Source organism: Equus caballus, chromosome 3, assembly GCF_041296265.1.
Source record: "Equus caballus isolate H_3958 breed thoroughbred chromosome 3, TB-T2T, whole genome shotgun sequence".
NCBI classification, from domain to species: Eukaryota; Metazoa; Chordata; class Mammalia; order Perissodactyla; family Equidae; genus Equus; species Equus caballus.
The window spans coordinates 113058887-113180782 of record NC_091686.1 but is presented as its reverse complement, the minus strand read 5'-3'; the positions used below and the strand labels follow the sequence as shown (position 1 = coordinate 113180782).

General features: G+C 42.4%; 1 protein-coding gene and 1 long non-coding RNA gene across 2 annotated transcripts; one reads left to right on the top strand and one right to left on the bottom strand.

Annotated features, from left to right (window-relative positions):
* Positions 1-17522: 17522 nt before the first annotated feature.
* Positions 17523-79590, bottom strand: TAPT1 (transmembrane anterior posterior transformation 1). Its single transcript, XM_023638315.2, has 14 exons — positions 78963-79590; positions 67709-67839; positions 53305-53423; positions 42120-42282; positions 39285-39420; positions 37792-37889; positions 37550-37619; positions 33404-33484; positions 30947-31056; positions 29481-29540; positions 29044-29112; positions 26022-26098; positions 21449-21609; positions 17523-19675 (listed from the first exon to the last, which is right to left on the bottom strand). Exons 1-14 carry the CDS (start codon positions 79405-79407, stop codon positions 19458-19460), a joined length of 1938 nt encoding a protein of 645 aa, XP_023494083.2. The 5' UTR covers positions 79408-79590; the 3' UTR covers positions 17523-19457.
* Positions 79591-86148: 6558 nt separating this feature from the next.
* Positions 86149-111139, top strand: LOC102147832 (uncharacterized). The gene is made up of 3 exons (XR_290078.4): positions 86149-86399; positions 91535-91626; positions 109251-111139. It is a non-coding gene; the product is annotated as an uncharacterized lncRNA (long non-coding RNA).
* The last annotated feature ends 10757 nt before the right edge of the window (positions 111140-121896 follow it).

The following is a 121896-nucleotide window of genomic DNA, read 5'->3' as shown; positions in this document are numbered from 1 at the left end:
CATCACTACATAGCAATGGCTAGATATTCCAACAGGAGCCCAACAGGACTGTCTTGTTGTCACATCTTCTCCCCCTCTGTCTACCCTACTCCTCCAACTCCAGAGGAACCAGACACAGCAAGGCATATGAGGGAGAGAGGAGGAAAAATGTGAGCTGAAGGACATGCCATGCCCCCACTCCCGCTGCTGTCCTGCCTGAGCTGGGGGAAGGGCCACTGCTTTGAATGGGATGTGAGATGAAAAAAATGGAAAACAAAGTTTTGGCTTAGATAGGACTGGAACATTTTTTACTATCTGAAAATGACCAGAACAAGCTATGGGATCCACCCATGATGTGGGAAGTCGCCTCAAGGAGCCAAGACTGGAAAAGAATCCACAGGAAACATACAGGTAGAAATATTCAAACTTGCCTTTAAGCCTTAGCGGGAGCCAGCAGGAAGTTATCCCGGATTCCCCACCATCCCTTGGGCTTTTCCATAAACAGAAAGAACATTCATCTCGGCTTCACGGAAGTCTTGGATTCCTCCTCTCCAGGGCCTGAAACCCAACCTGGAGCCCTGGTCACTGCAGGGAAATGATCCAGCCTCCAAGGAATTTTAGAACACTTGTTCAGGCAACAACTTAACTCGGAGGCAGGCCAACAAAGGTCACATAATGGCCAGGGCACATTCTGTGGTTGGGGAAATGCTTTCAGAGAGAGGAAAACCTTTGGGCCTTTGGCAGATTGTGATACAACTGCCAGTGTCAATAGAGCGGGGCTTCCTGCTTGAAGGCTTGAGTGCTCTGGCAGACCTTGTGGGTTTTTGTTCCCGCCCAGCTGTGCAGTTTGGGGTAAGTGGCTTCACCATCAGGGTTAACTGCAGGAAACAAAAACCCTCCAGTGGTTTGTGACAAAAAGAGAATTAGTACAGGAAATTCGGTGCTTACAAAGTTATATGAAGCAGGGGACTCTAGACGGGGTCTCCAGAAGTGTTTAAAGAGTAGCTGGGATTTGTTTTAATCAGGTATGGTAAGACATGCACACCTGCAAATGACTGTCATGAAGCAAGAAGTGCGTTATCCTCACAGATCCCTAGAAACAGGAGGCACAGCGCACTGTGCAAAGCCACATGGGGAAGAGCCAGGGTAAGTCAGGAGGCAGCGGGAACAATGGGGATCATGGGCAAGAGCATTTATCAGGGTTTTCACAGGAAGCAATTTACTGCAGGGTAGGCAGGCATGGGATTGGCTACTGTGAATAATTTCAGTGGGCTCTTGGCCGAGAGGCTGTCCCTAGGTGTCTGGTACCTGGCCCTGGGTGATTAGGGCAGGCGGATAGTGACCCAGAGGGTGAGAGCCTAGAGAGAAGGTAGGTGGGGGTGTGGGCTCTGGATTGGTTGGTTTGCATGAGAAAGACACATTTAGAGGCCAGCCATTTGCCCTCTCTAGGGATGAGCTGGCTCTGGGAGGGGCGGTCCCTCCAGGGCCAACAAGGCCCAAGGATGTCAAAACTTCAAAAATACAGAATAAAAAGACTTGAATAATATAAGAGCGATTTCCTCATTACTGCGGAACTGACCAATTGGGTGAGGAACGGTGTGTGCAACATTTTGGAAGGCAAGGAAACAGGAGGCCACAAGGAAGCTACTAAGTGTAGTAGGGTGGAGATAGAGTGAATAAACTTTGAGCAGAGCTAAAGACATTAAGTCCTCAGCTCATAGTGACTGCTACCATTCTGACTGCTGTTTTGAATTCTATAACTTGTACCACACAGACAGTGATCATAACATTAGGTTTACACCTAAAAAGGAAAAGAGGTCCCTGTCATTTGATGATCCAACAATACAATGCTTCCAGGAGCCCGGTTCCGATCACACAAACACGTGGCAACACTGGATGCACCGAGTTAAACCGTGGCATATTTGGGATAAGGGGCTAGTTCTGAGCCTCACCTTTTCATGAGGGCTCGGGTCTTGCTGAGGGGGATGGTACCTAGAAGGGAACTAGCAAAGCTCCAGCGCTGTCTCCAGCATCTTCCTGTAATATCCCAAGAGCTCTTCCATACGAGTAGTGTCTTTTGCTGCCCACCAGGTACGGAGCAGAGTGAGGCAAGGCCCCCACCAGGGTGACAAGGAGGCAAACCCCAGTGCAGCCAGAGAGGGCCACCCCCGAGGGCATTGCCTAGAGCCGGGACACAAAACGAGGGGAGCTGTGGAGGGGCCGGGGCCTCAGAGGACAGCAGGGGAGCCATATGCTCATACAGGCCCACTTTGGCTCCTTCAACCCTGCTTACGCCACCCAATGTCCCTTACAGAAGCTGTGTTTCTAAGTGCTTTCACTTGTGGCAACCTCACCCAGAGGGGCTTTTGACTTTTATGGTTTGTTTCAATAACACGTCCCTCACAATTACACAAGTGATACACATTCATTGTGAAACAGAGAAATGCACACTTTGTAGAAGCAAGTCACCACACCCACGAGGATGACTATAATAAAAAGGACAGACAGTGACAGGCAGTGGTGAAGATGTGGGGAGATCAGACCCTCACACACGGCCAGCATTTGGTGCTGCTGCTTTGCAAAGTGGCTCCTCGAAAGGTCACACGTGGAGTTATCCTATGACCCAGCAATTCCACTCCTAGGGATATACCCAAGAGAGAAGAAAACGTCTGTCCACGCTAAGAGCTGGTCCACGAATGCTCATAGCAGCGTTATTCATAATAGCCAAAAAATGGTAGCAACCCAAATATTCATCAACTGATGAAGAGAGAAAGAAAATGTGGTCTATCCAACAATGAGCATTATTCAGCAATGAAGAGGAACGAAGTACTGATGCATGCCACAACATGGATGAACCTTGAAAATACCGTGCCAAGTGAAGAAGTCACAAAAGACCACATGCTGTACAATGCCATCTACAGACAGAAAGTAGATTAGTGGTTGCCTAAGGCTGGTGTGGATGGCATGGGGAGAGACTATTCATTGGTACAGGGTTTCTTTGGGGGTTACAAACACGTTCTCAAGTTGATTGTGGTAATGGTTGAATATACTAGAAATCATTGAATGGTACACTTTAAATGGGTGAATTGTATAATATGTGAATTATATCTCCATAAATCTGTTATTTAAAAAAATCATGAAAGTGAGGCCAGCCCCGTGGCTGAGTGGTTAAGTTCGCCTGCTCTGCTGCAGCGGCCCAGGGTTTCACCGGTTCGAATCCTGGGTGTGGGCATGGCACCACTCATCGGGCCATGCTGAGGCGGCATCCCATATGCAACAATTAGAAGGACCCACAACTAAGAATATACAACTATGTACCGGGGGGCTTTGGAGAGAAAAAGGAAAAAATAAAATCTTTAAAAAAATCATGAAAGATTACGTCCACACAACAACCAGCACACTGATGTTTATTGCACGCAGCTTTATTCACAATTGCCAAAGCATGGAAGTGACTAAGATGTCCTTCAGTAGGTGAATGGATAAACTGTGCTGCATCCAGACAATGGACTATTATTCAGCACCCAAAAGAAATGAGCTATCAAGTCATGAAAAGACATGGAGGAAACATAAATGCACATTACTAAGTGAGAGAAGCTAACCTGCAAAGGCTACATACTGTATAATTCCAACTATATAACACTCTGGAAAAGGCAAGACTACGAAGACAGTGAAAAAGTCAGTGGTTGCCAGAGCTTGTGGGGAGAGAGGGAAGAACAGACTGAGCACAGAGGATGCCTAGGGCATGTAAACTGTTCTGTATGACACTGTAATGGTGGGTACATGTCATTATATATTTGTTCAAACCCATAGAATAGACACCACCAAGAGTGAACCCTCATGTGAGCTATGGCCTTTGGGTGATAACAATGTGTCAGTGCAGGATCATCGATTATAACGAATGTACCACTCTGCGGGGGATGTTGATAGTGGGGGAGGCTGTGGGCATGTGGGGGAAAGGGGCATATGGGAACTCTCTGTACTTTCTGCTCAATTTGCTGTGAACATAAATCTGGTCTTTAAAAAAAAAGGCTTATTTTGAAAAAGTCACATAAAGGAAAAAAAATCACATAAAATCTGATCACACACACATGATCACTCAACAGTTTGAGCCACGTGCTTGGAGTCTTTGTAAAGACTTTCTTTTTATATAAATAGTTTCATGTTATATTGTTTTAGCCTGTTTTTCTTCACTTAGCAATATGTTATAAACATTTTTCTATGTCAATAACGATTTTATTACATTTTAAAATATCTGCATGGAAATCTATTTTGTAGATGAGCTATAATTTATTTAAACATGCCACATTTAGACATCATCTTAATTTGTGTTAGCATAAAGAACACTATGATAAACATCACGTGCTCTTAGAATAAATTCTTAATGACAATAAAATAGTGAGTATTTATTGAGCGCTTAGTAAGGGCCGGTGACTGAGTCAAGGGCTTCGCAAATGTCGCCTGGATTAATGAATGCTCAGAGAAACTTAGGAAGCAGGCACTATAATTAACCCCATTTTACAGATAAAGTAACTGAGATTTGGAGATATCAACTGACTTGCCTAAGGTTAAACAGCTAGTAGATGGCAGAGGCTGCAATCAAATTCAGGTCTATCTCATTCTAGCACTTGAGCTGTTACTCATTTCTGACCCTAAACAGACTGAATTAGTTTCCGTATCTTTTCATTGTTCTGGTACCTTCTGTTAAATTGTTCTCCAGAAAATTCACACTAACTTCTAGTCCCCACCAAAAACGCAGGCAGGTGCTCACGTCCCCAATCTAACGCTGGTTCTCTGTAGTAATCTTCGTGCTATTTCGATGAGCAAAAAATGGTCTCTTATTATTGTTCCGCTTTGTAATTTTTAAGTGACTTGAGAGTTGTGTGTTTTTATGTTTATTGGCTGTCTGCATTTATTTTCTGAAGAATCAGTTATGTGTACACTTTTCTACTCTTCCATTGGTTATCTTTTTTCTTATTGGTTTTTTAGCAATATCCTAGCTGTCACATAATTTTCAAATATTTTTCACACTTCACGCTTTTTTATTGTAACTTGACAATTTCCTTTGTTTATTGACTTAGTTTTAGACTTTAAAAGTGTCCCCTTACCAACTCCTCTAGGCACAAGTACAGTAGCAATAAAGTTACACAACCAGCAAGCTGACAACAGTCAGCCGGAGAGCCAGCTCCTGAAATGGCTTAAAACCAGTCTCTGCTCCTTCTCTCCAACTAAATCCAGACTAAATATTCACTTTCTTTCCTCTCTGTCATGAAAGGTCAGAACACACATTAGACATAGAAGGCTGATATCAAGTGTGCAATTGGGAGCTGAAACTTGGTCTACAATACAGCAAAAATCATAGCAAAGTCCTCTTATGTATTTGCTAATTGATTAAACATTTTTTATTAAGATATATTCATGTACCATAAAATTCACCATATAGAAGTGTAAAACTCAGTGGTTTTTATTATATTCCTGAGATTGTACAACCATCATCATCATCTAATTTCAGAACATTTTCATCACCCCAAAAAGAAACTCCACACCCGTTAAGCTGTCACTCCCCCTTTCCCCTCCCTCCAGCTCTGGGAACCACCGATCTACTTTCAGTCTCTATGGATTTGCCCATCGGGGACATTTCACAGAAATGGAATCCTGCATTCTGAGGTCTTTGTGTCTGACTTGTTTCACTCAGCATAATATTTGTAACGTTCATCCACGTTGCGGCTTGTGTCAGTGCTTCATCCCTTCCTGGGGCTGAGTAATAGTCCAGGGTGTGGGATTCTGTTTACCCATTTAAAGTTGATGGACACTGGTTGTTTCCACTTTTTGGCTATTATGAAGAATGCTGCTATGACCATTCCTGTAGGTTTTTAATGCAGACATATGTTTCCCGGCATATACATCCAGGACTGCTGCATCATATGGCAGCTATGTGTAATGTTTTGGGGAACTGCCAAATTGTCTTCCACTGCTGTCTTCATTGCCCCATTTTTCATTCCCACCAGCAATGTGTGAGGGTTCCAATTTCTCCATGTCCCTGCCAACACTTGCTATTTTAAAAATTTATTTATTTTTATTATGGCCATGCTACTGGAAGAGACTTTTATACAGGGTGAACTTTGAGTCGGTTTAAATAAAGACGAGCTTTTTGAGTGGGTCTTGCAGGGAACCACCAGACAGGTTAAATATTGACAATTCTTTGGGAATGGTTTTGACAGAATTCCAGCTCCATTCTGCTCCATCCAGTCCTGGAATGTGCATTTCTTTTTTTAGTGAGAAAGAGTGTCCCTGAGCTAACATCTGTTGCCAATCTTATTTTTGCTTGAAGAAGATTGTCCCTGAGCTAACATCCATGCAAATCTTCCTCCAGTTTTTCGTGTGGGACGCCTGCCACAGCACAGCTTGATGAGCAGTGTGCAGGTCTGTGCTGGGGCTCCAAACCCACTACCCTGGGCCGCCAAAGCAGAGCAGGTGGACTCTGTTATTTTTTAAGGCTCCCACTGAGCTGGAGAGTGGGCGATGGGACTAGAGCAAGTTAAAAACTAGAAATTATGTGTTTATGTGAAATTTTCTGATTTTTAAAACACCTTTGATGGTTCCAACTGAAAACACTTGTGGGTCAAAATCAACTGTGGGTCCCAGTTAGGAATCTTGGCCATAGAGAGGTGGCCTGGCAAGGTAGAATGGTTTTCAATTGTTTTAAAGCAGGAGAAACTTTCTGTCAAATAACATTTTATTTGGAACCAAGGATGCTATGTAAAATATTTCACAAGACAAAGACGTAGGCATCGGCCCATCAGAATAGACTCAGGCCTTAGCTGTGCCAAGGGCTGACCTTTGAATGGCTGGACTGTGGGGAGGTGGCTGGGTGACCAGGAGAGGGGCCCTCCAGGAGCCACTGCGGAGGAGAGCTGCCGTGCTCAAGCTGTTGGAAGTGGAGCTGCTCCTTTTAAGTGGTAATGGGAAAGCAGAACCTGCCCGCTGAACCCCGCTGTCCCTGGACCCTCTGTGCTCCACCCCCTGCGCCCTGGCTCCCTGTGACCCTGCTCCCTGCACTCTGGACACCTTGCCCCTCCCCAGCTCCTGTGCCTGGACCCCCTGCACCCTCACTCCAGCCCTCCCCACGTCCTCCAGCAGCCCTTAAATTACCTCGGGGAAACCCAGAGCTCTCGGAGGAGTTTAAAACTTCCTGCTAGAGTATGAAGTATGCAGCCAGCGCCATCATTTGATCTTTTGGGGTCTACCTTCTACCCCTTGGTGGGGCGGGAAGGGGAGACAAGGAGCCCAGCCTCCCGGTTCCTCCAGCCCTTGGGGGCTCAGCTCCCCTGCAGGGGTGGGAGGGGCTCCCTGGGTCTCTCCCTCCCCTCCCCCCACACAAGCACTCGGGCAGTGGCCCCCTTCCCGAGGGTCTGCAGCGTGCTCATCCCAGCTGCTCCTTCCAGAGCATCTGGGCCTTTGTTTCCGGAACCCCACAGTTGGAGTGCGTCTGGAGGCAGGGTGTTGCCCTGGACCCCCGTCTTTCCCCAGTCTCTCTTCTCATGGAGGCCTCTTCAAGGGCTCCCACCCCTCCTCAGGAGGAACCGTGTATGTTTGTAGTCCAGCTCTGCAGGACTCCCAGGTCCCATCGTGGGTTCTTCTGCGTCCCCGCTGGAGAGACATGGCTGAATCTACACTCGTCACTGGCAGAGAGCGCCATGGGCATCGCGAGCGCTGGTCTGTCTTGGAAACAACCGCCGCCCGCCTCCCATAAGGAAAGCACATTCTCTCTGTTACGTGTCTTGGACCCTGATCCTTGAGAAACGAAAGCTCTGGCACTATCGAGATTTTTACCGAGGAGGCTCTGACTCCTGCCTGAGCCTGGTTTGCACTGCAAGTCCTGTCTGCTGGCACCAGGCTCCTAACTGTCTTCATGATTGGCACCAGCTCCGAGGGATTGTTTTCTCTCATCTGGGATGGGGATGATGAGGCCACTCTCCAGTTGGCCTCACAGGTGTGATCTTTGGTGCCAGCAAACCGGGTTCGATTCTCATCTCCACCACGTGCTGTGTGATCTTAGGGGTTCACTTGGCCTCCCTGGACCACAGGCCCCTCAACTATAAACCTGAGGTAAGACTGTCCTCCTTGCTGTGAGGATTAAGACTGTGTGGCAAGTACCAGCCCTCTCGCTGACATCAAGCAGGCCATCAACAGCAGTGGGCTCCTTTCTCTGCACCCCTCGGCTCTCTGTACTGAACCAGCGGGTGTCCATGCCTGTGGAGGGGTCTGTAGGAGAAGGTGATTCTGTGACCCTCCACTGCTCTGCTGGCCCTGTCCGCTCTGTGGACAGGACCATGATCCAAGAGGCAAACATGGCCCCAGTGTTGCAGAAAGGCTGTAGATGGAGTGGAACAGCGTTGCAGTTCCCAGCTGGGTCTGAAGCCAGACTGCCCAGGTTTGAATCCTGCCTCTGCCACTATCTGTGCTCGTTTGAACTTGCTGCTTCTCCCTACGTCTGAGAGTCTTATCTACAAAAGGGAATAGACTGTAACAGTACCTTGCTCACAAATCATGTGCAGGGGCCGGCCTGGGGGTATAGTGGTTAAGTTCACACACTCTGCTTCAGTAGCCTGGGGTTTGCAGTTTTGGATCCCCAGCATGGACCTACACACTGCTCATCAAGCCATGCTGTGGTGGCATCCCACATACACACACACACACACACACACACACAAAATAGAGGAAGATTGGCACAGCTGTTAGCTCAGGGCCAATCTTCCTCACCAAAAAAAAAAAAAAAAAAAAAAGTATGTGCAGAATGAATGACCTCAGACACTGCAGTATTTTAGCTTTAGCAGAGTCCAGATGTGGTAAGAAGCACCCCACAAGCACAAGCTAGTTTTTTTGTTATACCTCACGGGGCTGCCCCAGACATCTAACAAGATAATGGTATGCAGGCTCTTGGTGAGCTGTAAAATGGCTACTTAAAAATAAAAGCTTCTTGTCATTTGATCAAAACAGCAGATTGGGAAAATGGCCAACTCTAGAATGAAACCCAGGGATTGGGGGGCTGCCTTGGTGAGTCTCGGCTGAGGTTGCGAACACACAGAAGACTCTGACTCCCAGTTAGTATACCACTTCTGCCCCGAGGTACAGCCACAGCTTTTCAAACCGGGTCAGTGGCTTTCTGGGGGGATTGTCTTGTGGCCTAATTAAGTAGTTGGAAATACAAGGACTTTTGCAAAGTGGAGGAAAGACTACATCAATATCAGCGATCTAGTTAAAATGATGGAGCTAATTAAGGCCATTTGCATTAGGAAATCATAGGAATTTCATTAGCGTGGCAGTGGGTGCTCTCCTCGGGGGGTGTGGGGGCACAAACCCAGAGGCGCAGGTCAGAGCCCTGCACTTAGCTGAGTCTCGTGGCCGTCACTAGTCAGATGTGTCGCCTTGGGCAAGTCGTCTACCTTCCCAGGTCTTGTTGTCCTACTCTGAAGAATGAGTATAATTCAACCTATTTCATCTATTAAGTAAGATAAAGTATTAGATCCTACAAAAATGCAAGGTTTTATTCTCATCATATCGTGGTCATTTCTCAGCCCAGAGGAGACCAACTTTAGCAGAGAATGGAGATTTTGTTTCATTGTTCATTAATTCTTTATCGACCACCGTTTTCCAACAAGGACTCAAGGTAGCACAGAGAAACTCGCATAGTACAGTGTCATTCTGATAAATACCACAGTGAGTTTCAGGAGGCTGTTTTTTACCGGCAATGCTGTGCAGTAAAAGTGATTCTTGGGGATTCTTCTCCTCACTTGGTTTGTTGAATGAATGAATGAGTGAATGGAAGATAACGAGTTGAGATTCCCTTTTAAGTAATATCCCTTTGTACAGGGAGCACATATTTTTGCAGCGTCCATGACGACCTGTTAATCTCTACCTTAAAGCATAGTCCAGTCACAAGGCATCATGGGAATGGGATTCCTTTTCTGTCCATCATCACTGACCATCAACATTACAACAAAGAAGGTGACACTCCAAACTGACAGGAGCAGGACTTTCGTTAACATAAGTATCAGGATGTGACATGATGTAAGACTTGGTGACGCTCTCCTCCAATGGAATGGAAAGAACCCCTGGTGAAAACAAGGATGCTTTATTTCTGAACACAAAGGAGACTGAGCAAAGCCCTCCTTTGCGGGGGGATTTTGCGTCCAGTCTAGACAGAATGGGGATCATTTCACACCCAATTGCTGTGTCCTCAGCCTATTAGGACAACAAAGATGGAGAGAAGTGAGAGGACGCCGAGGGCTGTGTCCGGAGGCTGGGTCCCACTCCTCAGATGCTCTTCACACTGTGGTTCAAGATGACATGGGCCATGTCGAAAGTGACTCACGTTCTGCATGACACAGTTGTCCAAAGCCATTTGGGGAAACATCTAGATGATAAGCTTAAAAAGAACCTTGCGGGAGCATTTGTGGTGACTGTGTACTTGTAAAGACGTTAGGAACATTTATCCTACATGAGGAAAAGAATGCCAAGGAAACCTGAGCAACCCTGGGGAAACGGCGCTGGGCTTGGCCAGTCGCCCTGAGGTGGGTCAGCCTCTTGTTAGAGAAATGAACTCTGGGAAGAAAGGCCGCTGGGGATCTGAGAACTCCTGCGCAGGATAACTCTCTGTGTTATGGACTGAATGTTTGTGTGTCTCCTCAACCTCAATTCGTATGTTGAAATCCTAACCGCCAGTGTGATGGTATTAGGAGGTGGCGCCTTTGGGGTGATTAAGTTATGAGGGTCGAGCCGTCGTGAATGGGAGTTGTGCTTGTATTAGGGTCCTCCAGAGAAACAGGACCAATAGGAGATACATGTAAAAGGAGATTTATTATAGGAATTGGCGCACGTGGTTATGGAGGCCGAGATATGCCACAATCTGCTGTCTGCAAGGACAGCAAAACCGGGGGCTTAATTCAGCCTGAGGTCTGAGGGGGCTGCTGGTGTCAGTCTTGGAGCCCAAAAGCCCTAGAACCAGGAGTGTGATGTGTGACCTCAGAAGACGGTCGCCTCAGCTCAAGGAGAGAGAATGCACCCCTTCGCCACCTTTCTGTTTCATGAGAAGCCTCCAAGGTTTGGGTGATGCCTGTCCACATTGGTGGGGGAAGATCTCTTAGTCAGTGTGCTGAATTAAATGCTACCCTCACGGATACACCCAGAACTAATGCTCCCAGCTCTCTGGGCATCCCTTAGCCTGGTCAAGTTGACACATAAAATCAGCCATCACAGAGTCCTGATAAGGAGAGACGGGGAGAGCTTGCTTTCTTTCCTTCTGCGCTCTGCCACGTGAGGACACAGTGAGAAGACTGTCATCTGCAAACCAGGAAGAGAGCCCATGTCAGACCGGATCTGCCGGCACCCTGATGTTGGACTTCCAGCTCCCAGAACTGAGGAATAAATGTTCTTTAAGCCACCCAGTCTTTGGTAATTTGTTACAGCAGCCTGAGCTGACGAGGACACTCCCTGAAGGGGCTCTCCTGCAGCCTGGCAGTCACGGTCCTCCGTGGCAGGCAGGGCTCAAACACCTTACTCGGCTACCTCCTCCCATCCATCCCAGAGCCCAGCTGACCTGGTGCTGGATGCACGGACACTTTCTGCCTCCCGCCCTTCATTCCTGCCGCCGCTCTCCCAGCCTTCACACTCTCACACCTGCACGTCCTTTAAGGTCTGATGGTGGCTCTGTTATGTGCCTGCCTGACACCTACCTCCTTTTTATTCTCTGCTAGTAGAACTGTTTCTGTTCAGGACCTGTGTGTTCCCGGCAGTTGATTATGCTTAGTCTAAGCCAGTGTTTTTCAAACAATGGGACACAATCCATCACGAGATCATGAAATCAATTTAGTATGTATGGTATGACCAGCATTTAAAAAATATAAACAAAAATATTTGAATAAATCAGAGTAAAGGTAAGTATCGTTTGGTGAAAGTCGTCTTTTCAGTTACATATGTGTGTGTACACTGGGTTTCAATGTGAAATGCACTTCCTATGATGGGTCTCCATCCAAAGTTTCTTAAAATGCTGGTTTGGGCCAATCAGAAGGCTCTCGGGGCCCCAGACCCCAGCCCCCAGCCCCACTTGCAGCTTACACCAAAGAGAAAAAGTTAAAGCTATAAATACGTGTTACTAAAATGAAAAAAATCTAATAGATATATTAAAAATATTTAACCACATTCTTAAAACTAGGTAACCCCCCATTTTTTTTCTTTTCTCCCCAAAGCCCCAGTACACAGTTGTATATCCTGGTTGCAGGTCATTCTAGTTCTATGTGGGATGCCACCACAGCATGGCTTGATGAGCGGTGTGTAGGTCTGCTCCCAGGAAACCCAGGCCACCGAATTGGAGCATGCAAATTTAACCACTTGGCCACAGGGCTGGCCCCCATTACTCTTTTTAAAATAGCGGTAAGGTTGGCAAGGATTAGGACAACCATCCAAGGATTAGGACCCAGGGCTGGTGACTGCGTGGGGCTCCAGGCACGCTCATACACTATGCGCCTCTGGAATGTAATTTCATAATACACATCAAAAGTCGTTTGGAACCCTTGTCCAAGTAACTCTAGCTCTAGGAATTTATGCTAAGGAAATAGACAAATGCCCAAGAAAAAGGAATTGATTAAACAAATTGTGAGATGGCCATATATGGAATTCTAGGCAGCCGTTGAAAATATTTTAAATCGTTGACATGGAAAAATGCCCGCCCCATGTAAAGGAAATGAAGCGCGTTATAAACCAGCATGTAGAGTCTCACTGAAATATATCTACATGTGGAAACCTCTACCTGTGCACGTATCAGAAACAGTCTGAAAGAACATGAACCAAATTAGATGGTGAAATTGTAGATGTTCCTCTCCCCGCCTCCACTTTTTCTTAATAGTCTTCTGACTTTTCTATAACAAGTGTATATTACTTAAGGATCGAACCTAATGACATGTAGCATTTGCCATTGCTTGAGCCAGGAAAAGGAATGCTCTCGCCACCTCCTCTCCCTAGCACAGGGGCTGCAGTGCTGGGCATATTATGACCACGCATTTACCAAGCACATGCCTGACCTATGACGGGGAGCCCTCCTCTCCGGTCCTAGGATTGCACCCAAACTCTTGACAGTTTCTGGCTGGTACAGAGACATCATGTTCCTATTGCACCCACCTTGCAGGGGGGTATGAGAAGTCAAGGAGAGACTATTTGTAAAGTTGCCAGCCTCACATAAATCCACATTGTTATGCCTCATGCTGTCGTGGTTCATTAGGGAGAAAAAAGGTGATTCAACAATAAGCAGCCGAACCGGAACAATCCATTCATAATCCAGATTCTAAAAATAGCACTCAGCAGAGCCACTGCGTGGAGAATTAGTCATATGAGAGTCTGGAAAATGTGAACCAAAAGCAGGTCAGAAGGAATGGAAAATTTGTTAACTGCGCATGGTTTTCTTAGAAAACTACTTGATTTAAGAAACTAATCTTGTGTGTGTTGGTCAGTGCTCTCGTGCAGGGCTGTCCTGAGGTCCGTGCACAGCCCAGTGTTGAAGGGCCGGCACTCTGCCATCAGCTGGACCAAGTTTTCAATCTTGGCCCTGCTCCTCCCTAGCTGGGTGGCTGTTGAGAAAACAGCCTCCTGAGCCTTGTTTCCACATCTGTAAAATGGGGGCCTTGCAAGGACATTGTGCAGATTAAATGAAGTAACGAACTGAAAGGGCCTTGTATGATGCTTTGTGGCAGATGTCTAGTAAGTACTGCTTTTTAAATTACTGCTATTATTACCACAGCTCTTATTTCAAGCCACAGCCAGAGGGCAACTTTTCGGGGTTCAGGAGAAAAGCTTGAGAGAGAGGTTGGACCTGGGACAGAGCTTAGGGCTTGGTTACAGCCCCTTCAAGGCTAACATTCCATCATTCTAGGACCTAAGTCATCTTTAAATGTGCTACCTTTGAAGGAGAAATGAGCAGTGCATTTATATCCATCTATTTACAAGGGAAAGCCACATTCTTTCCTGCTGTGTTTTTTGGTTAAGGACAATAGACCCTGAGTCCACGTGACTTTATCCTGGCCCACAGCATCTTTCTGTCTTTGGTTCTGAGCCCAGCCCTGCCAGTGGGGGAGCTGAGCCCAGTTTCCGGCTACTCAGCGTGGGGCTCAGGGGCGCTTCCTCTCATTGGAAATGTGGTTTCCATTGTGGGCCCAGGAACGGTCCCGGCCTGCCTCTGGGAGCCATTTCAGGAGGGAAGCAGACCTGCAGGCTGCTCATCACCACACTCAATCATCCAATGAGACAGAAAATCAGACAAAAACTGATTTCACCTACTCTGCAGGGTCAGCCTTGAAGAAGCAAAGGGACCAGGCTTGGTTGACTCCTGTCCCGTGTCTGTGTCACCAGAAGAGGTTGAAAGGATCCTGCAGAGGGGCTGCTTTGCCCTTCCCAGGTGGAGACAGCCAGGTCAGCCTGAGGGCTCCTGACGATTCCCTGGCTTGACTTCAGGCCTGTCTAACCCCAGTCTTTTCTCATAAAAACATCCCCTCACTGGTCTCCCTGATCCCATGCTAGCTGATTGCAAACCATCCTTCACACAGTAGAAAAAAGCAATATCCTGCCTCTTACCTGGTCCTGGGATGGGGAATATCCTAACTCCACCTGGTCCCTGGGCTTGGATGACCTGGCCCCCGACCCCCTACTCCTTACGCATTTTGAGATGTAAGCTGTCCCCATCTGCATGCCCCCAGCCCAGCTAAACTTCTTTCTGCTGGGAGAATACATCCTGCTCACTCTCACCCCAGCGGCTTTGGACTTCTGGTCTCTGCCTGAAAGAGGTGTCTTCTAGCTTAGGTCGCAGCTCCCGTGTCACCTCTTAGACGCCTTCCCTGGCCATCCAGGTAGAAGAAAGCATCACATCCCTGTCACATTACCTTGCTTTTTCTACTCTAGCTCCCATCACCCTCTGCAACACTCGATTGCTCCCTGCTTATCATCTGGTTTCTCCACTGGATTGTATGCTTCCAAAGAGAAGGAGCCTGCTGCCTTGTCTGCTCCGTCACCTCTCCTAGCACAGTGTTGGTGCTCGGGGAAGAGGGAAGGAATCGCCCACAAAGGGTCTTGGTGCTCAACTGCACCACTTAGTGGACACTTTCTCCCCTCCTTACCTTTGGTAATTAGACCTTTGGAGTGTCACGTGATACCTTGACCCAGTGCTCTGATTTCTCCACACTCCTCTGAAAGGTTCTATTGTTGGAGGCTGAGGGTGGAGCACTGAGGTTTGAGGAAGATCTAGAAGCCTCTGGTTCTAACCCTGCTCCAGGCTGCCTGGCCTTGAGCAAGTGATGTCAGTAAAATGCAGATTTTAAATAAAAGGTAGGCATACGCTGCAGAACTCTGGCCTCCAAACCCTATTTGTCTAATTTTCACCTTGCAATTTTAGTATATGTGCTGCTGAAGTGAGCACTCCAAATTTTACCTTGGGAAAAGCAGACAGAGTTGTTTTTGGCCCCTTGATCCTGAGGTCCACATCCTAGAGTGACAACTCCAGGCCAGGGATCCTCCAACTTTAACATGCATGAGAATCACCTGGAGGCTGTTAGAACAGACTGTCAGACCCTGCCACAGAGTTGCTGACTCAGCAGGTCTGGGTGGGGGGGGCCAAGAATCTGCATTTCTAACCTGTTCCCAGGTGAAGGGATGCTGCCAGGCCAGGGACCTCACTTTGAGGACCATCAGTCTAGGCTATGAGGCATCAGTCGATGATAGTCAACACAACTTAGAGTCATACAGTGCTTTATCATTCAAAAACCAAGTTTTAGATGCATTATCTTATTTGCTCCTCCCAGCAACCCTGAGGAGCGGATATTATCAAGCTGGATTTGCGGAAGAGCAGACTGAGGTTGCAGTGTCACACAGAGCAAGTCCTTGACGCAACATCACACAGTCAGCAGGCCCTCCTGGAAACCTACTAAATGGGCAAACACCCTAGACATCCAACATCCAGAAGGTCACCATGCCCCACAGCCCATAAGTCCTGTTACTCTGGCACGAGTGACTGCGGGCACCTCCCTGAGGGGTCTCCCTGCCTTTGCTTCCCCCTCTTTCCGTACACAGCAGGTAGCAGAGAGGTTGAGAGCACAGCTTTCCCAGCTAGGGAAGGTATTTGACTTTCTGCTCTGCTCCCTGCTACCTGTGGATCTTGGAAAAGTTACATAACACTATAATTTGCAAAGTAGTTTTTTTCGTGCATCTTCTCATTCAATGGTTAAAACAATCTAACTTAAAATTCCATTTAAGCTCCCCCCATTGCTTACAGGAGCAAGTCCAAGATTCTTGGTAAGGCATTAAAAGCTCTCCGAGATCTAGCCCCTACCATCTCCCCGGTCTCCCTCTGGCATGAAGCTGTTCTTTTAGCATGATGTGGCTGCTTATGAGGCACTCAGACACGGATCCAGGGGGTGGATGAACCCCGTGCCGCAGCCATGCTGCTCTCCTTCCTCCTTTGTTCCTGTCGCCTTGCCCTTTCTTTTTTCTTTTTGAGGAAGATTAGCCCTGAGCTAACTGCTGCCAGTCCTCCTCTTTTTTGCTGAGGAAGCCTGGCCCTGAGCTAACATCCGTGTCCGTCTTCCTCTACTTTATATGTGGGACGCCTACCACAGCATGGCGTGCCAAGCAGTGCCATGTCCGCACCCGGGATCCGAACTGGCGAATCCTGGGCCGCTGAGAAACGGAACGTGCGAACTTAACTGCTGCGCCACCAGGCCGGCCCCCTTTCTCTTCTTCTCCATTTAATTCTTACTCTTTTTTCAAGGCAGCCCAAGTGTACATCCTCCCCAATGGCTCCCATGATTATTCATCCAATATTTATCGGATTTTTTGGCCTCCGTGTGCCAAGAACCATATTAAGATGCTAGAGCTGCAGTGGTGAACATGGTGGCCTCCTTCTGAGTTCGATGCTCTGCTGCAACCAGTACCTATGTTTCTGATAGCACTCAGCTCGGGGGGCCTTAACTGCCCAGTTTAACCAACAACCCTCCAACTAGACTATGGATAAGCTTTGTGATCAGAGAGCATAGCTTACTCATTTCTATGCTCTGCACAGTGACTGTGCAATTAATATTTGTGAAGTCAAGCCCAACAAGATATTCATGCATTTTTCTTGTATTCCACTCACCTGATTAATCCTGACATTATAGCCATTTCTCACCTTCCCTAGTATTTACATTCTCATGTAGACACGTCGAAAACAAAATGAGAATATGCTTATTGAAAAAAGTTGCTGTTTCAAAAATAACTACCCATTTTGCAGGTGGTTCATCCTTCTAGAGCTTATGCGTTCTGTAATTCCTGATCTAATCCCTTCAAAAAAGTGCCACACACACCCTCAAGAGCCCCCTTAGCTTCCTCACCTGCCAAAAAGAAAGCTGTACGTTAAAAGCAAAACACGTCACGTAGATACTTAGCCTTCTTTTCCCTTACTTTAAATATCAGACTTCAAATACAACTCCACCAATATAACAGTGAACATTATTAAAATAAATCCAGTGACCTTTTTAAAAAAGATTACAAAATTGAATTTATTGAGTTTCACACAAGATGCACTTATAAAATTAGTACTGAATGCCATTTTAACAGAAGAAACGAACACCATTCTGAACTCCCAATATATTCTGCAAAGGAAATGGAAATCTTCCAAAAATGACAGCACAATAACAGAATAATTCAAGCTGAATTGAAAGAAGTACCCCAATCCTATTCTTGCTCTGATCAGGGCTGTGTTTGGCAAGGTTCTCCCCAAACTATTCCCATACATCACGGACACTGTTCCTTTGGGTGGTGAAGAGAAGACGGAGAAAAGAATAATAATTCTAAGATGGGGCTTCACTGAAACATACACAAAGCAATTAAAAGTCTTCTCATTTTTAACTTAAAGTACTCCCTGGTTTCACAAAAGCATTTCTGTACAATTTCTTCTTTTACCCTATGTGAACATTAATCTCCAGATTTCTTTAGTTAATGCAAAACATGAAAATTCACTTCTGTATTTTAAATCAACAATCCAAAGCATTAAAGCTCGCTTTCTATTTCACCCAGGAAATAGACAAATCACCTAAAATTTATCTTCTGCACATCACACGCCTGAAAGAGCAGCACAGGAGCGCAACTTCAGGATGGGGCCGTCACAGGGGCAACAACAGTGACATCTGGGTGTTCTGAAATTAGACATCGTAAAATTTGTACAAAAGTGCAGAAAGGTTTCTCAAGATAAAATGTGGTGGAAAATAACTTGTCCTATGATGCAGGCCACAAACTAGTAAGTGAGCAGAAATGGAGTCTCGCTCTCAAACAAGACCAAACAGCACCTTTTGGTTGCTGTTCCCAACATCCACACCCAGACACCTCCCACACCCAGACAGCCACCACACCCCCCGACAGGCCACTTACTCCTCAACCACGGGGCTGCCCGGCCCCAGTGGGCACACTCTCACAGTCACACCTCCCCACACAGACGCGCTCCCACAGAGTACAGACCTCATCCCAGGCACTGGCACTGCCCAGTCCACTTAAGAGTATTTACTTACAAAACCCAGTTAAAGCTAACATCTCTGAATTTTGTACACCGACAATTCTTCAGCCTATTCAACACCAAATCCTTTTAACTGTAACAATTTAGAAGCAATTAGTTTTAAAACAAAACCAGTTAACTATACATTAAAGTTAACACTGCTCTGCTTTTTCAGTATAAAAAGTGCCTTTTGGGAAGGGAATTTCTATTTTATCCACTGCAATTAAACAATGCACAGGTCACATTTTGCTTTAAAGAGGAAACTGAAAAATTATGAAACAATTTCTCAGTGATACATAACCTTCATTCATTTTTTTTAAATAAACAAACTGGCTTAGGGTTTTTTCTATAAAACGCTACTATTCATCAAGTCTTATTTAAGGTAGCCTTTTATTCTGATTAATTCAGATATATCTCCAAGGATTACTCTGGTGCTAAGAACATTTATCTTGACTTAAGTTTAATTATTTCTTTATGCTTTGGCAGATGAAGTCCAGTTTGAAACTGTTGGTGAAAATAGTATGAGACTGGAAAGGGGACGCCGTGGAGAAGCTTCACAGTTTGCCAGGTAGATCCTTACACCGCAGAGGCCTCGGGGCAAAATCCGATGTTCTGGAAGCCCAGGTGGACAAAGCAAAAGCGACCCTGCTGCTGCTCCCCGCGGCCGGAAGTGCTCGAGCAGGAGGCGGCTGCCTAACCCGCCAAGTGTGCCAGAGTCGAGGCTGGACATGGCTGCTGTTCCATGACCTGACCTTCAGCCAGACCACGTGACTGGAAGGAAGATACTAAGACTTGCTTTCCATTAATAATTTAAGTTTTTAAATAAATATTTAAGTGCCATTTTCACGTCTGTCCGTCCTGGGAGCACAGCGCCTGCTCTCCCGGGACCTGGTGTCTTCAGCACACCAAGCCGCAGAGTTCAGTCAATTCGGTTTCCACAAATTGTGAACCTGTCTATCTCTAACAAGTCTTTCTTTGAGGATCTGTGTTTTAATTCAGAGTTGTCCTGTGTTATGTCCTTCTCATCACCATCTGGAGTTGTCAGAAACTGATCAGAATTACTTGTCACAAGTAATGGTATGACATTTTCCTTTTGATGAACCGGCTGGCTGGTGACTGAAGCAGAAAGGTTTTCTTCTGTGGAAAAACAGATCCATTTAATTAGAAAAGGATTTCTCCTCCAAGACATCCCACACAGACACTCACACACACATCCAAAATGCACTTCCTATTACATGGCTCCAGATGCAGGGGCCATGAACTGCAGTATGTGCTCACGGGGTTCAGCCCCCCATTAGACTGGAGGACCCTTGAAAGTAAGATGGACACTTCTTAATTTCTTAATGTGCTGAAGGAGCCAGTATAACAGAACACACATGGACCGCTATGAATTATCTAGTTAGCCGAAACAAATGCAATCCTCATCTTACTAATAGTACTTATGTTCTTCATAATGAAAGAATTATTTCCAAGTGATTTTACGAGTTTTTATTTCACTTTATTTTAGCTCCTTGGAAAGCACACACAATGGGCATGGCCCTCTCTCCAGACTGAACTTGGGCCCAGCTCAACTCTCATCTCCTGCCCCTTTGCAGAGCAAACTCCACACACTCAGAATATTGAGCTGCCAGTCCTCGGGATGCTTCCTCAGGCCTCCAGGATTGAGCTCATGCTGGTCCCTTTCTGAAGGGCCCTCTCCAGCCGTCTTCACTGGGCCTATTTCTTCTCACCCTTCAAAATTTAATTTAGCCATCGCCGCCACCAGGCAGCGATCCTCTCCCGTCCCCTCCATACCCCTGTGTATGACCCTTGTTCATCTATACAGATTATCCACTTGTGGTGTTTCCCCTATCGGTCTGTGAGGCCCTGAAAGCATGACTTATTTATGTTTCTATCTCCAGCATCTCACATACTACCTGGCTCACAGGTGCTCCATACACTTACAAATAAACTAAACTAAAAGTCACATGAAAAAACGAAAATACCTATGTGAACAGGGAACTGCCATCTAATGACAAAAATGAAGTCAGTGTCCCAGTTCTTCCTCCAATTCTCCCAGGCCAGAAACCCTGGAATCATCCTTACCTCCTCTCTCTCTCACACTGCACAACCTCATCAGCAAACCCTGTGCTCTTCCACATCTCTCCCGGATCTGGTTCAGCTCTCTCACTCACACCCCTGACTCCTACTCTGAGCCAGGCAGCCTCACTTCTGGCCTCTGACTCTGGGCTTGCCCTTCTTGATTCTGTTTTCCACAAAGCTTGAGAAAGATCCTTTTAAAATGTCAGCTGGATCACATCACTCTTCTGCTCCAAGCCCTACAATGGTCCCTTCCCACAAAGAGTAGGAGCCAAGGTCCTCACACAGCCTGCAGGGCCCTGGGTGGCCTCTCTGACTCCTCTCCAGCCCTTCTCCCCCGGGATCGGTCCCACTCCAGCACCCTGGCCTTAGCTGTCCCTCGACATGGCAAGCCCATTCCTGCCTGGGGCCTCTGTATGTGTGCGTGAGCCCTCTGCCTGGGATCCCACACGTGCCTTTCGCCCCTGCTTTAGCCATCTGTCCAGCACTTACTGCCACCCGACACAGTGCATATTCACTATTCGCTCTCTTCCCCTCTCCCCGACAATCCAGAATAAAACTCTGCCTTCTTCCCACTGCTGTGTTCCCTGGACCTGCCATGTAATCATCTACTGAGCAAGAAATGAAGGTAAAAACTCAGAGCTGTGTTAGTGTGTCTGTGAAGAGAGCTACAATACAAATGTTAAAGAACTAAGCAAAGTGAAATCAGATCTTGAAAGCTAACCATTGCCCGAACAGTCAGTGGTTCACTATTTACAACAGTTTACAATTTACTAGGGACCGTTCAGACAATTAACTCGTCAGAGAAGCGGTGAAGAGAACCAAACATACCTTGGGAGGGTTTACATCTGTTTTGTGATTTACTGGATGGTTTGCCTGGAGTGTTGGTTGGGGGAGGGTTAAACAACTTTTCTTCCATTTTGGCTTCTTTCACATACTGGCATGATTTTCCTAATAGCACGATGCTATTAAGTACTTTCAGGGATATCAACCTAAAACCAGAGAGAAACAACCAACCATTGTTGGGATTTATCTCAATCACTGTGAATGCCATCCACTACCATTGCTAATAAGCAGCTGCGAGGGCAGTGGAAAGGGGGAAAGAGGATGAGCAGGGGGGTCAGAGGGCCAGGTCTCAGATGTGTGACCTCCTTATGCAACGTCCAAGCCCCCCGAGGCTTCTTTACCACAAGGGAAAATTTTGATAAATTCCTCAGTTCTCGTTATAAGAAGAAATTCTATTACTTAGAAGTCTTACCTGGTACTAAACTATTTAACATTTATTCTCGCGATTTAAACAAGTACGTTTAGTAAATGCAGATGAACAGAAAACAATAAAATAACTTATAACTCCCCACCCGGTGATAATCACTGTGACATTTGCTACAGTATCTTTCTGTCATTTTTGCTTTGAGTAGACAGTGATTTGTACTTTTTCGCTGTTCAGAAATGGGTTCTCTTTTACAAGGCAGTAGGGGACTGGAGTTCAAAGCCGGAGCACACACTCTGGGTCCAAGTGTTTGAGTTCAAATCCTGACTTCAGTGCTTAGAACCTGAGTGGACCTGAGTGACTTTCTGAACCACCTGCTCCATAAAGGAGAAGATTTCCCTAGGGTGCTCAGAACAGACTTGGCACATAGTAGCGTCAACCAGTTTTGCGATTTTATTATCACCGTTGTTTTACATTAACAATATACCATGAATAGTTTTCAACACTAGTTAAGGTTCCTCGCTGACATTACTTTAAAGGTCTTATAATATTTCACTGTATGTTTTATCGTACAACAAAGCCCCCCAAACCCTTAACTTCTGGAAATTTAGGTTATTTCCAGTATTTGCTTCTATTAAAAAGTTTCTGATTAAAAAAATTTATGCTAAATCTGTATTTCCTTAAGATAAATTCCTAGATAGCTATAATTACTAAAGTGGAATCTCTGGGCCAAAAGGTACATAATATTTTAAGGCACTGGATACAAATCTGGCAAAAAATTCTGACAAAGAAAAACAACCCCTCTTCATATTGGTATCTTCTCACATCCAGGGCCATTTGTTAAATGACACAGAACCCAGGACTTCACTCCCAGTTTCACAGCAAGTGAAGAAGCAGGTCGCTGCTTCTTATGCCTGAGACGAAATCCTGGCAACAGCAGGAAATTACAAGTCAGTGTGGGCAAGTCTCATAACGGGCCTGACAGGAGGTCAAAGCAAGAAGCACACGGGCCTCCCTCACAGCCCCCAGCCTCCCTACCCCAGGACAAAGGATGCAAACACTGAGGGCCTCACAGAGACCCACGGCCGCAAGGACTTCTGCGCGCATACACTCCCAAATTTACCCCAAGCCCCAGCTCTCCTCTAAACTCCTTACTCATACCTTCCACGGCTTCCCTGACACCACCTAGGGGACAGCTAATAGGATTTCAAACTTACTAAATCCAAACCAGAACTCTTGATGGCAACCCCAACCCTCCCAAAACCAAAACCCCACGTATACATGTCACAGGCCTCCCCATCACAGTAAACGGCAAGCCCACTGCCTAATTGCTTGGGCCCCAAACTTTGTAACCATACTTGATTCTTCTTCTTCCCTCACACCGCACACCCAATCAATTCATCAGCAAGTCCTGTCCAGTTCTGCTTTCAAAACACGCACCTAGTCGACAAACTCTTCCCACTCCATTGCCACTGCTCCAATTCCAGCCATGGCTCCCTTTTCCTGCAATGACTGTAACGGCTTCTCCTCTTGACACTGCACAGCAGCCAGAGAGGCCTTGCAAAGCCAGCTGCACCCAGCCCTCTTCTGCTCAGAATCCTCCAGTGACTCCCGCTCCCTCAGAGCAGAACCCAGGCCCCTTCCGCGGTGACTGGGTCCTCTCCCACCCATCCTGCCTGGATCCCTGTGCTCCGGCCGCCCCGCTCCCCGCTGTTCTCTGTGTGAGGCCTGTCCTGTGTCCTCGCTGCCAAGCCCGCTCTGTTCCTGGGCATCTGTGTGGCTCTCTCTCTTCCTCCATCCAGTCTCCACTGAAATACCAGCTCACCCTCCCTTCCTCCATCCAGTCTCCACTGAGACATCAGCTCACCAGGAGGCTTCCCCAGCCCGCTCTAAGGCAGCCACCTCTGTCCTTCGCCGTGTCCTTACATGACCATATTCTTCTTCCTGAGGCTTGCTGCCAACTGTCATTTCACAGCAATTTGTTTCTCTGGTTGTTGTCTTTTTTCCACTAGACCTTCAGTGACACGAAGGCAGGGCACTCGCCTGTCTTCTTTCTGGGTGACCCTTCACAGCTCCAGGACCAGTACCTGGCACTGAGCAGGCGCTCCCTGAGCAGGGCTGAGCGGACAGTGAGAGCAAGGGCTACAAGCCTTCCTTCCACAGCAAGCAAGAGTGAGTCTGGGGGGCAGGAGGCTGAGACTGGGAGTGGGCGGGAAGGCACGGGAGGCATTTTAAGGAGGCCCCACTGAATTCTGACTTGCTTTTGCTGAAGGGAGATTCCTGGGCTTGGTGAGGTTAAAGATAAAGAAGGCTTCATGGACAAAGTGGCTCGGAGAAGGATTTGGAAGGAGGAGAGGATAATCAGAACCAATCAGTAGAGTGGAAAGGTCAGTGAGCGCGCGTGCCTGGCTGGACTATCGAGGGGGAGAAGTGGGGAGAGGCTGGAGCGAGGTGACGGGGGTGAGGGTTGGGGGAGGTGGTGAATTCTACACAATTCAGATTTTAATCTACTTTGATGAATGGTGTACAGGCAACTGTAACCAAATAAAGGTTTTCAGACGTGGCATACACAGGCTTCACGTCCTGATTTGTTTATGTCAAAAGAAAAATATGAGAGTAATTAGCTTGTTAAACAAGGATGGGAGCAATTATAGCAATACCACTTGATGAACAAGGCACGATGCTAGGAAGAACTTCTGAGGGCATTGTGAGCATTTGTACCAGAAAAGAAGCATCTTACATTTTTTAATGTCAAAAAACTGAAGAGAGTTAACCTAATAAAGTAAAGGATTGACGTGTTCATTCAGATGGAAAACAGTAAAAGGTATGTGACCTGATCAGAATCCTATCCTGCCGTGGGTGGGTCTTACCGACATGAGCGTACTGCTGCACGGCTCTGAAGGTGTTGCAAGCATAGTCATGCCTCATGATGCTCAGTGCAGACAACCACAAGTGACTGTGCCCGTGCTCCTGCGACAGAAGCTTCCAGAGCACCTGCCATGTGCCAGGCACCAGGCAGAGAGCAGTGCAGAAAACACACTCAAAACACAAAACTGGGCCCACCTCCAAAGTCTCTGGAAGGCAGACCTCATCCTGGAATAAGATTCTGAGTAAATCTCCCAGCCAGGTTATTACTGCTAGGCTTCCCTCCCATGTTTTTCCTCAAGAGATACTCAGTTCGGACCGTCTCACACACGACACTCTGGGCACAGCTCCTACACAGTGCACCTGCCACAGGTCAAGTGAGTGTGGGGACAGGGTCCCTTTTTTCTTTTTAAGAAATCTGAAGCTAGGCTGGGCTACTTTATCTTAAGTTCACTTCTTGAGAAAAACTAACAATGGCAAAAACAGCATTTTAACTTTTTTTTTTTTTGAAAGATTGGTACCTGAGCTAACATCTGTTGGCAATCTTTTTTTTTTTCTTTTTCTTCTTTTTCTCCCCCAAGCTCCCTAGTACACAGTTGTATATTCTAGTTGTAGGTCCTTCTGCTTGTGCTATGTGGGACACCACCTCAGCATGGCCTGATGAGCAGTGCCATGTCTGTGCCCAGGATCTGAAACCTGGGCTGCTGAAGTGGAGCCTGTGAACTTAACCACTTCGCCATGGGGCCAGCCCCTCAAAAGAGCATTTTATATTGCTATTTTCTTCATACCACTTGCTACTCCCTTAAATTGTTTTAGTTGTTTACTTGTTACCGTTTGTCTCTCTAGTCAGAGAGTAAGCTACGAGACCAACACATCTACAGAGAAAAGTCGGCATGTCATATACAGGGAAACTACATTTCTGCATCTTCTCTGGGTTTACATGGCACAGGTCTAGAGCATGCTAACAATGACTGTGGCAAATAGTAGAAATTCAAAGACATTTTGAACATAGAAAAGTGATTGCAATGGTGGATTTTATTTTATAATAGAAAATACAAGTCAAACTTAAATCCTAAGTAAAAAGGGCTTTATGTAAATGATTTCACTAAAGTTAAAATAAAATCTAAAGGGTTATTAATACTACTACCAAATATTTAATTTAACCAGAATTCACTGAGTCACAAATACATGTGGAGGTACAAGCTGTCAGGGAGCCCCGGGACAGCTGGAATGGGTGAAGTATGATTTGGTTGCTATTAACTTCCATTACATCTTGCATTTATACTTTACTGAATAACCAAAAACATATTCAAGAATAGTTAATCTTACCCAAAATAGAAGAGTATGACACAGGCATAAGACAGGATTCCTTGCACTTTAATTGAGCTTGTTACAACTCTGATGAGCTAGCCAGAAACAAACCAAAACAACAAAACACACAAACAAAACACACAACCACAGAATTATTAGTTAATATTTAAATAAAGACTTCTCCATGCTGATCTTAACACTCTAGGCACACTCCTGGGACTCTGTCTAAATCCAAGTAAGCAGTTCTAGATTTGTCGATTGCTGCCACAATCTGGCTGCTTGTGAGACTTCTGCGGCAGATTTGGATTCCATCAGGCATGTGCAGGAGGCATGTGGCTAACACAACATTCAACTGCTGTGGACTCTCTGAAGTCGGGCATTACACCTCGTGCATGGATGACGTCTATTTGTACCAGAGAAAGGTGCAAATCTGCTGATTTTTAAAATCAAAAATGATTCTGGGAGGACAAATGGATTCATCCTGCACACATGCCCCTACCAGAGCTGGAACCACTTCGTGGGCATGTCCCTTACTCTTGCTTTTTCTGTCTTTTGTTCTTTGACTCTTTTAAAAAACCCCCAGTGACTCACTCGTAGGGAGTGGAGAGAACAGGGAAACTTAGGAGGTTTGTACTGTTCAAAACCACTAAATACTACTACAAAATTAATTACTTAAAGGTGGGAAAATTTGTCTCTTTTGGATAGTTATGGTTAAACACCTATTTCTTACTTATCTCACAGAAATCCCATGGAAGGTCTGCTGAATAAATCTGGGGGGACCCGTCGCTGGGAAAGGTTTACACGTACAGGCTCAGCTTAATCACGTGCCCATGTATTAGGGTCTGGCGATGCTCTAATCAGGAAATGGAAATCAAGGAAAATAACTGACCTGATCTAGTAATGCTATCATCGAATGGAAGGGTCTATTAGGGTGTCTTAAATATTACAAGATACAGCTTAAACGATATTTTTAAGATGCTTTGAACAAAACAACGATTGGGAGGAGGCAGAGGGAATGGACTGCCATTTGTTAACAAACTTTCACTGTAAGAACACTGATCTAGAAGGCCTCATCCTCATCTCTGCCCCACTCTCTAAGGGAAAAGGACCTGTCGTACAAACACTTGTGATGGAGGTTAACGTGGCTCTAGGATGTTCTCAGGAACAGGACAGGCAAACCAATGATCACCTTCAAGGTTTAAATGACTTCATTTTTTATCTAGTATATTATTAGGTAACTTTAAGATACGTAAGTCCAATATTTAATTTCCATGAGACCTTAATACATGATTTCTCTTACTTTTTTTGGATATGAATTCATTTTAGGACCTAAGGTGACATTTAGAAAGAAACATTGCCACTCTTGGGCTTTAATTAAAGAATTAACTGGATTACTGAGGCCTCGGAATACTCCTCAAGGCTCCTGGATATCTGGCAAAGCTCCAGCGTCACTGTGGAGCTCTTCGAGAAAAGTACTGCAGAAGAAAACCTGCTTGATTATCAGATAACTGGGTAATCCTCTTGGAAAATACAGGAAGCATTCCAGAAGTCTTTTATTAATCAATTACTAATTAAACTGAAACCTTTGGTATAACAACAATAAAAACTCACTTGAAAAATAAAGGCTGGAGGAAAATGTAAAAATATTAAATTAAAAAATTCATACTAATTATAAATAAAGATTTCTAGCAAATAAGTTATTAGATAGTCAATTATTATTTGGCAATGCAGGGCCACATTTAAATCTAACCATTTGAACCAACGCTTTTTCTAAATAATCAGTTAGGCAACCTAAGTATATCCTCACACTGTATGTTTCCAGTTGTAGGAACAAATGTAGAAAAATTTACTATTTTATTTTATCAATCTCTTAAAACTTTAACAAATAATTTTACTCTGTAAAATCCTCTGCTTTTCCAAAATACTAAGAGTTCTTTTATCCAAGCAAAAGAAAGTTACATTATTATGTAAGAAACAAGTTACTAATATAATTGAAAACATTTAGGATGTGGTTGTCTGGAGAGTCACACTGAAATTTGAATAACATTAAACTGATTAATCATCCATCCTCTAAAAAAGTCAGGCAAGCTGATCTAAAATACAGTGGGCATGACCTACAACTTCTTTATACATCTCCCTGAGGCTTTGCATCTACAGGAGAACTCTAGATGTCCTTTGGCAAGAAGATGGTTGCATTTCTTTTGATCTGAGAATAGGCAGTCAACAAGGAATATAATCAAATATAGGTACAGCCAGCAAATCTTCTTAATGAATGTTATCACAGCCTCATGTGACTAGTAACTTTCTGCAAGGCTGTTCTGAGCAATTCATTAAAATATTCAAAGTTGATGACTATTTTTTGGTTGATCTAGTAAATGTCAATGCTGATATTTAAAAAATATATGCTATTTCCTAAGTCTAACAGTAGAAATTGTCATTGTAAAAACTTCAGAAGAATTTTTAAAAGTAGTAACTTTATTAGATACAGAATATTTCTTCATTTGAGCACACCATTAATTAATCTGTTTCATTTGTTTCCAAACTTTTACTACCATAAATGCCACTGCAATGTATAACCTTGCCTATAAATCATAGGCCTTGTTTTTTTAAAACTATTTCCATAGGATAAAGTCCTAGAACTAGAATTACTCCATCAAAGCATAATACTGTCAAAACTGCCCGTTAGAAGTATGGGATCAACTCATATTTCCACCAGTATGTGTTACTGTGGCCACGCCAATGCCTCCCACCAGGTATTTCCATTCAAAAAGAAAAATCTTTGCCAAATGAATAGGCAAAAATGAGTATTCTCATTGTTAGGAAAGCCATTACATAAAACAGTTCTTAATATCACTTATCTATTGGATAGCTCAAAATCCAAAAGAATAATGCTAAAATTTAAAACAAAATTTCCTTTGAAGTCATTTACCTTTAATTTTTATATCAAGTCCTTTTGAAAAAACTTACTGATAATCTATTTATTAACATTCTATAATGATGGCTATCTCATCATAAAAAAGGGAAGAAAGTACAGACTTACTAAAACAGCTAGTGGGAGAGGAATGAAGCCCATCCTCCGTGCCACAGAGTCACTGTAATCAGTATACGCCTGGACAGAGGGAGAGGAAAAGGGTTTAAGGGATTTAAACAGCATTTAAAAAGTACTATTCACTCATCACCACCAAATGTTCTAAACAGGTGGAGCTATGAGCAAGCAGAGAACCTGGCACCTATTATGTAATTTAGTAAAATGATGTGGGAATCTAAATGTTCATAAGAAGTTTTAAATATAAAGTTGTACAACTGTTACAATGTTGTAAAAATCATACTGTATTCAATGTTAATATTATTTTTAATTTCTAAATATTTAGAATGGGGATAAGTAGGAGTTACACAGCTTTCTCTTAACTAATATTCCATGCTAAATTAAACCACTGTTCAGTTAATTTCAGACTATGTCTTTGATATAATGCTCACATTTTTCTGTCGGCTGCTAACAAGATCAAAAGCAAGGCTGGCTCTATATTCGCTGTAGACCTAGGACAAATAAGAATGCAATATTAAGTAACACAGCACAAATATATAATGAGGAAAGACTTAGACTTTGTAGATGAAAATGCTTCATAATTGAGCAGGAAAAAGGTGCTAACAACCTAGCAGACCTCTGGGTGGCGTCCCTCTGTTTTCCTACAGTAGGGCAAACAGAGCCTCAACTCCCCCGACTGCTACGTTCACGGGCCTTTTAAAGGTTTCTTTTCAAAGAGATGAACATTCAATGATTATGATCCTGACAGTTCAGAATTTTGGGAATAGTGGCTATTTTAAGTAATGTAATATATATATTAAAAAAAATTGAAATTTTACATTAAGTGAAAAGTTTAAAAAATTATTATTACTATATGTCTAATGATACTGATTCCTTCTTAGAAAAATGGACACTGAACAAGATATAAAACTGAGAGAATACAGTAGTTATGAAGGCACTTGTAAACGGTCATTTCCACTAAAAACTGCACCAAGTGGCTGAATCATGCCTATTAATTTTGATTTCAGATACTGAGAAAATGATCCCATGAAAAGGGAATCATTCTGGATTGAGGAAGCTAAGAGAGTAAATGGGGAAATCACTTTGTCAGTGTTTTACAAAAAAGTGTAAGATCATATTTTATTCAAGTATATTAAAGCATTAAGAAACCTATAATCAAATCATCATATTGTAGTAGTTGCAACTCCATTAGATTTAAATCTTTGCCTTTTGCAATAAAACAGTAAGTATCAGAGTAAGACAAAGTACAAGTAAAATCTAGAAAACTGTTGAAATTAGTTTTCATTTTGGGACTGAGTAGGAATGAAGAATGCACTAGGAAACTCTTATGCTTTCTATACAAGGAGCCTATAGCCACATATCTATTTCTGGAAATTCTACAGAATATCTGGTTACAATATAAAACAAATCTCTCAAAGTTTCATCAAATGCTTTCACCAGAAAAACATAGGCTCTTGTCTTCTAGAACTCACCAGAGATAGACCTATTCATAATCACAGAAGAATTCATTTTAAATATAAAATATTTTAAAAATCCAAGCAGAGAGAATAGTTTTGATAGTCTAACGTTTTAAATAGAAACAATGTGGTTTTAAAATGTTTAAGAGATTATGATAGTATTAACAGTTTTTAATGATTGTGAGTTAGTGACACTGACATCAACTACTGGGCAATCTATACTGCCACCCAAAAGTATGGAAGCAGCGCTATTCAATACTGAAAAAACCTTCTTGCAGTAATGTAATAATTTTTAGAAATTTAAAGTTGTAAGTCTAACTTTTAAGTAGTAGTACTCTTTTATTATCTTCATAAATGCAAACCTAAACTTGTCATTCTACGATTTTACAAGATTAAGTAGCAGAAGTCAACGTTCAACATTGAATTATTAAAATACATACATCTGCAGTAATGTCATTGAACTTGGTGATAAACGCATGTTTTACAATATCCACAGCAATTTCTGATGCAATCACCATACAGACATCTGGAAACAACACCCAAAGATGATCTATAAAGTATAGGAAAAAAGAGACAATTAAATCTCTTAATATGAACAGAATCCATAACACCACAGGATACCACAGAAATCCGAAATCTCCACAGAGCAAAACTAAACTGTTTTCAATAAACAATAACAGAGATAGAACTAGCATTCAGTTAAATATCAAAATAGCCATACTTTATCAAGTTAAAGGATAATTCATTCAACAAATATTCTGTACTTTCTGGGTGCCAGGCATGATTTGAGGGGCAGGACCTGCCTTCATGGAGCCAGTGTACTGGTGGCATGACTAATCAGGCAGGCTCATTTTAAAATCCATTAATTCTATAGCTGCCCCAATGTGACAGCAAATAGATGGCAGGGACGTGTGCTCAGGTCAACGGAACAATTTTTTCCCCTCTTTGATTACTATGACAAAGATATTGATCAATCATTTATTTCACCGTCACACAGATATAATTTGTCAAGTTTGCTCACCTTTACCACATTTATTAAAATGTCAATTCAGTATCAAGGACCTGATAAAAAATGCAAACAGATAACCTAAGACCCAGAAGAAGGATATAAGAGTGGAACAGAGCAAGAAATAGGTTAGAAATGCTGATAGGGACCTATGGCAATTCAAGCTGGGGTGGCTGAAGACTGCAATGGCGACGACACAGACCGGGCTATACGTGCTGACGTCGCACGGCAGTTGAGTGAGTCCGCATCATGCTGAGGCTTTGGGAATCAGGGGACCTCTTTCAACAATAAACTCTGATGCTAGCTGGCATATGACCTTGGGAAAGTTTCTCAGTCATCTAAATTCTAGCTTCCTCATCTACAAAATAAAAGTATCTACATCACCATCATGAGAATTAAATGAGATAATGATGTAAAGTGTATAGCAATTTGCCTGGCCTACAAAATAGCTAGTATTCTTTTTATGTTATTCATGATCTTGGGAACTTAGGGCAAGCTTCCATAAATAGTATTTTGATTTAAAATAACTAAAGAAAGAGTGAAAGAAAGATGAATTCACCAACTTGAGGGTTCCTTTTATTATACGCTCTATCACAGTAGTGACAAAGGAGGCAAATTAAATTTGTTGAAAGTCAAGTACAAGTGAGAATATGACTTCAGACATCCAGTTGTCAGCAGAGTTAGGGATTACTGTCCTTTGGCACAAAAACCCTGCTTTGGGTCCCACATGTACTCTGCTGGCACCAGCCACCCATGCTCACTTCTCTGCCTCTCATGGACACCCTGTTGGCTGACTGAGTTATAAACCAAGAACACACGTACACAGAGAATCCAGGTGAATGTGTAGAAGAGGGGCTTTGCTGCCACAAGTCAGGTAGCATCTGGATCTATTCAGATTAGAACTTAAGCCACTGTAAAATATGTCATTTGATCTTATAGCTTTTACAAGAAAATAACTCTGGAAACATGTTTCCAAGATCACATATCTCATTTTACGTCTGTTTCTGATTTTTCATGGCTAAGAACTAGCAATGAATCAAAATAAATTAAGAATAAGTTCACATGTCTATAACATGCATAGTATTGGCGGTAATAAATGAAATGCAAAACGTGATCTCATACCATAAGAACAAGGTTGAAAAAAAATTGCAGACATAAAAAAACTAAATGACTGGAGAAAGCTGAGCACGTGATCATTTCCCACCCAGCTCACTTCAGCATTACCAGACTGCACAACAGCTGCCTCTCTCCTCTGCTGGCCTGTGAGCCTGACACAATTTTAGCACCCTCCACATGTGCCACAGCGCCCAGCCCTGTGCCCGGCACACAGCATCCACTCAGAGCGTCTGCTAACTGAATGGATGTTCGTGGAGTTTGACAACTTCCTGTCAGCCTTGATTCAGAGGTGGATGTAAGCAACAAAATTCACTGCTTTACCTTATATTCCTTTAATTTATCCTTATTCAAAATGCTAGTTAACAGGCAGCAAGTGGGTAAAAGACAAATGTTAAGAAAGAGCAAAAGTTCTTCTGGTGAATCCCTAAAATGAAGGAGATCTGACTATATTTAGATAACCACAGCATACTACATTTAAAGAAATAAACAAAGGGGTTAGAAGGGTCCACTCACCCACTGAGTACAGAGCACTAGAGATGCTGTGTGGTTTATAAGAAATGATGAGCCAAAGACTACCATACCAGGTATGGCATCCCACCAGCGCACAGAGAATATACTCAGGCCATTCTGCTGACACAGGTGCTTCTAATACTCAGAGTGGAACAGCTCAAGTTTTTTGAAGTTTTCTGCAATACTCATTTTATTCCATGTAAAAGAATGATTTTTGGTTCAAGAATAAAATTAGAAGGCACTGTATTTGTTAAGAGTTACGTACCTGGGTTCCAAGAAAACTGTTCCATGTTTCTCAGACAAACTATTAGCAAAAGCACATAATTTGTGAATCGTTCCTTAATATCTGAAAAAAAATTAACATACGAACGCTATAGTGCATATAAATGACAAAAATATACTGTACATATAATTTTAGTCAGAACATGAAATTACTATATTACATATAAATGTCTGTAAAATAAATATACTATTAGAGAGAGCGAGAGAGAATGCTGCTACATTGGTAAGCCATTTACTTCTTTTATTAACATAATTCTACTATGGAAATTCCAGTTTTCTATAAACTTCAAAAAATATTCAAACCATCAATTTGCTCAGACTGAATCATTAGACTCCTCCACTGGGCTTTGGGCCCATATAACACTGTTTTCATTTTACAAAAGAAGAAAAAACAGAAGCAGAGAGTAAAATACAAGACTTTGGGTAACATAAAACCCCTCTGGGAATCTCAGACTACTTCCAGTCTGGTAAATAGTAAGCACACAAGTAGTGACCTGATGAATTCTTTAGCTAAGAGAGTACTAGTATTACAATAGCATTACTCAGGGTATATGTAGAACTTAGGGAGAAAAAACCACCCCCAAATTAGGTTTCATAATGATATGTACCATAAGTCACTAAGGACTCCGAATGAACTTAATGAAGGCAAACAACTAAATCCCTGCTAAAGGTTAGTTTACACATTTCACTTTTTAAGCTGTTATTTCTTACTACAGTCTAAGATACTATGTAATCAAGAGATGGAATGAAATAAATTTACGTGTGCAGTAAGTTTGGCACAACTACTTGTGTGTCTATGTAATGGTGGGGACTATGGCTAGAAGCCATTGCTCATGTAACAAACCATCGCAATATATCTGTATACATCTGCTGACATTTCCTGAATATTCTAGGATTTCAGTAATTCGGGGTCTCACCATGCCATTCAACTGCGGGCCCACCACAGCCCTGTGCATTTCAATTCCACCTTGAAGGCCCTCCTGGGATTGTCTTTGTCCTCTTTTCCGATTTCCACCTTTCCCTGTTACACTACAGGAAAGGATCTGGACTTCTACAGCTAAACCTTGGTCTCTGTGAGCGCGCTGGCATTTCCACGTGTCTTCCTTAAATCCCTGAACTCCTTCCAGCCAGGCGCAGCACCTTCTTTTCCAGGGCAGCTCAGCTCCTAGTCCTTGTTTGAGGGGGTCTGAGCTGTCCCTTGACTTCTTTAAGGCCAGTGGGCACAAACTCCTGTTCTACTATGAAACTGTAGAGTTATTTCTTATGAAATACCATGTTTTGGGGTGTAAACTCACAGCACAGTGAGTAGCAAGGGGAAGAGCACAGGTGTGCGCCTGTGAAAGGCATCGCAAAACTGGGAGGAAGCAGGTGTGGTGCTTAAAGCACACAGGTTAAAAATCACATGTTCAATTTATTTTGTGATTTCAAAAGGGAATACAGGCTAAAGGAAGAAGCTAAGAAAAGTCTGTCCTAGAATAATTTCCATAATCTGAAACAAAATGTATTCTCTGCTACTTATAATTAACTGTGGAACTTAATTCACGGGATTAATTAAACTTGCCAATGTACCTTTAGTTGGAATTCTGTATGATTACTCACAAAGCTGCGTCTGTATGTGTGCTAAGTCCTTTGGATTTCCAATTTCCATAAACAAATTTAGCAAAGAAATACACTCATTTCTGATGCTTCTACCAAGTGTGGTACATAATACTGACTTCGTTCATTACAGAATTATCTGGAAAGAAACTGCCTTGAAAAATTTAAAATATTATTTCAAATAAGCCAATATAATTTTTATGAATTCTGATATAATGAAACAAAAACAATAGCAGTGTTTAAATGAATCATATCTGATTCTTGGACACATGATAGTGACCAACATAAAGAAAACCTACAAGCATTTCAATTCAAAGGATATTGATAAAGGGGAAAAAACTCCATCTTAATAGAGAGATATTTAAGGAAAAACAGATTTTAGAAAAGCAGACTATTTCAAGATACTGTAAAGATTAATAAAGACTGATGAATTTTGTTTTGATGAATGTGGTGTGTGACTACCAGTATCCTGGGGAATGGCTCTCATTTTTGAGCTGCTAATGCATGTGAAGAAGGCAATATATTCAGAGTCAACATGTGAAAAAGCAGGTTTTAGGGATTCCCTACCTACCCCTTTAATCTTTGAGCGCCACCTGAAATATCAGCAAGATTGCCTAAGACAGATATTTTTCTTACTTGGGAGTGGGTTTTAAAACCTACCTTACATAAAATTAAATTCTTATAAAACCTGAAGGGAGATAGAAGGAAGTACAATGCAGATCACTCTGCATTGTAACATGAACTATTTTACCTCTAACAAAAAGTAAGACTTTTTCATGCTGATTACTAACCATTTTAAGCCAAATATTCCTGAATTTCTTGTAAACTCACATGCCTTGTCTGAGCAATATTCCATTGTTTTCAGAATTTTCTTAAAACTCAAATATTGAATCTCTAATCTTTCTAAGCTAAGAGTGTGTAAATTTGGGGGACCTGTTTATAAAAGAAAGAAAAAGTGATATTAATTACATCAACAACCTGGCGATAAGGTTAAAAATTGTTCACAATCTCTTCCTCACAATACATGAAGACTGAAAACCCTTAAAACTTATCTGCACATCTAGTTTAAAGCTCTATGAAGAGTGCCTAGTCAAAGCAGGATATGGATATAAATTAATAAAAAATATGAACAAATGAAATTCTTCTAGTTGAATCAATATATTCCATAATTAACTCCAGAGCTGACCAAAAAAACCTAGAATTTAGTCCCTTCCCTCCTTTTCCCTCCCCTCCTCTTTTATTTCAAATTCACAGAGCATGGCAGTGCACGCTTGAACACAGAAAGGGGGACCACACTGCCTTTCAGGGCTCTAAGATCCAAGGGCCACCACTGGCCCCTGTCCCCAGTCTATCCCCATCCCCAATAAGCAATCATTCTTCTGTTTCCATCATCATGAATTAATTTTGTCTGATCATAAACCTCACATAAATGAAATCACACAGAATGTACTTTTTTGTGATTGGCCTCTTTTCACTTAGTATAAGGCTTTTGAGATTCATCTATATAGTTGAATACAACAGTTTTCTTTAATTGCCAAGTGGTGTTCCACAGTGTAGATATACCAAAAGTTGTCTATCTACTTTCTTCTTGATAGTAGGATTTGGTTGTTTCCAGTTTGGGGCTACTATGACTAAAGCTGCCATAATAATTCTTGTACAAGCCCTTTTGCGAAAACATGTTCTTGCTGCTGCATTATAGGGTAAGCAAACATTTAACTGTTTAAGAAACTGCCAAAAGGTTTTCCAGAGCAGCTGTAATATTTCACACTCACACCATCAGTGCATGAGAATGCCAGTCACTCCACACCCTCACGAACAGTCGGCACTGTCAGGCTCCAGGACCAGCCACTCTGGTGGGTGTGCAGTGATATCTCACTACGGCTTTCACACCACAGTGCAGATGTCCACATGTGAAAGAGATAACTAACGTCTTCGTATTCTTATCAAACCAGTTTGACTTTGTAGACTCCCTGGAAGGGTCTCAGGGACTCCACTCCAGGATTCCACTTTGAAAACCAAGACACTAAGCTCTCTGATTTTCATAACTATATAAGAGAATGTTTCCAGAGATATACTTTGTGCCTTCACACTTTTTCAGAATTAGAAAGGAGGCAGTAAGGCATAACTGACAAAGCTCAGAACTGAGAGACAAGCTGAGGTGTGCAGTCATAATTCTGCTCTTAGTAGCTATGTGGGTGACCTTGGGAGAGTCAGATTACTTTCTCTGTTTCAGCTTCCGCATCTATAACATGGAATAATGTTAGCTGCCTCCAAGAAATTTCTGGATTAATGAGAAGCTTCTGAAAGTACTGTACGGTACTATACAAATGTCTATAATTTTTTTTATCATTTTAAACATCCTAAGATTACAATAACCAAAATAATAAGAAAACTTAGTAAAGATGATGAGAGAAGAAGAGAAAGCACAGCTTAAGTCAAAGAAACAGTGGCTCATAGGAAACATGACATGAGAGTTTCAGAATGAATTGCAAAATACAGCATAAAGCTGCAAGGAGAATCTAATTGTACATACCGCTATTTGACATTTGAAAAAGATTGTTCTTTTCAAACTTCTTGAAGACACTTCCTTTAATTTCAACAAACTGAAATAGTAAACAGAAATATGACTTTTATCATTATAACAGCTTTAAAAGTGGACATGCTACATATAAAACTTCCTGGAGCATAATTAAAAACTAATTTTATCCCATCCAGAACACTGCTGCTAACGTACTCATATACCCTCAAAAATGTAAAATAAAATCTCTTACTTACATTATTAGACATCATGATAGTAAGCAGTGACTTGTTGTGTGAGTTAAAAGCTACATTGAGAGTTGTTGCTTGAACCATTATAAGAATTGCATGCAAAACTAGCAGTAAGTGATGTCAAGGAAAAAACTTAAGTCTGTTATCATATTATATTAGTAGATAATAATTTAAAATTTTGACAGTAAATAATGGGAGAAAAAGACGACAATGCTTTTTAAATCAAGTCTTACATAAGTATTTTATTATCTTTATAATTTCTCTGTTAGCTATAGTTGATATAAATTTGACAGGATAAGATGTATGCAACCCATATGAAACAAACAAAAGCAGAAAGGAATCTCTGTGCAGCCAATCACCAAGACTGTGCATCCTGGGACATGGTGGTCATGTTCGCTACGGTCTCTGGCACTTGGCACAAAGCCCGGGAAACAGGACCTCAAAAAGTTTGTTAAATAAATGGAATGAATTATGGTAAATACTGAAAGAAGAGATTTATATATATATATACAGTCTAAATTAAGATAATTTGCATGCTAAAATAGAACAGAACACAAAGTAAAAGTTAGTCTGGAAGTGATTTTCCTCTATGGGTCTTCAGGGGATGGGGAATGTAAGACAGTAAGAAATGTCTGAAAATAAAGATTCTCCTTCCTACGTCGTTTTTGAACACATCCACAAGTTGCAGAATTACAGTCATATACATATGGAATGCTTTAAGTTAGAACAGTAACCGTTTTACTTCATTGTACTTGGAACAAGCTTTTACTCTCACAGAAACCTTCCTACTTAGTCCTTTAACTTCCCAAGTATTAATCCAATTCTTGCCAGTATCACTCTCTCGGAGACAGTATGAAAAAAATCACATGACACATTTCTGTGAACGCATTCTGATTCCACATGGAACTTCAGTGCAGGTGCATGTGTCTGTAAATATGTATGTACGGCTACACACAGATGGACACTGTGTTATATAGTAAAGCACTTACTCTCTGAAAGAAAAGCTTTAAGATCAGAAAGGAGGAGGGGGAAATAAAACCTCTAAAATTCCTCCCCAACCAATTTCAAATTTTACTTCTGATGAATTGGATACATTTTAAGTCCATTTTAAGTCCAAGTTTTAAACAAAGAATTCTTTGTTTAAAGATAACTTCAGGAAAAATTCCAATGCAAGTACAAAAGTTATATAGATACACATAAATGTAAAGTATATATAAATACACTATACTTCTATCCTAAAATCCTTCCTTATAATCAGTTACACTGAGACTAGAACTGTTTTCTAGCAGTGAAGACGGTCATGCATACGTGAGGCTCTTTAAATTAATTTACAAATATCATAACCAATTTCTCAAAAGAAAGTAGATTATTTCACATTAATCTTCAGGATAAACACACACACACACACACACATCTTTAAATCTGAGAAACAGCTAACAAATAAAATAATGCAGAATACGCATTAACTGGTGGAATTTCTAGTAAGTCTAAAAGGATACAGACATAGAGAACGGCCATGAAAAAGTGCGGAATCACCCCGATGTGGGCTCTCTTTCTTTCTTTAGGCTCTGTTGCTGTCCAATAGAGAGCATCTAATATATCTTGTCCAAATGATGAAAACAGACGATCTGCTACCTAAAGAAAACATTATTGACAAGGTGTTTCTTAATATTCCATTTAAATACGTCATTAAAATTCAGATACAACTCAAATACTGGTGATCTGACTTTTTAAATCCAACTAGAAGGTAAGTTCCAAAAGAGCAGAGATGTTTGTTTCCTTATTTCCTGACATTTCTTTATTCTCTGACACACAGGGAGTACTCAAATTCTTGCATTATTTGAACGAGACTTTATCTAATTAACTATGTTTGTAATAAGGAAAGTCCCACATGGTAGCAAAAATAAAAGGGAGAGGACACATCATAATCAAAGTCCCTCTGGTTTTAACTCTTTAAATTCCAATTCAAGATTCAAATTTACATGTTTTGGGACAATGGATCATTTGACCCACTTGACGCACACCTAACATCTGTAAACAACAACAGCTGTAATTTGTTGGAGGTTTATTACACAGAATATGCAGATTTGCTTCCTAAAGACATTTTCAGGTATTGCTCTCCATGAACATAGTATGATACATGAAAAGAAGAAAGGATATAGGAGGGCACATCGTTCAGGATTCAGTGGGAATGTCACGTTCTAGGAGAGGGCTCTCCCAGACCATCCGATCACTATGGCTCCGTGCTCTCTAATGCCTCACCTGTCTTCTTCATCATGGTGTTTCTCATCTCCTAATACCTCCCGTTCACTGTCTCTCTCCCACCTGTAGCATATAAGCTCTGTGAGATCAGGCTTTGTTCTCGTCTGTATTGTCAGGGTTTAAGACAGTGCTTGGCACACAGCAAGTGTCAATGAAATATTTGCCAAATGCAGAATAATAGCTCCCACTTAGGAGCTCTTACCACATATGCCTGGCATTGTGCTAAGCCCTTTCTACGTTCTGTCTCATTTAATCCTCATAACTCTCCTAGTATCTCCATTTCACAGATGAGAGGCTGAGGATTAGAGACATTCAGCCACCAGCAGCTGTGTGTCGTGTGCAGGATAACAGGATCATAACCAGGACTGGAAGCAGTTTATCTCTAGACTAGAGCCTGGACTCTTGTCCACTGTGCTTAAACCATATCATCAGCTATAGTCTAGAGGTGAGTGTTTAAACCATTTCGATCAGCAATTCATGGATCCTTTTTCTTGGCCTATTTCCTAATCACAGTAATAATACCACCTTGTAGAGGGCCCTGTAAACCAGAAGGCATGCACATTAAGTGTAGGGGTGAGGAGAAGCCCTTATCACCCACACTCCCTAAGAGGGAAGGCAGTAAAGGAGACTAGTAGGGCCCTAGTATGTAGAGCCACTCAAACAGCAGAAGGTGAGGAGAGGAGGCCTCGGCTTTTCTCTTGGTGAGAGGGCGGGTAGAGCATGATGGCTACGGCACTTCACAAACTGCACCCAGGCCCGCTGTCCGTCTTGATACGGGCTTAACTTATGTCTATTGTCTGTGCCATTGGTTTGACCTACATCCTCAAGCCTGGCATGCCTATTTTTCTGGAAGCAGAATTGTAATGTTCTAATTTTCAGCCAGCTTCCTTCCATATGGCGTCAAAGCACGTAATCAATAATCCTTCTACGGCAAGAGGTAGGGGGAGAGAATTTCATTGGAGCCAAAGTGAGCACACTATCCTGGGAGGGCAGCCTTCACAAAGGAACCACGCCCTCTGTAAAAGGGTGATTTTCAGCACACTTGTATAGCCCGTCCCAACAAAGAGACCTACCCCAAGCATGACATTGCTTGATGGGGCAAAGCAAGTGTCCAGCAACAAGCCTACAGCAGGAAGCTGGGGGGGTTCAAACCATCTCGGTCGTGGACTGGGGAGTAGCCAGGATAGTTAGAGCTCCATGGCTCTGTAAAGAGATGGGAAGCCCTCATCTCCTACAGCGACGCAGCCTCAGAGCAGAAATCTGTCCACTCATTAGGAAAACTCCACTCGTGACTAACTGAAAAGACAGGGCAACCTCACTTGTGTCCCCAAAAAGTACTATAGGAAAACACAATTTGAATCTTAAAAGTTTATTACTTAACCTAGAGTAGCTTACCATTTAAAAACTTATGAAGATTCTGCCTATAAACCAAAGCACTTTTTTGCTTCATGTAATTGCTTATTTTTTGTATAAATGCGGACTTTCACAGTGACTGCTTTAAAGTGAGGTATATTGTATTAAAAATGTTAAGTACTTACAGAGATTGGGAAACTTACATTTACTTGCCCTATGTAAAAATTTCAAAACAATTTAAAATGTAAATCTACTGGAGCAAACACAGATAATCCTAACACATTCTTCATAATTTTTAAAGTTTTGGCAAAAAGCACACAGGGGTTTCCAATGAATTTGTGAAACAAACTTCCCTCCCATTTGACAATTTACGTTCTCAAGGGAGTCCCAGCTGGAAACGTCCAGGCAGCAGGTGCCCACCTTCCCTTTTCAAGGACACATCACGTCCTCAGGACCTGAGACTCTAAGTGTGTCCCAGGACCCACAGCACAGGCACCTCTGTTAGAAAGGCAGACTCTCCAGTCCCAGCCCAGACCCACTAAATCAGAATGTGCATTGTAACAAGGTCCTCAAGTGACGGTACGAAAACTAAAGGCCAGAAGCACTGTTACCAGAGCCGGTAGGAAAGTACTGTGTACTGGAAGCTGGCAGTTGTGTGCTGTCGCCCACGCCTGTGCAGGCTGGGAGCTGGACTTCCGGGCAGTCAGTGAGGGCCTCACCTCAAGCATGTTGTAGATGATGTAGAGCTTGATGACCGACTGCCCCCGTATCAGGTGATACATCATGGAGTAGTCGACATAGTGCATCATGAAATAGCAGATGACCAAAATGACGCCCTTCAAAATGTCACACACCTGGGCAGGCTGGAGCAAACGTCTGTCCCTGAAACATATAAAAAGGAATAAAAATATGAGTTTTATTTAATATGTTCCCCAAATAAATCATCTTTACTGGACATACACTGGCATATAAAGCTAATGAGAATTAGGCTGATCTTTTAAAAACTTCAAACTAACAAGGGAAGTTACACTGACTGACACTCAACAATGTGCAATTTCCTGCCCAAGTTCAGACTATGAAGATATTCAACCAGAACAGCTATTAGAAGTGGGCAGCCTCACCAAGTGAACACCGAGGGCAGGCGTCTGCTAAGAGGGCTTTACAGCAGTGAGTGGACTGCCATGGTTATGACACAAGCCTCCACCCCTCACAAAGCCCTACAGCACGCTGGATCAGCCCTCTTCACACAATGTTAGCATTCTACGCACACTGCTTTGTATGTGTAGTTTTTATTTAACAGCATAACAGATTCTTCCACATGGGGTTCTTAAGGAACTCATATTTCTATGGCAGTGTAGTGTTCCACTGTGTGGATGCACCATAATTTATTTAATATATCACCGACAGATTTCTAAGTCTTTTGCAACTATAAACCATAATGCAATGTATATGTCATGGTTCATATATGACAGTGTATCTGTAGAATAAATTCCTAAAATTGAAATTTCAACGTTATGTTCGCTCGACATTTTGATAGAAGCAGGTGAACTGCCCTCTTTAGAGTTGTATCAATTTATACTTCCACTGGAAAAGCATGAGAAAGCCTGCAGCCCACGTGCAAGGATTCAGTGTTTGATCAACTTGTGGATCTTTGCCAATCCCTGGATCTGGTGAAAAATGGTATCTAGTACAGTTTCAATGTTAATTTCTCTCATTGGGAGACTGACATCTTTATATATTTAAGTTATTTATATTTTCCATGAATACTCTCAACAATCTTTTTCTTACTGGTTTGTAGGATAGCTTTTATATTACAGAAGTTAGTCCTCTGTGACATGAGCTGAAAATAGTTTTTTCCTAATTAATGTGAGAGGAATCATTCCTTACTTCTGAGGTCAGAGTATTAAGAGCTAAATCTAAATTATGAACGGGAACATCTTACTAACACAGCAAAAATACACGAGAAAAGAAGAAATTTAAGATTTCTTTCACTAGATACAAAATTACTGTGACAAGAATGGGAAAGATGCTCTAAGTCTACCGCAGGCTGATTCCTCAGGACAAAAATGGTCAGTCTCCTCTTCTGGCAGCTGTTATGTATAGTATAATCAATAAAAAGCCTCAAGAGTTTTCATTAGGAGCTGCAGAATCTCTTCATTTCCACCTTCGTGACAACATTCTAGCAGATACCTCAGGGGTGACCTCAGTTTCCAGCTGGCCATCAGCGTTCTGATCTACTTATTTGGTATTCCTTGGCTACCTATTCACTGGCGCTCTCTCTAATCCTAGTCCACATTCAACGGGCTCTTTCTGTCCAAAGACCCTTGTAGAGTTCAACAAGAAATCTGTAAGTTTTCCAAATGGCCACCTGGAACGGTGTTTTACAAGATAAGGGTGATGCACGCAGTGCCCATTCTGTGAGCAGTTGATACAGAACCTCACTGTTGTTTTCTACAATGCACACTGCACATGGTTTCAGCCAGGGATGAATGTGATCTGTTTACAGAGAGAATATGGGATATTCGCAAGTCCTGAAAAGAGGCAAGTTCTGTGAAGACTGTGTTCCAGGAAGGACTAGAAGTAGATGGGAAGACACTGGGCTGAACAAATGAGCCCAAATGGAGACACTGGTCAGAATCTTCTAAGTCAGACTACATGTCTTGAGACAGGCATAATAAACTGAGCGAAATTACTCTCAGCAGTTAAAGCTGAAGCTTTGGGCAAAACTGCATCAAGGATAAAGTTGATCAATCTCTACCCTCACTTCTCTGCCCCTTTCTTTTCTCCAGGCCATTTGTCTCTCCCAAGCAAACTCTGGCCCTCTTCTCCTCAGGGAACCCAGAGGAATCCTTATCTGTCATCTCCAACACCCAGCCCAGGACACAGACCGCTGCCCAGAGCTATCTGACTGTCAAGGGATTCCCTGCCCTGACACGCACAAGACTAAAAACGGAAGAGGTATTATATTTGTCAAGAGTTGAAGGTAAACAAATTTTTAATTCAAACAATGAGACAAGGACATATCTTGAACACTCTCGGGCTCCTGGCCTATGTATGTCTGTCTCCCCTGGGCTGGCCAGGGGACAAGCTGAAGCATCAGCCTGGAGGACTCCACCCAGCTGCTCCTCAGAAGTGCGGGCACAGCTGAGCGTACGCTGACAAGCACAAATCACAACGGTGTGGGCCTGTGCATTTGAGAACTAGAGGTCATGTTTTATGAGTTAAAGAAAATGATAGGAACGAAAACTAGGACGGTATTAATGAATTTGCATTGATTACCAAAATGATTTTGATAACTAATTAAAGTAGAACACTAGACTGAGAGTTTTGGGTACTAGATTGGCACCTAGTTAGCTAAGAGATCTCAGTCAAAGCAATTTTATTTAAGAGATAAAGGGCTTTTTAATATATATATATCCAACTGTTTCTTTATAAACATCTGCAACAAAGCAACGTGTTAGTATATCTATGGAGGAATATTATATTTAATACAAACTATTGTTAGAAATTAGAGCTCTACCAAACATTGCAAATATATATCCCAAAATAACACAATACCACACATTTTAAACCAAAATCATAATAAATAAAACTTAAAAATTTAGCATAAACAACCTTAATTTAGCTTTATCTTGTGTAGGAATAAACCAGGTTGTAAAAACAAGAGAAAAGTTGTAAAAACAACAGAAAATTTGTAGAAACACCCTATACTACAATCCACAGTTACTACATGGCAGGCACCATTCTGGGCTCTTTGCATATATCCATTTTAGTTTTCACAATAATCCGATGAGGACGGTACTATCCAGCCCAAGTTTACAGATGAGGCAAAGAGTAGCCAAGAACATGCTTGCAACCTGTACAGTTAATAAGTTAAGAAACGGACAGCAGTTAAGAAGTGGGAGCAGGGACCTGAACCTTGGCACTCTGCTCCAGAACACATCTCTTCATTACCATCTATCTTTCTAGACTTTTCTCTAAAAGCACTTTTAAACTTACAGGAATCAACAATTCAGTACCTTTTATCTTTCAGCGTAATTTAATACTGTATAATTTATCACTGTACTGTCGTCCTTCAGAAAAATTGTGCTAAAAACCAAGTATATCTACCATTTTTGCTCTTGATTTCTAAAAAGAGAAAAAACAGGACTATATTCCACTGGATCCACTGCTTTTTGTGCCTTTCCTTCTCTGGTGATAATCTTCCATTGCTAACATCATAATTGATTGCTACAGAGATGACTCTGATTTTCAAAACTAAGAAGTATTATTCAAATCAAAAATAAAAGCAGCAGAATTCTTAAGAAACAAGGGTCTTGTTTTCATATAAATGTCCCTGTTAATGAAAAAGAAAATTTGCAAAAATAAAAAATTGTTTCTAAGGTAGCATCTAAAAAGACATCTGTACATAGCATGGCCTCTCTGAATAAGAAAAGATCTAACCTCAAAACAAGTTCACCTGGTTAAAACACCTTGAGCCAGTCCCAGTATTTGTTTCCTTCTCTGCTGGGATATTTTTAGATGGCTATCTGATAAGCATTTCAAACCCCATAAGAAGCTTATCCTCAGCTCTGCTAATCAACTCTGAATTGGCCTTTGAACAATACTTTCAGCCCGAAGTTCTTCCTTATAAACACCTGCTAAATAGCAGTTACCGGCAATTCATCTTGCAAATACTGAAAATTCCAAACGAACGCATAAATAAGTGGAGTAAACTGCTGGACAAAGTGAAAACCCACTAATCTAATGTACAGGTTGGCTGCGAGTTAGGCAAGACAAGTAGGATTAAACAAGATATTCAACAGAACTTAAAAATTTTTTAAATTTTCAAGTTAAACTAATCTTAGATAACCCAAATTTTCTATATTTCTAAATTTTCTCTTTTACTCATTCAAGTACTTCCATTGGATTTTAAACAATTATCAATTAAAGTGTTTCAGTTGTTTCAAAGGGCTTGTAGATTTATGGTTCAGAATGATATAATAGACAAAGATGATCAAGGGTAGGCTTTTTCCTCCTCTCTTTAGGAGAAGATAATATACTAAGATTAAAGTAAAAACTAGCAGCAGACAGAAAGATCAGGAAGGAAAAGGAAGCAACACAAAGGAGCAAGAGGAATGGGATAATCTCTGCCTAGTTAAATGTAAAACATTAAATAGGGTTCTCATTTTTGAAACAAAAATCTTTTTATAATTTTTAAGCAAATTTAAATAAAATGGATTAAGATGTTTTCACTTAATTACAAAACTGAAATTTTTAAATCTTAACTTTTTGTAACATACGGTAGAAAAATAATTACTACATGCTTAAACTGATTAAAGTTTTCCTTGGGCTTTAAAATAATTTCAGACTATCCTAGGAAAACATAACTGGTTTTATACAGCTATGTTCAGTGTTTGGAGCGATGCAAAATAAAAACTGCTTATATGGAAGGAACTAGGCTCAGGTGACTGCTGAGGCGTCAGGGATGAAGTATTTGCTGTTAAGTCTAAACCAACACGTATAATTAAAGATCATTTTGTTGAGTGACTTTGCTATGTTAGGGGAGATCACGGTCAAATCTTGCGTAATTGTAAACTAAGTTTTACGACCACGTAAGGACAGTGAACCACATTTTCTTCCGCATATGTCCGTCCTCAAATGGCTATGTCTGCCTATGCTGTTTTGTTTTGTTATTTGTTTCATTATAATTAATATTCGTTTGTACTGATGTCAATTTCGCCAAGCGTATAGAAGGAAAAATCAGGGTTTACTCACCACAAGGAGTCCCTGTGACACCACATTCCACTCTATAAAGGAAGTGAAAGTGCTCCTCCCTTCGGTCTGATTTACGAGAGAGAAAGAAAGAGAGAAGGTTGTAATGTTGCTACGCTACTTAGAGCGTCATGGTGAGGAAACAGGGAAAACAAAACCTGAGGTTACAAAGACTTGCTAACAAAACAAATACACTGCCCTCTACAGATCAGCCACGAAGATCAGCCCTGGTATGAGGAAATAACAGACAGTTTGTTTCCCCAGAGAAAGTTACCAAGAGCTCTCCCTGCATGCATTACAGGGGTGGCCTTAACCACTTGGGGCAAAATTAAGGCTTACATCTAAAAAGAGAAAAGTCTATTTTGTGTGTGTCTGTGAGAAGTTAATTTTAAGTAAAATTATCTTGAAGGAGGTGAAGAATACAGAGGAAACCAAGCAGGTTAAGAAACTCTGAAGTATTTGAAATTCATAGTTCTTCTGTGAGACAAGAGTTCCTATGGGGTATTCTCCAAAAACAAAAAAACAAAAGAAGCCATCAACTCAAATAAGAATTATGCCTCAAACAGAGGTGAGAGATCAGAAAATTTGCTTGCACATATTTTATTTGCTCTAATAGTAAAAGAAAAATACTCCAGCATTTATTACTTAAATCTACTCTATACTTATTACTGTCTAAAATGTTTTAGGCAAAGTTTTTTTAAGAAAACTATCAGTTCTTGGTACTAAATAGTATCGTTCTTCTCTATAATCTCCCTCAACTTTCGACTCAAACGTGACTATATTTCTAAAACACAAAATGAAGTCACAAGTTTGAGGAAGAAAAAGGATTCACGAAAACAGCAGGTAAGTTAAAAACAGTCATACAATTAGTTATTCTTTATTTATTCTTAAGTGAATTTGGAAAAATGATGTCTGATACCTCTTTAGCATACTAGAGAGCAGTCTACTTTTCTAAAAAATAAAATACTTTCCTTCTTCTAAGAAACACAGATACCTCTTATAATGAATCAAAACCATTCTGATTTCCACATCCTTGTCATTAAAAAAACTATCCTAATTCAAGAAGTTTCTCCAACGTTTTTCTAAAATGATACTACCCTGTCTGGGAAAAAGGGAAGAAAAACATACATGAAACCACTTTTAAAGAATCTGGATGTGTTTATTTTAGTCTATGGCAAGATATTTTGGGGCAAAGATTTTTCAAGATTGTTAATTCATTAGCAATATTCTTCCTCTAAGTATTCTTGAGATTACTAAGGACAGATGTAACTTTTTATGGAAGCAGTGCATGCTTCACAGACAACACACACACAACTACTGAGTCAAGATAATTACCCTGCCAACATCTCAAAATGAACAATAATTAACAGGGTCAAAAGCTGGCAAAACGCCCGCCAGTGGAGCGATCGCAGTGAAGGCTGGGTTTCCTCAGCGGCTGCAGGACTGCCCTGGCCCTCCGCCTTAGGGAGAGATGGAAAGATGGAGAGTCTACCTAGTTGTCGGTACTGGCAAAAAACCAAAACCAAAACCAAAAACCATGGCAAGTTTGCAGAAGATTTAGAAATAGGTTCAAAGAATAATTCTAAAGCAGGAAATCTGCAAGGCTGTCAGCTTTCAAAAGCCTCTCACAAATGCTGTACCAGATATAACTCTGCAAGTTGAGGCAGCGAGAACACTAATATCAAACATGCGAAGAGGCAACACGACTGCTCTCCTGCTAATGTGACACTGAAACAAATGGCACCGGAGAGAGCAAAGAGTTACTGCTTTCATGGCGGCACCTTCATTACTTTGACAAATATCCCTTTTCTCCCTTTTTGGGAGTAATTTCAAAGAAGTAAGAAACTAGGAAGATAGCAACATTTTTTTTTCAGAAATAGGACTGAAATACAGGAGTGTGAGTAAAAGAAAACAGAAAAAACAAAATGATCAACTTCTTTGCTGGTCTCTTTAATTTCTTCTTATCCCTTTGAAAAAAGTCAAGTCAGACTGAAGGAAAGAGCACTTTTTGCTTGCTGAAAAAGACGGAACATGAAACAGCTATAGTCAAGACAAATAACCTTTAATGGAAGTAGAGAATGTGGAAGCTATAAGAAGGCAGAATTTGGCTATTTCTGAATAATAATTTTGTAAAAGTAAAATATATTTTTATATTCCTAAAATATCTTAAAATCTTAGACATAATATTAACAATCTTGTTAATACAATTTTTCATGTTATATTTCAAATTTCAACTATTTCAAATTTGGTGATTTTAAAAATATTGCTCAAAAAGATACTGTTTTCTAAATTGCTCAAAGAAAACATAAATTGCAACCCATATTATTACTCTCAGCACAAATGACTCAATTTTGATAAAGAATACTCAAGGCACTAGGACAGCAAGGCAGTATTCTCATATTCTGTGTAATCTGGCCTACACTCATGAAGAGTATTTAAAATTGCTTAAGTTCTGTTATATAATTTTAACTGCATTTCACGTTTTATATACGTCATATATTTATTTGTGACAGCATAAAATGTAATTTCTCAGTTGACCCAAATTACAGAAATCGTGTGCAGAGGAATGCTTAACAGAGTCTTTATGCAGCATGTAACAAGTGGCCCTCTAGTGTCATTTTAGCTATAAACTCAAACACAGAACACATTTTATCTAATTTTAAAATGTGACTCGAATTAATTTAGATTGACTAGTATTTTATTAAAGTAATATACAAAAGCAATCATCTTTACTTTATATCTTAGAAGATCTAGAAAAGGTTGGCTCCAGGGACCATTAGCTACTCTCAATAAAGCAAATGGAGTAGAGGATTGAAGATTTCCCAGCTCCCTGAAACATCTCTTTTAGTTTTCAGAACGAACAGTCAAAGACTTCTCTAATGCTACTTTGGTGGCCTGCTTCCGCAAGTGACAAGGGACACACAGAAACGACACCATTCTAGATGCCTGTGCAATAAGATAGGTCTTCAAATAAAAGTCTAAAGAAAGAGGCCCGTGGGGAACACTGGCAAAGCACCACTGTGACTTACTCGGTGGACACCCACTGTAATAACACACCCAAGGAAGGAGCCACTCCAGAAGGGAGAGAGCTTTTAGGTGACATATCCTTTTAATATTTTATCTCATCATGCCAACAGCCACATAGAACACGATGTCTTTGAAAGCCATTCACTGAAAGGTGGCTAGAACACAAACTTGCCTCACACTGTTGCTCAAAGAACAACTAAAAGTAATCTAGCTCATCGTGTACACGTGAACACCGCTCCATGGCATTAGTTATTTCACGCCAGGTAGTTTCACCAAACTATCCAAATTTCCATGTGTCATCCTTGTTAGGCAGTCACACATGAAGATTTATATTTAGTAGTTTTATTAGATTTTCTTTTTCTGGTCTTCTGAAAAGATAACTGAAAAAACCGCGATTTTATTGACCTCCCAATAATGATAAAAGAAAATAGTACAGGGGCCGACCCCGTGGCAGAGTGGTTAAGTTCACGCACTCCAGCAGGCGGCCCCGTGTTTCGTTGGTTTGAATCCTGGGCGCGGACGTGGCACTGCTCATCAGACCACGCTGAGGCAGCGTCCCACATGCCACAACTAGAAGGACCCACAACGAAGAATACACAACTATGTACCGGGGGGCTTTGGGGAGAAAAAGGAAAAAATAAAATCTTACACACAAAAAAAGAAAATAGTACAGTCATGTGCGGCTTACCAACAGGGATATGTTCTGAGAAATGCACCATGAAATAATTTGGTTATGTGAACATCAGAGTGCACTTACACCAATCTACACGGTACAGCCTGCTACACACCTAGGCTACGTGGTACTAATCTCACTGGACCACTGTCGCACACACAGTTCGCACTGACTGAAACGTCACTGTGCAGAGCACGACTGTCCATGACATTAGGCTTTGTTACTATTAACATACTGTGCTACAGAGGCCCGCCCGGTGGCGCAGCGGTTAAGTTCGCACATTCTGCTTCGCCGGCCTGGGGTTTGCCAGGTCAGATCCAGGGTGCAGACCCAGGCACCGCTTGTCAGGCCATGCTGCGGCAGGTGTCCCACATATAACGGAGGGGAAGATGGGCATGAATGTTAGCTCAGGGTTAATCTTCCTCAAAAAAAACAAAACAAAACAAAACTATGCTACAAATGTCTTTAAAAAGGTTTATTAATAAGAATAAAGGCTTCTTAAAAACTCTCCCAAAGGTATAAAGGATGTACCTGAATATCTTAAAGCTGATGGTTAAATTCCTAAAAAGATCCCCCTATTTGATTAACATGTAATTAATAAAATATGAAACATAATTTTCTCAGTCTGGAAGGTGAGGTTACAGAATGTAAAGTATCACATATAACAACGATGTGATCTTACTTCTAATTGTTTTACCCTATGCAATCTTGCAAAAAAGAATTTTTACTCTTTTCACAATATGATCATGATCAATAAATTCTTCTAATATAAACTGGAAGAATTTCTTCCTTTATTAAAACTGATTAAGGCTCCTTTTTAAAGGGACTCGTGTTTATTCAGTGCTTACTAAACATTAAGTATATGCTCATTTACTACTTTAAAGAGAATCTTTTAGTCTTTAAAAGAAAAAAACTCAATGTATAATTCTGTATATTGACCAATAATTTTGTAACTCAGTTTCCATAGTGAAGTTATTGATAATAATTTCGTTAATTATATATTTTCTATGCTATGGAATAGTCACCTACTTTACAGTTAAATGAAGTTTCACATATTATTGTCCAGTTCAGAATTTTAAAACTTTCCAGAATGAAATGTATTTAGAAAAGTGATGCATGTTAGAAATGTCACTTGGGCAACTATGCTAAGAACTACATAAGAATGTCAGAGAGAGAATGACTAGACTGAGTCATTACTATTCAATACTAAATTACTATTTAGCATTGTACTATTACTAAACTACTATTCAATCTAAATTAATGACTCTGTGTAGTCATTCTATGACACGTTGACGTAACTGTACAAAGAAAGAAAACAGTAAAATCCAAACTACTTCAGACCTCAAAACCAACAGAGCACTAAGATTCATGTAAGCTTAACATTTTCACTTTACTGTTCCTAATCTTGGTAGAGAAGAAAGGGAAGGAAACTAATATTGTTCTGGTCTATTATGAACCAGGCACCATGCTGGACATTCTTTCTACATCTCCCAGTCTTTGTGGTACAAGATGCTGGGCTCTCAATATCCCCTTTATCTGATGGGGAAACAGGCTTAGAGGAGTTAGGTGGTTGACCACAACTCACCAGCTAATTGCTGTTGGGTTGGATGGACTAATCCTTCCCACTAGACAATGGTCTTTGAGAGTTTCTGCTCCCACAAATCAGAGGGAGTCCCACTTGTCATTGGTAACTAAGGCTTCTAGGCCACTAAGACAGTGACTCTCAAATGGGATGGAGGAGGAACCCCTACAGTAAGAGCTCTTTAGGAGATTCTGATATCACCGCCCCAACTCCGTCCCCACCTTACAGATGATGCCCAGGAGGCCAAGGGACTTCAAGAAAACAAAGGCACAGGGCAAGGTAGCAGAGAGGCAAGGAGGCCCTTGACTCTCATCCTCGCCCCATTCTTCTCTCCTATACAGCCTCTTGCATTCTTTTTTTTTTTTTAAAGATTTTATTTTTTTCCTTTTTCTCCCCAAAGCCCCCCAGTACATAGTTGTATATTCTTTGTTGTGGGTCCTTCTAGTTGTGGCATGTGGGATGCTGCCTCAGCATGGTTTGATGAGCAGTGCCATGTCCGTGCCCAGGATTTGAACCAACGAAACACTGGGCCGCCTGCAGCGGAGCGCGCGAACTTTAACCACTCAGCCACGGGGCCAGCCCCAGCCTCTTGCATTCTTAACTTTATTTTACTGGCCAAAGCAAAGTTCTGGTTCAAAAACATTCAGAAAAAAATGTGCACATAAAAAGTATAAATATTATATAAACATATTATGTAATATTCATTAAAAAGATAAACAGGTTTAGTTTATGCATTAAGGGCCAAAGTGTGAAATGAAACTGTATGAATTATCCCTATCTGCAGAACCTATCCAAGTGATTATTTAGTTTAACTACAAGGAGTAAAAATAATTTAAACATTTAAAATAGTTCATGATTTTAAACTTACCTGAAGCCATAGCAAGGCAGGGTGAAGAGCCTGAACAGTGCCAGGAAAACTCTTAAAGGAAGCAGGGTGAACACGTACAGAAATGCATCCAGGCACAGAAAGATTCCAAAAACCATGAGCTGGATTTTAAAAGGAGAGAAGAAAACAAAACAAAAATAAAATAAATATTTTTTAAATAACTGTAAATTAAAATTTCAAACAGTCAAGGAATTTCTAAATGTTGTGGGAAATTCATTTCTCATAACTTAGCTACAAAAATAAGAAGTTAACAGTTCTACTTGTGTATATGAGACATATTTTAATGAAAAATCCTTTTTTAAAGTACAAGTTTGTAGTTCTTCTCCCAGAGCCTCTGGTTTACCACCTACAGAAGGCAATTACTCAAAAGACAAGTTGCCCTTGACCAGAGCTATGAAACATCTCATGTGGCTTTCTGGGTACTTCCTTAAACTTTAAAGATATTACAGAAAACCTTTCAGATAAAGCTTTTTAACCCTCATTTTACTCTTCATAATTTTGCTGTTACCTGTTCATCAGACTGTTTCATGGACGGGAAAGACTATAATACATATTGACAAAATACTGTTTCTTTATGTTAAAAATTCGTAAAGTGTCTATTCATTTTAACACAACTTCATGTGCACTTGAACTTGCTGTACTCAGAAGGTATTACTCTTAGTTGAGGAGTAACTGCTGATGTTTGTATCTCTCCCCCTTTCTCGTGTACTTGCCACATTCTTCCCATTTTTGGGTAACATTATACATTTTCACCCATTAAATTTAAGACTGTATTTCACAGAAGGAGGGTGAAGTCTTTTGAAGGCTTGGAGAAGGAGTCACACCCAGGCCACCAAACCCTGCTATTGTAAAAGCAGTGACTTTCTGCATGTCTGACACCCAAACATGGTACGATATATATGCCCTCACACGTAACATTCCATGTGTCCTTAGTCAACAAATTGCCCTACATAAACATGGTAAGTAGCTAAAATCCACACTGCTACAGGCAGAATTACATTCCCCTCAAAAGTCACATGTTGAAAGCTTAACCCCTAGTACCTCAGAATGTGACTGTATCTGGAGATGGGGTCTTTAAAGAATTAAGTTAAAATGAAGTCATTAGGATGGGCCTTAAGCCAATATGACTGGTATCCTGAAAAGAAGAGGAAATTACAGATGCACACAGAGGGAAGACAACACAACAACACAGGGAGACAACGGCCATCTACGAGCCAAGAAGAGAGGCCTCAGAAGAAATCAACCCTGCTGACACCTCCATCTGGGACTTCCAGCCTCCAGAACTGTGAGAAAACAAATTTCTGTTGTTTAAGTCACCCAGTCTGTGGTACTTTGTTACAGCAGCCCCAGCAGACTAATACACACCTTTAAAAGAAAGGACACATTTTCTCAAAGAAAAAAAAAATATACATGTATATCTCTATGTACCAGGTTTCTTAATCAGAATATAGAGAGCCTAATAGTTTTGCTTTTTTTTTTTTTTAACAATTTAGACTTAGGCACAACAGTGGAAGTACAATGCTAAACTATGAAGTCATGTGCTGCAGACTACACTTTTTAGTCTTCCCTCCATGACAGTTGGTCAGTCAGCATGCTGTCTTTGTCGTCAGCACAGTCACAGTTTTGCGGCTGTTTCCTTGTTTTACACACAAAGGAATGTTGTAGAAGACTGAACAAGTAAAGCTAGTGGTTTTCGTTACTCTCCTGTCACTGAGAATCCTTTCCCCGTTTGCTGCTGGGCTGCCTGTTACACTCCAAAGGCAGAGACTGCCAGAAACCCACAGTTCCCAGAAGGTATTTCAGTGTGTATGCATAAGGAGACAGCACACCGGGAAGGAGAGTGAGTGGCTGTTATTCCTGTGACCTTATACTGGAAATGAACACATTACTCGTTCATCCAACATCTGCTAAGTTGTTATTATGGGCCAAGTAACATTCTCAACCCAGTGGGCACAAAGCCAGGCAGGACACCAGGATGGGGTTCCTGCCCTCAGCAAGCTCATTCGTATTTTAGCAGAGAGACATCAGCATGTAGACAAAGGAGGTCACTGCAGCGGTTACAGTTGCTATGACAGAACTAAGTATACAGGGAACAGGGGAGCCCTGGAGAGAGAATGGCCAACCCAGCTTGGAGAGATTTAGAAAAGGCTCCATGGAAGAGAGATCCTTAGTGACATCTGAGGAGATGAGGCTGTTGCCACATGGAGAGTGTGGACTGGGCAGAAGAAAGGGGGGGTGAGGGTGGGAGAGGGAAGGAAGCTCTCCAAGGGGAGGAAGCAAGAGCAGAGGAAGAGAGTAAATATGAAGACTAAATCTTTCTCTTAAAGAACAAAAGTATAGTCACCTTTCTTTGGCTTAGAAGAATCTGTATTAGTACCATTTATTGTAAACAACAGTAGCAAAAGTCTAATGGCCTTCCCCTTCACATTTTAAACCAGCCCCATAAACTCAATGGGCAAGCAATAATCTACCGCAAGCTGACCATGTAATGAGGACCTGGAGCTGTCAATACAATAGATCTCAACGTTAAAATGAAAGGAAAGCAAGTGGCTGTGATATAAAGAGATGTCAACAGAGTGGAAAGAAAGCATTCACATATGTGCCAACACACAATACATAAGAAAAGCCTTTCAGGGTTTGGAAATGTGGAGAAGTGAGCCAACTACAGTTCCTATTGTTCAGATGTTACGCATTCCCATAAAGTACAGCATCCTTTTAAATGCTTTACAAACGAAAATGAGAAAATTTCCTTAAAAAGTCAACACAACGTAACCCTGAAAACATTCATCCCTGAAGGAGGTAAAGAAACCCATGCTGGGCTTAGTGTGAGCCTGGCCCCCTACTGATGCTACAGGGCATACTCATTTAATTTACCTGGTGACCCAGAAGTCTGAAGGGGCTGTGAAAGAATGTCTCCTGCGTTCTCGGTCCTCCAGGTGAGGCGGTAACTGCTACTACCTAATCCTCCAACAGCTCTCTGAGGGAGCGATTGTCACCCCTGCCTGACACACAAGAAACCACAGCTCTGGCAGCTGAAGGCCTGCCCAAGGCTGTGGGGCAGAGCAAGGGAACTGGCGTTCCAGCCTGAGTCTGTCTGGTCCAAGGCCCTCCACTCTCTTTGAAGCAATTTGAGCAGAGCAAAAAGATCTTACTCACTATTTTTACTAGGCATAGGGGTTAAAGTAATTTTCTTTGTGCTAACTCATCTTTTGCCAATTTGCCTAGTGTCATAAAGATTGTAGAAATAATAGGCACTTAATGAATCAAACTTACGAAAGGCATGAAAATTTCACATATTTAGATTTATTGCTAGCTTTGAAAATGTTATTAAGAATTAAAAGCTTTGAATAGTATATATTATTAATGAGAATAATGTGTACAAGTCATGCGCCACATAATGATGTTTCGGTCAACGATGGACCACATATACGACAGCGGTCCCATAAGATTAGTACTATATAGCCCAGGTGTGCAATAGACTATACCATCCAGGTTTGTGTAAGTGTACTCCATGATGTTCACACAACTACGAAATCACCTAACAATATTATTTCTCAGGACGCATTAATGGTCCCGTCATTAAGTGACCCATGCCTGTACTTTCACACTTTCAGTTAGCTTGCATGGCATCTTCATAAAATAGGCAATTACCACTTCCTTTTTATTTGGACCAAATAACCATAAAGTATTCAAGCAGTCTTAAGTAATGTCTAATGAAAATTTCCCCTGAAATACACAAGGTGTGACTATAAAGTAAAGAAGTCAGTGTCATGTGCTACTCTGTTTCCCTTTTGAGAAATACAAAAAATCTCCTGCTTTCCTTTAAATGCCACCTGAAATCCTAAAATCTATACAATTGCAGCTAAAATTAAAGAAGCACGATGCTTTTGGAACATGCCTCTCTAAATCATAGGTGAAAATCTATCCTACTAGTTGACAGTCATGCCTTGTGCATAGGATCCTTATCACTCTCATCCCATTTCTCTCTCCTCTAGTACTGCCACTCCAGTCCCACCTCACTTTATCCACTTTGTAGATCGTGGTATCTCACCCTCACGGGGAAGCCCTTATAATGAACATGTCATCTTTTGAACCAGCAATTACATAAATAAAAAAAAGCAGAAAACCAAAATATGGCAAAGACAAAAACATAATGAAAATGCTTCACTGCATTTTTTGCATACACTGCAGACAGTGAAATCATACACTGCAGTTTTTGGCTTTTACCTCTTTTCCATTCTGTTCTTTTTCCTGGGGATGGAAGACAAAATGCTACACAAGGTGTTCTGTGAAATCTTTCCAGGGCTAACTCATTCTTTGATTCCTTCCCCCTTCTCTCTCTTCACCAGGTGTCTGTTCTACACTCTAGCGTGCCAGAGACTGCAACAGCTGGATAAAATTTATGTTCACTGTTTTAAGAAGTCAAAGTCTTTCAAAGGAGCTTAATGCCCAAAGAAGAGGATTCAAATTCTGACCACAGCCCACAGTTAGAAATACATTTTACATTGCCACTCACACACACACATTCACAGACACACTCCAAAACCCACCAGAAAAGTTTCACCCAAATAATACTGTTACTCTATGAAATACAGGGTGATATTTCTACTTGCCTTTTACAAAGCAGTTGTGGTCTCACTAAACTCACGACCCACTAAAGGGTAGTAACTCACTGTCTGAAAAACAGGTTCCCAGACAGGCAGGCTGGTTGGAACTTACCAGGCAGTGAAGACAGTTCCAAGTGGCTACCGGGAGCTCTGCAGAGAGTACCCGAGTTGAAACAGACCGGGAAGGTCTTTGTACAAACAGGAATGAAAAGCACTGAGACACAAACTGCAGATACTCAACTTAAAAATATTTCTCTTACTGCCACAACTAGAAGGACCTGCAACTAGGATATACAACTATGTGCCAGGGGGATTTGGGGAGATAAAGCAGGAAGAAAAAAAATCTGTTAAAAAAAATATTTATTTCTCTTAAAATTCAGAGTAATGACGTATAAAAACTTACACAGAAAGATAATTATCTCAAAATAATCTGCTTAATTATGAGGTAAATCTTGCGATTCTTCTTTGGAATAAAAAATACAACTATAAGGGAAAATGATCAAAGACAGAAACGTTTGCTGGCCTTTCTGCCTCCTTGGAGATCTTGCCTGGAAGGACTTGGAAGCACTCTGCAGTCCCTGGACAACACAGCAGGCACTGGCCGGGTGCTGTGCGCGGGGCCTGTGCATGCGCCCTCAGTCCATCTCCACTTCCACTCTGAGAGGTGGGTGCCGCCACCCTACCCCTCTGCAGTGTGAGTCAGGAGCCTACCCAGTGTGTGAGCAGGAGAGGCAGGGATGGACTTCAGCCAGTCTGCAGAAGACTTGGCTTCGAATACTGAAGCACTGTTTCCAGTAATGACACTTGTCACTCACCCCTCCAGCCTCAACCTTGGTACTGGATTTGGCCTTATGTATATATATGAGAAAAAAAAAAAGAGATTTAACATACGTTTTTAACATCTGAACTTTCAATGTTAAGAAAACTATGAAATGGTAATGGTTCTGTAACACTGTCAGTCAACAAAACATCACAAGCTAGTGAAAATTTACGCAACCAGCTCTCACCACATTCACCTTGAACCTACTAATATTGCTCTTCATCATTTGAAAAATACTAGCCTCGAAAGAAATAAACAAATAAAAATGCCAGCCTCTCTGCGGAGAATGGAGCAGGGTTTTCCTAACCTTTTTAAAATCTGTTTGTCTTTTTGAAAAAAATCTCCTGCCTTCCTTTTAATGCCATTTGAAATTCCAAAATAAATGAAATGTTATGGCTAAAATTAAAGTAGCACAATGATTCTGGAATATGCCTTTCTGAGTTACACAAAGCATCTTCTGGTAACTCTAAATACCATCTCCTCCACCTCGACCGCCAAACAGCAGCTGCTGGTCAAGGCTGCTGGTCTGGAGTGTTAGTCGGGAAGGAGGAGAAAAGCAGGAAGGAGTATCTCCCTTTCCTGCCCCTGATCTCACTTTTTTTTTCCAGGAGGAAGGCTAGCCCTGAGCTAAGACCTGTGCCCATCTTCCTCTATTGTATATGGCTTGATGAGTGGTGTAGGTCTGCACCCAGGACCCAAACTTGCACACCTGGGCCACCAAAGGAGAGCACACAGAACTTTAACCAGTCGGCCACTGGGCCAGCTCCTGGTCTCACTTTTTATAAAGCTGTGGGTCCACTCCTGTAAGAGCAAAGAGTGTTGTGCACAATTCTACACTGGGGGATAAAAGGTCATCAGGGAAGGACACTTTCCCCAGGGAATTCACAACCTACTGAGGTGGATACAGACTATGTGGTAAGTGCCGGATGACTGACATGCTGTGGAAGCGTCAACAAAGAGCGTAGGTCTGTGTAAAGGGAGCAATGGCATTAAGGAATGTGCACCCAAGGGAGGGAGGAACAGAGTTAGCAAAGATCTCCCACAGAGGAGACAAGACAGGCACTAGATTTTGCTAGGCACAGTAAGGAGGAACAGAATTTCAAACAGAGAAAAACGTTCAGAGGTGCAATGTGAGTGGGAGGCTGTGTGGACAGAATGCAATCATTATACAAGAGGGACAGAAATCATCTTCATTTAATTACTAAGGAGCACTAACTTTATCCTATGTTTGAGAAGTTCTCAAGAAACCCCCAGGCAGGGATCCACTATAAGCACAATGTCAAGGAAAATGGGTTACCAGTAAGAAAGTTTACAAACGACTGACTTTGAAAGCAATTACTGCTTCAAGTCATCCCTATCATACAATCACTTTTATTCATCTGAATTCAAAAATTCATATCCCCAGGAAGTCTACACCCCAGAACATGGCGGACAAAGGGATTACCATGAGCCAAGTACTTTTACAATAGCTAAGGTTACAGAAACAGGGAACCACGGAAAACAAATAATCACAACGTACACCTGACATATATTTAACACGAGGATTAAATTTCTTAAAGGGTAAAAAAATGAACTGAGGAATTTCACTTGCAGAAAGACTACGCACATGGAAAGGTCTTGAGATGTTCTTGCTTCTCTTATTTTTAATCCATGTTGAATATGGTTATATTCTAAGCACTTGACCCTTGAGGCAGGGACCACGACTTTCTATTTTGCAAGGGACAAACAGGGTTGTGACGCACAGGCTGGGTGTGCCCTTGGGACCCTGTGGCCCATGTGAGAGTGGCGCTAAAGAACAAGGGCATTTGCAGCTGCTGCAGGCAAAGGGGACGTGCTGCAGGCTGCGGTCATACACCTTCTCGTTTCCATCTGCTTTTCAGGAGTGATCAGCAGCATTACAGCAGACTGAGAGTAAGCAGAGACAACAGTTAAGAAGGAGAATAAGAGACTGAGTGAGAGATCCCCATGGGCTGATAGAGCACAATGCAAAGAGAGGGGAAGAGAGAGATTTAAGATTATCCCCAAAGCTAATGTGACAGCAATAAGTTACTAATCCACAAAGATAAACAGAGCCCCACAGTGCCAAGTTCACAAATTGTCTTTTAAACATATCAGTGAACGGGGTAGAGGCCTGAAGTCTGTGTCTGGTTGTCGTGGAACCATCTGATGGGTCCCATATACCCAACAGGAAGCAGGGCCTACACCAGGCCAAGGAGGTGCTGGATGCCTGGGGGGCTGCCCCAACACCTCCAAGCCCCACTTCTGGAGGGAGCCGCTGGTGCTGCTGCTAAAATGGCCCTGTCCCCTGAGAGTTAAGAAAGGTAAGACAGCTGCAGACGGCACATGGACGCCGCTGTCACCACTGCTACAAGCACTGGCGACAAGCCTGAGAGAATGGAGGAACACTAGCCAAGGCTGCTGAGCTGCTGAGCTGTGAGGATCCCCACGGCTCTCCTGCTTCTCAGCAGCCGCATGGTGGAACATCTGAGGCAGGGTGTGTCACAGCCGAGAGCTGCACCATGAGAAGGACGATTACCCAAACATATTTTCATGAAATTAGAAACTGAGCAGTACGTCCAAGAAATCACTGCTATAAATATAGGTCTGAGTTAATAAATACTCCTAGTTTCACAATGAAATCCCAGGACTGTTTCCTTGAAATAAAGGTGACACATGGGCTATGACTATGTTTTCTTACCATACACTCACATTGAGAAACAACAAAAAGGCTTTATCTGATATTTTGATTAAGTTATTTTGAAAGGAACTTCTTGAGTTATTTTTTCCTAAATGGTACCCCCTCTGACTCTCAAAAAAGCAGAACTACGTTACCCCACTAGTCATGTGAAATTTTCCTTTGTGTGAATCTTTCCATTCGCTCCAGCTTCCTCTGTTCCATGTAGGCAAACTCAGTCAGAGTTACGGACTATTAGCCCTTCTGAGATCATCCAGCCCAGCCGTCTAATCTTAGATGAAGAAAAGCAAAGCCAAAGGAGGTTCACGGCCTGGCTTGGGCCGCTCAGCTATTCCTTGCAGACCGCAGATGAGAAGCTAAGGCTGTTGAAACCTGACCCCAAATCTTCCCGTGTGACAGTAACCTTTCCTCTTTCAATAAGAGCAAGAGCCTATGCCCATAAATAAAAATATTCTATACCTATAGCAGTATTTATTCCATACCTGCAACCTGACAAACTTAAAGCTTATAAAACTTTACTAAATTCTTAAGACAACAAAGTAGTTCCACTTAGGACTAAGCAGTTGAATTCAATTTTTTAAAAAATGTGTTAACTACCACATACACAGCATAATAACAAGGACTGCCAAAAAGCACAGAATCACAAGGTAAAGTGAAAAACATTTTCATTTTAGTTCCATGTTTTATGATAGGCAAGGTTACATAAACATATGCAACCAGAGAAAAGTAGTTTTGATAAAAGCCTTCATAATAATCACAACCTATATCTGACACGCATTTAACAAGAGGAATGAATTTCAATAAATCAATTGATTTTAATTTGAAGAAAGATTACGACATGGAAAGATCTTGAGACTTTCTTGCTGCTTTATTTCTAACCCATGTTGAAGACTGCTACGCTAATTTTTCAGAAGCAGAGCTCTGAGGGGTGGCTGACCGAAGTGCCATTCTCAATCTGTTTCTCCCTTTGTTGGAAAAGTATAATATTCACTGTCCTAGTCTCCCAGGTGCTGGGGACGGCTGTGTAACTCCGTTTGGCCAACAAGACATAAGCAGAAGGAAGTATGCCGGGGCACTTGTGGGAAAGCTTTTAATTCTTTACACAGCGACAGTCGAAAACAGTGGCGCTGTCCCTCTCCTCTTCTTTCTGATGTAACGCAGATGCAACGCCTGAGGCGGCAGCTGTCATCTTTCTCTTAAAAGGCAACAAGCAAGAGGACCGAAGGCCAACTAGCCTATGCTGGTGAAACGGAAAGATAAAAAGGCCTTGAGGGGGCCGCCCCAGGGACGAGTGGTTAAGTTTGTGTGCTTGCTTCAGCAGCCCAGGGTTTCGCTGGTTCGGATCCTGGGTGCAGACACGGTGCCACTCATTGGGCCACGCTGAGGTGGAGTCCTGCATAGCACAACCAGAAGGACCTACAACTAGAATATACAACTATGTACTGGGGGGGGGGGGGGGGGGGATGGTTTGGGGAGAAAAGGAGGAAAAAGAAAAAAGATTGGCAAAAGATGTTAGCTCAGGTGCCAATCTTTAAAAAAAAAAAAGGCCTTGAGTCCATGCTGGCTTCATTAATCTGCTGCATAATTGAGATCTCCTTTCTCTAGATTTGTTAAAGAAAACTTAAAAACTTATTTGCTTAAGCCACCATTAGGTGTTCTGCTACACACACAGCTAAGAGTACTCCTAAGAAATACATTTTAATAGTTTCCTCCCAAAACTAGTCTAAACTCTTTAGCCTGACATTCAGGGTAACTGGATCCAGCCTACCCTCCCAGCGCACCCACCCTTTCTTGTGTGTACCTAACAATTCCCCACCTCTGGATCTTCCTAGCATACCCACCCCAACAGATGTGCACAAGCACACACCCCTAAACTGCATGCACAAAGTCGACCTCTTTTGCTCATCACCTTGCCATTAGCTTCATGAGTCTCAGGTTTGTCTCTGTGGTTCTACACCGTAAAAGTGCCTGAACATCGTAAGTACTCAAAGACTGAGAAAATTAATAAATAAGGGAATGCGTGATCTGTATCTCTCTAAGATAGAATTTAAATATATTTGGGAATTTTGGACAATACCATGGGGAGCATGTCTTTTCTATTTCCTGCAGTTCTGGATTCACACAGATGGCTAATTTTGTCCATGGTGCAGGGCTAATTGTTCCTATGGAGTCAAAATACAGAATATACACTCGCAAGTTTCCAGCAAAACGTGGGTTGGAGGTGAGAGCCGTCTGGCTGTCGGTGAGACTGCCACAGCGGGCAGGTGAAGGACCAGCACTCTAACAGTCCCCGCAGCTCATGTAGCTCATACAGCTCAGGAGGCTGTGGAGGGATTGAACGCTAACTCATCTGAAGTGCTCAGGACCGTCCTAGCACCTAACCCTTATCTGATAAATGCTGTTTGTTATATTGTTAACACAGAACTAGATGCCAGAGGGGGGATGTAACTGGCCAGTCAAGGTGGGGTGTGGAGTAGTGAGCACTCACTCACCAGCAATTTCCTCTCTAGGAAACTGGTGATCCCTGCCCAGCTACCAAGAATCTAGTTAAAGCATCCCTTGTCTGTCCTAACCACAAGCTCCAGTCATGTGCCTGCTGAGGCCAGCCTGTAGAGGGCGGGGCAGAAAATGTCAGGGTGGGAGGGTGTGTCAACTCTTATGGCCATCAGCTAAATCCTTCATGAAAGAGAGAAGCTCTCCTCTGACACAGCCTGGAGGAAAGGAAAGGGGGAAGACAGTTTTCCCTAAAGGCTCTTTTTACCTGTGGTCAGCAATTCAAGGTGGCTGAGAGTCAGAAAATCACATCCCTTGCAGGGTTAGAAGTCAAGTTTAGTAACAAAAGAAGGAGGAAGATTAAAAGTATAACATGAGAAAAAGCAGGACCCAAGGGAACCTCGAACCCAGGCCTCTCCCAATCACCTCCTGCTGTCCTGGGTGCCAGTACCTGTACCCCACTGCAAAGAGACGTCCACTGGACAAGAAGCCTTCCAAAGGATTCTCCCAAGCAGAGCATTCCCCAATTTGCTGAAGTGAGGACTGCAAAAGATTTTAAAACACTTACACAGGGCTTACCACGTCATTAATATACAGATGAGAAAGCTGAGGCACATGGACAGAAGTGAACTGCTCAAGGCCTCACAGCTAATAAATTGCAGAGCCAAGAGTCAGGCCCAGGCAGGCTGGCTCTTGAGGTCATGCCCTTAACCACTTCGCAACCTGCCTCTCAGTTTAGAATGCAGAGAAAGTGTAGCTCAATCTCCTCAGTCGTATGGAAGAGAAAAACAGCCCCCCAAGTGGACCACAAACACAGTTAGTAGCAGAGCTGGGACAAGAAGTGCAGGGGGAAAAGGGATTTGTGGTGGAAAAGAAGAAATGCTCCCCCAAAGCCAACAAAACAACAAAAATTTTATACTTTTACATTAGAATGAGAAGTTCAAATGTGAAAAAAGTGCTAAGAACTAAAAATACTATTTTAAATATATAAGCAAGTCACCTTTATTAAATACCAAGTACAATGTGTTTATCCACTGACAATATTACACAAAAATCCTGGGATTTTTTTACATTGGCAAACAGGTTTGGTAAGAGAGATTGAGTTGACATTTCTCTCGACTTTAAAGTATCAACATTAATTACATGTTTTATACTATTTGCAACCCTACAAGCAAAGTGCTTTTTAATCATCAAGTTTCTCTTCCTGAAAAGCCAGGTGAAAATATCATAGCATTTACCAAAAAAACAAGAAAAAAAATGAGTTAAGGTATTATACATTAGAACAGACAACATAAACACAAATGAAACCAATAAAAAATAAGTTATTAACATGAATGTCTAGACATGCCTCCCAACTCTTACAATAAGAGCCTACTCATGCAAAATAAAGGCCTCAGAGACAGCAGAGGGAATTCACGCTGTTCTGAGACACGTGAGCCTGGAATTAAACAGAAACCTAACTCTGCTTTCCTGTACATTTCACTTAGTTTTAGAAGTTAAGACAAAACTGTTCTAAATCGAAAAATAGGACATCCTTTCATACTTTTTAGGCAATAAAACTTCTGAAGTGCTGTTCTAAGACACAAACCAAATTTTCCCAAATAGGCCTAAAGCTAAAAGTGTCTGTCATGGGAAACAAACAGGATTAGAAAATTATTACAATTGTGCATTAGCAGTGTTAATTCAACTTTTCTGACATTATACATTTTACATATATACAAATGAAACCAAAGTTTCAGGAAAAAATACTTATCCTTGGTACAGGCAGTCCCTCATACTTTTTCTACTCTTTTCTTAAAAAAAAAAAAAATCCTAATTGATTGCAACTTACCATATGGGTTACTCTACCCATCTGTGGTCCCATAATGGACCATAGTTAGAAAAACACCGGTTTGTAATATAGTCTCACAAGGCCTGTGGGCATTTCCCCCAGAAGAGAACTTGACAACTTAATACTCACAATAACAAACGTGAAATGCTCATAAGTTTCTGTGAGAAATCTACCCAGAAACTTGCTTGCTATCTCAATGTTGCTGGTAGGAAAAAAAGAATGTGTGTATTGAACCTGCCTCTGATGAGGTGACAGAATTATGAGGGGATGTTGCTGCTGCTCATTATTTCTGCCACAGGAGAGGTAATAAAGGGGATTGACGGACACCTCCCCAATCTGAAACAGTCCCCTGGGTGTGCCCATTTAAAGTCTGGCCTGGGGTTACAGGCAAATCGCTCTGTGTTCCCCCCAGAGAAAAATGGGAGTTCAGAACTGCTCAGGCAGGTGGGAGAAGAACATCCCCTGAAAAGGGCTGAGACCAGAGGCGTAACCTCAATCTGGCTCACATCGTCCAGGACAAGAGTACAGGCCCCAGAAGACCATCCCTGCGGCTGCCTCACACTTCCATCCCTGCCTTATCACTGGAAGAAAAAGGGAGTTTTGGAAAGCAGGGTGAAGTGTTTTAAAAGACAAGAATTAGTTAAAAATTCTTTTTGGCAAGCAGAAGAGACATTACCCACCACCCCCACAATAAAATCTTAAATAAACTCCAATATACAAAACAAACGTGCTACTGCATTTGGGAGGAGTGTTGCCGACAGCGCCCCACACACTCCTCTACCTCCATCCTCACCCACCAGGTCCTTGGCTCCGCCATGGACCCTAACAAAGCAGCAGCACAGTAACTAAGCATATCTAATGATCCTGACCAAAGGCAGCAAACTTTCATTGTCATATTTGTTCCCTCTCAAATCTCCCTTGCTCCCCATCTCTCTGAACCTCACCCTAACACGTACTGACCTTCCTGAAATTTCAGCATGTGGCATGCCACCAAGAACTTATGTAAAGCAACATTTCTAAAATTATCACTCCACGTCTGGCTCTCTTCCATATACCAAATTGACGGACTGTCAGAAATAAGAGAACATCAGCCAAACCAGCTGGGTCCTTACTTCTCATCATCCACCACATCTCTTGTTATAATGATACACTGAAAAAGCAAACCAAGAAAACTCTTCTGACCGCCACTCTAATAGGACGTACGATTCTAAGGAAGTGATTGGAATATTACAAGTTCTATGGTACTATAAAAGTATGAAAATACGTTTCAATATAGCTAAAGGTGAATTATTTAATTCTTTCCTTCTAGCATTAAATTTCAGAATGGCTCAGACTCACCAACTTGAGCAAAGCAGAAGGAAAAGAGTGGTCCTCCTCTCATATCTGACTGGTCCTAACGGACCAGGACACAACCCAGGGAACGTGGTGAGTAAGGATCCAGTGCTGCTGTGACTATGCTTATCCTTTGACATGAGGCTTTCTGTGAAGAAGGGCAAACGAACTGTCTTCTCTTTGAAGAGACTGTCATTTATGTTTTTAAATATAAGGACTTTCTGAGAAACTGAAATCTTAAAAAAGGCTGAAGTTAAATAATTGATCATGTTGAACGGGAAAAAACCTACTTCTAGTAAAACAAAACTGAAGAGAACTAAAGAAGTGTAGATTAATTCCTTGGAAAAAGTTACTTGGATGAGACTTAAATAGAAATATGGTAAGTTTAATAAGTAGCAAAGAATCACTGGATCTTATTCAGACTAAAAATATACTTTTTAAAAGCCTCTTCCTGTATGGGAATTCCTACTCTCCCAATAAATTTAATTACCTGTGATCACATTATTTCCAATATTTTAAAAACTCTGGCTGTTCACAATTTTTTTTGTATAATTAACATGTTGACATAACTTTCAAAATGATGTCTGGTAATAGAAAAAAAATAGTACCTTTTCCAATTCTCTTGGTATTCGCATACAAGTGTATACTCTTTCTCTTCTTTCTGTATACTTGGCCTCATTATGTTCAAGGAAGTACCCTCTTGTTAGTTCAGCACTGAGGAACCTCAACAATGAAAGCTCTACAGGAAAAGAAAATGACACAAAACAAAAACAACAGTATTTATCAAGGAACTTACATGCTAGCTGGGGCCATAGGTAATACATATATAAAACAACAGAGAATAAAACAAAGTAATCTATAATTCTGCACCCAGAACTGAACAACTACACACAAACGATCAGCAAAGACTGGTCCGAAAAATGCTGCTCTGTGTACTATAAACTGAAAATGCCACAGGACTATATAGAAGGGATGATTACTATGAGCCACAAGAGTCAGAAAAGTGTTTTGTGAAAACCCAGTCCTGTGTCTTATAGGTGATACAGCACTTGGACTGATGGAAAGATGGAAGGGAGGCAAAAAGAGTAGATATCAAGTATATATAAAATGGCTATTCCATATATATATGATTCTCTACATATGTGTATATATGCATGTGTGTATATACACATATGTATGTATGTATGTGTGTATATATATATATGCAATTAATGTGTGTGTGTGTGTGTGTGTGTGTGTGTACATCAAAGGGAGCCAAGTCACCTAACACACACTGCTTCAGTTCAAGAACAATCCTGTGTGAACTACATGGATACTGGTACAACTTCTTCCTGCTTCTTCAGCCTCAGAGATCCCGCAAAAGTGTCTAAATAATACCATTTACCTAGGAGAAGGCTTACCAACATGATGATAATCATAAGAAGTCATATAAAGTAGAATCTCAACCAGATCTGAAAGACCTCCCTTTCCTTGGATTGGTCCACCTGCTTCCTCTGTTCCTCCAAAACAAATTCACCCAAAGTTATCTCATCTCAGATGAGGAAAGTAAGGCCAAAGAAGGATAACACTTTCCACTGGGCTGTAACTGGCAGACATGAGTTGAGAAGCTAAGGTTGTTAAGGCCTGATGCCCACTATATCCTTGCCACACTTCCCTGATAGCCCATCACCTCCATGACCTCTCAGGACCCCTGACTTCACAGGCACCTTCCTGCTCTTGCTCCCCAGGAGGCCAAACTCTCTCCCAGAACTCAGGATACCAAAGGCTTCAAATTATCCTTTACGCTCTGAGCTGGCCTTGCGGTCCTTTCCCCAAATACAGTATTGGTGTTCCCTCTAAAAAATGACAAAAGGAAGACTGATTTCATTTACGAGTATCGACTTAAGGAGTTGCATCTTATGTGTGTGCTAGGATTAAAGTCTGCAGGTAAGGGGAAAAAAGTATGTAGTCAAAAATATCCTTGGAGGGGCTGGCCCCGTGGCCCAGTGGTTAACTTCATGCCCTCTGCTTCGGCAGCCCAGGGTTTTGCCGGTTCTAATCCTGGGCGCAGACATGGCACCGCTCATCAAGCCATGCTGTGGCGGTGTCCCACATGCCACAACTAGAAGGATCCACAACTAAAAATACACAACTATGTGCCAGGGGGCTTTGGGGAGAAAAAAGGAAAAAAAATAAAATCTTTAAAGAAAACAAAAAATCCCTTGGAAAGCTCTTAAAAAGACTCCGAAGAAGACTTACTATCTCCCTTTGGGCCTAAAACAGCTTACTTGTCCCAGCACCGCAACAGACTGCTAGTTCTTTGAGCATCAGTTCAGGTGGCTTGCTCATGTATAGGGGTTATATTATGCAAAAAGAAAATTATACACACACACATTTCTTTAAATACCAGATTCATAATCTGTCTGGAGAGTTAGTGATACCATGAGAGATGCCTGGGGACTGAAACAGATGGAGAGAAAAGCAGACTTCCACCCCCTGCAGCCTAGTGGAGGGCAGGCGAGTCATCGACTGCACTAGGAGCACTGTGCTGTCAGGACACTTACAGCTAAAGCCACGGACATGAGGGACGAACTGTACTGCACTGCACAGATTAACAGATGTCCAGATTAAAAGGCCTTAGTATGACCAAATCCACGTAGATTAAAGTTCTGGGTTAGATACACTCTAATATGTTGTAGGCTGGCTAGATTCAGAACAAGATCTGCTGTTTGAAGGGGAGAAAAAGAAAGCCTTTTGAGCTACAAACAAGAATAGCCAAAACTAGTGAAAGATAAAAAATTAAACTCTTATTCAGTCTGTTTTCCAATTAGAGAGCAAAGGATGTTCTGATTAGCTGGCATCTATAAATATCAATTCTTTCATGTGAAAACTGAGATGCAATAGGACGTTCAGAAAGCAGAAGAGACTGCACTTACAGAAATTTTCACAGATGCCAGTGAGCTGAGTCATGAGTCCCAAAGCTCACTTCACCATAATCCCTGGCAGCATCTGACCTGCGGCTTACCCATTCCTGCTGGCCACCCCCTACCAGTGGTGCTCTTCTCTCTCGTAGCTCAAGACTTTTCTGACCTAAGCCTCCTTGGCTGCTCCTCCTCCTCCACCTGAGTGTCTGCTGGTTTGGTGCTCCATTCACTAGATTCTAACAAAACGCGAGTTATGGTAAAACACCGGCCATCACTTAGGGCCTCATTCTCTGATGGGTCGTCAAGTCACCTTCTCTCTTTTTCTTTTCTTTTTTCCCTATATATCCTCTCGCTGGACAGGCTAAGGTTAAAACTATCATCTAAATCCTAAAGTCACCATATCTCCAGCTCTGAGTATGGAGAAACCCACCTGAAATCCCACAGACACCTTTAACCTGCAAAACTGAACTCAGTACCCTCCCCACTAATCCCACCCTCTCCTGCAGCCCCGACTTGAGCTCATGGCATCACCAGTGATATCATTCTAGGCCAGAAACTCAGGGCCAATTCTGACCATCCCTTCTCTCCTCTCACCAAGCACTGGGACATTTATTAACTTTGCTCTCTTCTTTCTGTGCTCCGCCCTAGCACGGTCCTCATCTTCTCTCTCAGGTTACTGCGAAAGCTTCCTGACTGGTGTCCTGCTTCCAATCTCCCCTCCCTTCAGCCCTGACTTGGCCTGGCAGCCGGAGTCAGCACATCCACAGACCGGCGAGGGACGGCCTTCAGCGGCTCTGCGTTACCTCCAGGTAAGGTGTGATACCTCGGCAGTGGCAACACCTGATCCCTTACAACTTGGCCCTGGCTGTCTTTTCAGTCGTGCCTCACACCTGCCTCCCTGAATCTCAAGGTCACAACTCTCTACTTACACTACTTTTCATTTGTTGCAAACATGTCAATTGGTTCACACCGTTTGCTGGCCTGAGAACTCCCTTCCTGTTTTCCAAAAGTGAACACATTCAGACATGACCTGCCCTGAGAGGATGTGCCTATTTCCCAGCAGAATCCATCCTTCCTCACTTGGCTCCTACATCATCTGCACCTCCCATGCTTGCCTGTGCCATATTACACTCATGTCCTTGCCTGGTTTCTTCCTTTACCTCCACATCCTTGGGTACCGCACATAACAGGTGCTCAACAAACACTAAAAGAACATATCGTTCAAAGAGGATGAGAAATCACAGAGAGGAGCATGGCAGAGAGAGAACAAAAACAGAATCAGAAGTCAGAGGTGAGAAGAGCAGAGAATACCAGGTTCTCGAAAAGAGAGTGATGAGACAGAAGTGTCCTGAGACTGGGGGAGACAGCAAGGACACAGTGACAAGCTCCTGGTGCTTCCCTGGGTGCAGCAGCCACTGAAGCCTCTCCTCTGTGCGTGTGTCTAAGTGACAGTAAAGGGAAACTCAACAGGTACCTGAACTTCCAACCCCAAGAGGACAAGGTGCCACGATGCAGCCAGTAAGCGCCCTGGCGTGCGGGGAGGGCAGACTCGCACTGTCCTCAGTAAGTGCAGGGCGCGAAGCTGGGTGGCCCGCGAGGATGTCAGCCGTGTTAAAGAGACACAGAAACAAGTTATCCCACAATTTTAAAAATTTGAAAAAGGAAATTAAATCAAAAGGTTGAGAGAGCTATACCCTTGTTTATTTAGAAAATTAGCCTCCACAGTGTGTCTTCCCTGAGGACTGCAGACGACCAAGCTCTCAGCACGATCCACGAAAGAAGCACCGGATTAGCAATCAGGAGGGGCGTCTGGCCCCAGCTCTGTCACACACCTGTCCTGCGACCCTGCTCAAGTCATCTCTCAACTTCACAGAAGAGAAAACGGAGGCTTAGGGCGTTTCTGTAACACCTGTTCCCGCTTGCCTTCCAGGCAGGCCGGCTGCCTGCCAGAGAGGGGGTTTCTATGGCCACTGCAAAAAAGCACGCCACAAAGTCTAGAACTCCTTACTACTAACTCCACAGTACCTGCAGGACGAGCCAGTTCTGGTTCGGTGGTTACCCAATGTTTATTGATGCTACTGCTGCAGTCCTGTTCCCATGGATAAAAGGTACGCTGACCAATAAAATATGTTTAGCAAACCATATAATCTAAGTAACTAATTTTCCATAAACAAGTTACACAATATAAACCTACAAAAGCGTTTTAACTATATTATAAATATAAAACAGTGTTGTGACACAACTGTGTTGTGTCAGGCAAGAATTTTAGTTATAAACACCAATTTAGATTCCACAACGGAGAATTTAAAAGCAAGCACTTACAAAATCAAATGCTAAAAACATGTTTTGAGTGCACAGCTCTCACAACTATGAGACATATTATGCCCATTTTGTAGGTGAAGAAACCAAGGCACAGAGAGGTTAAGGAAGTCTCCAGGGTCACACAGGAAGCAAGTGTAGAGCCAAAATTCAAAATCAAGCATCTATCCCTAACGCACGTTGGTACACTTTTTGGCACGGTTATTTTGCCTATCATTGTCTCAAGTGCTTTTGTAAACAGGCCACACTGTTCTTTCTGGAAAACTGGGACCACCCCCCCATCCTCCTCTCTCTCTGTGCTCCCATAGCACCCCGGGGTTTACATCGATGACGTTACACTGTTAACTAGCCGGCTCCCTCACCAGCCCATGAGCTTTGTGAAAGCAGGTACCAGAGATCCCACTCTTCCCGATGTCCAGCCCCCAGCGAGTTCTGAATCTAACGGTAGCGTTGGTGTATAATCTACAGCACAGTAATGGGCGAGGGAATGGTTTTAAATGACACATTAAAGCAGTACTAATGAAAGACCCACGCTTCCTGGGGTGGGAGATCTGGAAGCTTGATCTTGGCTCCTTCTCCCCCACTCCTGGAGAACTGGCCCTGCTTAAGGGATCGGGATCCTCCCACTTCACGGCAAGAGACAATTTACAAAGGTCTTGCACACACGACCTCACAAAGTTCTCACAACAATTCTGAGAGCTAAGGAGAGCAGATAATGGCGTTCGCATTTTGCAAATGAAGAAACTGAGGCTCACAGAGGTTAAGAGTCTTGTCCAAGGTCACTGAAAAGTTAAGGGGAAAATTGGGAATAGGACCTAGATCTCTGAACTCAAATCCAGTGTGCTCTCTCCCTGATACCCTAATTATCATCCATCTATCTGACAGTCACAAGAGAGAAGATGACCCAGCCCTAATCTGGCTTCAACCTGAGAGAAAGAGCCCTGTGATTCTGAAGCCCCCTGATCCGAGCTATTACGTTAGCACTGCTGCTTCACCCAGTCCACTCCCATCTCTCCCTGGCCCTGGATAGATTGTGCAGGAAGCTACTTAAATCTTCTGTGTAGCTGTGTTTCAGTGTTTTGGGTTTTTTTAAACATTGTTCTCTAGCATTTCACACTCACCTGAACTTACTTGTCCTGTGATACTGGGCATAGTGGCCTGGCTAATTATTCAAGAAGGCTATAGTTCTTTTCCCTATGGGTACCACTCTGCAAGAATTCTGCTAGCTAAGTGTACCTTAACTTTTCCCAGACTGTGGTGGTATTTCATTCCTTCTTAGTAAAAGAGTCACACTCATTTGTTGTGCCAAACATCTGTCTTTATATTTTAAGAGTAAATTATTTCCCAAAAGAGAATAATCCAAATGTTTATTTTCTGAACACTAACTTAACTTTTTAGATGTCAACCAATTTTAGTCCATTTATCCAGTTCTCATCAAGAAGAAATATCATTCAGTAGAAATCTTTTAAAAATACAAGTATTTTACTATTTAATTACCATATAAACAAGTGCTTCTATATTAGAAGAACTAAGTTTTGCCAACTGTGAATACTTAATATAAGGAAAATACTAATCATAAATATAAATCAATTCCTCCAGAGTATTTTTTAATCAATATTCATCGCCTACCACAGAAATGCTCTGTGATCCAGCATCTTAAATTAAGAAAAAGAATAGCATAAATTGCTTCTTCTTCATCCCTAACAAAAGAAATACTATGTTTAAGTATCTTCTGAGATAACTTGTTTTAGAAATAAGAACCCAGGATAAAAAACTATTAATTAAAAGTAATAAGTAATCATAAATATATTTATATATTCAGTAATATGTCTAAATACGTATTTCTTAAAATAGCACTGACCATTAAAAAAAACCGGAAAGTAATATTGGTTAACTGTTAGGAAAATATTATGAAACATGCAAATCTCCATGGTCTTAAATAATGTAAAACTTTACTAAACTTTAATAAGGTTATAGCAAAATATTAAATGTAAGTTTATTACATAAATATAGAGGCACACTCTTGTACAAGACCACTAGGAATCAACAGCAATTCTGCCTTCCTACGTCAACTGTAGTAGAGATACTATGAAAGTTTTTAAGACCTTCAAACTATTTATAAATAGTCTCATTTAGGGAAGTAAAAAACAGGTAGAATATTCACAAATTTACAAATTTATAGATGGGAAACATGTACAAAAAGAGTGATGGCTTTTTTCCAAAGTCACAAGGTTACAAAGTAAAGGACTATAAATGGGAACAGAGTATCATTATTCTGATAGTCAATGCCATATAGTCTTTCCAAAGAATTCTTTTATGCAAGCATTCCCCAAACTGGGCCACAAATGAGCTACTAGGGCTGAAGTTTGGAGGGTAAACCAGACTAAAGTAACACATTTAAAAAGGCAGGGGGTCAGCCCGGCGGCAGAGCGGTTAAGTTCCCACGTTCCGCTTCTGCGGCCTAGGGTTCGCTGGTTCGGATCCTGGGTGTGGACATGGCATCGCTTGGCAAGCCATGCTGCGGTAGTTGTCCCACATATAGAGTAGAGGAAGATGGGCATGGATGTTAGCTCAGGGCCAGTCTTCCTCAGCAAAAAAGAGGAGGATTGGCAGATGTTAGCTCAAAGCTAATCTTCCTCAAAAAAAAAAACAAAAAAAACAAAAACAAACAAAAAAGGCCAAGATAGTGAACTGGTCAAAGATCAAAATGAGTAACTTTTCACTGCTTATTTCAACTACATGTACTAGGTTAGGCAAAGCAAGTGAGAATTTTAAAAGCAAAGCAATAGTCTGCCAGAAAAGAAGAAACTTTTACTTTATCTGTATCAGGGTTGTAGTTACGCCAAGTAATTTCCCAGCTAGTTTTACAGTTAGTCTTATTTTCCTTTGTAAATGAGGAATTAATTGACTCTAGAGCATAACTTCAGAATCACAGCCTTTAATCATCCATCACGGTAAGTTTGGGGCCCTAAGGATAACCATGTAATGTATACTATGGAGGATGAAGACTTGTTAAATGAAAACATATTTTAATAAAAACACATTATAAGAAGAACTTGTTTTCAATTACACAAACTATAAGACATAGCGAATATGAGTAGTTAAAACCGTTGTCCCACTCGAAATCTTCTGTGGGAAGCGCTGAAAGGGAGCTCAGTTGGCTTTTCTGGTCTTTCTTCCCACCTCTGCTCGTTTGCTTAGGGAGGTAAAGTAAGAGGTCTAAAATGGTAAAGGCAGAGAAGAGAAGCAAGAGATGGATAATAAGTTCAAGCTCTAGAAGTTAAGAGTCACCATTTAAAAAGAAGGGAAAAAATGGGCCCCATGGCATTGCTACAGTCAGAAACAACACTGTCCACCCCTACCTTGCTCCAGGCTCTTCTGTCTCACAAGCAATACCCACTCCTCTGTGTACTCCAACGCCTGGACTACACGCGCGTTGTTTCCTCCCCCCCAGCAGGTGTGACACTTATCTTACACCACATCTTCTACTGTTGTCTCCATGGTCACCAGAGCCAATGCAGACACTTTAGACACTCAACTATTTAGGAGTGGAGTTACGAAACAGCCAAACGGATTAGGTAAGCGGTCGAAGCAAGCACAGAGTCTACAAAGCAACTCAGCAACCAAACCATTCCAAGAACAGATTGCCTAATTCTTAGTCCAAAGTTGACTCGCTGGATCTCGATTCCTAAATGGGAATATGGCTGTACAGAAACTCTCCCACTTAGAACCTCCACAGATGAGGGAAGTGGGGAACGAGCACAAAAACATGGTAGTATTTACCTATTGGTACATATCTGGTCTTATGGCAAAAAAGACAACAGAAGTTGGTAGTATTTTTAAGAGAAGGAAAAAAAGAAGACAGAAGAGATGAATCTGTAGTGGTTGATGACCACTATACCACAAAAGGCAACAGTGGAATACACCATGGCCACTCCGAGAGAATGAAAACGGAATGATGAGTGGATATCAACTTCTAACTCTGTTAAGGTATAAGGACTAGCACCTGAGAACAGTCCACTGCTAGGCAACATTTGTCAAAAAGGAAGTTCAGAGAACAAAGTGATTAGAAGAGTTTGAAAGGAGAAACAAAAAGAAAGCTTACCCTTGATGTAAATACATGTATGTGGTATATACAGCTGTAGCTATATAAACTAACATTCACACATATTTTCTAAATGTACAAAGGAACAAGGACAGGTATAGAACAAAAACATGAACCTCAAACACTATGTTTTGAATTACTGTACTCACACGGGAAGGGTGTGGATAAGCACCTAATGTGTATGTTCTTTCATGGAATCCTAGGCTGTCACAACAGTCAACGAACATCTTATTTATGAGTCTTAAATTCCTTGGGAGAAATGATAAAGGGGACTTTGGAATTAATTGGTGGTCAGGCCACCAAGACACTAAGATTATGACTTTCAAAAGGAAAGACAAAGGATGCCCTAACTTACGGAGGGACACACCAGAATATAAAAAACGGATGAGAAACACCTTAAGAACAAGCACCCAGGCTTGGAAGACGTTGAGTCAGGGAGAAATGCTTCTCACATGACGCTAGGTGGTGCCACTCAAAGGTCCTCTGGCCCAGGCCAGCCCCTAGGGAACAGTATTTCAAATTCTGGACAGGAGAAAAAGGAAAGGTCACAAAGCAGTGGAAGGGAGCAACGCTGGAGGAGCAGGGCGAATGCAGAGGACACATAGCAGCCTCCGCATTTTAGAAAAGCTGAAAGAATTCTAATCACTAGTGAGGATGCCTCCAACCAAGGTGGCATCAGTTAGAGGGTGGGCACCCAGGGACAGACACCGGGGGAAAGAACAAGGGGCCCATGCGGAGGCCCAGCTGGAACAATACGGCTGGTGACTCCAGGTGAAATATTCCTGGGATTCTCACTTAAGTCTTGATCCCCAAGAGCTGATAGTGTCATCTCTCCTCACACATAACTGATGCGATTGGGGAAACAATGAGGACTACCCTAACAACTAAAGCTGGAGGTGTCTCCCTGATAACGACTTTCTGCAACTACGGGTTAAAAGTCCAGCTTTAAACACATTAGGTAAACCACGCTCAGTAACCCACTTCGATGAAGAATGCATGTGTCGTGTAATGAAGTCTACCAAGTCCATGGGACTGAGTATCCAGACCCAGCCGTGGAGGGCCAAGGAATGTGTGTTAGGGGTTACTCCAAGAGCCCAACATCCGTGCTCATCAAAAGGCTCCTGACAACTTCATTTTCTGCGCATGCAAACAGAAAAAGGCTTTAATAATGTTGGTTTTCCTGAAACTCAGAAATATTTTGAAAAATTACAGTGAAACCTGGCCACAATTGTTTCCATTTGCACCGGAGTGCTTTTAATATTGAGGTCTCAGTAAGTAAACAGACAGCTGAGAGATTTAATACTTTGTCTTACTTAGATCCTGCCAATTCAGAAAGTAAATACTCTCATGAGCCAGCGTTTACCTGACAACTAGAGCAAGTAGAGTTGAGAATTCTTAAGTGGTTAATTGAAAACGACTGAACAGGGCAGAGTCTGTACTTAACTTTTCAAAATCCAACCTATGTCTAGTTCTGCGAATCAGCAAATCAATCAGGATCTCACCTGATCCGCCTCATGACATTTAAGTACTGCTAAATTTTCAATACCCGAGTACCGTCAATGATGCCCTCAGCCTTAGGATTTAAACCTTTATTTGCCCGAACTGCAGGAAGCAAAAGGGCTCATGCAAGCCCTATGGGATATGAGAAGCAATTCGTTAGTTGGAAACAATTTAACAGAGTTATGGTTTGGTTGCTGTTCAAAATTTAGGATTATGAAGGAATTAAAATGTAGTAATCAATCAATATTCAATGAAACATACATCTGAAAATCTTCCTTTTTCTTTTCAGCCTAATATACAACTGCAATATGAATGCAAAGGCAATATTTTTTAAATTATTTAAAAAGAATAAACCCTATAGCTTAAAGAAACGATATTATAACAATGGGTTTAAACTCGGTCACTGAAAGTAGGATTCACAAGTGCATCTTACGCAGCCAATCTTTCTTCTTAGTGTCTTCAGTTTCGATTTAGGAAAAGTTCACAGGTATCATATTGAGGAGTGCCAAAAATTTCTGTTCTGGGCAAAAGTAATGAACTTCACGGTCATTGCCACATTGCTAGCTGCAGAAGCGGAACATATATTTGGAGGGCAAGTTAACAGGTTTCTATGGTTCAAGTTCGCTTAAAAATCAGAAAAAAAAGAAGTCACCTTGGCATGAAGACAATTAAGAAATCAGCCTCGCTCTTCCCAGTTCGGGGTGCCCGGAGAGTGGAAGGGGCTCGCCGACGGTCCCCAGGCGTGGGGATACCCGGGCCGGTTCGGTCGTTTATTTTTAGACGTTCCGAAAGCGGTCAAGGGACCGGGACGGGACTCCCCGGGCAGCGGCCCCTCGGACTCACCTGGCCCGGGGCGGCGCGGACCCCGCCCGGCGAGCTGTCAGCGGCCGCCGCGCCGCGGGAGCCTGGGAACGGCGGCGGCTCCGCGCGCCAACAGCCCGGCGGCCCCGGAGGCAGCGCCGCTCGCGGCTGGGAGTCTCCCGCCGCCCCGGGGGCGCTCGCCGCGGCCTAGCACCGCCCGCCCGGCCGCCTCACCTGCGCGGCTGCGGCGCCGCTCCCGCCGCCGGTCGCTCTCGTAGAAGCCCAGCGTCTCCGTGTGCTGCGGCGCCGGCGGGGCCCCGTGGCCGCCGCCGCCCGGCTGCTCCGCCTCGCCGCGCCCGTCCCGCTCCGGGCCGCCCGCGCCGCCCCCGCCGCCTTCTCCCGGGGCGGCCGCGTCGCCGACGCCCGCCATGTTCCGAACACAACACACAGTCCCCGCCAGCTCCCTCCAGCCTCGGGCCCGGCCTCCGCCTCCGGCCGGCCCCCTCCCCGCCTCGCCCCGCCCCTCGCCAGAGCCCGGGCCGCCGCCGCCGCCGCCGCCGCCGCCTTCCGCGGCCCGCCGGCCGGCGCGCGCCATTGGCGTCAGCGGTGCGTGCGAGCCCGCCGCCGCGGCCGCCGCCATCTTCTTCCTGCTCTCGCCGTGGCGCGCTGCGGGCTCCATGCCTCAGGGCAGCGCGGCCGGGGAGCGCGGGCGCCTCCGGGACTCGGGTCGAGGGTCCGGGGGGAGCGGGCCGGGCGCGGCGGCGGCGGGCGGAGGGTTGGCCGAGGAGCCCCGGGGTGGCGGCCGCTACGCCTGCTGTTCGCTGTCTGCGAGGTGTCCGGCGGCCCTCCCGGGGCCCCTTTTGCAGGCTCGGGGCCCAGAGTGCGCCGGCGCCGCCCGCCCGCTTTTGGCACCGCCCGCGCGGACGCGGCGGTCAGGGCCCGGCTCCAGGTGCCCGACCCCCGCGAGGCCCGGCCCCTTAGGGCCGCTATTTGGGCTCCATGTCTTCTACATATTTAAGGTCGCCCGTCACATCCCCTGGCCTCAGGGTTTCCGTGGACAGTTTCCAAAACATTTGGGCAAGAAGGAGCTCAGGGATGCCGCCCAACAGGTTGGGGCGCGGAGGGGAAAGGAGCGGCCTCGAGGACTCAGCTCGAGGAGCAGCGTGCTTGGGGCGTTTCCCGGGCGCGTGGACATACTAGACTGTCCTGGGGTTAGGGTTCGGATACTGCTCTGGGGCGCCGCAGTGCCCCTGCTCCGTCACCTGGGCGTCCGCTTTACTTGGGGCGGACCGTGGTTTGCACCGAGCGTGGAGTCCAGACTGCCTGTCACGGGGGTCGTGGAAATGAAGATGCTCGAGGAAGGGGCCGAGGACCTTTGCTGCTCGCTACACACGTGGTTGCTGTGCGCTCCAGTTAGGGGTTCGGTGACAGGTCGATTTCCTGTATGTCAACCTAAGGACTCACCTGTGCCTGTTAGCTTTTTGATTAGCAAAAGGAAAATGAATTCCTCCCTCAACATTAAGCTGTCTAGAAACTCCCCTATACGTGAACTTAAGAACCCGATATAAACGGGCCCGAACAGAGTAAAATCGAGCAGTGTTGATTCATCAGAGACCCGGAGGGTGTGTTGTCACTAGCGAGTACTTGGTTGCAAACTCTCAGCAAGTTTAAACGGAGTAGGCTGTTTGGGGCAGCATGCTGAGGATAGCTGCCTGTCAGCCCCACAGCGGGGCGGGAGGCAGGGATGAAAGATCGAGATGGACTAGAAAGGCCTGCAGCTGGGACAGACTCTCGGCCCGCCCTGTGAAAGGAGGAACCAATACTTTTGGAACATCCTTATTCTCCGTAAAACGGAACAGTACGCAGGATTACGTTTCTAAACATTCCTGTGACCATCTTCTATGAAAGTCTCTCTTTGGGTCATGCTTGGTCAAAACTGAGCCTTAATGAGTCAATCAAAAACAAACGCTGTGGTCAAGTCCTCAGAATCATTTTGCAAATCAAAAGGTACCGAAAATTTTATGGCCTCTCAGTTTCCATACAGCTGAAATTCTATTGTTCTCTGATCTTTTATAGTGTAAAAGCATCCCCTTTCTGTTATTTACTGATTGGCAAGAAGGAAGTAGGCTTTTATTGCTTGTTTATGTCAGTTCCCGTTTACTGTCTCACCACATTGGCTTATCGCCTCTACCTTTAACTTAACAGGAGCTGGAAAGGAAGGAATCCGAAAATTCTCTTCCCTAAGGCAGTCAGTTGTAGGAATGGATTTCACTGATTTTCCATGTTGGGCCTGAGGAGAGGCATTGTGTTCCAAAGGATGTGCCTATCTTCTTACATAGTCAGCGAAGAGAAGAGCCGAAGCGAGCTGCTGTGTCCAGGCTAGGTATAAAGGTGTTACCGCCCAAGGAGCAAGTGGACATGAGAAGCCTGAGGGACTGATAGCTTCTCCTCAGTTGGGTCTTTTCACTGGAGCTGTGTTATTTTTATCCACCACTTTGTGAAACTGCACAATTTCAAACACCCATAGTGAAGTCGGCATACTAAAAAGCATTTTAAAAACAAACATTAATATAAATAATTTTTTCAATTAACACTACTCTTCCCTTACATGAATATTGATAATTAGATAATCAGTTTATAGGATAAGAAAAGTTGTTTTCTTTGAGTTAATTCAACCTATTGCAACTTATTCAGAATCTAGGAAAGGGTGTTTTCAAATATGTATTCTAAATCTTCAAAATACTAAGTTGCAAATAAGGTAAGAAATAGTTACACAGCATGGAAGAACCAGCAGTTCTCTGAGGAAAATAAATGGCAGTTAAATATAATGTTCTTTATATCGGCTGTAGAAAGAAAGATATAGGCCTAGATTTATAATACCACCATTGGGAAACAGTAGGAGTATTTCAAAAGCACAACGACAACCCTCGCCATTAAAGAGACATCAAATAACATTCTGAGTTAAGATATAAGATTTACATGGATTTTAACAGGATTTAGATGACAATGAGCTACAGTAATTCAACTTAAACATTAATTCAGCAAACATTAAGATGTGCTGTTAGCATGTCACTGTGCCAGCTGCTAGTGAAAGAAATACTCCATTGGTGGGAAATACTTTCAATAGAAGAAAACGAGTGAGAATGAGAAGTTGAAAAGAGTCTTACTTGTATACAATAGAGAAGGAGAAAAATTCGATGAGTTAAGAAAGCATCTTAAATAAGAAAGAGATTTATATATTCAAAATTGTATTTTAATATATATGCATAATAACTATGACTATATCAATTCAATTAAGGGTTTGTAAAGTTGCTACCTGTGTTCTTAATTAAAGTGTATTCTGTACCTTATAGTAGTAACGTCTACCATGTGGGTATTGTATTTTGAAAATAGCAAAACACAAAGATCATTTTTAGAAAGAATGGAAATTTGATGAGTAGTAAATGTGATTTTTAAAAATAAATCGCATATGGGGCTGGCCCCGTGGCCGAGTGGTTAAGTTCGGACACTCCGCTTTGGGGGCCCAGGGTTTTGCTGGTTCGGATCCTGGGCACGGACATGGCACCGCTCGTCAGGTCATGCTGAGACGGTGTCCCACATGCTACAGCTAGAAGGACCCACAACTAAAATAGACAACCATGTACTGGGGGGATTTGGGGAGAGAAAGCAAAAAAAAGGGAAAAAAAAGATTGGCGACAGTTGTTAGCTCAGGTGCCAATCTTTAAAAAAATTAAATAAAATAAATGGCATAAGTTCGTATTTTAGTAATTAAAGATTTAATAATTGTGATGTTATGACTAAGCAGAATACACTAAACCCATTGTATGTGAATCATGGATTCAAGCTCCGGAAAACTGTCTTAGGTAGCCTATAAACTCTGGTTCTCAGTGTCTTTCATTGGTAAATGGGGCAATCCCTGTTCTACAGCAGGAGCTGAAGAACATACAGTTTCCCTTTTCCTTTCTCCTTAGTGGTAATTCGTTTATACTGAGTTAGGTTTTACTTTTCAACTACAGAGCAATTTGTCTCTTGATAATGCTTCTAGTATATTGCCCCTAAAACACGTTTGAAATTAGTTCCATTTACTTTTCCTGAGTACTAAAAACCTCAAGCACTTCCATGACTTGGAAGGACCCGAATCAAGGGGAGACCTGGCCTCTGACTCTCCAGTCAAAGAGTCTTTTGACCTAAGGTAACACGTCTGACCTCTCTATGCTTCCTTTTCCCCACTAGAGAGTATTGGGAGTACCCTGATGGCCTCTTCCAGAATTTTGTGGTAAAATCCTTGCCAACCCTTTTTCAGATTCTTGGACCCTGTGGTTAAAAATAGCTAGACATGCCTGCACTATGAAGATTTGTAGAAAAGTATAAAATTCTTAATTACACAATGACTTTGTAATTGGGTCTAAAATTGAATGCAGGGAATTCAAATGCAGTAACTTTATTGATAACACATCAAAGGTGTTTAAGTCTTTAATGTGCCTTCTTTATGATCTATGCATTAGTTCTTCATCCTTTTGCATGAGGAGAACTGAAGGATTCTCGCTGAACTTTCTAGTCCTCACCCCAGGGCTTAGGGTTTCTGCATTTTAAGCAAGTTTCCCATATTGGACTCATGCACACCCAAGTCAGAACACTGGGTTAAGGTGGCGTTTAAGAGCAACTGAAATGGTATTTGAGATGATTACTGTTGTGCAGTTAATTTTGATAATGCAGATTCAACCACTGAATAGAGTACAGTTTAATTCTTTATTTCTTGGTTGAAAATTTATTTCAGCAGTACATGACTTCTGTTTTCTAAACCATAAATGCCACGTGTCTAATTCACAAAATGTAGTGCTGAATCGAATCCATTCACCATTTTGTCTTCAAAGAGAAAAGGAAGAGTTGATGTGTTTAAAAAATTGGAACGGCCTGGCAACCGATGTTCTAAAGAAATAAAATATACCGCTGGGCCCAGAGCAAGGCTTTGCAGTAAATTTATGTGAGTTTATTGAATCTCTGAGCTTTAGTAATAATATTTTCTGTCTTCTGCAATCGTTTTTGGACTGATACTCATTATGTTTTATCCTGTCTGGGCTGTATTCCATGGATTTCTAAAGGACGTCAACTGAGTTTGTTTCTGGAAGATGTAGCATAAATTGAATAATGTGCCTTTGATTCTAATGTACCTGTTGGAACTTAACTAAAACAGTCATGAGCAAAATCTTATTTCTAAAAGCGTTTCTCTGGCACAAGAATATAGGACTGAAACCATTCTAAATAGGACCTATTGAAAGCTGTATTTTGTTAAAAGCGATGTTTTATAAAAGATATTTTGTTCTGCAGACGTAAAAGTAGGTTCTGTTTATGTAATAAAAGTGTATGAACATAAAGCATGTTTTTTTGACTAATAGGACCTTTTATTCATGATTAGATATAAGGTCTCTTTTGTATCAGATTTTAAATTTCTGGAAAATTCCAAAATACTGATGAAAGGGACCAAGGTGATGACTTGGCAAACTTTCCATTCCAGATTTCTGTCTTTGAGGAGAAAGAACATTGTTCATTTTTCATTATCCCCATAAAAAAATGGCCGTGTCGTGTTTAGAATGGTTTTAATCATTTAGTCAGTTAATTAACAAGAATCTATTTGCAGAATGAACTCCGACTTTCCAGTAAATTTGTTGATAACTGTCACAATCCCTCTTTATAATTCCAGCTAGCAAAGGCTTTAATTTTAGAATTCACACAGCAGAGGAGATTCTTATCACTTAGCTCATGTTGCTAGCCCTTTTGGATTTTTGCCTTTCAGAATTTTTTATTGTCCTGTTTTCGTTATTCCCTGGTGATGGTGATTTATTGTTTCTTTTGGCCGCTTATCAAATAATAGTTGGTAATCAGAAGATTTTACGTGATTTTTAGGGTAAATTTTTACTTTTTTCTGGTGTTTCTAGTTGAAGTCTCAGAGACGAAGGTAACTGAGTAGTTTTTATCTTGACTTCCATGCGCTTTAAGTTCTTTTGGGCCGTGATCAGGCACTCCGGCTCTTGTAATTAGCTTTCATTCTGCTCATTAATCAGTGTTTCTGTTCTAATATATGTTTCAGTTTCTTCTTTTTGTTTCAGAGATAGTTAAGAGTAAATGTACTCTCTGGGTCTTAGATCTATTGCTTAAATTTTCTCTCTTCTTATGCAAACCTAAGTATTTTTGTCTCTCTCTTTTGTCTTTTTCCCCAAAATGTTTTGCAAATGTGTAATAGATTTTCCGATTCTCAAAATAATCCTCCTTTTAGGGTTTTTGCTTTCCACATTTTAGAAATTTGTTTATCTGAGTTCATTGCTCTTTTATATGCATCTATTATATTCTCTTCTACTTTTCAGTACTCTGCTTTTCAATACTTTTCAGTTTTAATATTTATGCATGAAATCCTTATGTTGTTTCTGACATTTTCTAATTTAGTATCAATTTCAAATAATGAACAGTTTTTACCCCTCATCTTCTCTATGGATGCTTAATAAATACCGTAACTTAGGTGTACAATTTCATGGAGGAGAATAGTACTGTGGCTAATTTTTCAAAAGAGCAATAAAAAGAAAACATGTATTGTGGCTTTAGCAAACATTACTTTCTTGGGACAGTTTTAGCCTCCTAATTATGCTTTGCCTGAATTCATGCTAATATTAATTCACCTCCCCCTAAGCGTGTGCCCACTGATGACAGATATATACTGGGGTTAAAAATCTGGTATGTATAATTCATGCATAAATATTGGATTGCTAAGAAAACTGAGGCTCAATCAGATGCTGTTCGTTCTTTATCATCTCGTAACTTTCACTCTGACCTTTCATCCATGTAGTTAGCTCTGTAATAACACCAACTATATAAATAAAAATTCATTTCTAGTGCTGCGAACCATTTTTAAAATTCCATTTTAATATTTATTATGCTGAGATTTATGATCTGACATGGTTAGCTAGATATCCTTTTCCTAAACTATATTAAGTTTCATGCAAGTTGATTTTATTTTTACAAGCTTGATACACTCTCTCAGTTTCTAGTTTATCTTAATGTAGACAATAAAGTCAATCTCGGATTAAGTAATTAAAGGTACAAAAATAAGTTGATTCCATTGACTGGGCACTTTAATGCCTACTCTAAATCTTCTGCCACTTGTTTCCCTCTCACATTTGACTAATGCTCGAGAGAGAAACCCTGATTGGTATGATCTGGTCTCTTCACTGGTATTTTATAGATAGGGTTCTGTTTTATGGACAGTATAACTGGCTTCTCCCTTGAAAGTAAATAATTTTCTTTGTATTAAGGATATTCTTTTTAAATAACATATCAGCAAGGATTTTTCTTCTGAGTCTGTAATTTTTTAAACCAAATTTTCCAATGGGCAGTATCTGTCAATCCTTCAGGGACCTATATAAACACACAGGTGGAATCACCCATGCAAGCAGTTGTTTCTAGCTAACAGATGGTTTTCTCAGAACAATATGTTTTGCTCTTGGGCCAAAGTGAGTAAAATTTGGTACTAGACCCTAGAATTTAACCTCATATGTTGGCAGTAGACTAGAAAAGATCTTCAGATGAAGAGAGCAGAGTAAAATGGAGAAAGCCATACACTGGGAGTCAGATGGCCTGGATAGGATTCTGTGCTGGCGCTCATTAGTCATGAAACTTGAGGTGAGCCAAGGACCTTAGTTTCCTGATCCATGGAGCAGAAGGTGGGGTAGATTGTCTCAAAGTTTCCTTTCAGTTCTAGAATTATGAGGTTTTAGGTACTTCTTGGGTTATTTTAAGCTAAAGTTAAATGTTGACATGGTGTAAGCTTCTAATATTTTTCTTCTGATGAACTCAAGTAGCCTATTCTAAATTGTAATATTTATCTTAAATTGCTTAAACTCCTTCAATCTAACAAACTAGTATTTCTTATTCAGCAAACAGTTGCTGAATGTTGTCCATGTGCCAGGTACTGTACAAAGGCCTAGAGTAACAGAGATAAGTGAGACGTTTAATTACTGTCCACAAGTAATGACATTGCAATGTGCTAAGTGCCCCAAGAGAGGAATGAATGAAGTGCCGTTGTTGTTCAAAGGAGAGGTTGATTTATTCTGCTTTGGGGGGAGCCAGGACAGCTGAGAAGGAAGTGGCATTTGAAGGGGTCTTGGAAGATGTGTTTGCCAGGTGGAAGATGGTGCTGAGGAGGTAACTGAAGGGCCTTACGGGCGGACCGAGGGGCATGGGCAGAGTGAGGGAGATAGGAAGACGCACAGTGTTTGAGTAAACCTTCCAGATTGAGTTTCAGTTTCCAGGGCTAAATCATAGGGAACAAATGGTGGGGGAGGCAGGGCTTTGACTAGACAGAAGAATGGGCAAGAATGCTCTGGAAGTGGAGTGAGGAATTAGGAGGTCAAATTCTTGCTAACATTACCTCTGGGACTTCTTCACAAGTTGAATAATAATTCATAGTTTTCTTGAGCCTCATATATAGTGAAATTTACTTGCACTTCTACCCATAATTGTTGAGTAGAATGATTAGAACATTTGTCTCTGTTAATTGAGCATTTACCATATATTGTCTTATTCTCAATGTCCAAGTCTGATATCTCGTTAAAAACTTTTACCCACATCTTCTTTTCCAAAAATTTATCTCAGTATAACATTTATAGAACAAACATTTTTTAAAAATGTGTTTTGTTTGGCTATGGGACAAAGGATTAGGTTTTTGACAAGGAATCACAGATATGTTTTAATGATAGGCAGTGTATTCTTCATATATAGAATATCATATTTTACCTCAAAATCCCAACTCAAACCATTTTGGTCTATTGAAAGGATAAAATGGGATGATGGTTTGGAAGCTGTTTTTTGTGAACTTTAAGGTGTAGATTATTGTAAATAATTATAACTATCGGAAAGAGTACACTATTTATTACATTTTATGTCTGAGTCTCAGCCTTCTCCCTCCACGGTTATAGGGTAGGAACTGTATGTCAACTTGGAATCGGACTCTGTTTTGAGCCATTTAATTTAGACACTTATTATTTTAATGTAAGCGCTTTTACTTTGGCAGTCGACATACAGTTCTAATTAGTGCTTGGAACACAGCAGAGTAGGTTGATGAGGTACAAGACATGAAAAAATACGTTCTTAATGGCCTGCCCGAGGACTCTGGCAGCATCCAGGAAAGACGCTTTCAGCACAGTGCTCGATGCTTCTGAGAAATCATCTTCACTGGCACTTACACTCTTATACATTTAATCGCTTCGGTGTTTTGAAAATGTCAAAATATTGGCATTAGCAGCTTTGTCATCTATACCACACTCAAGAGAGAACAGTAATTTCTTAAGCTCATTCTGATGTAGCAACTGATGTTTAAGAAAACTAAACTTGTTTTCTCCATCTGCCCAGGATTCGCTTCCCAACTTTGCCAGTCAAGCTCTTACTCATCCTTTAAACCCTAGTTAGAATATCTCCCCCCACAGTCGTCCCTCCCTTTCCCCCGTGGCCATTCCCTTTTCTGTATATACGCATTGTCTGAATATCTACATCTACATGACCACACTGAGTTATAGTCACTTTTTAATGCATTAGTCTCCCCTGTTGACTCTCAATGTCATATTTGTAGAACTGTGTCCCCACATCTGAATTTTGGTTGCATCCAATTAAAATGCACTGCATGGTGGAATAAAAAGAACACTCACTTTATAGTTAAACTCTTATAGGTTAAATCTTAACTGCTATTTACTTGCTATGGGAACGTGACCAAGTCACTTAACTTCTTTGAGCGTCTTCAAATAAGAGTAGTAAAGCCTGCTCCGCAGGATTGTTGAAGATTACATAAGATCCATCCATCAGTTTACCAAATATGGAGAGATCCTGTTACACGTGAGCCACGGTACTTGGTACTAAGAATATAGTAGTCAATAAGGCATGATCCTGCCCTGAGAACTTTATAATTTAGTGGGAAAGACAGACAAGAAAACAGCCCATTGCAATATAATTCTTTCTTTCTTTTTTTTCTGGAGGTACTGAGATTGACATCTCTTATCAATAGGTACTCTTTGTTTTGTCAAGGAAGGATTCACCCTGAGCTAACATCTGTTGCCAATCTTCCTCTTTTTTCTTCTCCCCAAAGCCCCAGTGCATGGTTGTCTGTCCTAGCTGTAGGTCCTTCTAGTTCTTCTCTGCGATCCGCTGCCACAGCGTGGCAACCGACAGGCGAGTGGTGTGGTTCCATGACCGGGAAACAAACCGGGGACACTGAAGCAGTGAGAGTGCTGGACTTGAACCACTAGGCCGTCAGGGCTGGCTCTGCAATATAACTCTTGAAGGATGAATAGGAATTCTCTAGCACAAGGGTTCTAGGGGGCAGGGTGAAGGCAGCAGGGTTTAGGGTGAAAGGGGAAGCATGTGTGCTGCCAGAGAAAGATGACAAGTCAAGACATGGAGAGAGGCATAATATAGCAGTAGCTGTGGGGTTGAGGCTAGAGATGTAAATACCATGCGGGACCTCACAAGCCAGGCTCAGGGCAGGGGGAACCTGTGAGGAGTAGATGATCAGGTTTGCCTTTCAGAAAGATCTCCTTCCTTGGCAGGGTGTGGAGTGGTTTGAGATAGTCAAGGGAATCAGTACAACCAGTTCAGGGGCTGTTGCCTAGAAGAGGTGATGGCCCCTATAGCAGGAGTTACGGTGGGAATGAGGTAACGAGAATGTATTGAGAGAGATTTAGGAGGAAGATAAGGCAGGATGTGATCCAACGTGGTGGTGAAAAGAAGATAAGGAAAGGAGAGGAGTCAGGGAGAAGAAACAAGAGAAGTGGTTTGGAGTGTAGTGGGGAATAGAAAGTCCAGTTTGGAACCTGTGGGGTTTGAAGTACCCATGGGAAGTGTGGGACATCTCGAGTTCATCATCTTGAACTCATGCATATTTTGACCCAGCTGGTTTTTTGTTTTTGAATATAAACATTTCCCCTAGGATGATATCAACACTGATGAATTTTGTGGCAAAGATTTATTCCAGGGTGAACTCCATTAAGGCAATTTAATTCCTTGATCCATTTTCTATATTGCATATTTAAACTGTTTACAATTGTTTCCACTTTCATTTTTATTTTACCAACATTATCTCCATCAAGATAAAATCATTCTCCTGTTCATTTTAAAAGGAAGCTGGATTTTTCAACTTTTTTTTCTTCATCTTTGTCAAATTTTTAGAGATTATAGCTTTCTCCATGGCAAGTTTCCTTTTAGGTCCACTATTTTTAGTGTGTCAGATTTTACACATGTAGACTTTTATCAAATCTTTTTCATTTTTCATCAATTTGTGAGAAAAATTTTTATCATTTGCTGTCTCTGCTATTGTTAGCTGTAGTTTATTTTTTTTAACCAAGCCTAATATTTTCCTGAAACTTTTTGCAGTTTTTAAATTTACCAACAATATGTGATCTTCAAGTCAGCTTTTCATCTATAGCAAATTCTACTATGTATCATTTTGGGTCTTGTCACTTTCATTTTGGTCCTTAAGATCAGACTGCCTCTTGTTGACAGAATCAAAATGGCATACTTCAGCCTATGGATGGCCAAGGGGAGATGTCCGTGAAAGAGGGTATGTATATAGGTCTGGGGATTTGCAAAGAAATCTGAAGTCAAATACAGATTTGGGAGTTATTTGCATCTGGGTGTTGAGGCCAAGGGGATGGGTGACATCTCATGAGAGGGTGTATAGGGTGAGAAAAGAGTACCTAGGAAAACTAGGAGGAGCACCAACATGTGGGAAAGAAATGGCCCGAGGAGGAAGAGTCCATGAAGGACAGGCAGGAGGTAGGAAGAAATCCGCAGGAGGGCATTATCGTGGAAGTCAAGTCAAGGAGAGTGGTGGCTAACAATGACAGATGCGGCAGAGGGCATGTAGGTTACATACTGAAACGTGTTCTTTAGATGGAACAACAATAACACCATCACTCTCCTTGGTGAGAGCCATCACGTGAGTGGAGAAAAACTACCCAGCTGAGCGTACTCACAAGAGGAGAGAGAAGGAAGTGGAAAAAGTGCAGACAATTATACAGCTAACATTGACTGTAAGAAGGGGAGTTTGTTTGCCTGTTTGTTGACTGGTTTATTTATTTCCTTTTAATAGGAGAGAGACTTGAGCATGGTTAAGCACTGATAAGTTGGAGGGAGAGTTGGAATGGGATCCCTGAAGAGTGCATTAGGGCCCTAGTCCTTTCCAGGAGCCGGGAGCTGACATCAGTCTTGCTGCCTAAAGCTCCGTATCCAGTGAGTCAGCAGCAGCCATGTGTCCCACAAGCTGTAACCACGATAAATCAACAGATCCAACTGAGCTTCTACTCTGGTGTCCTAATTAATCTTCTGATTCTTTACTGGGCCTGGAGCTCTACCTAGAACTTTCACTATTTGCTTAACACTTAAAATCCTGAGTCAAGGGGATTTTATCTACTGTCCTTACACCCACAATACTGTCATCTGACCTGATCCTTGAATATTACTGCTTTTGAGAACGTCCTGCTGCCACCTATGGCCCACGACATCAGATATCCTCGCTCTCCAGTTGTGTGCTGGAGATTTACCACATCTACTTAGAGCCACCACTCAGAGGTTAGATAAAACTAAAACACAACTCTGCTATGACCCCGCCCATTCCCTGCTCCTTCCCTTTGTCCTGAGACTGCATACATTATAGCAAAACTTGGGTTGCCTCACAAACAATGGGGCAGTAGCCAACACACTCATCACCTATCAATCCATTAAGCTCCCACTTAACTATTCACCCGTCTCTTTGCTTCCTATTTTGTCAGGCACTTACTAGCACCAGGCACTGTAGCAAGCAATGGAGGTTAAAACATGAAGAGACACTGTCCCAGCCCTCTCGGAGCTCACGTTCCAGCAGGTGAGTTAGTTGTTGTTGCAATGCTGTGTGAAAGGTGGGCCAGGGAGAGAACCAGTTAGCCTAGGTGATCAGGGACAGGTGGAGAGCCTTAACTTTTTTTTTCTGTGGAATCTATAACAGTCTTATGAGGCAATGGACCATATGAAATGCATTCTTCTTATCCTAATGTAATCACTCCACCTGCCAGTTCACACAGCTCCAAAGGTTAACTTTGTTTTTTGAAGCTGGGTAGGTTCCAAAACTGCGATTACGTTAAAGAAAGCTTGTCTCCTTACGTAACAATCAAGATCAGCTACTGAATCTCCAGGACATTGAAGAAAGGGCATTCTCTTTGAATCCCTTCATATTTTTAGCTGGCATCCCCTTCCACCCTGTCCCTGTTCTGACCGTTCTTTTTGCTTTTTGCCTTCAGAACAAAGCGCAGGACAATTTTGTTGACTGCTCTTGAGTCAAGTGTGTTTGTCTGACCTCTGTGGCATTAAGTTCTGGGCACATGAATAAAATAAAGGTGGACTGGGCAGTCATGGTCTGCTTCTTTCCCTGACAAGTCCTCCAAGGCTCTGTCTTTGCTTGCTTTGACGTGCTGCTGCCTCTGGTCCCAGCACCCTGTGTAGTTAGAACACTGCGATGGGACAGGTCTGGGGACCCAGAGACGCCTGCTTTTGTTTCCCTGCACCAAACCGCTGTTCCCCCAGGAGTCCAAGCATGTCAGATTAGGCTGAGAAAGAATCAGGGGTATTGGATGTACATTTCATCGCAAAATTGAAGTGTGCAATAAACACACATTAAAATGATCTGTAAACCAATTTATTACCAACTTTAGACTCACAGAAGGGTAGGCCGTTGGAAAATGGAAAGGAATGGAAACCCTCATTCCTTCCCAGGGCTTTCTCTCCCTCCCTGATGTGTGTCACAGTTCCTGAATCTTGTGCCCTGCCAAAGAATGAGTGGGGGCCCATCTGGTCTTTGTTCATGGTCCCCACAGGTCCCTCTCTGCACAGCCCTTTACACTGAGTGCATCTCCCTATTTCTCTGTCTTGCTTGGAGCACAGAACTCGGGTGGGGCTGCCTATGGCGGGTCCCAGCCACATGGCCATTCCTGGTGTGAGTCTTTCCCTCTCTGCCGGGAATGATAGATGGATCCTCCCTTCTCGGGATCCCAGATGTCCTTTTCTCCCTCTTCCTCCTCATCCTTCCCAAGGGCAGGGGGTGGGGCAGTGAATGTTAGACTCACAGGCTTTTCTGTTCTTCCCTCCACGTCCGCTTACTGAGGCAAGGAACACGCGGGTAATTCCATGCTCCAATGGGGGCAGGGGAGCAGGGAAAGGAAGAAGGGACACACCTGGAGCAAAAAGATACACTTTAGTATCTTAAATTAGTATCCTGCCACACAAGCAAAAGTGCTAATAGAGAAGAGGGTCTCCGCTAAATATTTAGAACAAATATTTCTAACTTAAAAGAAAAGTCTTGGTGAATGACAGGCATCTCTGGCAAGGTGGAGGGAGGAGTTTTTGCAGTGGGTGGAGAAGGGGGTTTGGGGAATTGATGTCTGTGCTGCTCCTCCCTTCCTGCTCTCTTGTCACTTCCCCATGGCGGCTCTCTTCTTGAGCCATATTGTCTCCCTTTCTCTCTCCGTTGCCTGCCGTTGTCCTTTGTGTTCACCTTACATCATGCCTGGAAGGCCAGTTAGAGAGGGTTGACCAAGCACTAGTAGGTTCCCCTACTTTGGGAGTTTACTCAGAGGGCCATACACCACGGCTGGACTTCTCCCTGTGGGTTGCTTATGTGAAATATCTCCTTTAAATTTCTGCATGAAATATTTTCATTCCTTTTTTAGGTTTAGTTTTACTTTTTGAATATTTTTAACATTTATGTGATTCCAAAATCAAATTATGTAGTTTCCCCCAGCAGTGTTGCTTCCATCCTTGTGTCCTCCATGAGGTTTGCCTCAGCTGTCTAGAGGTAGCTAATTTTGTTTCAGGTTTATTCCTCCAATATTTCTTTCTGCAAATATAAGAATATATATATATAATATATATATATATGAAAGATGGCGTATGACTTACCAGTTTGCACCTTGCTTTTTGCATGTAACAATCTTGGTATCCATATTGACACAGAGGGATCTTCCTCATTTTTCTTCAAGGCTGAATATAGAGAATTGTGGGAACATGTCACAGTTTATAAGTCCCCCATTGATAGACATTTGGATTGTGTGCAATCTTCTGCTGTGATAAATGATGACACAATGAATAGTCTTTTGCATCTGTCAGTGAATTTCTTTTTTCTTTTTCTTAGATTAGCCCTGAACTAGCATCCACTGCCAAGCCTCCTCTTTCTGCTGAGGAAGACTGGCCCTGAGCTAACATCTGTGCCCATCTTCCTCTATTTTGTATGTGGGACACCTGCCATAGCATGGCCTGATGAGCAGTGTGTAGCTCTACACCTGGGATCCGGAGCAGTGAACCCCAGGCTGCCAAAGCGGAGCGCGTGAACTTAACTGCTGTGCCACAGGGCTGCCTGTGTCAATGACTTTCTTTTAGTAAACACAACTAGGATTGAGGGCAGAAGGGCAGGGGAGAGAGGGAGAAATGGAGGGGGGAGAGAGAGAGAGATGCTTGATTTTTTAAAAGATGGTCCCTTGGACAAGAACATTTGTCAAAGAAGGCCTGGATGCTCTTGGGAATTAGCTGACATTCCAAAGTGTTCTCTTTTCCTGATAGCTTTTGCACCCCTTAAGACGACACTGAGAGCGACCCTAGTCCCTCCACAGCCTTTGAATGAATGGGAGGCCCTGATCTGTTTGGGTGATTGGATTTGTCTTGGCAGGTGGGGCTGGCTATCATCCACTTAAGCAGGACAGGTTCTCCAGGGTGCCAGGAAGCCTCCTCTTCAACATGTTCTCTTGATTTTTACTGACTCCTTTGACAGGGAGAAGCCTCTTGCTTACGAGCCACCCACTACGAGAGCACTTGCTGACGTTAATGTGTAAATGGCATCCGTACCAGGCACTTTCCTGAGAAAACACTTTGATAGAGCAGAGGACAGAGCAAGCATGACGATGCCCAGTTGTGGAAAACGGGAGAGGGTGTCTTCCGACCGAGGGAGGATGGGGAGGCTCAGAGTAAGACGTATTTCACCAGGAAGTCTCCCAATCTGTGAATTGAGCATGCCTCACACGGAGATGGTATTTCCTCCCTGACGCTGCTGCTCCCTGCCTTACTAATTCTAATCCCCTCCCCTGCTTCGCTGAAACTGGAAACCTCAGTTATTTGTGCTTATCTCTGTGCCTCGAATGTCATCTGTTTTGTTGCCTCTTCTCTGGTCCAGCTCCTATTGCCCTAGGACAGACCCTCAGCATTTTTCCCCTGGGCCATTTCAGAAGAGAGGAGCAGAAAAGCCTGCAGACTCTGGAGCCAGACTTCCACATTTAATTCATTGCTCTGTATTTACTGGCTTTGACTCCCTGGGCAACTCACTTAACCCCCTGTGCCTCGGTTTCCTCCTGCCATTTGAGATGCACAACAGTATTTGTTACATTCAGTCTAGTGGGATTAAGTGAAATAAAATGTGGGAAAGGCTTGGAACGGTGCCTGGCATGTAATAAGTACACAATAAGCACTAGCGATCATGTCCAATGTCTCCTAACTGGTTTCACTGCCTTCTCGTCTCCACCCCTAACCCCCTCTCTTTTTCCCACATAGTAGGCAGATTGGTTTATGATACGTATGAACAAAGCACTTCCTGCTGGAACAAGTTCCATGATGCTCTGGACTTCTCAAGCTGGCTTCAGGCTATCTTTCTGAAGCCATCTCCTCTCCTGCCGCAGCTCCATAGGATGCTGCACTTACCTAGTCCTGCCACTGCCATCTGCACTCACATCTCTGTGCCTTTGGGGCTCTCTACCTAGGATTTCTTTCTTTCTCCTTTTCTCCTTGGTAATAATCCACTCTTCATCCTTCCAGACACAGATCAGTTGTCACATCCTCAGTGGAAACTTTGCTGACTCTCCCCTCCTCATCACCAAGTAATGATGATGGTTTCCTTCCCGGCAGTCCCATGGCAATTTGTATATCCCTCCAACTTAGCCCGCCTGCCATAGCAGTGTGACTATGTATGCACTCCACGTCACCCATGCCCATAGAGGGGGAAGCCATGCCTTCCTGCCCATCTCGGCTCCCACAGGATTTCCCTGTGACCAAATCCTATTCTACCTTTCCTCATGGCATCACAGATTCTCTTTGTAGCACTTTTCACAGTCCCAAAAGGAATTGAGGAAGTGTTCTTCAGTTTATGGATAAAAGTGGTTGAGAAAGAGAATGAGAGGAATGCATTTGGGAAGGACGAATTTATGAGTTGAATGATCTGGTTCCTGTGCTTTGTGTCTGCTTCAAGAGCTTGCAGAAACTTTTTAATACAAAGTGTCAGTCTCTGGGAGGTCCCTCCACCAAGGATTTGCTGTCCTCTTCTTGCTGTGTTCACTTCCTTCCCTGAGACGCAGTTAAGAGAGGACAGAATGAAAGCTTCTGAAACCATAAAAATAGATATGCTATTGTCCTATTGTTCTGTATGGAGAAGAGGGCCACCTACCCTGCAGTTGTTCACGCCGATGCTCCTTGTTTTAGCAATGAAGCACTGAACTCAGACCCAAATCATTGCTGTTTGATGTTGGGTTAGCATTCTCCTTCAGGAAAAAGTCTACTGAACCCAACAGTGGTGGGTCGGGTTCCCCAGACACAGAGCAGGAGACAGGGATTGTTGTGAAAGTGAGGTGTTAAAAGAGAGCCCTCAGGAGAAAGGGGAGTGAGAGAGGAAGAGTAGGGAAGGAGAAGAAAGCCCAGCGTGGATGTGGCATTGGCAGGGACAGCCCTGGCCCTGACCCCACAGGGAGCTTGGGAGCATGAATTGCACCATAGAGCTGGACCCCCTTGAAGCAAGGGGTATGGTTTTTTAAACCCTCGTGTCAGTCACTCATGGTCCCCTGTCTTCTCTGAAGGGAGAATGGTGGAAGCCTAACCTCCTGGATGAGGCAGTTCCTTTTGGTCGAGCACTGACAGCATCTACTACACCAACAATCTTGGAGCGAAGAAGTGGGGAAAGGTGATAGCTCAGAGGATGTGCTAATGACTAGAGTCTCAACCTCATTTGGGGGAACTTTGGAGACAATGCCGTGGGGATGGGGAAAGTGTGTGCATATGGTGTCTGTGCATGCCTGTGTTGGAGGAAGGTGGTCACAGAGTTTCCCGAGCTATATGGTATGGGACCCAGGCAATTTTATTAGGATATTTAGGGAATGATGACCTCAGAAGACACAAGGACTTAGCAAAAGTGAAGCAGCAGACATTTGGTTTTTGGTTTTTGATAATTCAGGGACTCTTTAAAAGGCCATAGCTTTGCTGTGTCTTTGTCTTGGTCTAGCAGCAATTGACTGTGGCTATATGTTATGTTTTCTGTTTAATTAATTTATTTAGAATGTCCATGCTGGTTTTGTAAAGTTTTTTTTTTTTTTTTTGAGGAAGATTAGCCCTTAGCTAACATCTGCTGCCAATCCTCTTTTTGCTGAGGAAGACTGGCCCTGAGCTAACATTCGTGCCCATCTTCCTCTACTTTATATGTGGGATGCCTGCTACAGCACGGCTTGACAAGCAGTGCATAGGTCCACACCTGGGATCTGGGCCAGCAAACCCCGGGCCACGGAAGTGGAAAGTAAAAACTTAACTGCTGTGCCACCTGGGGTGACCCCAGATTTTGTAAAGTTTAACCCATACACAGAAGGTGATTGCAAGAGGAAAGTGGATGCTGCCAATCCCTTTCGTTGGGGAGTTAGTGCTGGATGCTCTGAATTGAGCTCTGCATTCCGGAGAGCTGAGACAGCAATGGGATAAGTGTCCGGTTATAAGGTTCTTATTATTTGGGAAAATACAAGATCTATAATGTGACAAAGGGCACAAAACTTTATTAATCTCTTCCAGTAATCTCAAGCCAAATGGGCAAGACTCCTTGCATAAGTTGGTTAGCATTGTTCCTACCTGGATAGCTCCAAGCATGAGTCTTTGGCCCTCTCAGAGTTTCTAGAGCTGCCTAATGTCCTTAAATAAGTTCCTTGTCTGTTTTAACTTGGACTTTTAAGAATGGATGACTTCAGAAAGCTGGAGGGCTTCCAGACATACACGTGGCCGACTTTTGTATTTTTACGTGTATAAGCATCTTCAAAAAGACCATAGCTTGCTGGTTGACTGAATGTTTGCGGGTCTTGCAGATACTTCTACTGCTATCAGCGGGTCCAGCATTATGTTTCTAAAGTTTTCCCCCATCTGGTCTTCAATGGAAATTCCTATCTCTGTAGTCATCATTTTCTAGAGGCCTGAGTACGACATTCCAAGCGCAGGGTTACTCATGGTGACAGGGCTTGAACAGGCCAAGTTTGAAAACCTTACCTTCCAAAGAGTTGCTAGATCCTGAGAACTGTAGATGTTATATTTTTTGTGCATGTGTGTGATTGAGGTCTATAACTGTAGAAGCTGTTTCAACAGCTCCTGAAAATGGTCGCTGACAAATCTGTAACTATTGGCTTCTCTCCTTCTTTCATTTAGAAGTCTGGTGCAGAAGAAATAATAAGCAGTTAATTGAGAGGGTTCAATCATTTGGGTTCCGGTTAAAGTCAGAGAAAGCCCTAATCTTAGTGCTATTGGCCCCAGGAAGTGATCTGTTAGAGCACCTATAAAACAGCTACAATATTATTAAGGGATGTTATCAGAAAAATCATTTCCCGAGCAGAGATGTGAAGCTTTAAGATCTATGTGTGTTTCTATCCATAGTGAGTTGGGTTTTATACAAATCCGATTATTGTGTATAATAGGGTGCCAGGTGTGGTGGAATTTTTTATTTAGAGGTGAACACAGGAAGTCACATTGGAGCAGAATCCTTCATATAAATATCGGAATTCAAGCATATCTTGACTTCGGAAAATGGTAGACAATTAACTGTTTTTGGCTTGTTTCCAATCCTGAAGTCTAACGAAGACTTCTCAGTTTGCAGAGGTTGTGGGAGGGACGGATGTATTTGCATAAGGATCCTAAAAGCCTTCTGAGAGGGAAGGAAATGAGGCATCGACCTCTTCTACCAAACGTTAAAATTAGGAAAACCTGCCATGGTGGACTATAGTGGACCTGAGCAAAGTGCAGTGACAGAAGAGGACACTAAATTTCCCCAAAAGGAAACACCGCAAGACAAAGTGGAGTCTGGCAGTGATCTGAGCTCCATACAATAGCCCCCAAAAGGCAAAGAGCTCATTCTGGCACACCATGAGCCTGAGTTCAGAAGATCCACAGGTAGGAGCCAGGAAACCAATGCTCTTGCATGCTATGATAAAGATCATAAACATTCCATACTGCATTAAGGGCCACCGAAGGATTTAAAGCAAGTCAACGGCTGAGTTTTTGTATTAGAGAGCTCATTCCAGTGATCAATGTGGAGAATACATTTAAGAGGAACAAGAATAGAGTCTGGGAGGCCATTGTCTTGGTCCAGGGGAGAGGAATAGAGCCTGAGTGAGCCAGTGATAGAAGGAAAAGATTCAAGTAATAGGAGGAAAATCTGTCATGACTGCTCAGGGGAAGCACTACTTAATTTGTTTGCTATTAATGCTGTTTATTACCATTATAAATAGTAGGGATTGTAATAAGTGGCCAATTATTCTCCTCCTGATTCCACTTGTTACAGCTGTTGGTCTCTAAAAAGAAAATAAGAAAGGCGGGGCTTTGATTAGCTTCACTTACTTTCCTAATGACTGTTGTTATTATTTTCAGTATATTGAGTGGAGTCATTGTTTTAATTTGCATAAGTGGCTTTTGGATATGCAAAGATCCAATTACATTAAAAGCTAGATATCAATTGATATAGGAGAACAATTACCTAGATATGGCCATGACATTAAATAGAACAAATGTCTGACTCGAGAGTTTGCCAACATTTCCATTGAGTTAATTCTTGCTGCCAAGAATAATGGAGGAGAACATAAAGAAAAGGAGAAGAAATATAGATGGTCTTAGCCAAATGATACCTCTGCACATTAGAAGAATGGGTTTTTTTTTTAACCAAAATGTTTAAAATTAGAAAACCAACACATTTTTTGTTGTAAAACAGCAACAATAATCTAAAACAATAAAATGGTGTATATGGTAAAAATGAAAAAGCATCCGCCCCACAACCTCCTATTGGCCGGGACCTGGGATAGCCACTATTCACAGGCTGGTGGGGATTCTTCCAGGTCGGGGGTGTCCTTAAAGAGATTCTGTTCGTTTTAGAGTCTATGACAGCACGTGTTTCATCAAGCTAATCTTTGACCTATTTTCTTATCTGATAAAGTCTACTTGATGATTCAGTTCATAGCTTGCTGGTTGGCTGAATGCTAGAACTGTTGCTGGCAAGAGATGCTGTCATGTTGGGGCAGTAGGCAGTGAGAATAAGAGGAACAGGACAGAAGGTCAGGAGAAGTGGGTCAGGTGAAGCTTGAGTACCAAAGGCAGATCCAGGCACGAAAATAGGATGATGGGCTTGGGAATGAAGCCCTGGAAGTCCACCTTCTCTGCCTTCATTTTTTCGCTCCAATCCTAATCACTCTGACCCCGCTGTTGAGTTTTACCCCCAGCCTTCTTCCAAATTATTCTCCCAAAGGTCACCAAGGGACTATTTGGTCACCACATTTGATGACCTCCCCTCCATTTTTACCCTCCTTAACCTCGCTCAGTGTTGACATTGCCAACCACAGGCTCCTTTATGAATCTTCTGCTTTCCTTGGCTCTGGTGACAATGTGCTTTCCTGGTTCTTAAGTGTTCCCAACCATTCTTGCCCTGATTTACACCATTCTCTTCTCCTGGTCCTCAAATTGTGAGCATTACCTACAACTCTGTGTTTTTCCTGCTCCTCTTTTCTCTGCATTTTCTATTTCTTGGACATTTAATTCACTTCTGTGGCTTCAATGATGATCTCTATGAGGGAAACTCTAAAATATTATCAATATAGACATAGATAAAAATATGAAGCTAGCCCTGACCTTCCCTGGAGTTCTGATCTTCTGTTTTCTCTCACCTTCCAGACACATCCCATTTATATTTCACTTTTTTTTTTTGCAGGGCAAGGTTTGGCCTAAGCCAACATCTGTTGCCAATCTTCCTCCTTTTTTCTTCTCCCCATCCGCCCAAAGTCCCAGTACATAGTTGTGTATAGTTTTAACTTCTTCTGGTTCTTCTCTGTGAACCGCCACCACAGCATGGCTGCTGACAGACAAGTGATGTAGTTCTGTGCCCAGAAACAGAACCCAGGCTGCTGAAGTGGAGTGTGCCAAACTTTAACCACTAGGCCATCAGGGCTGGTTCTCATTTGTATTGCAAACTCAGCATTTCTAAAACTGAACTTGTGGTCTTCCCCATCAGACAAACTCCTTTGCATGGCCTATGGGGGCCTTGGTGATCTATCCCTGCCTACCCTTCCAGTCTCGTGTCTTGCTACTCTCCCACAAGGACCCTCTGTTACAACAGACCTAAATACCTGCAGCTGTCACATGGCTCTGTGCTATCAACTGCACTCCCTCCACCTGAAATGCCCTTCTCCTCAGACCTGGATTTTTTTTTTTTTTTTAACCAGACAACCCTTCTTCACTCCTTGAAACTTCTCTTGAGTATCGCCTTCTTTAGGAAGGCTTGCTTGAATTCCTGAATCTGGTGCCCTTCTGCTGTCTCCTAGAGCAGCCCCTGGAACCTTCTGTTATAAGACTTATCACATTATGGTGTATTTGGTGGTTTCCTTTCTTGTGTTTCTAACTAAACTGTGAGGCCTCTGAATGGAAGGACTGTGTCTTTGGTCTCCGCACCCGCAGGACCTAGTCATACATAGTAGGACTGAGTAAATACTGAATAAATATAAGAACCAGCTTCTCTCTCCTGGCTTCTCTATTTTTGAAGAGAGTAAAGCCATCTCAAATTTTTTTCTCAAAGCCTGACTTCTCCCCCTAACTCCAGAATCACATTCCTTTGCAATATCTCCACCTGATTGTTCAGCAGGTTTATCAAAGATAGCAGGTTCTAAGCAAAGCTCTTGATTCCTTGGCCCACTGTTCCCCCATTTCAGAAAGGGCACACCTATTTATAACTGCTCAGCTAAGCAAAGACCTTAGAAGCATCCTTAATTTCTCCCTTTTTCTTATACTTCACATCAAATCTAATTAAAAAATCATATAACCCTTATCATATATTGGGAATCTGGCCATTTTTCGTTGTGTCTAACGATATCACGTTAGTCCAGGCCACCATCGTCTCTTGCCTGGACTCTTGTGGTGCCTTCTCACTGGTCTGTCTCCATTTGCTCTTGCCCCTCTACAAATGATTCCCCCACACAATGGCCGAGGTCCTTAGCCTGGCTTACAAGGCCTTTCCAGGTTTGGCCTTTGGCTACCCCTTTGGTCTCACTTCCTGCCACCCACCCCTTGTGGACTCTGCTCTGCCCACACTGGCCTCTGTGCTGCTTCCTGAACACGCCAGACCCACGTCGGGGTTTTCCCTTACTGTTCTTTCTGCCTTGACCTCTCTTCTTCCAGAACTTTTTGTGGATACTACTTCATTCTCTTCCGGTCTCTGCTTAGAAGTCACTTCCAGAAAGAGGACTTCTCTGATCACACTGTCTCAAAAAGGACCTCCCTGAGCCTCTATGCTCTTACCCAGATTTTTTTTCCTTTACCTCCTGATATTTTATATTTCTTTATCTATCTATTGATCTCTTCTAGCTAGTATAAAAGCTCCCTGAGGATAAACTCTTTGTCTATCCGGTTCTTTGCTGCAGCCCAGCATCTGGAACAGTTCCTGGCATTATAGTAAGAGCTCTGTAAATATATGATGAGTGAATTAATTATTCTGGTTCTTGAGGGCTGAGTCGTCTTTGGCTCTCCACTTGCCTTCCTTCCTGTGTATAGTCACCACGTCCATTAGAGTCTTCCTTGTGCGTATTCAATGAATATTTGTTGATGCAAACTGTCTTACACTGTGTCTATCACTGAGCTGCTTACTTCCCACAATTGCTCTATCAAATTTGGCGATTATGCGACAAGAACTTTGTAAACCCTAAAGCACTGCACAAATGTCATTTGCCTTCCAGTCCCGCTGAGATGACACTAATTAATGTTACTTCCACTTCCAACCCATTCGGGAGCCTCTGACTGATCTTCCTGCTTCCAGACTCTCTCCAGATAATATATTCTGAACTCTGCTGCCCACTTAATCTTCTTAAAGCATTGCCATGATTGTGTTCCTCTCCTACTCAAAACTTTGACTGCCTTCCAATTCCTGACCAAATAATATACAGACTCCTTGGCTTGTAACCAAGATCCTCCCCAACCTGGTGCTGGGCTGCCTTTCACTGTCTCCCTCTCTTCCTCCGTTGAAGCTCTTGATTTTCAAATCAACCTAGACCACTTGCTTCTTCCTGGGCACAACTGCCTTTCTCCCTCCTCTCCTTCACTCACTCTTTCCCTCCCACAGGAATGCTTCCTGCACTCCTTCCCCTGAAAAATTCACACCTGGCAGGCCCGGAGCAAATGAACGTCATGAGGCTTTCTTTCCTGGGTTTTTCAACTTTTAGGTGATCTTTCTCTACTTTGTGCATGTTTACAGCATTTAGTGCTTTCTATGAAGGGGGCATTCTTACCCCCCATCCTACCTTTCCTTAAAGAAAGAAGGAAAAAGATCAAGGAACACTTTTAGTATCTTTCTCCTCTTTCATCATTTTGATCTGGAAGGCCCAGAAAGTCTGATCTCTGTTTGTCCAAGCTTCTCTGATTGTTTGTCCCTGCCTTCCAAATAGACCATCTGGTTCTCTTTCTGGGATCTGCTGCCAACAATATGCATGCGTTCCTGGCTCCTGCCTCTGTATAGTAAGGTTCTGAAGACAGGTTTTCATCTTGCTGGTTGTAGCAGCCTGCCTTTCTGGGTTGGTAGTGGGGCAAAGTCATGGGAAGCCCACATCTGCTACAGGATAAGCTACATTCTCCAATCTAGCCATTCTGAAGTATCAGGCTGATGTTTTGACCTTTATGCATCTGCCTCTATTTCTTAGTTAGCTCTGAGCTCTGAAGAGAAGGAGAAATTAATTATCACGCTTCCCTTAAACTCAGACATCACCCAGATGACCCTTTTTATGAACTCCTCTATAGAGCATATTTTTATGATGTCTTATTCAGATTTGTCATCCAATATCACAAGCGTATAGAAAGAAGGGGCAGTATTATACACTGTCATTATTCCTAATTCTCTTTAGACTTCAGATTCATGGGCCAGTGTTTGTATGGAGGTCAAAATGAGCAAATAAATTTGATACTAAGAAAAAAATTTAAGAATAAAGTATGTATGGTGAGAAATGGGATGTTTCCCATTGGAATTTTGGCTGAAACTCAAAGCTAGTTGCAATGTCTGACAAATTCCCTGCATCATAAAGAGGAACACTAGCCACATTTCTGTAGGACTTACTGCGAGATGAACAAACGGGTTCTTTGACTGTTAACTCCATCAGCTGCCTTCAGCTATATAAGAAAAAGCTTGGGAAGATGGTTTAAGTGGGATATGATGATTCTCTGCTCTTCACTCAGGGGGAGGAGAGAAGGGCCTCTCCCCTTAAGCCAAGTTAGGGTGGTTCTCACAGCAAACCTAGAAAGGGGGATTATTTGGCAGGTGGGAATATTGACATCTCCCCCATGAGACTGGTGCCTTCTTCTTGCCCAGAGAGTTCTGAGGGTGCAAGGCTGGCTGAAGCTGCCTGAGAAGGCAGGTGAAGACTTCGGGCAGCAGGGGAACAGGCCAGGACTTCCAGAGTTTGATAGAATAAGCATGTCTGAGCAGACCCCCTGGAAGGCATTCATGCTTTAGTTGTCTTCGAACAGTCACACTCAGAGTGAGTGTAAAGGCAGTTGTGGGAGGAAAATAGAAACCAGTTATATTAACGGTTGTGGAGTGCTGATCCAGGACTAGGGTACATGGAGTATTTTATTAATCCTCACAACGACCCTAAGAAGTCGTACTTTCAGTCCTGTTTCATGGAAGGAAAATGGAGGCATGGAGAAGTTGCCGTTTGCCCAAGATCATAGAGTTACCATGGTTATGACTGGTGCTGAAAGAAAGATCCTTGTATCTATTGGCTTGGTTTGGATACCATTCATCTGTTGATGAGACCCAAATTTACTACCTCTAGTTCCTATCTCCCTCTCTCCTGAACTCAAGGCTTGTATATCCAACTGCTTATTTGATATCCCCATTTGAGTATTTAATAAGCAACGGAAAACCAATACAGTTATGCATCACATAACAACATTTTAGTCAATGAGAGATCACATATACGACGGTGGTCCCATAAGATTAGTTTATAAGATTACCATAGGTGTGCACTAGGCTATACCATCTAAGTTTGTGTAAGCACACTCTATGATGTTTGCACAATGATGAAATAACCTAATGACACATTTCTCAGAACATATCCCTGTCGTTAAGTGATGCATGACTATATAAACAAAATGAAAATTCTCGATTGTAACCTGGTGCTGTCTCATTCTCCCTATCTCATTTGCTTAAGCAATGAGGACATTTTTAAGGAAAGCAGATCCTTTCCCTCCCCCTCCCTTATCCAATACACCCAACTCACGTAGAACTTGAATCCATCGATTTCTTTCCTTTTCAACTCCACCTTCTTAGTCCAGGCCACCATTAGCTCCCGCCTTTATTCTTCCCTCTTCCGTCCACCCTCCACAGTGGACTTTATTGGTCTTGTATTTCTCTGAGAACAAAAGTCAGACTGTACCGTGGAGCCCTGCAAGGCCTGGCTTCTCTTTCCCTCATGCTCTTCCCATTTCCCCTGGACTTGAGCAGCACCAGCCTCCTTTCTGTTCCTCAGGAGCCCTGCCATTTCCACTTGCTGCCCTCTCTGCCTAGCATGCTCTTTTCCCATCATTTTGTGTGGCTAGATCCTCCTTGTCCCTTAGATCTCAACTCAAAAGTTAACTTCTCTTTGCTACTCCTAGTTACTCCATCTCTTTTCCCTGTTATTTTTTTCATAGCCCTTCATGCAATTGGTAAATATTTTGTGCATTATTTTTTGAGTTGTTTTCGGATGTCTTTATCTCCACCCCTCCCCCCAGTTAGGGTGTAAACTGCCTGAAGAAGGGACCTCGCTTATCTTCTTGTTCATCACTGTATTCCTGGAATCTAGAATACTGCTTCATAGGTACTCAGCAAGTACTTGTTAAATAAGTGAATGAATATTTCAGTAAATATTTGTTGTATGAAAGAAGAGAGAACCAGGTGTCAGAAGCCATGTACTGGATATGGTGAATTTTTAACCTAGTGGGAGTGTGTTGTGGAGCCAAAGCACACAGTTATCATAGTTAGGACAATCGTCTCTTTTGGAGACATTTAAAAAGTACCGCCTCTCTCTCGCACTTACTCTTGTATTCAAACAATATTTGTTATTTTCTCATGTTCTAGGCACTAGGTTAGTGGCCAGGGGTACAATGAAATAGGCACAGTCTCTGTCCTCAACGCTCATGGTCTAGCAGTCCCCACTGGACATGAGTAGGGAAAGGGGGAGGGGCAGGGATTGGGGCAAGTCTCCAGGAACCCCCATAATACTCCATAATATCTCGAGGAAGTTGAAGTCTGAGTTTTTTCATCTTAAATACAATTTGTAAGAAAAAACACAGAAAGAATCTCTAAGGAGAGCAAAATGCCCACCCTTTGAAGATAAGAATTACGAACGAAAAATTGGAGCAGAGTTTCATATAGAGCTCTGTTGGCTGTTGGTGTGAATGTGTCACTTTTCTAATGTGAAAGATACAAGATGCCAATATTAAAGCTGAAAGTTAAAGCTCAAGATGCTTTCAGCCTTTTAGAAATTACAATAGCCCTATTACTCACTACTCCTGTCCATATTAACTTCTAATGCAAGGGAATGTGGAACAATGCAGAAAGCAGTGGAAAAGTTGGAATTGGAAAACCTGAGTGAGAATCCTTGCTCTGTTCTCCCCTAGTTTGTTAGCCTTAAGGATGTTGCTTAATCTTTTCCAGTCCCAGTTGACTCGTCTAGGTATTGGAGATGAAAAAGAATTTATCTCATGACATTGTGTTAGATTAAATTAGCTAATCCATGTAAAGTGCTCAGCATAGTGCCTGTCATCTAGCACACTGAATAATGTTAGCTAATATTAATATGATTTGGGGGAAAAATTACCACAGTACGACCTAAGTCATGGGATTGTTATGAGGAGTAAATGTGTGTACAGCGTGTGTGTAAATACCTACTGCCGTGCTTAGAGCATGGTAAGACTCTATAAATGGTTGCTGAGTAGGCTCTGTTGTTGTTAGTGCCATCAAGTTGATTCTGACTCCTGGCAACCCTGTGTCCAGCAGAGTGAAGCGCTGGTCTTTCATTCTCTGCCCTTTCCATCGCACAATGCTCCCCTGCTATTCGTAGGATTTTCATGGCCAATTTTTTTGGAAGTGGGTGGCCAGGTCCTTCTTCCTAGTCTGTCTTGGTCTGGAAGCTCCACTGAAACCTGTCCATCATGGGTGACCCACTGGTATTTGAAATACTAGTGGCATAGCTTTCAGCATCACAGCAACACGCAGCTGCCACAGTATGACAACCAACAGACGAGGGATGTGGTTCCCTGCCTGGGAAAGGAACCCAGGCAGCTGTAGTGAGAGCTCCCAATCTTACCCACTAGATCACCAGGGCTGGCTGTCAAATAGGCTAATGTATTGCAAAAGCTACAAAGTATAGATTGCTATAAGAATGCCTCTGCTTCTTATTTTGTTATTTATTTTTTCAACAGAAATACGCTGAGTAATTAAAAGCCTACCAATGAGGTATAATATTTAGAATATTCAGCAATCAGTAGGGCGTGGGTGCTGACAGCAGCTCCAGAGTAGGATTCCAAGGGTCCCCACTCTGCCAAGCATTATCCCTTTAGTCAGAAATTGTGAAGAGGTCTTGGAGGAGTCCCAGGAGGGACCAGAGAAGAGGAAATAGGGGTGTGGGGTGGCAGGGTTTGCATAGGGTAGCAGGTGCTTTCCAACAAGTACAAAACAATTTTGCCATTTTAATATCTGGGTCGGCTGTGTTGGTGCCAATCATCTGAAGCAGCTCTACCCCTAAAACTAAGCTGTACATAAACCAGAGTTGAGAGGCCGGCCCAGTGGCGCAGCGGTTAAGTTCGCACATTCCACTTCTCAGCGGCCCGGGGTTCACCGGTTCGGATCCCGGGTGCAGATATGGCACCGCTTGGCAAAAGCCATACTGTGGTAGGCATCCCACATATAACGTAGAAGAAGATGGGCATGGATGTTAGCTCAGGGCCAGTCTTCCTCAGCAAAAAGAGGAGGATTGGCAGTAGTTAGGTCAGAGCTAATCTTCCTCAAAAAATCCCCCCAAAAAACCAGAGTTGAAAGCAGAGAGAATATATCCTATGTACACTGTTGTACCATTCGCTTCTCATCCTAAAAATGTGAACAAGGGTTTGTTTGCTTGAAAATCATCCTCTGTCAATAAGCCGCATCAAAGACAAGACTATGGGAGCTCAGCTTGAGAGGAGGTGCTAGTGTTATATTAGGGTCTGTAAAGGAAGGGCTGTTTTTGGAAATCTGTGGGTGAGTTGCCAACTGCATGAGTCCCACTGTTGCTGCTCCTGATAATGCATTATTAGTCATCTTTATTCCAACAAAATCCTCATCCTTCTCAATAGATTTAATGCTGAATTTAAAATTCACTCTAGTAATAATATTTACAAGTGGTAAATGAATTGAGCCTTAACAGTCCTCTGTGTAATGCCTTTAAAATCAGTACTGACACACTAGATAGCGTGAAAATTTGGTGGTCTCCGTGGCTTTGGAGTTTGGAAATTACAGTGATGAGGAGAAATGGAGGATGGATCACATGTTTCTGTCCTTTTCCAAGTGAAAGAAGTTTGAAGAGGCTGTGTAAGCTGATTAGCGCAAAGGACTCCCACGATCCACCTGCTGGGTATCTTATGTGAAAGCACTTCTTATAAGGAGTATTAGCCAGGGTTCTCTCTCGAGAGAGAACCAACAGGATGTCTCTATGTCTATGTCTATCTCTGTCTCTGTCTCTGTTTCTGTCTCCATCTCTCTAATCTTTATATTGATGTTTAAATTTATCTATCTAGAGATGTATTTTAAGGAATTGGCTCATGCAGTTGGGGAGACTTGACGAGCCCCAATCTGATGAGCTAGGCCAGCAGGCTAGAGACCCAGGGAAGAGTTGCAGTTCTGGTCCAAAGACCATCTGCCGGCAGAATTCCTTCTTGCATGGGTGAAATCAGCCTTTGTTCTATTCAGGCCTACAACTGATTGGATGAGGCCCACCTGCATTATGGAGGGCAATCTGCTTTACCCAAAGTCCACTGGTTTAAATGCTCATCTCATCCAAAAAGTACCTTCACAGGAACATCTAGTATAATGTTTGACCAAATATCTGGGCACCGTGGCCCAGCCAAGCTGACACATAAAATTAACCATCACATAAGATAATGTGAAGAATTATTGATTTTTTGTTGTTATTTATCTATTTCCAGGAGGAAGCTGCACAGATGTTGAAACGACTACTACAGGATGAGATGTTAAACTGGAAAGAAAACTTACAGACCTACAGGAACACAAGGACAGTAACATCTTTGTATTCTCACAACCCAGAGATGTAAAATGTGTGTGTAAGATGGAGATAGAGCTTCTGCATTTTCAAAATGCTCAGATGCCTGCATGTGAAAGGCAGAGAGGAGAACCGGGACTCTCAGAGGAGATGAATTTTGACTCCAGACTGACTGGAACCATCAGGAACTGGTGACTTGTGACCACAGCTCGTCCCGAGCAGACTCACTGCTGCCTCTGTGGTGAGCCTATTTTCAAAGCCCCACAGTGGCCCCTTGTAAACTTTTCTCTTTTCCCTCAAGCCCTGACCCCTCCAGTCCACTTGAGCTCCCACTGTGTGGAGACAAAAGGCCACCTATTCTGTAGCATCCCCCTCAAAACACCTCTATTTTCAGCCCTTCTTCCTCCCTATTTTAATGAGCAGGTTTTCTGGATTTTTCCCGAGGCCAGTTTCCCTGCTTGTGTGCTTGGCCCCATCCTTTCCACCCCCCCAGGACCTTACTCATTTGGTGAAAATACAACTTTTTAGAAATAAATATGTAACGTTCTCTGCACTTAATATTTTATGGTAATTAGGCTTTTTAATCCCAATGTCTGCTATGCTAGGCTGACAGGATTTTTATGTAAACTAGCTGATTTATATATATGTAAGTCCTATATATGTATATGAAAATTACATTGGTATGTTTAGACTAGTACAGCAGTGAGGATGACAGAGAGAAAAGCAGGCGTATGAAAATGCAGAACAATAGATTAAACTGTGAAGCCTTTGTAGGTGGACAGCCTGAGCATGCTTTGCTAATTGTTTTGAATCCTCAATACCCTGTAGTGCAGAAAGGGTGGGGCAAGGGGCCCAGAATCACACATGTATCATGCCTTAAAGGCAAGCTGCAGACAAAAGCTGTGTTGATGCCATTACTAGAACTCCTCCCTGCCATGTCCCCTACCCCCACTGCTGGGCCCCCTAACTTGTTTATTTCTATTGAAGTATAACATACATTAAATAATTTTCCCCTTTTAAATGCACAGTTTGATAAGTTTTAAAATATGCATACTTCTATGTGACCACCAGCACAATCAAGATACAGTTTTGATTTCATCACCCAAAAAGTCCTCTCTTGCTCCTTTGCATTCAAGGTCTGCTCCTCCCAATCCCAGGAATCCATCAGGTTGTTGTCTCTGAGCATTATGGACTGCGTGTTCATGTCGCCCCAATTAATATGTTGAAACCCTAACTCCCAACAGAGTGGTATTAGGAGATGGGGCTTTTGGGAGATAATTAGGTCATGAGGATGGGGCCCCCATGATGGAGATTAGTGCCCTTATAAGAAGAGGAAGACAGCTAGCTCTCTGCTGTCTCGGCCATGTGAGGATACAGCAAGATGTCCTCTGCCAGCCAGGAAGAGAGCCCTCAGCAGATATTAGATCTGCCCGTGCCTTGATCTTGGACTTTCTAGCCTCCAGAACTGTGAGAAACAAATGTTTACTGATTAAGCCACCCAGTCTATGGTATTTTTTTGTTATAGCATCCCAAGCAGACTAAGACGCTTAGTATAAACCAGTTTTGCCTGTTCTAGTATAGATTCACAAATTAGTTTTGACTGTTTATACAAATGGTACATTCGATATAAACTCTTTATTGTCTGGATTCTTTTCCTCAACCTAATATTTTAAAAATTCTTCTATGTTATTACATGTATCAGTGTTTCTTCCTTTTTATTTGTTAGTGGTATTTTATTGTATAAATACACCACAATCTGTCACATTTGGGTTGTTGCCAGTGTTTGGTTATTATGAATAAAACTACTATAACATTCGTGTGTGTGGACATATATTTTAATTTCTCTTGGTACATATTCAGGAGTGAGATGGTGAGTTATGCTTAACTTTTTAAGAAATTACCAAACTGTTTTCCACCAGCAATGTTGCTTCATATCTTCACCAATACTTGGTATTGTCAATCTTTTAAATTTTATCCTCTCTAATAGAAATGCAGTTATGTTTTATTTTGGTTTTAACTTTTTGTATTACCCTAATGACTAGTGAAGCTGCTTGTCTTTTCATGAGTTTATTGGTATTTCATATACCTTTTGTGAAGTGTCTGTTTAAATCGTTGCCCATTTTTTACTAGGTGTTTATCTTATTATTCAGTTGTAAGAATTCTTTGTATGTTCTGAATACAAGTACTTGGTCAGGTATATTCATTGAAAATATTTTATCCCAATCTGTGGTTTGTCTTTGCGTTTTCTAAATATTGTCTTTTGAAGAGCAGAGGTTTGTAATTTTGTTAAAGTCAGATTTTGAAAGTTTTGTTGTAGTGTGTCCTTCTGTGTTCTACCTAAGAAATCTTTACCTGTTTCCAAGGTTGTGAGGATTTTCTTTTATACTTTCTTATAGAAGTTTTATAGTTGTAGCTTTTTTGTTTAAGTCTCATCTATTTAGACCTAACTTTTATTTAGAGCTGTGAATTAAAAATTGAGGTTAACTTTTTGTGTATGAATATTCAATTGTCCAACACCACATACTGAAAAGATTATTCCTATGGAATTCTCTTGGTATTTTCAGCAAAAATCAATGGACCACTTAAGTTTGCATCTATTTCTGAACTCTCTATTCTGTTCCATTGATTTCTGTGTCTATCTTCACACTGATATCACACTGTCTTGGTTACTGCAGCTTTAGAGTAAGTTTCGAAATTAGGTGGTGCAAATTCTCCAACTATGTTCTTTTTTCAAAATAGTTTTGGCAATTCCGTGTCATTTGTATTTACAGATAAACTGTAGAATTGACTGTCAATCTTTAAGAAAGTGTCTGCTGGGATTTCAATCGGGTAGAATTGATACCTCAACAATATTGAGTCTTTTAATCTATGAATGTGGCTCTTCACTAATTTAACTCTTCTTTAATTTCTCTCATCAATATTTTGCATTTTCAAGCCACAGATCTTACATGTATTTATTATTAAATTTGTTATTAATTAGCTTATATTCTTTCATGCTATTATAAATGGCTTATTTTTGAAGTTTAGTTTCTGTGTGTTTGTTGCTTATACGTGTAATACAATTTGTATATTGGCCTTGTATATACAACCTTGCTGATTCCATTCATTTATTAGTTCTATCAGTTTTTTTTTTTTTAAAGATTTTATTTTTTCCTTTTTCTCCCCAAAGCCCCCCGGTACATAGTTGTGTATTCTTCGTTGTGGGTTCTTCTAGGTGTGGCATGTGGGACGCTGCCTTAGCGTGGTCCGATGAGCAGTGCCGTGTCCGCGCCCAGGATTCGAACCAACGAAACACTGGGCCGCCTGCAGCGGAGCGCGCGAACTTAACCACTCGGCCACGGGGCCAGCCCCTATCAGTTTTTTTTTTTTTAAGATTCCTTAGGGTTCCCTATGTATTATTCCTGCTAAAAATCAGCTCCACATCCCTGTTGTTTTCTTTGAGAGCTGGACTATGATCCCATTTCTTTGAATTTGTTGTCTCTCCTTCCATCCTGTGTGTCTAGACTTTGGCTCATTTTCTTTTAGACTCTGACCTCACCAGTTCCTCTGATCTTGGAGTCTCTAATGATCTTGGAGGAAATGCCTTACTTTCACTCCAGCTCTAGCACTAACCTCAAGGAACCTGACTTGCTGCCTAGTCAGTCCTGGAAGGGGACCTTAGGATCATGACCCATGAAAAAGGTTGAATATGGAAGATGGTTATAGCGTAATTCATAATGAAAACAATTAAAGGACAAAATGACTGGACAGAGACAAGCGCTGTTCACCAAATACAGTTTACTAAGAGTTTCAGCAATGAGCGATGAAGTAGGATTGAGATGTAGTGCTGATAGAGCTATCTATGGTCGTATTACAAACAGTTCTAAATCCTCGGTGCATTCTACGATAAGAATCGGTTCGCACTCACACAGGGTAGACTGGCTGACCTGTGCTAGCTTTGGCTAGTGCAGCTGGGGTGGTGCAGATCTGTTCCATGTCTCCCATCTTCCAACAAGCTAGCCTGGGCATGTTCTCATGGTGATAACAGAGGCACAAGAGAGAGAAGCCCCAGTGTGCAATGCCATTTCAAGCCTCAGCTTGTGTTAGTCTGCTAACATCCTATTGAGTAACGACAGTTACACACACAGTTAAGCCCAAGGTCAAGGGGTATCACAGCACCCTGCTCACTATGCAGGACACTTTGAAGGCAAAGGGTGTGGGTGCAGGGAGGGGTTAATAATGGAGCCATAGGAATCTACTACCTTGCCTGAAACCCACTGAGTATTGTTTGTAGATACATACGACTATGCTCTACATGTGGTTGAGTAACCTACATGCAACTTTCATTCAATGGTATGCATTCAGATATTTTCAAAAAATCAGGAGCAAATACTGCTTGTTTAATGAAGTTCTGATTTAGTCCCTTAAGATGTTATTTTAGATATCTGGAATTGGTAAACATAATTGACAGTTACTTACCATTTTGACACCCAGAGCTACCAAACCAAACACCTTCTACAGAGACATTGGAGTAGTGAAGTAAGTCCATATGTGAAGTGCTTAGCGCACTGTTTGATGTATTAGTATATTGTTCAGTAAGCGCTGGTTATCTGGATTCTTATTGTTTTCTGAAACTTAAATCTTATCTTGGCACTTCCCTGCTAATACATCCCAGTGGCTCCACCTTGCCTAAAACACTAGTTCTCAATCTTTAGTTTGCCTAAGAATCACCTAGGCAGCTTGATAAGCAGGCACAATTCTGCACTTCCTTCCTATTGGTTCTGATTCAATAGGTCTGGAATGGGGCTCAGAAATCTTTATTTCTTAAAGTGCACAGATAATCCTGATGCAAGGGGTACTTGCACCACATTTTCAGGCACACGGACCCACAGGAAACACAGTGCAGTCTCCTTAGCACACACACAGACCCCTCTTCTGAAGCTTTATCTCCACCACATAGAGCTTCAGCGTTTACTAAATGAATGAAAGGTGGGAATGACATGGCTATTCTTTGGTTTCTGAAGAGGTTCTCTTTCAAGTTATCTTAAGCAAACGAGTGCCTTCTAAATTTTAAGCGTCGATAGGAAAGGGCAAATTGTCTGTTTTTTTCTTGTGTAGGTGTATGAGATGTTGTCAGTCCCATTGCCCTTCATGCCTCCAACCTGTCTTCTCTGCATCACAGAAAACTACATTTCCCAGGATCCCTTGTCCTCTGGTTTTGTGAAGCTTTAGCCAATGGAAAACAGTGGTGGAAGATTAGAGGATGGAAAGAGGAGAATAGCCAGGTATTTCTCCTCCTTTTCTTTGGCTCCCCCCACCAAATGTGGCATCTCTGCCACCTGCTGTGTCTCTTCCATGGTCCCAGCTCTTACCAGGCAGTTCCCACTGTACTTCCCTACTCTTGGACTCCAGAATACCACATCATCCCAATGCTCCTCCAGCCCATGTGCTGGTATGAATTTTTGTTATCAATAATGTTAGGGTCATTTTATGTGTCAACTTCCCTAGGCTATAGTACCCAGTTATTTATCTAGGTGTTGCTGTGAAAGTATTTTGTAGATGTGATTAATATCTATAATCAGTTGACTTTAAGTAAAGAAGATGATTATCAATAACGTGGGTGGGCCTGATTCAATCAGTTGAAAGGCCTTAAGAGCAGAACTGAGGTTTCCCTGAGGAAGAAGAAATTTTCCTGTGAACTGCAGCTTCACCTCCCACTCAAGAGTGTTCAAGCTACCCTTTCTGATAGTCTGCATGACTGATTTCAGACTTGCCTAGCCAGCCTCCACAATCACATGAGCTAATTCCTTACAATGTCTCTCTCTATATAATATCTATCTCGATCTCTCTCTCTGTGTAATATACTGGTTCTGTTTCTCTGGTGGAACCCTGACTGATACAGATCATCTCTGGATTATCTTTCCACTCTCTGTTTGTATTTTCAGCTCTTCCGTCAACCATGTGATCAATTCCCTGTATTCAATTCCCTCTGTGTAAAAGAATGAGTTCTCTTTCCCAGCTGAGGCTTCACTGGTGCAGCATATTTGAAAAGAGCTTTTTCAAGGACGTTGTTTAGACATTATGTCAATATTACCTTTTAAAAATGGATATGTGTATGTAGTTAATGCTTGAGGAGAATTTTATGATTTTTTAAGCACTGATGTAAATTATATCATGTAACCATCTTTCCCTATTTGTATCCCAGTGAGCTTCATATCATAATGCTGAATTTCAATGAAGACAAAGAATCTCAGAGGTTAAATAATTTGACCCATGTCATCTATCTGGGAGGTGGAGGAGTTGTGGCTTCAGCCCTGCCCTGACATCAAATCATGTACAGTTTCCAACATGCCTTGTGGTCACATAAATGTTGGTCACATGGATGGCCACAGAGTGTGGTATTTGAGGACACAGACTATCTATGTGGATGTGGGCAAGTTATTTACATTATCTGTGCCTGATTTTCATACCTACAAAGTAATAGTAGAATCCAGTTCATAGGTAGATTTTAAGGACTAGAGGAGACAATGTATACAGTGCTAGAAAAATACTTGGCAGTGGCACATAATAGCTCCACAAGAAAAATTAGCTATTTTAACCGTAGGAATATATGTAATTTGATACTACCCAGGATTTGCACTGAAAATATGTTAGATGAAAGGTTTTTATTAGCTTTGTGTGGTCAGTGGGATGGTAGCTGTCCGTGGACAGTTTGTTACCACTTTCTAACGAGATAAAATTTAGAAACTTTCATAGTAATTTAACATTGCTCCAACATCTGAGAACATAAGGAGTGAACTCATTTTATTTCGATTGCATTTTACAAAGGTATCGGTCTGTGATGGATTGGAGGAAGAAAGTTTCTTCATCCTGGATGGTTTGAGGAGCACTGGTACAGGAAAGGACACTCTCTCATCTTGGGGATCCCAAAGGTTTAAGCTACCATAGCCAAGAAGAGGCGGAGGAGTAGAAGTGATGAGTGAAGAGTCACGTGAGGTGCATTTTGAGAGGCACTTCATTTGTTTTCCATGGAAACAGATGTTACGATATGGTTTACAGCAAGGGGCACAACCTGAAACCCACAAAGGAGCCAGATGGGTGGCAAAAATGAGTCATGAGGCCCGAGTCTAAAAAAGTCTACTTTATTTTCATTAGGAACATGTAGGAATATTTTTCTTGTTTTTCTCGAACTGTATGGCTTTTCTACTTTTCATTTTCTCATTTTGTCTTTTGTAGAAATAGTTCAGTTTCCTTTAATCTCTATTCTGAAAAAGAAAATAATGCAAGTTTGATAATAAATGACAGACTCTTATCCAAGTTTGGTAGACAGGATTCTTAGATTTCCTCCTTGTGGTCTACCAGGCCCGATAATCCATCAAACTGTGACTATAATGGGACATCCTTGTCATGGTTAGGTTATGTCACACAGCACACGACTTTAAGACAGGGAGATTAAGTTGGGTGGGCCAGAACCAATCAGGTGAGTCCTTAAAGAGGACTGGGCTCCTCCTGGAGAGACATCTGGGGCATGAGAGGGATTTGGGGCATGATAAGTTCTCTGTTGCTGGCTTTGAAGATGGCGGGGGCCACGTGGTAGGGAAGGCAGGCTGCCCACAGGAATTGAGAGTCTCCCCATTCAGAACCAGTAAGGAAATGGGGAGCTCAGGGCTACAACCACAAAGAACTGGATTCTACCCCTGCCCCACGGCTTGGAGGAGGATGCCAAGCTCCGGATGGGAATGCAGCCTGGCTGACACATTGATATTAGCTTTGTAAGATCCTGAGCAGAAAAGGCAGTCACGCCAGGCCCGGACTTCGGACCCACAGCACCGGGAGCGAATACATGGGTGTTGTTTTGAGCTTAAGTTTGTGGTAATTTGCTACACAGCAGTAGAAAACTAATATAGCTAGGAGATAGATAGCAGAGAGTCAGAGCAAAAGAAAGAGAACAATTGGAGGGCTTGCTTGGGTAAAAGGAGGGACCACCACTTGCTCCCAGCCTCTTGCCACCGGTGAAAACACAGGCTCAGTTTCAGTAGATCTTCTATATGCTCCAGAGAAGCCAGGAGGCTAAATTTTTGTATGAAACAGCTTGAATTTGAATATGAGCAATCCTTAAAGCGTGTGCACACACACATACACACTCTTCAGGCCAAGCAAAATGTGTTCACGCCCTGCATTTGTAGGATACCAGTTTGCTATACACGGACTTACATTTCTCAGTTGCGTTGGTGTGTTTCTCTAGAGTTAAAATTTCGATTTTCTTTTCTAGATCATTAATTGCCAGAGAAAATTCAAGATCTGACTTTAAGAAAGCCTTCAGTCTAACTGTTATTGGTCTCTATTGAAAGCTCTCTTTGCTTAGGGTGAGTTTTCATTCCCTTTAGTTAAATGTTAATGAAGAACAGTTGTCTCAGAGAATTCAATCCTTTTGTCCATTATACTTTGGTCTCAAGAATTTTTACTTAAAATAGAGTGTGTGAATGTGTGGCGTAAAATAATGCCTCTAATAGATGCACTGTCCTTTAAGGTTCAGCTGAAAAAGCACTAAAGTTCTTCCTATTGTTTTAGAGTCTTTGTGAGGCTGACATTTGTTATTAAGTAGCTTTTCATGGTTACTGTACTATGTTAGCCTTGTAATAACGTTATTTGTTATTTCATGCTGCCACCTAGTGAAACAGCAGAAGGGCTGTGCCTGGGATTTCAGATTTTGGGCTTTTGGTATCTCAATTTTGGTTAAGTATGATTCTCCCAAACTACACAACACAATAGAGTGAAAGCACTGGTATAGGCAAGATTTCCTAGAAAATAGAATCTATTTAATATGTACATTTTTAATATATATTTTTTAATAGAAAGTTACTTTATTAGATTTTTGAAGGGCTAAAATAAAATTCAGAAGCATGTTACATTTTTAAAAAATATTTTATTCTTACATAGAGCTTGCTTGCTTTTGAAAATTGTCATGTTTCTTTTCAAATTTTTTTTGTGAAGAAGATTGTTGGTGAGCTAACACCTGCGCCAACCTTCCTCTATTTCATGTGGGATGCCCCCACAGTGTTGCATGACAAGCAGTGCTAGATCCCTGCTTGAGATGCAAACCTGCAAACCCCGGGGCCGCTGAAGCAGAGCGTGTGAACTTAACCACTATGCCCCCGGGCCAGCCCCTAAACTGTATTTTATCTCCTTCACTAGCTTAGAAAAAAATCGGGGGAGAAAAATAAGGTCATAACAGTTACCATGTTTCAACTTAGAAGTAGACCGAGGTTAGTAGGACTGAAGGAGATGTCTTCCTATCATCTGTAGCTCCCCACTGAAGACCTACACATTTTCTGGGAACAATCCTGAACAAATGTTTGTCCAGCTCCTGCTGGATCAGGGACACTGCCCTAGGTGCTGGAACTAAAATGTTGAATTGGAGACATTGTCCTTATCCTGAAAGGAAAGGAGGGCAGGTTGGCACTCTGTAGCATCTAAATTTCCTCCTACTCCAGCCCTAAATCAACCTCTGCCCCATCCCTACCCTATTTTTACATCAGTGTGTGGCTGGAGGTGGTGGCGGTGCTCATTCTATAGAAATGACCTGGCTCGGGGCTGGCCCCGTGGCCGAGTGGTTAAGTTCGCGCTCCGCTGCAGGCGGCCCAGTGTTTCGTTGGTTCGAATCCTGGCCGCGGACACGGCACTGCTCGTCAAACCACGCTGAGGCAGCGTCCCACATACCACAGCTAGAAGGACCCACAACGAAGAATATACAACCATGTACGGGGGGGCTTTGGGGAGAAAAAGGAAAAAAAAATAAAATCTTTAAAAAAAAAAAAGAAATGACCCGGCTCAGCAAACCCTTATAGAGATGGGTCACCGATCCCAACATCTGCCAGTGCTCAGAACTCGAGTGTCGGCTACCTGGCACCTTTTGCTAGCCTGCTCTTGGGTGCTCAGTGTCAAAACTGTAGAAGGAGATCCACACCGCCCTGTTACCCTTGAAATCCACTGGGCCCAGCCTGGTAAGTGCCGCAGAAGTCTCTACAGAGCCTCGTGCTGGGGATCTCCAGCCCAGAAGCCCTGTGTGAATGCACCTCCTCTGCGGTTGTCTGCCTCAAATCCAGGGACTACTCCTCTGCACCAGCAGAGATCTCCCTCTTGAAGTTTGTGCTTTCCACAGGGGAGCCCAAACTGTAGCCCCATTTCTGAGCGGCTCCAGCTCTTGCTGAGGGGCCTACCCACTCCTCTGTTCCCAAGCCTCTTCTCACCCCATGAGCTGCACCTGGTGCCCATTGCACCTGCTGGCATCAGAGACAACGTTTCTCTGACAAATGAGCTTTCATCTAAGAGCCCGGCCAGCTGGGCTGCGAGCCTTCCGAGGGACTGCATCGCGGGCGAGCCAGTAGCCCGCCACCTGGCAGTGAGTTGCCGCTGGAGGATGATGGCACCACGAGAAGACCGGGGGTCTTGGATTGGAGATTTGCTGTCAGGCAAGCACTTGCAGTTGCTCCCCAGAACTTGGTTTCCCTGAGCCAGTGGGGCCTGTGGGAGCAAAGGTTCTTCGTTCCTCCCCTCCGCAGCAACCTGCAGCACGAGCTTTCTGAGTAGGTGACCACAGCAAGGACGGTCATACATAGGCTACATACTCCAATAGTTACTTTCTTTGGGGATTTAGTAACGAAATCCCTCTCTAACTGGAACAAGGGCAATCAAACCTATGATTGGCAGACTCTAAATAAAGTTCTGAAGGAGAAATTCTGAAAAAAAAAAACAAACCCAGCCAACTTGAATAATGGTAATATCACGGGAATATTTGTAGCTCCAGGGGGACCCTTTGGATGCTACATAACGCCTTGTACACAGATGTCAGGTAAGTGTATTGAGTCCTTGTTTTTAAAATCTTATTTGCCTACGCACATGGGCTGTTTTTCAGAAGTCTTAATAATCACATTTTACATGTTTACAACGCCCACCTGTGTCAGGCTCTGCTCTCCGATTTCCACACGTGTAACTCATTTGTTCTCCTAGCAATCCTAGGAGGAATAGACTCTTGCTCCCCCCACTTTACTGGTAAGCGATTTGCCCAAGGTCATACAGCTATGAAGAGGAGGGAGTGAGGTTCAAAGCTGTGTAGTCTGGGGTTTGGAGCTTGGTTCCTAACCACTACCTCCACTGCCTCTGATGACGACATCTACTCACAGGACACGTCCAAATTTAAACTGACCACGGAAACCTTTAGGAACAGCCCCAATTTATCAGATAACCATGACCTTCTTTTTTCCTGCCTCCACTGGATGCCATGTAGATCTAGCTTATATTTCTTAGGCAAAGTGTATCAGTTAGGGTTCCTTTTTGGAAAGCCAAAAAAACAAACTCTGGCTAAGATCATAAAAAAGGCCAATTTGTTCGAGGGATATTTTGTGGATCAGGAATGAGAGGGAAGCTGGAGAATCTGGCTTAAAAATGTGGTGAGAGGGGCCTGTCCTGTGGCATAGTGGTTAAGTTTGCACACTCTGCTTCAGTGGCCCGGGGTTCACGGATTCAGATTCCAGGTGTGGACCTACACACTGCTCATCAAGCCATGCTGTAGTGGCATGCCACATACAAAAAAATAGAGGAAGATTGGCACAGGTCTTAACTCAGGGCCAATCTTCCTCCCCAAAAAAAAAAAAGCAAGAAAGAGAGATGGGAGGAGCCGTAAACAGACTTTGTGTCTACTGTGGGAGGATAATCAGCAGGAATGGCTCAAAGTTCAGGACACTATTGCTGAATCATGGCCTCCATTTTATATGAGTCTTGGGAGAATGAGTCTGATTGTCCAAGCTCAGGTCATGTGCCCTCCCAGTGGCTGTACAGAATGGAGAGAGAAAGCTTTGATGGAGAGAGTCTTTGGGTACTTCCACCAAGAGGTAGAAAGCATGGGACTTCGATAGTGGGAGGAAGGACTTCATATGTTACTGTAGCACAGAATGGGGAAAAGGGAAGTTTGAGTGGAGAGGAGGGAGCCTTGAGAAGGAAACCAATTTGAAAATGGCTCTAGTAGAACAAGTAGGTGGTAATGTAGGATTGAAACTGGGGTAACGGAAGAGAGACTGGGGAGAAAAGAGAGGAATTAAAAGGATGACTTAATATCAGTTCTTATTCTCTGTCCTCCCTATTCTTCAGGTTCTGAGCCATCACAGCCTGCCCCATGTATAACTGGGCAACTCTGAGAATTAAAGATTGTCTATTTCCATGTCTGTTCCAGCCTGAAGCCCCTCCACTGCTTCCCTCTCCTTCCAAATCCTACATCTCATCTCAGGATCATCATTTTGTCCCCAGTATTTTCAATCCAAAGTCATTTTACTTCTGATAGAGACGGCAGCAAGGATGGTTTATCCTTTTAAGGTAAACGTAAGTTCAGGACCAGACCAATTCCCTTGATTATAAGCAAAATCAAACTTAATATTAGTTTGGATTTATTTTACTCTTAATATTATTTACTTTCGGAAAACAGACTAACCCCAATTAGCATTGTGAATTGTCTGCCCTGTAATGACCAGATATTCTACTTTATTACGTTACTGAAATCATTTGCATAGTAATTATGGTTCAGCTTTATTGGTAATTGG

What these genes read in the sequence shown, in the direction of transcription:
- TAPT1 (XM_023638315.2), bottom strand. Translation starts at nt 79,407, where the DNA reads ATGGAGCCCGCAGCGCGCCACGGCGAGAGCAGGAAGAAGATGGCGGCG. An exon ending in CTGCCTTGCTATGGCTTCAG is followed by an intron (nt 42,283 to 53,304) that starts GTAAGTTTAAAA and finishes TATATGTTTCAG; the next exon opens with GGACAGACGTTTGCTCCAGC. An exon ending in TCAATGACATTACTGCAGAT is followed by an intron (nt 29,541 to 30,946) that starts GTATGTATTTTA and finishes TATTTGTCCTAG; the next exon opens with GTCTACAGCGAATATAGAGC.